Source organism: Lichtheimia ornata, assembly GCF_029851405.1.
Source record: "Lichtheimia ornata isolate CBS 291.66 chromosome Unknown scaffold00030, whole genome shotgun sequence".
In the NCBI taxonomy this organism is placed as follows: Eukaryota; Fungi; Mucoromycota; class Mucoromycetes; order Mucorales; family Lichtheimiaceae; genus Lichtheimia; species Lichtheimia ornata.
This window is the reverse complement of record NW_026695350.1, coordinates 248199-388490: the sequence shown is the minus strand read 5'-3', so window position 1 is coordinate 388490 and position 140292 is coordinate 248199. Positions and strand designations below refer to the sequence as shown.

Sequence of the window (140292 nt, the reverse complement as noted above, 5' to 3'; positions counted from 1 at the left end):
ACCAACCACGAAGCTGTGCATACGATTTTTCAATATTGCCCACACCTTCAGCAACTCTATCTAGGTGTTGAGCATCGTGCATCAGACACAGAGATTTCGCGGCTTCACCTAGACGACACACAAGGATTACGGCTATTATCGATTCACGATGTTTCGCTCAAGGGAAACCTTTTTGAAGACTTGATGAGGAACCATCACGCTACCCTTCAGTCGTTTTCATTGCAAGGCCGTTGTTTCATGTACTCCCCTATCGTGCGACGTGCTAACAATCGTGTGGTATTCAATCAGCTACGCTCCTTGCGATTCCCCACAATTTTGGGACAAGGGGGCATCAATATTCTTACATGGATAGTATCAAATGCGCCTTGTATCCAATATGTGGAATGTATGCGAGGAGGTGTACGAGGGGAAATCTTGAATGCATTGATTGGCCGTCCTCTGACAACAATTACTTTGGAATACTCGGAATTATCTAGCGATGTGGATGAGCAACGATTCCTTGACCATCATGTACAGCTAAGTACTGTGTCAACACTCCAAGAGCTCAAGTGCACTATCAACAAGCCATCGTACAGCGGTGATAATTGGCTATTCTCGATTCCACTATTACAGCAACTCAAGGTCCTGGAGCTCCGTCCTATATACAGTGACCCACAAAATTGTTCAAATGTTTTGTACTTTTGCATAAATCGTTTCCTGGCGCATTGCGATGCATTTAGAACATAGTGATGTTATACATCATTCGATAGCGTATCTAATTGGGCACACAATGCAATTCACGTGATCTGTGCAACATTGAAATTCATGCAGCTAGCGGGGAATCAATAGAGTCGATACACTTGAACAATTTTGAGGGGAACTAGAACATGTTTTATTAATACTTAGTATAGCCTCCTCTTGCTTTATAACAGGCTTCTATACGTCGTGGCATGCTTTCTATGAGTCTCTCACAGTATTCCTTCGTCATACACTTGTTCCAGGTATAGGAAACCCTTTCCCAGAACTCGGTCATGGACTTAGCAGGCTCATCATAGAGAAGCAACTTGCGTTTGAGCTCTGCCCACATATGTTCGATAGGATTGAGGTCTGGAGAGTACGATGGCCATGGTAGGACCTCAACACCATTATCCTGGAACCATTGGGTGGCTTTCCGGGACTTGTGCTTAGGATCATTATCTTGCTGAAAGATGATGTCATTCACTTCAAGGCCGTAATATTCCAATGATTGCTTGAATTCATCATCCAAAATGCTGCAATAGAGGTCGGCATTCATGGTTCCTTGAATTTTGGTGATAAACCCGGGCCCTGACCAACAAAAACAGCCCCAGATCATGATGCTTCCGCCACCATGCTTATATGTATGGATAACATTGCGTTCACGTAATTTGCCATCAGGATCAATCCAAGTCCAATGAAGGCCATCACTTCCCAAACGGTTCACTTTTGTCTCGTCGCTGAAAACAACACGTTTCCAGTCCTCTACAGTCCAAGAACGATATGCTTGCGCGAACCGGAATCGTGCATTGCGACGCGATCGGGTCAATGGCAACACATTGGGCTTCTTAATTGCGGTGTAATTGAGACGCTTCATTTCACGACGAATCGTTTCAGCACTTGGGGTCACCTTGTTGGGGTAGGTAGCTCGGAGCTGACGGCTTGCGTCTTCAACACTCTTGTATTCGCCAGTTACGAGTTTCCGAATGACAACACGAATGTCATTGCTTGACATTATGCGCTTTCGACCAGCTCCATTAGGTTCAATGTCGACATTCAGGTCCTTTCGAATAGCTCGAATAGCTCCAAGGGAGACACCAGTGAGTGTAGAGATTTCGCGGTATGGTGTACCTTGTTGTAGAAGATGTTTCACATCCTCTTTCTTCTGGTTACTGATTGGACGCATAATAAAAGTTACTTATAAGTGAAGTCGAAGGGAAAAGGGCCTAGGCCATGCTCAAGGCAGTAAAAACTTTTATTAGTGGCTTATCAATAACATTATAAAGAATAAAGGCTCCACATGTTGTAGATGTTCATTTATGTAATATTGGTGAAGTACCCTCAAAATTGTTCAAGTGTATCGACGCTATTGATTCCCCGCTAGCTGCATGAATTTCAATGTTCCACACATCACGTGAATTGCATTATGTGCCCAATTAGATACGCTATCGAATGATGTATAATATCACTATGTTTTATATGCATGGCAATGCGCCAGGAAACGATTTATGCAAAAGTACAAAACATTTGAACAATTTTGTGGGTCACTGTACACCAATCATGTCTACCTGCTCAAAACACTTCTTCTTCGCATCGCACGTGGGTGTATATCCCTTGAAAAGTTTACGTTGATACTTCCCCTTTTTCCATTTGATGGAGATTGGATTCTACCATTATCTGAACACCCGCATCTCAAAGTCCTAGTCATTGCCTCCATGAGACTACCCCATGGGATGTTAGCTACTTTGGGTCATTTTCAGCACCTTGATTCGTTGCATCTCAAGCTCAAGTACTTTGACCGTGAAGGCATTGCACAATTGAAGCGTAAAATACCTGGTGTAGCAATTCGAACCCAAAAATACACCTACTGATCACCCATCCAACAACCAAAACGTTATCGCATCCCTGCTATCGACATCCTTTGTCATTGATGCATTCAGCTTTATTGTGGCGATCACTCCTTGCTCCCTTTTTTCCTTGCATAATAAAACCTTGCTTTGTTTCATCAACTATCCAACGTCATTCCATTGTTTCCTGTTTGCTTAAACATAAGCGCATTATCGTGTAGCAAGCAATAGAGCATTTATCATTTCACGCATGTGTATAAAGCGGTAAGAAAATAGAGTCATGCATACAAGATGATAAACAACCTTGTGTAATAGGTCCTGCATGTTGTTATTTCCATTGTACTCATCATCCATTCCCAGTGATGCTGTGATGTCCTTACCAATTATCAGTTAATCATTTTATTGTCGAAAACTTGAAAAAGCTACCCTACCACAGCTAACTAACAAGCAATACCCATCATCCACCAGCATACAACCCTTGAAAATCTTACCATATCCCTTCTGCCATCATCCAACATGCATAGCTCCCAAGGTTACCTCAATTCCCACCTCATACAAACGTACCACGTTTACTGCGAGAACCTTTATAAAAGACTTGAGCTCTGCGAATAGCGATACAAAGTGGGCATCGTCATACCATGACTCCAATCCAACGGTACCACCAGCAAATACAAGCGTTTGATGCCAAGAGGTGATGAAAAATTGAGATGAAGGCATGCTTGGAGAAAAGCCTTTCGAAGTTCGCGACCATTCGTTCATCATCTGGGTGCTGGTGATATCGCTTGGTAACCTTGGACAAGCCTGTTGAAGGTGATAAGCATCAGGAGCTGGAAGCAAACAACCCTTGAATGTACCATACCAACATTGCCTCCCACTTTTCTTGACGTACCTCGGCTTGTAGCTATCGCAAAGTGTATTGATGCAAGCTTGTGTGAAGCGTCTCGTGTGTTGGTAGCAGATTTATGCTGAAGATTAGCGTTGGGTGCTCTTGGAGTTGCTGTTCAAGATGACCAAGCTCAACACCAAGATCTTGAGCGCAATGGAGGAACGGCAATTGTTGACAAGCGTATTTTAGCAAGGTGTCTTAGTCGAAATGTAAAGCTGGAAACTGGGTGTATTAAAATAAGCTGAAACACGTACAGGCAAGAAGCCGACACGCAAGGCGATGACGCGCGTAACCAGGAGACGAATGTTGACTGGCAACCAATCTGATGTGGCATGGCGAACGTGGAATGTTGGCAAGGAGCACAAAAGGTAAAGCTTTTAGAGAAGGTCGTCAAGTAGAAAGTGGTGTTGTTGAAATAAAAGGAGTAAAGGGGCTGTGTTGACTGAGAGCCAATGGGTTTTATACTTGGGCGGGGCTAGACTTGGCACTGGTGAACCTCACCCTTCTTCCCCTTCACAATGACACGCTCTATTTGGGACGAGTTTTACCAGCAGCCTACACTCGCAGTCTCCACTGAGAAATATACAAAGCTTCTTCACGATTCAACATCTCAACTTCACCAATCCCTTGAACCCATCTTGTCAGCTTTGGATCGGCGTGCTTTGGCATTCACAAAGCTTGCTAGCTTTGAATCGGCCCTTCGCGATGCCAAGCTTATACAACAACTCTCGCCTTATTCAGCACTTGGTTATTTATGCGAAGCCAAGATTTACAGCGAGCAAGGAAAACAGCATCATGTGATCGATATTTGCGGCAAGGGCCTGAGTATGGCTGATACCATGGATACGCACTATGATACATTACGACGACTCAAAGAGGATGCCGAACAACGCCAAAACGTATGCATTGACTTTGTTACTCAGCTGCCATGCGACATTGTTGTCATGACCATCATCCCAATGTTTACCGATTATTGGTGTTTGCAGCCATTTACACCATGGCCGTACTTGCATGTATCTAATCAATGGCGTGAACGTGTTATTCAGTCGCTGGATGGATTACGCTTTATGACTGATTGTGAGGAAATGGAATACATGGGAAACGATTCGCAAATCGCCAAATTTTCTCGGCATGTGATATCATTGAACATTGGACAATTTACTAAAGGGACATGGCTTGGTGATCTAATACGCAATAATGACTTTTGCTCATTGCATGAGCTATTGATTGATCGTAAGTTGACATTGTATTGGTTTTCTATTGGGTTTATATTTAACGCTTGCCCTTTAAGACTTCACAGCCGATTGTGTGGATCACTTGGTTTCGTCATTCAGGTCCATCAGCACCACTTTGACCCATCTCCAAATTGTACGTCCAAGTGGGGTCGTGTTACCCATAGGCGACGTTCTGCTCAACTGCTCCAATCTCGTGTCACTCAAATTGTTTCTCGAGTCCGTTGATGATATCAGCTCGCTTCCAATGATGACATGCACCACTTTGACGACATTATCCATTTACACAGAAAGGGACATTACCTATAATGAGATCATGGCGATTGGAAAGCGTTTGCCATCACTCAAGAAGCTTTCACTTTCTCCATGCAGCGACATACAATCAACACGTGATATTCTGGACTACTATCCATGGATGAACAGCCTTACACTTTACAAGGAAGCTATAGGCTTTGAAATCACTTTGTCAGACCAAGGCCCTATGTCTAAAGAGAATGGGATTACGGATCTTGTTATCATGATGACTCATCTGGACGGTGCTTTCTGGCAGTCAATCAATTACGTACTAAAGCAGCATCAAATGACACTTGAACGCCTACAATTCGACGTGGAACTTGGATCAGAGCCTGAGGATATCTACAATGTTGATTATCGTCAACTGAAAAGACTTTGCCTTGATAACTCCGGGTGGTGGATACCGCGACATGCACCCATGCTTGAAGAATTGAAGATATCAGCTGAAGTGCTTACTGCCAACTCCTCTGTGCTTGATGTGTTCCCCAACGATCTAAAAAAGCTACATTTGGAAATTGCCGATACACATGACGCTGATCAGAAAGCTCTCATCGAACGATACCTGCTCCGGTTTATACATCATCCATATTTGAAAGAACTCGTTATTGATTTCACCACCGCAAACGACGTCGACAACATGTTAAGTGCAATTCATCAACTAAGTCAGCTACGACACCTAATGGTCCGCTTTCATCATGTTTGGGATCCCTGCCAAATGGAAAGGTTTATTGGTGGGCTTCTGAAAGGCTGTCGTCATTTAACCTGCTTTGAGATCAACTGCATCAATCCGCCATCCACCGAATCAATCAACGCTTTGAAACAGCTCACCCATTTGGAGAAACTTGCATTTTCAGTCTTTAACACCGAAGGGGAGAGCGACTTTTGGTATGCCGTGCAAACGTTTTCGCAACTCAAATGCATCGAGATCTATCGAGAAAAGCCAGGCAACAAGGATGATATTCGACATCTCCAAGGACAACGGCCTGACTTGAGGATTACCGGCAGCAATGGGTATGTTTCCTTTTGAAGCCTTACATTTGGATAATCCCTTGAATACCCTCTCTCCAGCTTTAACATTACTAATAAAGCTCTTTGATACCTGCCATGTAATCCACTGCCATGCCTCATGTGTAGGAAGAGGAAGAGATTCACGATTCCCAATAACGCTTTTTAGGCTCACACCAGCCAATAGTAGTTCCTCATCAATGAGAATACTCCTAGGCTGTTACTTAATACGACATGCCATTCACCAACGTACCATAGACAAGATTCAGCCAAGCCAAAAGTCATGGCTTCTCATCTTTATCTTTAACATCAGCACTTTTTCCAGCATACTTTCCGTAATTGAGCGATGACGGCTTCATTAATGGTATCCAGGTGCTACCATACACAGCTTTGGGTATATCGTAGCATGCTACAGTAGTATCCATGGTATCATTGTGTCACTTGAAAGTTACATTTCATACATAGGACATTGAATCACTCTTATACCCAATCTTACAAATACACAATTTTCAATCCATGTAATCAACAATTTTCCATGATACGCTAAAGTAATGTACTACATTGACATTCATCCACTTGTTTATAGGCGGCATTGTTCAGGATATTCTACATGTTATCACTTTTGCTGCGTACACAAATACACACCATCAAAGAAAAAATACATCATTCTATCATGAGCCTGTATGATTGTCACTTGTCTTGCATGATTGCAATTCTCCCCTGGAATGCGAAATCGTTAGGGTGTTAGCGTTTCTTTGGCAGCAGCGTCAGAGACAGCTTACCCCTGAGGTGCTATTATGCCACGTCAACATAAGTGCAATCCATGAATGGTGGTCCTGGAAGATAAAAACATGATGGATTAGCATAGTTGTACAACCACACTTTCCATATTCGGTTCTTAACATGCATGCCAACAGCTTGATAGCTTTATTGTAGCTTTCTGTGTACGCTATTTTATGTATTTCATTTGATGTCACATCCATTTGAGAAGGATCGTGAGTGGGGTTGGTATGGGTAGTTGTGGTGTGTGCGCTATTTGCAATGATAAAAGGATGGGGATGAATGGTGGGCATGGTTACACAGCACCTGGATAAAGCGTTTCAGCTCAGCAGCTCCTTCGTCAGCCCTTCTTTTGTCACCACGCACAACTCACAATGCCTGAATCCAGATGGGAAAGCTTGTGCCGCCAACACAGCATTACTGTCGACCACTGTGAACACGCCATCCTCATTACCGAGTTGACATGCGCTATTGGAAACGGGATTCGTCAATTGTTACAACAACTCAACGATCGTGCCGTCAGCTTGACAGCCTGTGTGCAATACGACTTGGCTCTTCAGGATGCAGCTATCATGAGAGAAATGGCACCTCGATCCTGCTTAGGCTATTTACGTGCATGTAATGTATATTCGAGCCAAGGAAGGCAGTGGGCAGTCATTGACATGTGCAATCAAGGATTGGCTGCTGTGGCACACGATGACCCTGGTTATCATCAATTACAAGCTATCATGGATGACGCCAAGGAAATCACCAGCAGACGAGTCGATTTTCTTAGCAAGTTGCCATTAGACATTGTCGCCTGTAATCTTACGCCGAGGATCATGGATTCCATCATGCCATTCAATTCAAACAAACGATCCCCTTTGTTTTATGTGTCCCGTGCATGGCATCAGCGTATTCTCCAAGTGACCGATGGATTGACATTTTACGCAAAGACGTCCAACATTGAGACGCTTACCGAAGGACATCATCATCTTTTACGTTTTTCACCCTTTGTGACGAGATTGGATGTGCACGGCAAAGTAAATGGGCTTGCTTCATTTTGTGCACGTCAAGGAGGACCGTCGCTTTGCGATTTGTTTACACGTGGCAACTTTACAAAACTCACGACATTGAATATCCAAGGTATGTATGTAAAGATGGGAGTAAAGGGATATGGTAATTCAATAACTCAACCGACACCTTATAGTGGATGGTGGATCAAAGATTCTTTTTCCTACAAGACTAAAAAGTGCATTGGAAATGTTGGGCAGTCGACTCAGACACCTCTCCATCATCAGGAACAAGGATTATTCAACATCGCATGGATGCAGCGTCAATCTCAGCGACATTGTCAGTTGCTGTGACAACCTCGTTTCCTTGACCATTGAGAGGATCCCACTTACGTTATCATCGAATATCGAGTGTACAGAGATGCGCCATCTGAGGATCATTCAAGAACCACCTCGTATCACATCCCAAAATGGGTTGATTACCATGCTGACGATGTTCCCATTCTTGACGTTTCTCGCCATCAATCCATCACTCGAGCCGAGTATACTTGCTCAGATTTATTATCATTGCCCTTTGCTTGAACAACTTGTATATTGGGATAGTGATCGTCCATGTCGTGATACACCGACAGCGACCACCACAACCACCAGCAACAACATCAGCAGAAGGATATGCGTGGCAAATCATCAATTGAATTTGACAATGGAAAGCATTGCCTTGTGTATGATCCAATATGCAGATTCCCTTGGCAGCTTTGAATACCAGGGCATGTTCTCCGATAATGGGGATGATCGCTTAGCGTTGACGATGTTGGCATTTGGTTCATTCACAACACTACGCGTTATCAGCTTCAACGATGTCGATGCCTCTTGTATTCCTTTTTTACTATGGGTTATCCAACATGCTCCTCACATTCAATCTATCACGCTACACGATCCAGCAATGGATGCTTTGGTGATCGACGCCATCATACACCTCGAACATGTCCACACCTTGAACCTTAAAACGCACGATCCCAGAACGCTTTTGCCTTTTATGAAACATCATGTTCGTCTCGGCAACCGATCCACATTACGCCATATTCAGGTGTCAACTACAAACACCATGTGCAACGCGCTTTGGTTTCGAGAAATGGCAAATCTTCAGAACCTTGAATCATTTGAGCTCTGCATCCCCAAGCGGATTCTGGATACCTTTGCACCCTTCTTCGAACAAATGGCAAGAGGATGTGAGAATTTAAAATCGCTAAAGCTGGTGGCAGATGAAACAGCGGATGGATCCTCCATGCCTACAATTGAAACATGCGTGATCGAAGCATTGATGTCATTTCACAACCTCAATCGGCTCACTCTCCATGCATCCATCATTTCCGATAGCAGCTTGGTCTTTTTGGCAAAGATGAACAATTTGCGGCATCTGGAGTTACGCATCAATCGCTTTATTGATCCTATTACTATGCGTCGCCTGCGAAGCGCCATCCATACTGTAGTCATTGAACCATGGCGTCCACAATAAAATCAATGCCTTTTATATCAAATGACAACATGCTGATGTTTGTACATGTGCTATTTATGTCATCATCATGTATACTCCCAATATCACACCTTTTACTGAAATAAAAACCAAAGATCCGGAGATAACGAATGAAACATCAAAGGAAATGGTTTAGGACCTCAGATGATACCCATACAACTACGAACTTTCAATGACAAGAAATGTGGTAGCATGAACACATACATCCGGATTGCCCTCATCTCCCTTACCTTATCGACCATCTTCATCACATCCATTATGCTCACATAGAAATGCCACGTATATATGTGACAAATGCTTTCCTATGTGAGTAATGGGGCTTAAAGACAATGAATGTTTGTATAGAACAATGTGCCACCAAACAAAGCTGCATGGTGTGCTCCATGTCATCTATCCCCATCATCACAATGACAAGGGGTAAACAAAGGCAACAAAGGCATGTCTTTTATATGATCAACGTGGTGTACAGCTTTCAATCAATAGACAAGTAATCGGTTCAAATCCTATTTCATGTTCTATTATGTATCAGGGGAAGACCACTCACATTAAATGCTATCCCAACTTTTATCATTAAGAAACTTCCGCATGGAATAAACAAAACATACACTGAGACCGCCATCATCATCATCATCATCACCGAGCAAATGATACTAGATCTTTTATCCGACCACCGGTCAGGGTTAAAGCAGTATTTTAGATATGCCACCTCAATCAATTTTTTTACACTATAAGGATCAACATGTTGACCATAAGCCAGTAACATTGATCGTTAGGATTTTATGTTGATCCATTTTATTGTCACAAACAACAAGCCAACGCTGATACAGATAGCAAAACGAGGGGTTCCGGAGAGATCGTACCATATCCATTATACCATTCTCCACACATACAGATGCCCACATTGCTGCATACGCAATCACATGCGCGCTGAACAGCCTAATCCGTAAAATCCATTGTCCAGATATACATAATCACCATCGTCATCATCATCATCCCAACGGAACACAGCCAATAGAAAAGATGATTGATCAAATAGCAGAACCACCCGATAACGTCTCGACAGAAACCATTGGAATACGAAAATTGGTGCTTGAACAAGTAGCTGTTGACGATCGATATTGACGCGTAGCTTGAACAAATAACCGTCCCTTGGGCCTTACCATGTGCTCCTCCATATTAACCCATATGCCAACTCCTGTATGATTGTGAGCAGCTGTGGAATGCATACAATTTGTTTTTACCCCATATCCTCGTCACGTACCGTTTGATAGTAATAGCAAGCGAACAAGGAAAGCAAAGACGCGTAAGCAAGAAACGAATGCCGACTGAACAGAAAACGAATGGCAGTTGACGATTGAGGAATGTCCACAAGGAGTAAACGTAGAGCTTTAGAGAAAGGCGACAAGTATAAAAAGTAGTGCTGTTGCGGTGGAGTAACAGCAGCTTACTGAGAGCGGGACTTGACTTGCCATGGCAACAAGGCAGCCCAAGAAAGGAAACCGTATCTATGCAACGAAAGATAATAAGCAAACCACGCATTATAGCATAACCTTATAGCTAGTTTCATGGTAGCTTACCGTATGGAGGCGTAAATTGGTACTCGTCTTTGTCTCCATGGTCAGTTGGGGTCAATGGCAACAGACGATGTTGAAGTACACGATCATGTCAACGTAACAACCCAAACCTACCCATAGCGTTGACCCCCTTTAGCTGAATAAAGTTGTTGCTGAGCATGTTGTTGCGATTCGGGTGCGTTGTGTTCGTCAATGAGGAGCTCATTGGGAGGGAACGTGCGTTGCGTCGTGTAAAGAAAGCTGGCTTGGAAGGCTGGGATGATGCGCACGATCCAAATTTTTTATTCTTGACACGAAAATGGCCATCCGTTCATCAATGCTCGTGCCCCAATCAAAGGCGTTTTCCTAATACTCATCGCTGCTAGTTGTAGCATGGATCGCAAATGCATTGATTGGGCGTATTTCAAGAGATGTGAAATCATCGTAAAAGAGAAGACGGATGATACTTTTTTTGACAGGGCATCTTCCAGTTCAATGAGGGGATGAGGAAAGGAAACGATCCCGCTAATGCTTCTTCGTTGATTGTTTGTTTGCATATCCATGGACATGTTCTTTATCGATCATCATCATCATCATCATCCCACGCCATGCTCGGGCTGATCGTGGATGATTCACTTTGCTCAATTTTAGAATTGCCGATCCCTCGCAATCATACGTGGCAGCGTATGTATCAGACCTAAAGCATTCAGAATGAAGTTGTAGAATCATAGCACACAGGGAGAAATGATGCTAATACGTGTAACAGTGTACCACCAAACAATGCTGGAAGACGCTTTCTTTATGTCCCATGCCATCCTTTTAATACATTATCCAGCATCTCAGTGATGGCATCACGTGGGTGTTCAAGCATACCCTTTATTCAAAATTACTACTCTTTCCTGCAAGCGTGGAAGATCATCCATGTGCGGCGCAGTGTTAGTTAATATGCAAATCCTGGCCTTATCAACTCTACATTCTTCGATTGGCGCGAGACCACCTACGTACTACCATCTTATCATAGAGTGTAGATTCGATACGATTCCATCATAGAATAAACGATGAAAGCGACATGATGCTTAGGTTTATCCAAATAACTATTGGATGTTTTCGTGTAACAAACAAAGACTAAACATCGCCAGCTGCTGTATTGTTGTATTCACACATGAGCCTGGTGCGTATCATCTATTATCAGACATCAAGAAGGACATGAAAGAATATAGGGTTCAGGAGCAGGTAACATTTTTCCATCATCCAACCATCATATGCTCTTTTAGGGATCACATGCCTCAACTCCTGCAATCATCATCCAACCCCGTATACCGCATCATTACTATAGCTGACTCATATTCACCCACCAAGTAGCTTATGGTAACATGTATAAACACCTATTTCCATCACAAACTCAAGTGCGTATGATTGTCAAATCCGTTAAGATGACAACAGCTGATAAGGTCATATAAGCCCAAAAAAATGTGCCATTCAGGCAGGGTCTTTACCATGGCCCATCTTTTATATTTTTATGCGTGTTGAATAATAATAAACTTAGATTACATATAAAAGTGTTCGAGAAACAAGGGTATGAATGGATAGGATGGATAAGACATCGGCCAATCAAATGCTGTGTCACATGACGCGCGCCCTTTTTGTTGTGTGCATGAGCCTTGTTTTATGCATCCGCCACCACAACCACTTTTTCACATGCTGCCTCCTACCGGTGTTCCCATTACGATCGACGACCCTACCAGCAATGTCCAACTCGGCCAATTGTCAACCAACGTACACGATGGCGTGGAAAAGCTTGTGTCAGCTCTTGATGCAAGGGCATTGTGGCTCTTGAATTCCAACCAACTGAATGCTGCCTTGAATGACGCGAACGCCATGATCAGTATTGCACCTTGGTCACCTCTCGGCTACCTGCATGCTGGAAATATCCATGTTACTGAGAAACGATACGAGTCGGCTGTTGCTGTCTATGACGAAGGATTACGACACGTTGCAACCAATGATCCAAGATACCGTGAACTCATCAGGGCAAGAGCTATTGCAAACAATAGCATCAACAGATGTATCGACTTTGTAAGCAAGTTACCTTTGGACGTGGTGGTTTGCAACATTGTACCAAGGCTAATCCAGGGCCAAACATCTATCAGGATTGGAGAACAACATGCGTATTTGAACGTGTGTCGCACATGGCGAAAGAGAATCGCAATGGCTGAGGACTTGACTTTTACCGTTGGACCTACGCCATTAACACCGAGAGGGACTCATCAATTGCTGGATATGGCTCCTGCTATCAAATCGCTCGTTGTCATGCAGCAACTTCGCGACGTGGTGACTACGCTTACGGAAGGTTTCAGATTTCACTCATTAAAGAAATTGAGTCTTCATGGTAAGGAATGAAGAAAAGGAGGGGATACATAGAAAAGGGGCTAATAAACATATGTAGTTACTTCTATACGACTCGCTAACGAGGTATTGCTGTCTCTATTATCATTGAACCGAGCATTGACCCACCTTCACGTTGGCACCGCAATGGGAAGAAGCGCCAAATACCGGCTATGCGATATCATGAATGTGTGTCCGAATTTGATGGCTATCTCCTTCCCATTGTGGGATATGGATATGGATGGGGCATCTTTGGTATACCCGAGCATCATCAAGTTGACCACCAACTTATACATGGCAAAGGATACCCTCTCACCGATTCTTCGACACTTTCCTAATTTGAAGTACCTTCGACTTGGCTATGTATCGAATTCAGCAATGCTATCAGTCATTCAACAGTATTGTCCACTTTTACAACAGCTCTTTGTTTCCGCTCAGTATGTTTATGATGATGATGATGATGCCATTATACGCGATCACCAAGAGAAAGGGTTACGGTTATTGCATCTATGTGGTGATAAAAGATATCAGCTCTGCGTACAGCCTCGATCCGAGATTGAAAAAAGACGTCAGGTATTCTCAGAAAATGACCTGGTGCGATTGATCATGCAACATGCTGAAACGCTGGAGACCATTACAATGGAAAGCAAGTATGCATTAGAAGCACCAAGCATGATACTTAGATCGACAACCACTCGGCAAGTGACATTCAAACGTTTGCGTGAAATACGTTACCCTTTCAACAGCCGCAAGAACCTTCTTTCCTTTCTGATATGGATCATACGCAATGCACCTCATCTGGAGTCAATTAAAACGGTTTATGGTACTTGGCAAGCGTGTGTGATGCGGGAACTGTTGCGCCCTAGACGGCAACATCGTCATCTCAAGAGGATTGGATTACGTGCGGATGACACAGATCAAGTGAATGAAGAGCAATTCATCCAGCATCATATCCAATTGGATCAACAATCAAGCTTGAAAGAAATTACTCTCACATTGGACCTTGAACAACTCTCGTCAAGTTCATGGCTTCATTTGATTCCTCGATTGACACGATTGACGCATCTTGAAATACGCTGTGACGACTCGCACGTGCTGGATCATGTGGTATCACCTTTTATCGCCGAGGTCGCTTCGAAATGCCTAGCTCTGGAACGATTTACGTTGTCCTCGCCAACACTACCCATTGCATACGATGATGTCATTGGAATTTGCTCTCATAGCAATCTCAAAGCTCTCGTTATAGACGCCGAGAAACTGGATGGTGATGCACACTCGTTTGTTCGCGACTGCCAACACATTCAATCATTGCATCTAAAGCTTGACACGTTTAATAAGGAAGACATTGACACGTTGAGGATGGGATCATTCAAGTTGCTCTGCACCCAGAGGCGGTAGTTAGGAATTTGAATCCACCCCTGCTACAATAAAAACATGTTGAATTGCTGTTTGGTCTATCCTACATACATACCTCATATAAACCATTCACCAATAAAAGCCTTCTTAATGATAATACGGGGAGAAATGATGATACCAACGCATCTTTCAAAAGAACAAGGTTTATCATTCTCATTTGTAGTTCACCATATCCTGGTTTACCAATGTACAAGATCATTATATCTTGATGCACTTAAACATCATCTTTTTTTCGGTGACAGCATGGTGGATAGTCTATAGAGTGTAAAATTGGATACATATGCAATAAAAATAACCCGTTGCCAGCGATCATGTTGTAATTCATTCTATACCGTGACGGCTTCGTCTTCCATCCGATAATTGTACCCGCTCTAAGACTGCATCGTGTACTGATGATCAATCCACAACTGAATGCTTACCATTTTTATTTGTACATACCACAAGGCTATCCTGCAACAGCTACATAGCCACCACCAATCGAACCCCTTCATCCAGTAGGATTGCTCTTACCATGTTTTCACATCACCAAAGATCTCCTGATTCGATACCACATGCCTGCTAATCCTTCCCTCGCTGTGAACAAACATACCCGAAAAGCCCTTCATCATCAGCTAAACGTACCATCCTTCGCCCAACGTATATTGGGTGAATCATCCAGCTCATGATACAGCATGCAAGGCAAGACCAAATGGCCACATCCTACACCAACACCACAGAGTATGGTAAAAGCACAGTTGTAATCCCATTAGAACTCCTAGCATATAGAGACGTGTGTAAATATTGCCTTGGATTGTCATACGCCTTTAACATGACGAGGTGCTGTTAATCCTATACAAGGCCCAAAAACATGGTCCATCGAGTTGGAGGTCTGTACTATAGTCAAAGTCTTTATTCTTAAGAGGGGTTCGAGTATTGAGAATGGATAGGGTGTAAGGTGAAAAAGTGATGGTACGTGTAACAATGTACCACCAAACAAAGCTGCAGGACATGTCAATCATCTCTTTCACATTACGCACGCTATTGTCTTTAACATGGAGCAATGTATGGGTATCAATGACGGTCTCATTTGTATAGGATACAAGATAAATGATCAAAACTAAAGTCATCTTTGTATTTGCAGGTGTTACGGGAAGATGAGGGGGTCACGTGCATGCATCTTGCGGGTATGGCATTGACCGAATCCCGCTCCGAGACAGCTACCCAATCTTTTTTGCCCGAAGTCAACCAGCCCTACACGTTCAGTATTATCCCTACCTATCAATAAGTATACACAAGCACCAGTTTACCGATCGCTTCCCTCCATCTAGTACGGCCATTGTAAACAAAAAGTTTTCTGGAATGCGCCACCACATTGAATTCCACAATGAGATTCCCTTGCCGAACGTGGCGAGTTGCCTAGGATACCTTTGAGACGCCCTCTGAACGCGAAGAAACAAATGCCAAGATACCCACATGTCATCATTGGTAAGTTGAATGGGATCGGTGATGATGATGATGATGATGATGATGACGATGATGATGATGATGATGATGATGATGATGATGATGATGATGATGATGATGATGATGATGATGATGATGATGATGATGATGATGATGATGATGATGATGATGATGGACCTAACAACGGTATACCTCATCCAAGTGGGCATGCCCACGCCTATTTTCTAGTGAAGGTTGTTGTATTTACACCACAGTCAAGGAATAAAAACCAAGCATACAACAGCCACATGCTAGGTGTTTGTCATTGTGAGTATCCATCGCAGAATCTCCAAGTCATCATGTTATCGATCGGATAGTCATTCCTAGAATAGTTATTATTATGGGATGAAGGTACAGGAGTAAATACCCTCTTTTTACGCCTCAAGATGGTTGTATCATTGAATGCTTGTGAGGATGATGATCATGTATGTAGCAATTTGGGTTTGTACCAGGATAGAATGAGTGGTGGAAAAGAGTACATGTGACCTTATCACAATAGCTGGATGGCATAGCAAAGCTGATAGAGTGGATAAGCTCACCGCATCTGAAGGCTAGTTGCATAAATCGGTGCCACCTGTTTTACGGTTTCGGCGACTCAACCAACCTAAATGACCTGATCAGTCATCAAAACGTACATACAAAGCGTTTCTTAAACACCTCAGCAGCTACACCATCACTGCACTGAAATGGACACATTCCATTTGCATGCTGTAGCGTGCAGCTGGCATATTAACATATACGTGTGATGCGGAGACATCATTAAAGGAGCCATAAGATAAGAGGCAAAGAATCATCATATTCCGGCATGGTTGCACAAGTGTGTTTATTTAGGGAGGGGGGCACCGAATATTTACGCGCTCTTGATTTCAACATGGAAGACAGCGCACCTTCTCCCGATCTATTACAAGACCCAACAACAATCCCTCTCCACGAATGTAGGAGCAGCGAACAGATTGAGGCAGCCACCGACATTATACAGCAACGCCCATCCCAATTGTACAACGCTCTTCATGATCGAGCAAAGCTGTTAGGCAACGGTGCCCAGTTTGAAGCCGCGTTACGCGATGCAGCCGCGATGCAGAGAATACGACCTACTGTAGCCCTTGGTTATCTTTGTGAAGGCGATATTTATTGTCAACAAGGTCGTGTTGAAGATGCTGTGGCCATCTATAACAAGGGACTTGAAGCCGTGCCTGCATCCGAACCACATTATCATGACCTACAGCAACAGCAGCAGCAACAACAACAACGCATAGCAACAGCAGCAGCAAAGACAAATACCAGCAGCAGCAACAAACGTATCGACTTTATCAGCGAATTGCCTATCGATGTGGTCTCTACCAATATCATACCAAGATTCATGCCGGTGTTGTTATCCACGGGGTGTTGTCCTTATCTCTATGTATCCCATACTTGGCACCAACGTATCATCCAACATGGTTTAAGCATTGAGGTGGATTATGAGGCTCCGTCATTCCGTGAAGGCCACGAACAGCTTATTCGATTTACACCTTACGTCAAGTCCTTGGATCTCATTGTCAGGAAAGAAAAGCATCTGGTCAACCTTTTGTCACGTGCCAAGTTTTCATCCTTGAAAAGGTTAAAGTTAGCCAGTGAGTATAGGAATGGATCAAAGAGATAGAGAGGGAGAAAGGGAACTCACATATACCTATGTATAGGTGAAACGCCAGAGTCTCAATTGAAAGGTTTGGCTATGGTGGCGGATACATTGACACACTTGGATCTCGGCTACAATTCATCCCTGCATTTACGTGATATCATGCAAACCTGTCCCAATTTGACATTTTTGAGATTCCACGATGTGAACGCCGTTATCCCATCATCCATTGGATCTTTGCAATACCCTCGATTGGCCCATCTTGGCATCCACAGCTATTCTCCGGAGAATGTTGAAAAGGATAATCTGGTCCGTGTCTTGAGCCTATTTCCTAACTTGGTGTCGTTTGAGATGTCGCCTATGCCTGAAGATTCAAGTATCTTGCTTCTATTGACACAGCAATGTCCGCATCTAAGAACGCTTTTCTATGGCCGTGAGATGGAGGAGAAGGATACCAAACCTATTATTCATGCCAAGGAAAAAGGGATCACAGTGGCCCGTTTGGGTCAAGACGACATGTTTGATCCAGATGGGTTGATAACGTTCCTGAGTCAGCATCACCAAACATTGAAAGAATTGGATTTGGACATTGATATTGAGGATGAAGATGATGGCCACAGCTCTTGGGGTTTGAAGGATGGCAATTTGATCCGTCATGGAAAGGTGGTACCCATGTCTTTTCCAAACTTGCAAACGCTTCGTATAGCAGGGGATGATTATTCATCAACACCTTGTCTTCCATGGATTTTGGAGAATGCTCCTCAGCTTGAGTCTATCACCGTCCCAGAATCACGCTTCACCAGGGATACAACACAAGGATTGAAACAACTCAAGCATTTGAAAAAACTACACGTAAATGACGTGTTTGGGAAGGTGAAGGATGCTGCTATTGGACCCCTCTTGCAACATCATGCGGCTTTGGGAGATCGTTCAACACTGGTGCATATCCAAGTCACCTTTGATACGGATCAACTCTCTGACGTTGCATGGCTACCATTGATGTGCGGATTGAAACAACTCAAAAAGCTTGATCTATTTGCGGATCGCATGAGGCGTGATTGTATACCTTTCTTGGCGAAACTCAGCATCGGATGTCCGGCATTGGATGACTTGATGCTCGGCTATCCCAGTACCCATCTCGAGGATGGTCTCATTGAAGTTCTTTGTCCACACCCAAATCTCAGGTCTCTCTATATTGGTGATCATCTAGAAGATGAGGATTTATTTTGTCTTGCCAATTTTCCTAAATTAGAACGTGTTTATCTTTGTTTCCCTCCACCAGATTACATAGTTGATTCCCTACCCAAACGCATTCAGCTTATTTATTGATAGCACCATCATGATGGTTTGGTCCCTTTGTATTACTACGCCCTATAGTCATTGTGAAATAAAGAGAAATGATTGTAATTGGTATACACCGTAGTGGCAAGAGTATTCATACAAAACAAGCTTCTATGGAAAACACTATCATGGACAAGATGCGAGGAGATCATGTGCAGTGTAGTTGACAATTGTGAATGCATGCATTTTTATTGGATGGACACTGGGCTATCACGGAATCCGGATCTGGCAGCGTTGGTGGACTTGGATAGAATTACATTATCAGCAAAAGTCACACTCGATGCATTCGCACTCTGGGTCGCCCCGGCAATAGTCAAGACATGGATCGGCACTCGTGGTAGTAGATGAGACCAAGAGAAGAGCCATGGTAGCAACGATAAGAGTAACAGCACGCATAATGGAAGTTTCTTGAGTGGATGCTTCGCCAGTAAAAGAGGAAGAAAAGGACCCTTGATGAGATGATGAAAAATGTCAGACATTCGCCATCCTTTATATGCAATACAAGAGTTCAAATGCAACAAGGCTGGCATAAAAGCATCGATACACAACAAAGATGCAATGGCTCTTGTTGCGAAAATGGCGTAATGTCTTTTCCTTCATGGAATGCAAGAAAACAAGCATGCAGCTGCACGCTTTGGATGTAGCGATGATGGGCAATTTTGGTTACTGATCACAGAGAAAACATTCCCACCTCTGTTTTTAGTGGTTACGGTGTGCCTTTGCCGATGCCCCAAGAAGAATGCGTAGCTCTACATAATGTATTGTGAGCTAGATGTATATCCACCATCATTGCCAAACAAGCGAACCTTGGGACATTGTAAACAAACATGCACATCTTCTCCACGAGAACCAGGTCAACGTTGAATCTGTAGAGTGTTTGTACGATCCGTATTTCGTTCTATGCATATGATGAATCCATCCTTATGCAGCATGCTCATCATGAATGCCATACACCCATGTCAACGTAACTGCACATGACGTCCTTTATGCATACAACCGGCACAACGTTTATACAAAGCTGTGTTGCCATGCACATAAAAAACCAGGTTACGAGTTGGTTGCACCTTACAATACTGTTCATGCAGCAATGCCGATCGCAAGAGCCGTACTGCATCTTTCGCAAAAGAGACTTCAGAAAGGGATGTACGCCATCATCATCGCAAACATCAGCAGTGTCACACAAAAACATCGCACCTCTCTCATTTGTGCTTCTACACCTTCACGTCCCCTTCACCACCAAGTGTACGATAGCAGAAATGGCTTGATTTGATTATTAATTAATAATCAACGTCAATAAACACTATCATCATGATAATGAGGCACCTGTTGTCGTAAATAGTGAGATCCACGGCTAATGTTGATAATGCAATGTATGTAAACAAAGATGCATATCTTCCAAGAACCAAACTAGTACTTGCATACAGCTCTTTGGACGTTGAACCGCACCAGCGTCCCTGGAGCGAATGTACCATCCTCACTACGTTAGTAGGGGGCCCAAGCAATACAGAGTTTTACGTTCCCAGTATCCTACAGCTATCATGCCTATGCTCTACAAAGTAGAAATTGCCATCACCCACATACATAGCAAAGTCATTGGACTTGACACATCGTACTCTAGACGGCGATACATGCGCTTGCTTCTTATGCAAACAAAGATTATTACGCCATCCACCGCTATCTCAAACGAGTGGTGTAAAAGAGTACATGTACCTAACTATCATAACTGCATAGCATAGCATGTGTCAGACATTTCAAATAGACTTGGAATGGAACTGATGTCATCAAACGAGTCAAAGATAAGAGTGCAATAACAAGAATGATCATCATCATCATCATCCGGCACGGTGACACAAGCGTGTTTATTTAGAGAGAGGGCTCGGAATAATTAGAGTCCGTGGACCTTCCTTCCGACACGCGCTTTTTACTAGCATGAAAGACACCACACCTTCTCCCGATCTATTACAAGGCCCAACCACAATCCCTGTCCAGGAATGTAACAACAGCAAACAGATTGAGGCAGCCATCGACATTATACAACAAAGCGCATCCCAATTCTACTGCGCTCTCCGTGATCGAGCAAAGCTGTTAGCTACCAGTGCCCAGTTTGAAGCCGCGTTACGCGATGCAGCCGCGATGCAGAGAATACGACCCACTTCAGCCCTTGGTTATCTATGTGAAGGCGATGTTTATTGTCAACAAGGTCGTGCTGAAGATGCTGTGGCCATATACACAAAGGGACTTGACGCATCATCATCATCATCATCATCATCATCCGATCCGCATTATCATGAGCTTCAGCAGCAACGCATAGCAGCAAAGACGATGAGCAACAATCGTATCAACTTTATCAGCCAATTGCCTATAGACGTGGTATCCACCTATATCATACCAAGATTCATGCTCACCGTATTATCATCCACGGGATATTGTCTTTGTCTCCATGTGTCCGATCCTTGGCAGCAACGTATACCCCAACATGGTTCAATCTTTGAGGTGGACTATGAGATTCGTACATTCCGTAAAGGCCATGAACAGCTTGTTCGATTTGCTCTCTACTTCAAGTTGCTGGATCTCATTGTCAGGAGGAACAAGCATTTGGTGGATCTCTTTTCACGCGCAAGTTTTCATGCTTGAAAGGTTAAAGCTAGGCAGTAAGTATATGAATGGATCAAAGTGAGAATTGGAAACTCATGAGATATCTATATAGGTGAAGCGAACAAATCTCAATTGAAAGGTTTGGCTATGGTGGCAAATACATGGACACACACTTGGATGTTGGCTACAATCCATCGCTCCGTCTCGTTGCAAACCTGCCCCAATTTGATTTTCTTGAAATCCCACAACGCGAACGCCGTCATACCATCATCCATTGGATCTTTGCAATACCCTCGATTGACCCATCTTGGATTACACAACTTTTCTGAAGAGAGCATTGCAAAGAACAACCTGGTCGGTGTATGGAGCCTATTTTTGGTGTCGTTTGAGATTTCGGCTATGCCCAAGGATTCACGCATCTCGCCTCTTTTATCTCAGCAACGTCCACACCTAAGAACGATCTCCGTATGGCCGTGAGATGGAAACCGGATTTGATGTTCCTCGGGTGGATGCCAAGGAAAAAGGGATCACAGTGGTTGGATCGGTGAAGGAGAGACGTTGGATCATGATGGGTTGAGGAAGATCCTTTTTTCAACATGTCAAATCATGGAAGGTATTGGATCTGGATCTGGATATTGCCGCCTATGGTCACAGCGCTTGGGATTTTACGGATGGCAAGTTGGTGGCGAGCAAGCGTGAAAACACGGCGATACGCTTATCATTGCCAAAACATAGCTAATTATCTACGTAAACATATGGAGATTATTCATTAAAAGCATCATCATGACTTTTTATCACCATAAGCGTTAATGGGCAAAGGGTCAAATATAAGGATATATAGGGTGCGACGATGTAAACATGTTTGCTGTTATTGAAAGAACCCATGGTATGCATCCCGCTGGCAACAGAGATCATCTTAGATGTCGTCGTGGAGGAAAGGATTGTGGTGTCAAAGGTGTTTATTAATAGATACATATTCAAAAAGGCAAGACCTTCCTGTTAACAATCACCTCCATGTCTGGTCTTTTTTGCTTAACGCGTCTCATTTCCGAAAGTTGGAACATCTTTCTGCAGTAAACCTCAATACACTTGAGCTGAGTCAATGCTTCAATGGCATCCCAAAACTTCCCGCGGCTACGATCCCTTTCTTCAACGTCAAATGCAAAGTGGTTTAAGTACTCAAGCCGTTTCAACGCATCGACAGCATGTTGTGATGGCATTGTGCGACAAAAGAGCTTGAGGCATGATAAACGATGGCATCCGTTGGCAAGTTGATCAATAAACGTTTCCATTGGGGAGACATCCCAAGTCAAATAGCAGATCATCAAACGCTCAAGTTGATTCAAGTGACAAATACTTTCAAGCATCATCTCGACATCTTTCATTTTGTGGGTGTGTATGATAAGCTGGCTCAAACAGTAAGCTCGTGCATCGTGGAGCTGGAAAAAGCGTGTGATGGATGTCATATATGGGAATGGGGAGCAGGGAGTAAGGTCCATCTTTAACTTTTGAAGATTGGCTGGTATCCTATCAAGCACAGCAGGATGGTCCACGATGGTGTCACATGTTATATGCAATTCCTCAAGCAGGGGAACGTTACGTAGTATCCACCATCCTGAACAACCGAGTAAAAGTTTTGTGAGACGAGGATACGCTATGCCGAACACGTCATGATCATCCTTGTCAAGGGTCAGCCTCCACTCCAGGAACTCGAGTGATGTACGATGCTTGTTTAATAACGAAAAGATGTCCTTGCAAGTGATGTTTGGCTGTGTGGAACCCCAGAGATCAAGATGTGTTATCCCTTGTGCATGCTGTCGTTGTCCTTGATCCGTATACTTTAGCCTAACAGCATTGTTGTAGACCAAAATGTAAAGGTATGTGAAAGAGGGAAAAGCATCCGAGACAACGAAAACACATTGCATATCAGCACATGCACAAAGTTCAAGCTCTTTAAGTGCAGGAAAACTCTTGCAAATCAATGTTACTTCATCACACGTCATATTGCTTGTCATATTGCTTGATACACAGCTTATGGAGAGTGCTGTGAGAGTGGGCCATGTTGTCAATCCGATAGAGTTGAAAGAGTGATGATGGCATTCGGATAGGGTCAAGGAGGCGAGTTTGGGGAAAGCCAATAAAAGGTCGTATAAGGATACATGCGGGTATACGGTAAGACGCCTCAGGGTTTTGCAGGTTGATCTCAATGTCGGAAGTAAACGATCTATGGTATCATCCGGGCCTTTTTTTTTTTAAAGAAAAAGGTGGTCAATCCAAGCACACTCATTTCCATCAATGAATCGACATCTACCATTAACAACAAGCTCTCGTAACGAACAAAGGTTGAGCCCTCGTAATAAATCATCCGTCCACCATTTGCGGTACCTTTCAATGTACAACGCTTTTGCATACTGAGGATACTGAATAAGCGGTGACCACAGATAATTGCGCTCCACATCATAAGGCACCCAAAAATACAATCCTCGAAAACATTCAACAATCCGCACGCGCCATCGTCTCGATACATTCAAGTATTGGCATGGTCCCCATGAATGGATATATTGATCCATGAACATTGGAATGAGCCTTGAAATAACAATCTCCATTGGAAGCTCGGCAACAAAGTCGATCCTTTTACTCTGCTCATGCTCTTTCTTGGCTCTGTTTCTCAATTTGGCGTAATCCAGCATTTTTCTATCAGCATCATCATTGAGTGCTTTCTTATTTACAATCCAATGTTTTATATTACCTCAAAGTGTGTCGTCGAGTGGGGTAGTCGCCATGGTCGCCATCAGAGTTGGCGCGCTTGACCCATCAGATGACTCCATGCTTCAAGCTTGACATGCCGTAATGCTAGGACTAATGTACGCTTGCTGTTGGAACGTGAAGAAGCTTTGTTGTAAACTGTTACGTGGCGTGTGTGTGCCGTTGCGTTTAAGGAGGATAATGATGCATGGTGCACACCTAAAATGAAATTAAACCCCACAGCGGATTGGACCTGTCCATTTTTGGAAACATCCGCCACAACCGTCGCCATGATCACCATCATCATCATCTCCATGGTGACATGCATTCGTGTCATTATCAAAATAAAAGAAAAGGCTGCAAAGTATGATATCATCCACATTATCGACATGGAAGATAAAAGTACACCCAAAGCGAGTTATTAGCTCAAAGCTGGGAAATGATGATTACGCCGCACACAGGGCCTAGTTGTTATGAAAATGTTGTACAATATCTTCCTACCTGCTTCAATGTATCAGTCTTTACTACAAGGGAAAAGCTAACCCCATCATCATGGAGATAAACGCATGACTTGGATCCGTACAATATCTCTTGAGGAGACAATGCTTGTTCAGGGTGAAGGAGATGATGATACCGATCCTCGTGTAACATTTCGCAAACGATCGTTTATCATGGCACACGTTTCCTATTTTGAATGAACACCTTCGTTGATCATCGTAAAGGATAAAGTAAGTTATTCATACACACACAGAGGTGTTGGATGCAATAACGCTATCCAAGCTATGGCTAATTCTGCTTTTGGGATTATGCAAGCTCGTGACACACATGTCCAATTTGAGTTATTTACCTGAGCAGCCTGTGTAACAGGATGGATGTTCGAAACGATAATGAACATGCAGAGCTCACAGGTATGTGCTATATATTGGTTGGATATATATATATTTGAATGCTAACGTATATAACATAGGGAAAGGGCATTTTGCCTACTACAGCCGCTTGGATGACAACAAGTTTGCTTTATTCATTTCGACAATGTGGCATCAAACTCTATCTGCTCAGGCTCATGGTGTATGTGTTGACGCCGCCATCCATTATCCTACTGGCAAGAAGGTCAACATCCTCAAGTTAACACCATGGCGGATGATGTAAAGCAGTTGGTGAACTTTTTAATGGCACGCCGACATTTGAAACCAAACACTCTCATGAATACCTTCGTCATTTTATGGCGTGGTTCCCCAATTGCTTACCTTATCGCCACCTCTCAGGCCTATCCAGTACTTACATGTATCTTGAATCAAAAAAGATCGAAGCCAAAACCATCGATTGCAAGTTGACAGAGGAAAGAGCGTCGCGGCTTGCATAAGATCAAGTCCTGTGCTTGGCATGTACCTCGTACATGGAATAGCAGCATCTCCACGATCCAATCGTCATCCGATCCTGAGACAAAAGAGATGCGAGAACGAGCAAGAGGACCCGAAGAAGGAGTTCTTGGATTCCTCACCAGAGACCACATCGCCATGGGTGGAGTCGACACCATTGATACCAACAACTACGTCGAAGCTGACACAACCAGCTGAAATCGGTGTACTTGGATCGTCATCCTAATCCACGTCTAGATACAAGAGCTGGTAAGGGAGATCATTGTCGACCTGCAGTATCAGCTGAATACGGTGCACAAGAAAGGTCAATACATCTGTGAGCGGCGTAACAAGGCAAAGGTTGCTGTAGAAAAATGGCTGGTAGGTAAGATAACATGCTGTTGATAGTGACAAGAGTGGGCCATATTGCTAACATACGAAGCTGATAGACGGTGCAAGCCTGGTACAGACAGCGCAAGGTAACAGAATCATGGGTGTCCTCGTTTCAGATGGAGGGTGAATCGTACACTGTAAGTCAAACATGGGTCGCGTAAATTCTCATGCTCACCATTACCTTCGTTGTTTGCATGGAAGAAAAGACGACGTGTACGTGTATACAAGACAAGAGGAAAAGGACGATGCCTGACAAGCATGTTTTCTTGTGAGCTTTTACCACCGCATCAAGCCACTGAAAAACTTTTTTTTTGGTTCCCACGTTGCACTGACAACAACATGATTGCCATGGTGATGATACACGTATAGCTGAAGCTCCAACAACCACCACTCCTCCATATGAGGATGCAACAGAGTTGTCTATCGACTTGACACGTATATTGCAAAGGGAGGAAGTACCAGATGAAGAATACAAGTATAGGTCCACAAGGTTGATAAATCATGATGATGTTTTCATACTTGCCTTCAAGTAGTAGACTTTGTCGATAATAAATGGGTCATTCATGCAGCTGGTTCAGTTCATGCAGTGGGTTTTAAAAAAGGCACGTGCGGATATCCCGTATTTTCTCCGAGAGATTCATTCATGTTGCACGCTTACATAATCAACCCTCTTGTGGATGACGAATGCCACAAAGGGGATATTACATAATCACGAAAGGATGACCAGCCCCACTTTGTTGCTCGCTTCTCTCATAAACTTTTGGTTTAGACCCTGTTCGACCATCATCACACATTGGCACCCTCCTTCCCCCATTCACAATTTTCATAATGAAACGTGGTACCTTTTTTATGACAAACTGCCTCAGCATACCCGAGAGTATCATGTGACCAAGTTTCGGGCTTGGGATGGGCAATCTCGGGGGCACGCTACTTGTCTTCCATTCAATCATCATCCCTCTTATTTTGGGGCGGCCCGCATTTTAAATCTTCATAATGAAGCCTGAAGCTTTTAAATGAATGAGGTTGACCAGCATGTCCTAGCGAACCTTCTGACAAAGTTTCATGTTCGAGATGCGGAATCCCAAGGTAATTCGTACTATTTCGATAAATCATGAATCCGGCTCTGGCCTACTTTCCGACCTCCATACTAAATCCCACATTGCACCCTCCCATTCCAATTTTTCAAATGAAACATGAGGTCTTTTTTAATAGAATGTTGATCAGCATGTCCAAGAGCATCTTGTGTGAAAGTTTCAGGTTCGAGAAGGGTAATCTCATTATCAAGAATTGATGTACAGTGTTCATGCATTTATACAAGGGGTGTCCGATCTATTTAATTTCCACCTATTCCCTCTTCCTCCCATTCTCAACTGTTGCCCCATTCAAGTATACAACTACCACCAGCAAACGATTGTCCTGCTTCAACCCATCATGTCAATCCTGCAGCTGACTCGATCCGATTGTCTTTGACTGAATGGCAAGTCCATCGCGTATACACAACCCTGTCACTCTACTGCAACACCTACCTTTCTTCATACTACACACGCTCTTGCACATTCCTCTGCCACAACCAATCATAACAGCAGTTGTCATTGGCATTGTCTTCACTCCATTGTCTCGAACAGCAATCGTCACTTGCAGCAACCCGTCTTACAGCCTTTTTACGTGAACAGCAGATAGCCATATGTAAAAAAAAAAAGCAGCTTTACTTGCGTGCAGCAACTTGTTCCAGTACACACGACTCTTTATCTTTATGGGGATGGATTCTGAATCTTCGTTTGGTATGTACATGCGACGGAAGAATGTGGGTATATGAACGACGCGTGGAAAAAGAGCCCTTGTTCTTACGTATCCATTGTCAGGTTGACCTTGACGTTATCACCCAGGGCGATTGATGCATCCAATTACCGTACTTTACACGCGCGATTCATGGCAACTGCTATCATCATGATCCTTCATGTGCAACCTGTCAGCCGTCTACAACCATTATCACCCATGTTTTGATACGCCATGCATGCGATTCGCTATCAGCACCCAAACGTCACCTCACATCCATCCAACCATGTTTGCAAATCCACGTCCAAAGGATAGAACTTTATCAAATCGCTGGTACGTATGGTCCAACAGGGAATAGTTGTTTCAAGATGGTCACCATCACCATCATCATCATCTTCTTCTTCTTTTTCAGCGGGTGATTCTTCAAGCATCACGGGTCGTTTTTCACCTCTTTGTTTTATCGCGACATTATTGGATGGTCCCATTGTGGAATGGATTGTGAAGAGTGTTGGTATACCTGGTGCCCAAGTCATGGATGAACGGGTAATGATGATAAGGTACGTTTGGATGATGAACTTTTGCTGTGATGCTATTTAGAGGGACATGCGCTCGCGTATCAAACACGCTGGATAGAGAACAAGGATATGCTTAGAGAGCATTTGCCTGGTGGTGGTTTTGCTAGCTTGTAGTATTGTGGTGTATCAAAATAAAAGCAATCAGCAAGATGATAGCAAAAAACAATGATGCTGGTTTACATGTTGACCCTCAAAGTGGATCGAGAAGGATGGAGCAAACATCATACTCTTATGCAATTTGTGGATGCCTTTTAAAGCTCGAGTTATTAAACAAATGATAGTATGGCGTTGGTCAATGAATACAGGGACACAGGATTCAAGCATCAGGCCAGAAGATTAGCAATCGGTACCGTGATGGATGGCTTTTTCAATTCGTGTATGCATCTTCATCATTAGCTGGGTAAATCAGTTGCCAATCATGCCCCCCCCTCATTACTTGTGCATATACAGGCATTCAATCCCACTATTTTATTATTTGCCCTCATGTGCAGTAGTGTCTAGCCGACAGCCGTGATAAAAAGTAATTGTTTTGTTATCAGAGTAAAGAGGATGCTAGGCGATCCAAAGCGGATAATGGCTTGTATTTAACGCGAGGAATGTTGTTTTTTAAGGTTTCCAATGTACGATCATCCATGAGGGTTAAGAGGTCAAGGTATTGCAAATTTGGCATGGATAAAATAGCAATGATATCATGATTGGAAATGATTTCAGCCGCAATCACTAAACGTTTATTGCCAGGATGAGCATCAAAGAGAACAAGACATTCATCTGGTAGACCCATAGCACCGCCTTTCAACTCAAGATGCTCTAATGCCAAACGTCTTTGCGCAAGTGCATCCATCATGGCAACGTAATTTCTAGGAAACGGTATTGATTTGATCCCGATTTCAAGGCGTCACAAGTTGGTTAGTTGAGCAATCGCACGTAACCAAGTGTACTCATATCAGGGTGCAGTAGCAATCACATCACTTGGAGGGATGAGTCTCACCAAGATTAAGGTGATGCTACATAAAAAATTAAGCGAATTCGAGTACGGTGCTATACATCTTGGTTAAAGACATTTCAAACGTTTCAACTAGGTCATGCCGACAAATGCTTGATGATGATCGTCCCCTGATTGAATATAGATCTTGATGGCTTCTAAACATGGAGCAAGGCGAATGATGGCTGTTGCCAATTTTAAGAGTGCATCGTCATTGGCATCAATTTACAAATAGTGAGGCGATCAAAAACGAATTCACGAGACAAGGGATGGGAAAGTATTACTTGCATGATGATCATCTTGCTCACGAATCAAACATTTATGCATCTCTCTTTTTCAGCAAACTCTTTTTTAATCCATCATTTGCAATAGATCCGTATTCATCATTACCATGCTAATGTTGTTCAAAATAAAGCTAATCTTCACCACTATCAGACACGTACACCCCGTCTTGGTACTTTGGTTGATAAGCTGCGCTAAATGGAGAAACATCGCACATTCCTTGATAACGCAGTTTTTGACGCACGTGCTCGGTTTGTACACGTTGTACTTCATCCCAATCCACTTTCTCTCCATTCTCATAGGCACCGTGTAATGTGTTGTGGTAGAGAGATGCTCGAAATACGCTAGCACGACGATTATTCAATGGCCTTTGGTCCCTCTTTCCTCGACACAACTTGCCCATGTGGATGTACATCTAATTCCTTTTGTTACTTTATGGACAACATGGTAACACTGTATGCCACATATATGCATACACACACTTACAAAGACAAACGCGAGGGCAATGACAGGTCGCGGCACTTGGTCTTCTGGGGTCTGAAAGCATAATCCAACTCCTCCGGTGGCATAAAATCCCTTGGCTATCACATCACCCAAAGCAGCACTTTGTAATATAGCTCCTGCTGACAAGTAATCTTTGCGGGCAAACCTTGTTTGCTAGACGTTAATATATGAAATGATACGCTTTTGGGTTGCAATTACCTCATGGCATCCACCATGTACTTCATTTGTCTTTTACGGCTGCTTTTGCATACTTCTGGGAGCGTGGGCGTATCAAACGTGTAGGTCTTCATAATGACGTTGATAATGTGCGATACATGGCTGCGGTTGCAAAAGATGGACCTGTTGAACTTTTGAAAACAGATGTGAATAATATTGAACCATGCGTGCCTTGATCCCTCACTGCATACCCTTTTTTGAAGTTGATCCGTAGCACCAATCTCTTCTTCTTGTGGAATACGAAGGACTCGCTTGCAAAGATGGATACAGGCGTCATCGTTTTTGGAGGGAAAGGCATTTTCCTTGTACAGGTAATCACGTATAGCTGCGCCAAATCGTCTGTCCATGATCTCGATCCCAAATACACGCATACGGTTGTTGTCAGCCCTTAATCAGGAGATGATTACTATAACATCATCACAAAATCACACCTTCCATGTATGGCTTACTGTACCCTGCTTGTCCTTTGATGGCAGCCCTACAGTGTGTCACAAAAAGATGTCAATAGATGTTTAGTTCAAGTACTACAAACGCTTACCTTTCATGTCTCGTGTCAAATGTGAAAGCGCCCTGACCATCATCATACTCATCGTCATCATCCCTAATTCCATTCCTGTATGAGCTACTGCGCCATTGATTTTGCCGTTGTAGTATACATACTCGTCGTATTCGCTGTCGTAATCCGAGGTGCTTTGTAGCGAGATGTAGCATGCAACATCGCTTTCTGGAAGACCTATTGTTGTCATGCATCACGTTTGTTATACAAGGCTCGTTGTGGCACAAAGCAGTGGTCTTACTTTTTGAGGTTTCTTCTGAAAAAGGTGAGCCCAATGTGGTTCCTCGATCGAGTGGATTTGATGGTGCCGTGGATAACTCTGAAGCATCAGCAGCGAGAACCATGGGATCATCACGTCGTAATGCTTTGCCACTGCGACTGGTGGTATCTACAAGGACAAAGTTTCTTTTCAGCCACTGAATAGCAAATAATCGTATTTATCATACCAGAAGATAAACCACGTTTGGTCATTTTGTAAAAAGTGATGAAGGAAAAAGAAAGATCACAAAAAAGAAAATGCTGATGATCCACAATCCATGTTTATTTGAATGGTTACACAAAATGTTGGATCACTCCTTCCGGGATTCCCATGCTTACTTTTTTCCATGTTCTTGCTAACCCCCTTTTTGATTGAACGCTTCCATGACAGCCAAGGCATTGATAAGCTATATAAATTGTACTCATAAGGCTTTTACTTCCATCCCGGATCTCCTCACATATACATACCTTGTGTATTATCATCTCTTCCCTCAAACAAACGCGTCATCGCCATCACTCACTGTACACAAGGGTTGCCGATGGTGATATGTAATTCGAATCATATAATCATGGCACACACTGACGTTGGGATTCCAGAGACGTAGGTGGCAAATAAATGGGTTGATGGGTATGACAATGACGACGATGATGATTATCGTGTTCCACAGTGGCTTGCAATAAATGTGATGGTGATGATCCACAGTCGCTTGTGATAAATGTGATGATGGTGATCCACAATGGCTTGCATAAAAATTCGATTCCTCAACCGCTTCAGCAATACTAATCCAAATCCTTCGTCATTCTCATCGATAGGTAGCGTTTCCAAAGCTTTCTCTGAAGATGATGCAAACTTACGTGTTGATGTATACAGTAATCCTTGGTCATTGTATAGCAGCATCCTCCTATATAAACGATATAGCCCTCAATAAAGGACCCCAAGGAATCACCCAATCCATTTCTACCTTAAGTTTCTTATTGATCTGGTGAACGTGCTGGCTATGACGACCGTTGATATGCATGATGTGTTGCTGGCCACCAGCCAAGTGCCTGTGCTGTAGATCCAGCTTCTCCGATTAACGCAATGGAGCAGCCTGTCGCCATCGGATGACTTGGGTCCACGTAACGAATTGCTGGATCTTGGTGCCGTGTGTTGTTGCATTCAGTTGCTGTGAAGACATGCGAAGCGATCGGGTGGGCTGAGGAGTTGGTGGTGGACAGAGGACAAGGTCGGGGAAGTCAATGGGAGGAAACGATTCCAGCATGTTGTGTAACAAAATTACCCATTGTATGATAGCCACCCATTTCACCATTACTTGGATCAATAAACGAGCTCTTAGTATAAACAACCAACTATCGTCGATACAATGTGATCCACTCTTTAAAGCAATGGTGGTTGGAGCACTGCACACAAGGGTGATTAGCCATTTGATTACGCTGCAATCAATAAGAGCACATCCAAATCACATGATAGAGTATATATACAACTACGCTTAAAATAGCCTGATGTTGTTGACGCTTGAGAAAACAAAGCTTAAAGGTGTACTCGTTATTGGATGGCCACATGATGGAAGCTACCTTTATCCTTGCATGTAGCATTGTTCCACCCTAACAGAACAAGAATGATTGGTGCTATTTATCCCCTTCATGAACATGGCACACAATGGGATGTTTCTTGTGTTCTGAATGCTGTAAGTAGTAACGTGATTGGGTAAACGGGACTCTATCAGGTGAAGTGTGAGTGTGTTTTTCTTATAAAATTGATGCGCGATGATTATCACATAGACATCATTAAACCTTACCTGTAAGTGCAATACGAAAGCAACAACGTTGATATAGCTAGCTTCTCTTTCACGAGACATTATGTATTTATGAATGATCAATGTGAATGGTAACCTTTACATTATAGCACTTGCTGGAATACGCATTGGCAGAATACATTTCCAGACCATATCCCATGTACGAGCCTCATTGTATCCACCATCATCATGGTCAATGTCACATCCAACATCGTGTCAAGAAAAAGATAACAGTGTGCCATCACTAAGACCATACCACACCGTTTTTGTGACACTCAAAGCAAAAGCGGCTAACAAAGTATATGGGCTCTTTATCTATGTCCATCATCTGGTAATCCTTACGCTGAAAATTGGATGTATGCCTTTTTTTATTTCGCCCTCTACCAAAATACTATCCTTCTACAACTACCGAAACACCAATGTGTATAGTCCACAACGGTCACAGTCACGAGGAGTCCTACCATTTCCATTTCTATCTCGTCCAGCGTGTATAATGTATGAAGACTTTGTAAATCCACACATACCAATCCTGATCCTCCTTGAATATACGTATCCGCAAAATACATTGGCCACCTTCACCTACCTCATCTTCCAATACTTGAAGCTCGAGGATAAAAACAGGCAGCGCTATTCCGTAAACAACGGGCAACAATCACAAGAGAATACAGTCAAAGCGAAGAGATGATGAAAAAAGACGCGTTGGAGCAATAGGTGCAATCCTTGTTCTCGGCCATGTTGCTAAAGTATCCATATCGATAGACTTGCTTGACAAAGTACCTCTTGAAGAAGATGATGACAAGCATCCTGAAGCAAAAAAAAAGCTGTGTTTCAATACTAACAACATAGCCTCTCATTTGGATATCGTACCAACTATACCCGTAACCATGGAAAAGGTGCATCTATTCAAGTTACGGTATGCCTTGGTTTGGTTGGTCCACGTTTACATCCTATGGCCGTGTTGAGGACCTTGTGCCCTGCCAAGATTTCCAAGTTGGCCCATTCTTGAACAAGCTTTAGCAATGCTGTTTGTTGGCGATCGTTTTCAGTGGCGGCGATATTGTCAAGAGTGCAAGTTGTTTAGTGTGGAGTAAAAGAAGGAGCTGAAACGAGTACACGCAAGCGAACAGTCACCGGAAGTCGTTGTTGTAGCGATGCCGGGTAACCAAGGAGACGAATGCTAGTTGGCAGATGGTGAACAAGGAATGTCGACAAAGGGTAAAAAGTAAGGCTTGGCACAAGTGTGGAAGAAAAGTCGTTGTTGGAGTAAAGGTAGAATAATGCAGCCCCTATTGACGCGGGAATTCAGCCTATAAAAGGGGTGGTGCGGGCAGCCATTCTTGTTTCCCAGCCAACCAGCAATGACGCCTTCTCTTTGGACCGATTTATGCAGCCCACCCACACTTACAGCCTCTTCTGAAAAGTATGCACAGCTTGTCCACAATTCAACGACACAACTCCATCAAGGTGTTCAATCCATCTTGTCAGCTTTGGATCAGCGAGCTACCGGATTGACAAAGTGCGTCAACTTTGATGCCGCCCTTCACGATGCCAAGCTCATGCAACAGCTGTCGCCCTCTTCAGCACTTGGATATATACGCGAAGCCAGCATTTACAGTGAACAAGGAAAGCAGCGTCAAGTGATCGATATTTGCAACAAAGGACTCCATATGGCTGATACAAAGGATTCAGACTACGCTACACTGCAACAAGCCAAAATGGATGCAGAACACCATGAGAACACACGCATTGATTTTGTGAGAGACCTACCACCCGAGATTGCATTCACAACGCTCATTCCGATGTTGCTGGATGATCCTGATATCAGTGTAAAGGAAGACAACACCTACTTCCATGTATCCACTATATGGCGAGATTATATTATTCGATCCACAGATGATTTATATGTCGGACCTGGAGCCGAGGAAGACCCCGATGGAACACAAGTCATTCAACAAGCTGATCACATCAAGACATTGGAATTTGCAAGTGATGTCCGAGGAACATGGCTTTGTGATCTACTGCGCAATAATAACTTTTCCTCGTTACGGCAGCTAGGGATTGGGGGTAAGTTGTACTCATTCCTTGATATGTTTTTATTCATCCTTTTTCTATCAGGTTTGCCAGCCGATTGCGTTGACGATTTGGTTTCATCATTGAAGTTACTCAGCAACACGTTGACACATCTTCAGGTCCACCAGGAAAATGGCCACGTTGTACTACCAATCGGCGACATTCTCGACAACTGCCCGAATCTGGTTTCTCTCGACATCAGCCTGCCATTTCAGCCCTTTCCTCCCAATTTCAGCTCTCTTCCCACGACAACATGGCCAAAGTTAACGACATTATGCTTCTCCAATTCAGAAGAGGCTGTTACATGTGAAGAGGTGATAGCGATTGGCAAGCGTTTTCCATCACTCAAGACACTTTATCTTTGTCCATGCGAGGACCCACAGTTGACACGAGTTGTTTTGGACTACTACCCCTGGATGAAAAGTGTTATAGTTGAGAACGATGATCCAAATTATGGTATCACCTACATGGATGAAGGACCTCAAGGTGACGATGTTGGGATTACGGATATTTCTCTGGAGTCGAATTTTTGGAATCGTGATCCTTGGAGGAATGCTATACCTATATTAAGGCAGCATCATAAAACGCTCGAATGTATCAATTTTGATGTGGATGTTCCCAATGAACCCGAAGAGATTTACAACATTGAGTACGATCGATTGAAGAATCTTTGTCTGCTTCGCTCTGGATGGTGGATACCACGCAACGCACCTATGCTTGAAGAATTGAAGATAACGTCGCGTACAATTAGAGCCAACCCTTCTGTGCTTGATTCAGTACCGCCCAGGCTAAAGAGGCTGGAACTGAAGTTGGATCATGGATCGCGCCTTGTTGACATCAAATCACCTGTTTCAACCTATCTCAATCGATTTACCCAGCACTCGCAACTAAAGGAACTCGATATTCATTTCCACTACATGGTCATTATCGGCAATGTACTCGAGGCGATCCATCATCTTGGCCAGCTTGAGAGTTTGAAGATGACATTTACAAAAAAGTGGGATCCTTGCGATTGGTATCATGATGGAATGGAAAGATTTATTGAGCGGCTTGTGAAAGGATGTCCTCGTTTGTCTAATCTCGTAATCAATTGCATGAACGCGCCATCCATCCATTCAATCAATGCTTTGAAACGACTTGAACATTTGGAGGAATTTGCATTTTCAATCACCAACACTCTTCACCATGACGACTTTTGGCATGCGCTTGAAACGTTTAAACAGCTCAAATGTATACGTCTCTATCGTTCGAAAGTGGCCAATATGGATGACATACGGCGTCTCCAAGGACAACGGCCTGACTTGAAGATCGTCGTCGTTGAATGTTCACTCTCCTTTGAAGATTTCGAGTAAAATATATCTCATTGCTATGTAGGATAGAAATAAATTATTATTTTTATCATCATGTACCTATGAAACGTGCTCCTCTAAGACAGCTACACAAGATGCTACAACGTTGCTCGTTTACCAGACAGCAGCAGCACCGTATACATCACAAAACATTCCCTGTGCATATTACGTTAGACATCATGTCCTTCAACCTATGCATCGTAAAGCATCATCAAGGGACCTCTATTGATGAGGATTGCCCGCATGACAAGGGCACGAGGTGTTGATATTGGATGAGGATCACTTGAATGATCGTTGATAAAGAGGAAAATGAGAACCATCCTTGTCATCGAGCATTGAAAAGATTGGATGTGCATACAGAGGATACATTGCGTTGGTATTTTCTCAGGAGCCATCACCGGGATGCAATGTTTTTTTACGTTAATGCACAGCTGCATATCAGCATTAACGTGTTGATGTCGCTTGCTGCAATAGGCTGTATCGGGATAGCGATCCAATAGCGACCAGGTGTGATGTGCTTAAGAATTCATCATGCCATCATTGAGTTAAAAGTTATTTTCCGTAAGCTTCACGCTACCCGTTTTTATTTTGATAGACCAAAGGACTACACTAATACAGATACCAATGCTATCAGGCCGTTCATTTACCAATATACCAACGCTATAACCGTCCTTCCTTCATCCAACATGCTTAGGCCGCAAGCGTGCATGAATCCACATGTACCAGACCATAAGTGGGAACGTATCCATCCAATCCATCATTCACTAAACCTACCTCATGATGCTTAGAATCATCAACCTTTCCTTCATACTTTCTGGCCAGGGGTAACAATGGGCACCATACCCTGGAAAACAATGACACACCATCGAACAACATTGCAAAAAGTAAGGGCGAAGAGAAAAAGACAAAGTGATTCCGTGGAAAAGCCTTGTTCGAGCAATAGGTATCGTGAAGCATTGATCCGTAATACTCGATCAGGTCGCGTAAAGATCCACATGGCGGGGTGTGATTGAGCAGGAACCTCCCGAAGATGATGGTAAGCGATATGAAACAAATCACCCCTCATTGAATCCTGCCCACATTCCACCTCATATGGCATCGTGAGTAGCTATACCTGTAACCATGGCAAATTGCGTTTACACAAGTTAACGAGATCGTCTTCGCTTGTTGGCGCTATGCTTGTATCTGATGTTACGGTTGCGTAGCTTTCGACTAGACAGGCTGCACAGGATTCCCACAAAAGACTTGAGGAAGATTAGTTGTCAAACGTTGTTGACGGTTGTTTTTGGTTGAAGTGGTCATTGACAAACGTGCAAGTTGCTTTGCGTGGTGTAAAAGGGAAAGCTGTAGCGAGTAAAAGTAAGTCATGACCAACCAAAAGTAGTTGTGGAGATGGCGCGTAAGCAAGAGACGAATGCCGACTGGACACCAATTGTGTTGGCAGATGGCGAACAAGCAATGTCGACAAGGAGTAAAAGTAAAGCTTTCGAGAGGGTGGTCAAGTATAGAAAAGAGTCGTTGTTGTAATGAAGCGAATAAAGGCGTTAATGATTGGGCCCACTTTGGCAAGCAATTTTAAGCTGAGAGCGGGATTTGACTTGTGGTACACTTCTTCACTGCATTGAACTTCCTCCTTATCCTCCGCCAACCCTACAATGACCCACTCTATCTGGAACGACTTATGCAAACAACCTATTATTACAGCTTCCACTGAAAAATACACAAAGCTTGTCAACAATGCAACAACACAATTGCCGCAACCCATTGACTCCATGCTGTCAACACTCAATGAACGCGCCATGGCATTGTCAAAGTGCGCCAACTTCAATGCTGCCCTTCGCGATGCCGACATTATGCAACACCTCTCGCCCTCTTCACCACTTGGGTACTTACGCAAAGCCAGCATTTACAATGAACAAGGGAAGCGGCGTCAAGCTGTCGACATCTGCCTCAAGGGACTCAATGCTGTTGATGCAAACGACCCACACTATGCTATGCTGCAGCGAATCAAAGACGATGCTGAACACCATGCGAGCAAACGAATCGACTTTATCAAGCAACTGCCAGTTGATATTGTTATCACAACCCTCATTCCAATGCTGGTGGATGATACGCCTTTGCCATCATTGATACCATGTCCCTATTTGCACGTGTCCAATCTATGGCGTGATTGTATTCTTCAGTATTGCGATGGGTTGCGTTTTGAGACTGGATACCATGAGGACGAACAAGACATGGAAAAGTGTTCTCAATTGATCAGATTTGCTCGACACATCAAGGCATTGCATGTTCGCCGCTATTCCAAAGGAGCCTGGCTTTCGCATTTATTAAGCAACAACGACTTTAGCTCTTTGCGTGAGTTATGCATTGATGGTAAGTGGTATTCATCTCTTAGCTTTCACGTATCGATCATTGTTCACAAAGACATTTCCACCGGCTATTTTGATGACTTTCGACAATCATTGGCATCTATCAGCAGCACATTGACTCATTTGACAATTCACGAGCAGTATGACGGCATGCTTTTCCTTGGCGAGATATTAACTGTCTGCCCGAATCTGGTTTCGCTCATTATGACCCAATACGGTGATGATGATTTCAGCAATTTACCAATAACAACCTGCCCCAATATGGCAACATTATCGATCAAACGTACCGAAGAAGACACAGAACTTACTCGGGCCGATATCATACATCTCTGCACGCGTTTTCCAGCACTCAAAAAGTTGAATCTATATCCATGCCGTGACCTCGAAGCAACCCTGATGGTCCCACAGTATTGCCGATTATTGACAAGTGTTGAGCTGGAGATCCACATATTCGACTTGGATGTGACCTACGTTAGCAGTGCATCTCAAGAGCTAGCAATGAGAAAGCTTTCTGTGTATGTCGAGGATTGGCAAGAAGTGGAGGGCTTCGTGGATGTGAGCCCTATTTTAAGGCAGCACCATACAACGCTGGAGGAAATTTATTGGGACATTTATCCTGAAAGAGATTATGGTCAACTTCACCACATGCGGTACCCACACCTCACCACACTGTCACTATGCACTTCGGGATCTTGGATACTTCGCAATGCACCCATGCTGGAAGCATTGAAGATGTCATCGATGGCCATCAATACCGATTCTAGAATGCTGGATACAATACCGCCACACTTGAAGAAAATTGAATTCGTATTCGATGATGGAATTGAACTTGAAGACAAAGACGCCATCGTGAGGTATCTCCATCGGGTCTCGCAGCAATCACCACTACGTGAATTTGTTATCCGCTTCGAATCCTTGAACAGCTTTGGAAACGTCCTTGATGCAACTTGTCGTTTGAATACGCTTCAACGTCTCATGATGGGTGTACGCGGGAATTGGGACCTATACCAGATGGAACGATTCTTTGACAGACTTGTGAATGGATGCCCTTATCTATCGTGCCTTGAAATTGATTGCATGAACGCACCATCGACGTATTCCTTGGATACCTTGAAACGACTTGAACACCTAAAGCAATTTGCATTTTCAATTATGGACACGGATGGATACGATAGCTTTTGGAATTCGATTCGAACCTTTTCACAGCTCAAGGTTATACAAATGTACCCTGCCAATGCCGTCAACAAGTCTGTAATTCGAGATCTTGAGGAAAACAGACGTGACATGAAGGTCATCATGAGTGGAATATTCAAGGGTTTCTGAGAGTTGTTTTCAAGCCATGGATTATCAGCGATATCCCCATGGTTATCGTTTTTATCATACATTCACGGTGAATACATAAGGGACGTGGTACCTGTAAGGATGGCGTAGTCTACATGTATGCAAGACAAGCAGCAGTCAGTGATGTACTATAGACTCAAGGATCACCATTTTTCTATGTTCAACAAGGATACCCCCAAGCAAATGTCGTAAATAGCTACACCACATTACACTCCATCATAGATATCTTCTTCACAAAAAACATACCGGACATCATCAGTCATGCCTACTTAAAAGACCACGTCGTGATGTGCCTTCCTTCGTTTTCGAAGAGCTCCTTCAGAAGACGACTAGCACTTAAGATCCACGTGCTTCATTTTGAGATTTTGAGTAACGACAGCTTTAAGTTTTTACTATGCTTCACGCACGATCTTATACAACAAGTGAGCTTTGATGATTGTCAAACGTCTCGCACAAGAGCTGAACATGAAGATGAAAGTATTTGTATTCGAAGATTGATATGGGTAAACTACCTAGCTCACAAGACTTTATCTCAATGGATGTGCTCCTATCTATTCCCTTTCAAATCCCAGTATCTTTGGATTGTTGAAGTAATGAATGGATCAAACGTGCATAGTTGAATGGATCATTGAATTGACCAGTAAGCATCTATCTTGCATCATGGTGGTGATGGTGACTTGAGCATTGTATTTTGGCCACAGGTATCCTTCATATCCATGTTCATTGTAATCCCATCGATGTCCACGCTCGCTGAAGCAGTGATACCAAGCGATCAACAAACGTAAATTGCCATTCGGCTTTTGGTAGATCATCGAGAATAGGTTGCCTTGGTGGCTGCAGCAGCTCGAATGGAATGTGTTGGATAATTTTCGACATCGATCTTTGCTTCGATCATAATGAACTTCAACCAACTGGCGGCAGTAGCGGGTCTAATGGACCTTGTCCAAGTTGTTGTTTTCAATGTATCCCAAGAAAAAAGTGTGATCATCATCCATCTCCATTCTCAAGTCCTTGGGTTGTTGCATATAAATGGCTGCGGTGGGCACTTGGCAAATCGTAACATCGCTCAATGGACCCATCTTCGACACCTTCGCTTGACATTCTTTTTGGGGTCCTCACCAACAACGTAAGTCCTTCATAGGTACCATCGATCCGTTCTTGTAAACAAACATCCTGCCAGTGTAAACGTCCAATATCAGATCGAATGCGCCACATAGAAGCCACTGCCAAAAGTACCATCGTCTTTTGTTGTAACCTTGTTAAGGAGAGCTCCTCGTTCTTCCCCCATGACGTGACACGCATGACCAATGTTTCAATCTCACAAATGTCCGCTGATGGATCGGGTAGCTTCTCCTGCTTCCTTCGTGCTGCCTTGAAAATATCTTGGATCAAAGGGTAGGACGCAATATTGCCAACCACTTGATGGTAAACCTTGAAGACTGATACGAATGCCGATCGCGTAGCATTAATATGTGATACTGAAACACCTCTGCATTGCATTGCCAATAAGCATTGGACATCGAGAACGTTTGGATCGGGATTCTTCTTTCACAATTCACATCATTTTACCCAACGACGCCATAGGGTATCGTAAGAATAATTTGTGCTCTATCGGACGTTTTCCACCAAAAACTCCTGAAGCGGAACACTTAAGCCATCCTCCGCTTGCTTCTTCTTGATAATCGTCAAGCGATCATCGAAAATCTCTTGGTGAACTTCAAGATTAACTGCCTTGTTTTGCTGTGCCTCATGGTCATGGGACACCAACGTTGAGTGGGCCAATACGAAGTGACTAGGATCGCTGACTTGGCTTGATCCTCTTGAAATTTGCGCAATACCTTGGAATCAGCTTCCACAGTGGATTCAAGTATAGTCCTTTGCTTGGCCATTTTTGGTTGAACACGTCCACTGCCTCTGCATTATGGCCCTCTTGGTAACTCGAATATTGTCTCATTTGGTGGTTGTGTGCAGCTGCGAAAGCATCGATATCCATTCTCACATTCCTTCAATGTCGTTTGATCATGTTGAAGCACCTCTTGGCAGCATTCTCTCGTGGGTTGGTATCCGAAAACGACTCATTTGATCCGCCCTCGTGTTGTTGATCCCTGCCATGTGTTGATGACTGACGCTGATTTGAAATGTGTTGAGGATGTGCTGAATCTTCAATGCTTCTTGCTGCAATATGGCTGATGCTGTGCCGCCTTGTTTGAATGCATACTTTAGGGCTGTGACATTGTCGGATCGAGCTGGATGTGAGAATTTTGGCACCTTTTTGCATGTAGCTATAACGCCATCCTGATTGTTCTCAACTCCCATGCATTGATCGAAAGTTCTTTTTCCCCTGGGCTCCAAAACCGAGGCATCCACATGAATTGTTATCTTTGGCGGTGTTGGTGGTGGTTGGCGAATTGGTAGATCCTTCATGTATGCATTGTTCTCCATCCACCATTGTAGATCGTTCTTGGCTTTTCATCGGCAAAGGACACGGCTCTTCCCATTGATAAAGATGACGTTGTAGATTCCTTGCTTGGTCCCTCTGTATGAATCGGCAGTGAAGTAATGCATCCCCCACAGCTGGAGTGAGACTAGTTATCTTCCCCAACAAGCTCGCCATCCATCGACGTGAATGGGTTCCTTTCAATGCTTCACGTGCTCTTTGTCGTAATGATGCCATCTTCTCCAACGGGACGTTGATTTTGAATTTTTTTGTGAATCGAACACAAATCCCATGTATGAATGCTTCCTCAAGGGTGTCAAAACACTCGTTTTCCAGTTGATGATGAAACCCAACGCTGTGATGATTCACCAATGTGTTGACATGTTCTTGTACTCTCTTTGGACTCGCTGCCACCACAAAAATGTCGTCGAGAAAATACAAAATCCTCATGGCTTGCCTTCTCATAGGTTCTATAGCATAACGCATGAGCTTGGAAAACACACGAGGGGCAGTACTCATACCGAAAGGGAGGGCTTTGTATTGATAGATCTCGTGCCGATGCCTGAAGGGTAGGTAACGTCTTGAGTTCGGGTACACTGGTACCAAGGTATACGAGTCCTTGAGGTCTATTGTTGCCATTCAGTCGCCAGGTTCAATCATTTCTCTCAACGCTAGTAGGCCCCCCATCTTGAAATGATTCAATTGAATCAATGTGTTGATCTTCGTACAATCCAACATTGGCCTTACCTTTGATTTCTCCTGGATCATGAACAAACGGGATAAAAACCTGTCGTCTTGACCAACACTCAACTCCACCACATCGGTATCCAAAAGCTGATTGATTGTTGTATCCACTATCCCTTCTTCCTCAATTGATCGCTTGGAATTGGGTCGAGACCAACTCATTGGTGTTGCTTGCCATTGTATCTGGTAGCCATCATAAACCACTGCCAAAGGCCATTGGTGTGTCGTAATATCTTTCCATTGTTCAATAAACCTCGTCAAACGACCTCCTGGTGCAATCCCATCCTTTGGAATTGTATAAGATTGCTGATGAACGTCCTTGGTTTGATATGATGGTGGTGGCTGATATGGTGTGAGGCTGTATAATGATGGACTTTTTGTGGCTATTGTTGTTGTTGCTGATTTGTCGGCTTTTCATGTCGCTGGGTATCCATCCCCATGTGCCAAACCCCGATCGATATCCATTTCCACGGCCTCTTCCACGTCGATACTGTTGCTGTTGGCTTGGATATCACTTTCCTCCGATGGCGGCACGAATACGCTTGTCGTATTGCCACTGCTCGCTGATGTGCGCCACATCCTCTTCAGAAAATGCCATCTTTTTAGTTGGCGTGTTGTCGTCAACGTATTCATGGAGCTTGAGTCATTTGGCAATGAGGTCCTTTGATTCGTTATCCATATCCCTTGCGCTGGCAAATCCAAAAATCGCCAACTTGGCGAGCTTTTCCCTGATCGCAAATAGCTGTTGTATGAGTTCGTTGTCCTGATTCGAGCTGATGATGTTTCTCAATTCCTCATAAATCGCTGTTGCTGCTCTGCCTGTTGCTCGCAATCGATCTGCATCCTTGTATCTTTATTGAATAATAACATGGCTTTCAAGTGTCGTTCTTTCGAGCCATTGAATAAAACATGTGTTGATCGCTCCCATCTCAGTCCATTCCCCTGTTTCGTATTTGACAAGGTCGCGTTGAAAACGTTTGAGCTCATTACTGCATTCCAAGCCGAGACTCTCCAATCCAGTGTGAGCTTCGGTTGGCAGAGGCTATTGGCGTCTTTGGTGTTTTGCCATTCCTTGGCGAACTTGGCAAACGATGCTCTGAGCTGTGAGTCATTGGGTTGGTCTTCTCCTGGTTCATGACTCATAACCACTGTGGGCGGCTTTTAGAAGGCTAAAGAGAGCCATCTAGAAAAAATTTTAGACTATTATGGAAGATAATATCCAAGCACATCATGTACATACCATATATCCCGATCCAATCCCAATACAATCAATGTAATCGCTCACAGCCGTATCCCTTCTTGCATATGAAAAAGTTCAAGTAAATCGCCACGTCACATTGCATAGCAGCAATCCACATACCATGCTTGCTGCATCTTAATGGCCATGCACGTACAGACATCCGTATCATGCCACTAATTGATTGTGTTACTTCTTTGGTTCATTCATTATGATCCAATTGCATACCTTGCAGCTTCCTATAGCATTGTACGCATGCATTGCATCTCTTGATGTCCAGGCATCCTTCTTTCTTCTTGCGCGGCTCGGAAATCACGTGATCGGTTCCCAGGGTACAGGTTGCTTGTCTTGGTTCCAGTAGACTCTTCAATCAACGGTGTCCATGCCAACCAATGTCTTACTACAAACCTTGTGCATTGGCTTTGTCTCACCCTTGAACACAGTACTCGTTGTCGTTGTTCAGCAGAATCTCGTTCCACATTCCTCCTCAATCTTGAAATTGTCGACATTCCGGAAACAAGAAAGCTGTGAAAAGACTACCATTTCAGTATACACAGCGAACAAGGACAAGCCTACATTTGCACTCTATCAACACGTTGCTCACCTTCATTGACACCCTTGCGCATATGGAGTTGACTAATGAGGGGCTCCCATGTCAGACCACGATCGCGCTTGTTGTGAGGTCTGGGTAAGAAGCAGCAAGGAGAAGCTGAGTAGACAAAAGCACCCTTTTGACACGCACACATGGAAATTAGCCGCAGCCAATAATACATGCATGCATGCAACATACACACCGCTATCGCAACGAATGTCTCCATGACAACATGCTTTACTATTATTGCCTTTCATGAGGTGCCCGAATGAATGATGGGGCACTCATATATATAATGTACAACATATAAAAGCAAGATTCTTAGTCCGAGGATGAAACACGTTACATCGCATGTAGGAGGATAATAGTACTATTGATATGGGACATAAGGAAACCTGTATAGATAAAAGGCAATTGCGTTAGTAATGGTGTTTTCTGTGTGTTCAATCTTGTTTCAAGGTGTGGTTGTTGATGATGGAAGGGACTCTTCATGATGGTACTTCGATTGAGAGTTATATAGGCACGTGCTCTTCATCGACCGTGATCGTATCCGCTTGTTTGTATAATACAAACAGATCCAGCTGCAACCTCCGCTCTATGATAAATGGGACAATTGGGAATGAACAAAGACAACTCTTCATATGGTATCATGTCTAGCGCATAAAGATAGTAATAACCCAAAATGTTACAATGACGCATGGGGCTCTTTCCTAGAACAATGTTTCTCGCCGTGCTCAAAAGTATCTTGTGTAGAAGTATGAAGCTCGAGATGGTCAATCCCAAATTTGGCCATGTCACCACCCGCCAAGATGAAATCAGGTCGACCTCTTGAAACTTTTTGGCTGACATGGACAAATGCAAAAATTGCTATGGACGAGTTCGATCTTCATAGGTTCACACAAGGTAATTTCGACCATGCTGAGCATGCTGGTTCCAAAACAAGCCCATGCTTCATTGAAAGATTTCGAGTTACAGGTGCGTGTATGTTTTGCTATTATAAACGTGGGTCTTTTTCGATTGTGACTCATATGTACATTTATAGTGAGATAGGTGCGATTAATGGTGTTTGTATACGAAAGCGAAGAAAAAAGGATTAAAACAGCAATGGATGATATGGGTTCAGTGTCTGATGGTCATTCATAGATTGGATGCTATTAACCAATTCCATCCAATTGAGCCCATTGTGGATTTGACAACGTGTGGTGAATGCACCTGCTCCATGCTTCCGTTCCATGGTTTAATTACATTGATCCGAGCTGGTTTGGATGAGCTACGCTTAGACCAGGTTTTGGCTACTCCATATACCCGTGTACGTTGCATGTTGGAACCGATGTACCCGTTACTTGGCCATAATCTCCTCAAATCCGCTCGGATCAAGACACCTGAATGATGGAAATGACTCTTTGGAGCAGGTGCATCTTTCATACGTTATGAAATCGATGATGGTCTTGATTGGGTGGAATTGGCTAATAGCTTGCAATGTATGAATGACTGTGATATAGCGTATACATATCATCCATTGCTCTTTTAATGCTGTTTTCTTTGCTTTCGTATACCCAAACACGGCCTCATACAGCTATTGCACTATAAGTGGCTATATGGGTGGCAATGGAAAAAGGTGGCTTTATAATAGCATCGTGTTTACAGCATAAAGACAGCTATCCATAACTCAAAATCTCACAATGAAGCATGGGCTCTTTTTGCATCCGCCGTCCTCAGCCCTGCTCAAGCAACCTTGTGTACCAGTTTCAAGACCGACCTCATCAATCTCAAATTTGGCCACGTCACCACCCGCCAAAATAAACAGGTCGACCTCTTGAAACTTTTTGGCTGACATGGACAAATGCAAAAATTGCCATTGACGAGTTCGATCCTGAAACTTTCCCACAAGGTGGTTTTGACCATGCTGAGCATGGTGGTTCCAAAACGAGCCCATGTTTCATTGAAAGCGTTCGAGTTACAGGTGCGTGTATGTTTTGCTATTACAAAGGCGGGTCTTTTTCGATTGTGGTTCATATGTACATTTATAGTGAGATAGGTGCTAAAGGCGATGTTTGTATACGAAAGCGAAGAAACAAGGATTAAAACAGCAATGGATGATATGGGTCCAGCCCTTCTCTACTGCGTCTTACCCAAACGAGACAAATCGGTAATAGCACATCAAGTTTCAGGTTAAACATGGACCACATTAGCAAATAAGGAGCATATACGAATGTTGCTAGATATGGCAAAGATTGTAGCTTCACGTGTGGCTAATTGATTTTTTGAGTATGATGCATAGAGTAGATGTATATATGCAATGATACGGGCACCTTTATTGTTTACTACGTACAGCTAGCAAGGAATGATGAAAAGGTAGCATTCATGGAAAAGGGTGGTGGAATAGGTGAGTTGATCCAACGATGATCTTCATGTCCGGTCTTTGTTGGTTGAGATGAAGGATTCTGGCATCCTGGGCCACAGGTGAAGGGTAGATAGTAATGCACTTGAGTTGGGGAAAGGTTCTGATCGCATTCCAAAAGCTGTCATTGTCACATGTCCGATGGATGGAGAATGCAAACTTGTGCAATTGTGGAAGGCGTTTGAGTGTTTCGATCGAATGGGTTGAAGGTGCATTCGTGCATTTGAGCTCAAGGCGTGATAAACAGGGACATGCTTTGACAAGACCGTTCAAGAATCTCTCCATTGGATAACTTTCCCACTCGCTCGTGAAACTGATCTTGAGGCATTCAAGATGATCATGACGGTAGATGGCATCAAGAATACTGGCAATGTCGTCACGGCTGTTGAAACGCAACACAAGTTCTTTCAGCTTCGATTGGCGAGCCATGCGATTAAGATAGGATAGGATGGATGAATGATCCTCATAGTATTGCCATGCGTCGAGGTCCAAATCAAGTGATTTCAAGTGCGGTGGTATCGTATCAAGTACTTGCGGGTGTGTACTGATGATTCTGAACGTCAACTTCAATTCTTCCAATATGGGCGCATGGCGTATCATCTCCCATCCAGACCAATAGAGACCAAGTTGGGTAAGACGAGGGAACTGAATATTGTCAATAGTCTCGGTATCCCAACTTGTATCCATATCCCATTCAAGGTGCTCAAGTGTGTTGTGATATCGCTTTATGATAGAGCTAGTGTCCTTGCATGTTGTTTCAGCCGAATAATCGGTGCATATGACAAGCTTTGTGATGCCAGCTTCTTGGGTATGGTTTCCTTCATCCGTGTAGGTCAAACGAAGATCCGATCCCTCCATAGAAATCTCAAGCTTTTTCAACGTTGAGGAATATTCAGAGACAATAAGCGCTGATTGGATATCGGGACATGGGTGAATCTCAAGCTTCTTGAGTGATGGGAAATGCTTCCAGATCTCGATTATCTGATCGCAGGCGATGATGCGGTGTATAAAGGTAAGAGACAATGTCGTCAATGTCGGCCATGGAGCCATTGGGAGAGAGCTTGTATCGGCATTGCAGACGTCACGTAGGCTGAGCGACATGAGATTGGGGCAAACCAATAAAACATCGGGTACGCCTAACACCGGTCCATCCTCCATGTCGACAAAAAAGTGGGTCAAGGTGCTGCTGACTGATTTCAACGCCGAGAGAAAATGGCCCAGGTGTAGTGTAGTGAAACCTTTTATATATAAACCAACAGTAAATAAATTCGGACCATCAAATAAAGAGCATAACTTACGTCGAATCTCAATCTCTCGCAAAGAGGAAAAGTCATTATCAGCAATGAAGTCTCCTAGCCATGTTCCTTCGGAATAGCATTCAATATCCAATGCCTTGATGTGCTGGGTAAGTTCAATGATGTCTGAAACGTCGTCTTCCTCCTCTGCTCCAATCCTCAAACGTAATCCACCGATCGACTGCAGAATACAATTGCGCCATAAATGGGATACGTACAGATAGGGACTTGGGTTCGATGGATCGATATAGTCGCTGTCAACAATCATGGGAATAAGTGTTGATATCACAATGTCGAGAGGTAGCTGTCTGATAAAGTCGACGCCTTTGCCCTCACGGTCTTCAGCATCAGCGATCACTTGCTGCAATTTGACGAGATCCTTCGTATGAACAAAACGTATAGCATGCTTGCAGATATCGATGACTTGACGCTGTTTTCCTTGTTCACTGTAAATGCTGGCCTCACTTAGATATCCAAGTGCTGAAGTAGGCGACACCTGTTGCATAACGTGGGCATCGCGAAGAGCCGATTCAAAGTTGGCGCACTTTGTCAATCCCATGGCGCGTCGATTCAGAGTTGACAAGATGGATTGAATGGGTTCATGGAGTTCGGTGGTCGAATCGTGAACAAGCTGTGCATACTTTTCGGAAGAGGCTTTGAGTATTGGCTGTTGGCATAAATCGATCCAATTGAAGTAAGTCATTGTATGCAGGCTGAGGAAGAAGTGTGTGACAAGTCAAGTCCCGACCACAGCTTAAAATCTCTGGCCCAAAGCGGACCCAGTCAACAAAGCACCCTTTATTCGCTCTATTCCAACAACGAGTCTTTTCTATACTTGTCCACCCTCTCTAAAGCTTTATTTTTGTTCCTTGTCGACATTGCTTGCTCTCCATCAGCCAACACAATCGGTGTCCAGTCAGCATTCGTCTCTTGTTACGCGCCATCTCGACCACAACTACTTTTGGTTGGTCATCCCTTTTACTCGCTCCAACTTTCTCTTTTACGGCACGCTATACAACTTGTACCTTTCACAATGGCCCCTTCAGCCAAAAGCAATCATCAACACCGGTCACCAACTAATCTTGCTCAAACCTTTGGTGGGAATCGTGTGCAGCCTGGCTAGTCCAAAGGTATTCCACCCCTACGTCAAATACAAGCATATCGCTAACAAGCGAAGATGATCTCGTTAACTTGTGTAAATGCAATTTGCCATGAATACAGGTATATGTACGTATGATACCATATGAGACCGAATGTGAACAGGGTTCAATCAGGGTGATTTGTTTCCGGCTGCTAATCATCATCATCGTCAAGAGGTACTTTATCCATCACATCCAACCATGTGGATCTTTACGCGACATGATCGAGTATTATGGCTCAACGCTTCATGATACCTATTGCTCTAACAAGGCTTTTTCATGGGACCTCTTTTTCTTATTCTCTTGGCTATTACTTGCTGCAACGTTGTTTGATGGAGCCATCGCTTACCAAGGTTATGGTGTCCATTGTTACACCTGGCCATGAAGTATGAAGGAACAGTTGATCATTGCAAGCATGATGAGGTAGGTTTGGTGAAGGATGGATCGGATGGCTACGTTCCCACCAATGGTATGGTACATGTGGATTTATACACGCTGGTGATTCAAGCATGTTGGAAGGATGGCTATAGAATTGGTATATTGGTGAATGCACAACCTCATAGTATTAGTGTAGTCCTTTGGTATATCAAAATAAAAACGGGCATCGTGAAGCTTGAAGAAGATAATGTTTTAACTCAATGATGGCATGATGTATTCATACGTATATCATACCAGGTCGCTATTGGATCATTATTCCGATACAGGTCGACTACAGCAAGCAACATCAACCTGTGGATCTTGGTATGCAGCTGCACATTGCTGGGAAAGCCATTTCATCAGTGATTATGGCTCCTGGAAACATAAGAACGCGATGTATGCTGTACATCCTCATTCATCCGTTTCAATGCTCGATCGCGAGGATGCTTCTCATTTTCCTCATGTTCATCGATCATCCAAGTGAACCGCAATCAACAACAGCTGCTCGTATACTTACGTTGTGAATCCTTTTCAATGGCTTTCCCTTGATGCTGGTGCACGATGCATACATTGGAGACGACAATGGCTAACGTACTATCCGCAGGTAATGATTTTTTATCATCCCATCAACATGAAGTCTACGTATTAGGTGCTGTGCTCTTTGGTGTTGTCATGACAAGGCATGCTAATGCTATTACTATTGCCGTCGATCAGGCGGTCTACAACAAGTTCCATGAGCAATGTACAAACACAAACACACCTATTAGTAGTTGTGATTCTGTTAGACACCGCAGGGTAGAAGGAATGGTTACGAAAAACCCAAAAAATGCCAATTTTATACGTACACTCGAATACTTTATTTGCTTAGCTACCAGCGAAATTGGTCCTGAAGCCGTCGTTATCTGCCAGCTTAGAGATGGTAAATGAAACATAAGCCCTGCGGTTGGCACGGAGTAAGGAAATGATACAGCTATAGGCATGCACTTGTGCTAAATGACCAATATTATTGTTTACCATTGTCCATCTATCTCAATAAGCGACCGATAAACAATCCCCCACCCATTTGCCGATGCTGATCTTTGAAAAATGGATCACGTTGCTGACAATATTACCTTTCACTCATATTCTTAATTACTTAAGCTACCATGAATCGGTACAAAAGATAGTGTTTATTTATCATCGCTATAAATTACTACAGCACAAGAAGGAGCGAATCCATGTAATACAGAGAATTACCATACGTATGTGAAATTGTGGTCGACGACAATCTTCAAACCAGGCCTCCGTTGCTGAAGACGTGCAAGATGATGCATGTTGATCGAGTTAAAAGGATAGATATGAATAGATTTGAGCTGTGGAAAGGCTTGAATTGCATGCCAGAAACCATCATGATCATCCACATCCTTGAGTGAAAACCCAAATTGTTCCAAATGTTCAAGCCGCTTCAAAGCATTCATTGAGTATGTCGATGGAGCGTTGTTACAGCTGATCCCAAGGCTAGATACGTTTGGACATCCTTTCACAAGCGCATCAATGTATCCTTGCATTTGAGTGGTATCCCAATCATCGGTAAAGCGAATCATCAAACGTTCAAGTTGGCCAAGATGAAGGATAGCTTCTAGCACATTGACGATAGTATCCGAGCTGTGTAAATGAACAACGAGTTCTTTCAAGTGGGGATGCCGGGCATATCGATGAACGTATTGTGCGTATGGTGCTTTGTCGACACGATGGTAACCATGGTCAAGGTCCAGCTCAAGCTTCTTTAACTTTGGAGGTAATGCATCAGGTACGGTGGATTCTTCACCAAATGTAAAGCAGGATATCTTCATTTCTTCTAGCATGGGTGCGTTGCGAGGTATCCACATTCCAGAGTTACGAATACAAAGTTTCTTCAGGCACGGGTACTCAATATTGTAGATCTCCTCGTTTACACTAGGGACATCCGCCTCCAAGGAGATATCTTCAAGCGTTTGTTGATGCTGTCGTAGCACATGGAGCGCACTCTCCCAACGATCGATTTCAATAGCATGCATATCAATTGTAAGATTCGTAATCGCACGTTCTTGACGTCGGGGTCCATCCTCAGAGAAAACAGTATTGAAGCCCACTTCAAACTCATAAATCTCCAGGTTGTTCATCCAGGGATAGTAATCCATCACAACGCGCATTGCTTCCATATCCTCACATGGGAAAAATTGAAGTTTCTTGAGAGATGGAAAACGTTTGGCAATTGGAATAATATCATCACGGGTTGTCATGTGGCCTGCATTCGAAAAGAGAATCAATGTCGTTATTTTGGGCCATGTTGTCATTGAAAGGGATCTGATATCTGCTGGAAAGGGTTGGCTGATGTCGAGATAAACTAGGTTGGGGCAGTTGACAAGAATCTCCTCTATCGGTAGCATAGTCCCATAATCCTCTTCAATTCGAAGGTTTGTCAAAGTGCCGCCGATAGACTTTAACGATGAAATCAAGTGATCAACGCAATCGGCTGAGAAGGCTGATAGAAATCAAGATCAATAAAAGGCCATGATCGGATGAATATAACTTACCACCAATGCTTAACTCTCGTAAAGAGCAAAAGTCACTGTTGCGTAGCAAATCACCGAGCCATGTTCCTTTGGAAAAACGATGCACTTCCAATGTCGTGATATGGCGAGCAAGCGGTATGATATGCAAAAGATTGGCGTCTTCGTCATCAATATCAATTTCTAATCCATCCAACCATTGAATAATACGATCTTGCCATACGTTGGATACATGCAAGTAAGGTATTGGTTTTGATGAACGCAAGAAATGATAATCATACAGGAATAGAGGGATGAGCGTAGTGATCACAATGTCGAGGGGTAGTTGACTGATAAAGTCGATGCGTGTATTTTGGCGTTGCTCAGCATCCATTTTGGCTTGTTGCAATGTAGCATATTGCGTATCCATGGAATCAACCATGCCCAACCCCTTGTTGCATGTATCAATGGCTTGACGTTGTTTCCCTTGCTCGCTGTAAATCTCGGCTTCGCGTATATAACCAAGTGCTGAAGAAGGCGATAGCTGTTGGATAGCTTTGGCATCGTGAAGAGCAGATTCAAAGTTGGCGCACTTTGTCAACCCAATGGCGCGTCGATCTAAAGCTGACAAGATGGGTTCAAGGGATTGATGGAGCTGTGTTGTTGAATCGTGAACAAGCTGTGCGTACTTTTTAGAAGAGGCTTTGACCGTGGGTGGTTTGCATAAAGCGTTCCAAATCGAGTCTGCCATTGTTGGTTGGCTGGGGAGGAAGGGAAATAGTCAAGTGACACAACACACACCCCAGCATAAAATATTTCTTGGCCCAAGTGGCACACAGCAGCTGCCCTTTATTCCTTTCTATACTTGAAAACTCTCTCTAAACGGTTACTTTTGCTCCTTGTCGACATTGTTGGTCCCCATCCGCTAGCACAATGGGTGCCAGCCACCATTCGTCTCCTTGGCTACGCGTCTCTACAACAACTTTCGGTGAGTCATCTCTCCCCTGTACTTGTTTCAGCTTCCTCTTTACGACACGCTAAGCGACTTGCACCTTGACAATGACCCCTGCAGCCAAAACCAATCGTCAACAACGGCGACCAACTAATCTTCAAGTCATTGCTGAGAATCGTGTGCAACTTGTCTAGTCGAAGGCTACGCAACAGCAGCGTCAGATGCATGTGCGGCCAACAATCCAAGGCGTCCCATAAGCGTGTGTAAACGCAGTTTGCCATGGTTACAGTTATAGGTACGTGCCATATTATATGAAAGGCAATGCTGGCAGGGTTGAAAGATGGGGCACTTTGCTAATCGTCGTCATCTTCCTCTTTAAGCACACCAGCCATGCGGATCCTTACGCAATATGATCGAGAATATGGACTCCACCCATCACGATACCTATTACTCGAACAAGTCTTTTTCATGAAATCTCTTTGTGTTCTCGTCTTGGCTTTTTACTTGCTGCAACGTTGTTGGATGGTGCCATTGAAATGGTGTCTATTGTTATACCAGGCCATGAAGTATGAAGGAAAGGTTGATCATCCTATGGCATGACGAGGTAGGTTTCGTGATTGTTGCATCGGTTGGACACGCTCGTTCATAAAGGATATGGTATGGTACATGTGGATCCATATTCGCTGGCAACCTACACATGTTGGATGAAGGCAGGATGGCTATGGAATGAGTATATGGATAAATGAGGCATGATGGGTATCGTTAGTTGTATCAGTGTAGTCCTTTGTTCTATGGAAATAAAACGGGCAGCGTAACACTTATGGATGGTAATCTTTCAAATCTATTATGGGCATGATGGGTTCGTAAGCATAACACAGCCAGCGGCTATTGGATTGTAATCCAGGCACAGCTTTATTGTAGCAAGCGAGACCAACACATACATGGGCGTTGAAGATTTCACATTCTAGTTCATGAAATACAATATCCAGATGCAGTAGGCTCGATATGCTCATTTATTCTTGTAAATGCTCAATGACAAGGCGATATGTAAAGCAAGTTCAATACCAAGAATGGTGTCTGATTTCCCTCATGATCATCGATCATGGAAGTACCTCCCCATCCAACGTGAGCTACCCTTATCCTTATCATGTTGTCAATCGTTGTCAATGGAAATCCCTTCGTGGTAACTTACGATGTATAGATTGAAGGACATGATGGGTGATGAATGGGTGATGATGATGATGATGATGATGATGATGATGAACAACTTGATCCAAGCAACCCGCGTATGTACTATACAAACATTGCCTCTCATTATAATGCACATACCAATGCTGTGATCCATGTCACAATGCAACCATCCCAGTGTGTGTGAAGGTTTGGTTTGTTTGCTAACGCGTTTATTTGCATTATCTTATTCGTCACTTTGACACTAGTAAATGCGGCCACAACCAGGACCAGAATATTGACTAAGTTTACAAGGGGAACAGTGTTCATGATTGGTTTGTTGTGTGAGCGTCCAAGGGGAACAGTGTTCATGATTGGTTTGTTGTGTGAGCGTCCTTGTCAAAGTAGAAAGTTGTGTAGAGCTCTGTAAACGAGGAAGCTGAAATAAGGACAAGCGAATAAGCAAAGCGATGACGCGTCACCAAGGGAGACGAATGTAGGCATGACTACCAATCTGATTCCAGTAAACGAATGCGGAATGTCGACTAGGAGAAAAAGTAAAGCTTTAGAGAGGGTGGCCAAGAATAGAAAGGAGTCGTTGCATAAGGGGGATTAAAGCAGCGCCGTTGCCTGGATGCGTTTGGCCAATAAAATTTATGCTGGAGTGAGGAGTACACCTCAGCAGCCTTCTTTTCTTGTTCCACAACCACCTCTCCATGTCACACGCGAATTTGGGCGACTTCTGCCAGCAGCCAACACTCAAAGCTTCTACTGAAAAGAGCGCACAGCTTGTTTACAATTCAACCAATCAACTCCATGAACCCGTTCAATCCATCTTGTCAGCCCTCAATCTACGCGCCATGGGATTGAGACAGAGTGCCAACTTCGATGCTGCTCTTCGCGATGCCGACGTTATGCAACGACTTTCGACTTTTTCAGCACTTGGATATATACGTGCAGCTGAGGTTTACAGTGAACAAGGGAAACAGAGCCATGTCATTGATGTATGCAGCAAAGGACTCGATGTTGTTGATACCAAGGATCCACATTACCCCACGTTGCTGCAAATGAAAATGGACGCTGAGCAACGTCAGAGCATACGCATCGACTTTATTAGCAAGCTACCAATTGACCTTGTTACAACAACGCTGATTCGGATGTTTATGGATGATGGATCGTTGGATGCATGGACACCATGTCCCTATTTGTATGTGTCGAATCTGTGGCGTGATCGTGTCATTCAATGCTTTGGCGGATTACGTTTCAGGGTTGGATCAGGCGAGGATGAAAGCGATACCAATCTTTTGCAAGTCAACAAGTTTGCTCGTTATACGAAGGAAATAGAAATTCCATGGTATTCAGAAGCACCATCGCTAGCGGATCTAGTGCTGGATCATGATTTTTGCATGTTACAGAAGCTAGAGCTTATAGGTAAGTTGTATACTTTTTTTAAATATTCCCTTTTTAACCTGTTCACATACATATACAAGGCTTCGTGGGGTATAACATCCGCCGTTTGGTGACATCTCTGCATTCCATCAGCAGCACCCTGACCCACCTGAAGATCTATATGGGATCTGGAACCATGCTTGATATCTCTGAGGTTGTGTTGGCGTGCCCCAATCTGGTTTCTCTTTGGGTGTTCGAACCCATGCATGCAAATCTCAGCTCTCTACCAAAGAAGACATGGCCCAAGTTGAAAAGATTATCCATTCGTGAAGCAGAAGAGGACGTTACTCCGAAAATGGTGGCAGCGATTTCTCAACGTTTCCCATCACTCAACCAACTTGATCTTCATCCTTGCCGAGACCTTGAATCAGCACGCATTATCACCAAACGTTATCGGCATATGAATACGGTTAAGCTAACGGTCGATGGTTGGGATACTGAAGTTGACTGCAGCCATGAAGGAAATGAATGCGAGGGGATTACTGATTTTTCGATCGTGGAGCAATATGATGGAGAGGAGACGCGCCAGAGAATGAGCCCAATGTTAAAGCAGCATCATACAACTATTGACAGTATGACATGGGGTATCGAACCTGTCAATGGCGACAAGGCCCTTTACAACATCCAGTATCCTCGGCTAAAGAAACTGAGCCTGAATAAATCTGGATGGTGGATCCCACGCAAAGCCCCAGTATTGCAAGAATTGAAAATCACATCGACAACCATCAGCGCGTCACCTTCAGTGTTGGATACTATACCACCCAATTTGAAAAAGCTGGAAATTGACCTTGCTAGGGGACCTGATATTGACGATAAGATGCCCATCGTGCACTATCTGCATCAATTTTCTCAGCATGCGCATCTAAAAGAACTCGCGATCTTTTTCTATCGCTTGAATGACACTGGCTGTGTGATGGATGCTATTCCTTCTCTTGGTCGACTCCAGCGCTTGATGATCAAGTTCCCTACCGAAATCCATCCCATTGAAATGGAAGGATTCTTTGACACGCTTGCTAATGGATGCCGCCGTTTATCATGCCTCGAAATGCAATGTGGTCACACGCCAACGACCCCGGTAATGGACGCTCTAAGTCGCCTAGAGCATTTACAGTATTTCGCAATTTCAGTAAAGAACGGAGAAGGCACTACGTTTGTGGATCCAAGTTTCTTGGAAGCGATCAAGAAATTGTCACAGCTCAAATCGGTCAGGATTAAGCGTACGATGGTTGCGAACATGGATGGCATTCGGCGGCTCAAGGAGCAACGACCCGATTTGAACATTATCGTCGATGATCGCTTCACAAGCTTTTGATCGTTTCTTCATCCCCTTGGATTTGTGTATTCCCCCTCCTTTTATTACCTTGTTCATGGTCCATAGTGATTGTTATTTAGGCTTAATAAATCACTGGGATTGTTACCCGCTTGTTGTATCCTGGTACACATTCTCACGTTTGTCAACCTGCTTTCTCTATCATACGATGGAATTCCCCTATCACCCGAATGAAGGTTTACCTTGTCATCACCAACCTTATCCACATTGGTCACCTATTGCTATATACGTACACGCTTCATCACTGTAGCACCCGTTGCATGGTTGTATCACACACACCTTCTCGGTATACTCCATTAGGAAGCACACACACACACACCCTCTTCAACCACCATCATCCTTAAAGCTATAAATACGCTCAACAACCACCACTTGAATAAAGGATCAATCATATTATCGAGTCTCGTGACTTATTAGTCTCCTCTCTTATAAGTGATATTACACCGCTGCTCTTTAGCATATATGCATTCACCAATTATGTAGGTATCGGTGGTACACGTTAACCTCTTTGATGCAAGCTTTGCTATTTATGCAAAATATCAAGTCGCTTATTTATCTTGTAGATACCTATGTCGTCAGATGACCCATACACATGGGGCGTTATACATCGCCCTGGAATGGGAAATCCAAATGAGGACATTGGCACTCTGTATTGAGGCTGATGCCTTGGAAGATACACCTTGACTCACTTTCCCCTACTCAATACCTCATTCGCATGCTGCGATATTGTCATACGTGAGGACCATGCCCCTTGCTTTGGAAGCGTCTATCAAATGTATCTCTAAACGTAGCCCTTTGTTGCATATGGAACCATCTTATGAAGTAATCTAATCCTAATGCATTTGGAGAAAATGTATTTTTTAGACTACCCAATAGCGTAAGGATGTTATATACCTCCATTGCATCGGTGCGTATATGGCGAGCTAGAAAATTTAGTAAGCTGTATTATGTAGCACCGTTAAAAGCTGATCTATGTACGTAATCACCAACCATCCTCTTGAACATCCACCGCCATTCATCTTCCACCACCATCCATTATTGTTTTGTTCATCCTTTCGCATATGCAGTCCCCAAATGAGCTTCATGCCGACGAGGGATTGCCATCAGCCCTACTTGTGTTGACGTTTCGCAACAAGTTTGCTTAGTCACAAAAGCGGAATGTAAAATCAGATGACCATTTTCGTTGCCATGGAGAGCAACTTGCTACCCCACTATCTTCTACATACCCTACTAATATGTTCAACACCGAAGATGCATAAACACATCTTGTTTACAGCTCATTTAGCGAAAGTGGTTAGTCACCATCTAAGGTGCATTCAATAAAAGTGGCTCTAACAAAATGATCAGGCTTGTGTTGATGGAATAGCAGCACCAGTAGTAGAGGCTTACGCTCTATAGTTCATCCGTTTGCTCCATTTTTAGAACACTGTACCCCGTTGCATAGGCTGTCTTGTTCCAGGTCATCAGCATCGTGCCCTGTACGAGAGTTCGAAAACCCACTACTGGCAAACCTAGGTATATAGCGTATCGTTACGCGTCGTCTCGCATAGCTGAAACTATTTTTCTGATACCACACATCAGGTTCGCTTTACAACGAACCTGATGGGCCTGTTTTTGGGACACTATAGCCTTATACCGAAAAGGAAATCTAAGCCAGCTAACAGCTGTCAGATGAAAAACACTAAACAAGTACTAATCATGACGTATGATATACCATTGGAATCGCCTCAATGATACAAAAAGTATGTTGAAATCTACTATGGCTAGTTTACTTTAAAAGGAATGTGTTGTGGCGGCTTTGGGCTAACTCATCCTACCAGCACAGCGTGTGCAGCCTTCACCCAAAAAGGAAATCCCCGTTACCATGGCAACCATGGAATCAAAAATACTAAAGGAAGCCTGTTCACGACAAACAAGGTATCATTCGAATCGCCTCGACCAGACAATCACACTTTTCTAAGCTGACAACCAAAGTTTATTTCAAATTCAACGCGCGGTGATTGTTTACGGCTATCTGTTCGGTAGCAGCGCGAGCTTTGTGTAACCTCAAAAAGCAAAGAAATCTTGGTTACACCACCACTGTGAAATGAGAAATACCAAAGTCAGTCGAATCATGGCGAATAGGGTACCATTAGAATCGCCTCAAGGAGACGATCACACTTTTCTAAGATGACAAAGGAAGTTTGTTTGAAATTGAACGCCTCACGATTGTTTACGGTCAACTTTTCGGTAGCTGCGCGCACTTTGTGTAACCTCAAAAAGGAAAGAAATCTTCGTTACACGAACACTATGAAATGAGAGATACGAAAGTGAGCTGAATCATCATGAATAGGATACCATTCGAATCGCCTCGACGAGCAGAATCCACTTTTCTAGTGGTAAAATGTATGTTGACTTGAGAGGTTTCATGTAATGGAGGGAGAGAGCGTATGTAAAAAGGTTACCAGACCAAGGTTGCACAAAGAGCGAAAGGCATACCTGAGGACGCACACGCAAGGACGCATGAGCATGGCAACGATTGGTTCTGTCTCAGTTCCCGATCCCACAAAGTAAAGCAGGGTACTGGGAAGGACGCAACGATTGGTTCTGTTCCAGTTCCCGATCTCACGAAAAAGAGCAGGGTACTGGTAAGGACGCAACCATTGGTTCGTCCCCTTGTGGCCGAAGTCACATTTTGAAGCTGCTGCGCCACCCCAAAAAACTATATAAGAAAGTGCTTTCCACAGCAAGTTTTCCTCACGATTTTCGGAATTCAGTTTTCGACAAACAGTTTTCGCTCACAATTTTTGTTTCAACACTCGACTTTCAGTCACGAGCGATTACGAGTTTGACGATTACGAGTTTCGAATACGGTTTTACGATTACGAACACGGTCACGAATACGATTACGATTACGATTACGATTACGATTACGAACACGGTCACGAATACGAATACGAATACGAGTACGAATACGAATACGAATACGAATACGAAAACGGTCACGACTTTAGCTTAGTATTAGGATAGATGGTCCGAAACGACCTTAAACTAGGGCGTGGATTGCCAACCACCTCCTCGTGGTCACGCCTGGAAACCATCTTTATGATGGGCTAAGAGTTGGCACAGCTAGTTTTTTTGTGACTTTCAATAAATCTTTTAAACGATCACTTACTTTCAAATTCAAATGCCTTTTGTGACTTTCAAACACTATCTTATCTTCAAATCCAATTGCCTTTGTGACGTTCTTTATATTTAAAGGGAAAAGGGACCCACAAGTCGATGACACAATACCCAACCCCGCTGATTGGATGAAAGTAGTTGCCTTCAAATAGCACCCCCGTCACCCCTTATGACTTGTATCCCACACAGTACTATTAATTGCCACCTTAACGTCTCATTTATTCTCCACTGATAGCTGTGGGCACATTAACTACTGCTTTCTGGTTTGACTCTTGGGCTATTTCGCACGTTGGGTAGGTTCCAGCTCCTGTATTTTACCGAGAGATGAGCGAATGAAGCAAGTAGACCATAAACAGTATCATTAGGACAATCTTCTCTTATACACTTAAGCTGTTAATAAAACAATGTATCTTTCCCATATTCTATGAGAGCTTGGCGTCATAATAATGGTAGCTATTGCTTGGGAACGCTGGTATTGAGTGTCTGGTGGTGGGCATGGTGATAGTGTAGGTGATTAATAGCGTGTGTGGGAGCCATGGAAACATTATGGCTCCGCAGTGGATTCCATTTTGGGATCAACTGGGCATCGAATTTCAGTGGGCTCAGCTCTTCTTCACTGCGTCACCCAAAAACTCAGCACCAACGGCAACCTGAAAGCGATCGCAAGACAACATGCGGTTCGATAGTCGATGTCGTGTTTGGAAAGGAAGGTGGCTGCTTTGAAAGACATGCTGGCTTGATCACCAGTGTGAGCTCATACCCGAGCCGTTTTAGAATGCTTGAGTTTCGAAATGTCGACATGGCCAATGTCATGAGGAATCAGCAAGCCGATCGTTTTGAAGGAGGTCAACAGCTGCTTGGATCAGGAAATGCGAGGGGATTTGAAAGGAGCACAGCAAAGAGATTCGTTGGGGTTGACATTGTTGCTTGCCATGGTCCTTCGAATGAACACCATCACGTTTTCCCTGCGAGCTGATCACGTGAGTCGTCCACAACAGCGCCAGAGGATGACGAGAGGCCTCCACTGCCAATGATGTATGCATTCAAGGCCATAACGGTGCACAGCGTATGGGGTGGATTTTGGACTGATGGCGGATGGACCAAAGGGAGATTTTAGCAAACAGCGTCATTATTGCGACTTGCTGATCCCTGGTGATATGGATGAATGATCCTTGTGCAATATGACAGTTCGGCATGGACCATGCAGAGCACGTGGATATCTATTACGCAACGCACAATGGGAGATTGTTTACTCTTTTCGAATGCGGATGAGGGCATACAAAAACAAGCTACCTTGCTGCAAGATGGATTATGGAACAATTCCTTGTTGGGTACATACTCTTCGTGTTGGTGGTGCATGGTTTGTATGGAAGTAAACAGACATTGCTTTCGTATTTGCTAATACATGTTATTCTTTGACTTCACATGCGTTCAGATCTCTATTTGTATCCATATCACAACAGCTACTTGGTTCAAGGGTTGACAATTCGTTCAAGGATGATGATGGTTTTTGGCATTAAACCAAGAATCACTCGTTTCAAGGCACACGTGCTCTCCTTCTCCTTACGGGTGATAATGCCGCTCAACAACAAGCTTTAACTGCAGCTCATCGATCTGATATCAAACGCAATCTTGCTGCTTTGCTTTGGTGGTAGTATCTCGTATTACAAAGGTATTACCATATCTCATGTGAAGTGCTATTACAAGATGTCCTTTCTAATACCACTGGTATTGGGTATCATGTAGGTGCCATTATGGATCAGGGACGCAAGGCTGAGAGGCTATCGGGATACATTGGTGTCATGTCGCTTTTGCAGCTTGCATGTAGCATCACATGGAGGATGACACGCTTTTGCGGACCATGCGATTTCCATAGTATGGAGTGAGCTCTTTCTATCACAGCAATGCGACACACTACTTCGATGAAGGCGATGATGAAACGGATGATGGTTCATATGGATGGAAGAGTCCCTCCTCAAGCATTCCTTCGGCATCGACAAGATACCTTGCAAAAGTGAAGGAGCATTCCCGATGAAACTCGAGGATACACGAATCAAGCAAGTGATATTGATGGAAAACACAAGCATGGCGCAATCCTTCCGCTCTACGTCCTTGAGGATGATGGTGTCAATAGTTCAAATTCAAATGGATACGGCTGATATTACTTTTCAACAAGGTGGTGTACCGGAATTGTCAATTTCAATGGGGTACCTCATTTATTCAACGCCTAGGTCATCTACGGATCAATGTGCGATGTCATGGCTGGATGTTTATTGATTTGGATATCGTGACAATGATTAGCAGCGGGGTATCGGCTATTGCATTGTATGGATGAAAAACAAGCAGGTATGGAAACCGGCATTGGATCAGATGGATGGTTGCGGTATCATTGTTTTAATGGGAAATTGTATATCAGCACGCCGATTTGTACATCTTTGGCTTTACGCAACTTCTACCAAGCACCTGCATAGCACATTTCCATACACAACATGGCGCGTGTGGTTGCACTGTACTTAGGAAACTATGCTGACGCCGATGACTATGCGCATGACTAGGTATTAACGCATGGGGACGACAATGGTGTGCTTACGAAGATTCCACTGAACCCTTCTTGGCTCGGCTTTATGTTCTACAACAACAGCATCATAGCAGCAATTAGAACCGGACCATTGGTACTGTAGTTCACACGTATAGCAAATGACATTTACATAAAATGGTGGTAAACATTATCGATTACGTATGTGTGAGGAGACGTTGGTGATTGAATACCATTACTTTTTCATACGCATGCATACGATGTATTCAACCACATTCTTATCCATAATTAGACACATCTCGTTCATCCGAGGCCCACGTGTTGCGCCTACCTTGTTTGGATTACATGGAACCAAGAAAGTTGAATGATGGAACTGTGACGCTGTATCAAGATTCGTTCGCATATATGTAATAGAGTAGTCAAAAGCGTGAACGGAGGAAGGGATAACAGCTGCCAACTTATAGATCAAAAATTAAATCGATTTTGTGATCTTGGATGATATTGGGTTGTTTGGGGGTATCTTAGTCAAACCAGCTTAGATCACCTAAGTTGAAGGATGGGAGTAATGGGCTGGAGGAGCACAATCTTTCACGTGCACGGCAAGCAAGGCGAATGCGTGGAAGTGGCTTTAAGCTGGCCATTTATGAATGACTGCTGGATACTGTGTCTGTTTCGTCCACTATCATTCTAGCGTTCTATTTGCTTTATTGCACAAACGGATCCTCGCTCATCTTTGGTTTAATCGTGGTCACGTCCGTTGACAGGGATGAATAGTGTTCTTGATTTTAGCGTTATTCGTAATGCATAGCGAAAACATCAAGGTATTTGTAACTCAAAGTTTTAGAGTGAGGCATGGGATCTTTACTAGAATACTATTCTTCAGCATATAGGAGACAACCTTGTTTGAAGGTTTCAGGACCCAGGTGTCCAACCTCAAATTTGGCCATGGGACCACCAGCCAAAATGAAAACAGGTCGGCCTCTTGAAACTTTTTGGCTGGCATGGACAAATGCAAAAATTGCTATTGACGAGTGCGATCCTGAAGCTGACACACAAGGTACTTTCGACCATGCAGAGCATGCTGGTTCCAAAACGAGCCCATGCTTCATTGTGAGATTTTGAGCTACAGGTGCATGTATGTTTTGCAAAGCGCAGCTATTATAAAAGTCGTCTTTTTCAATTGTGACTCATATGTACATTTATAGTGAGATAGGTGTGATTGATGGTGTTTGTATACGAAAGCGAAGAAAAAAGGATTAAAAGAGCAATGGATGATATGGGTTGAGTGTCTGATGGTCCTTCATAGATTGGACGTCATTGACCAATTCCACGCAATTGAGCCTATTGTGGGTTTGACAACGTGTGGTGAATGCGCCTGCTCCAAGGTTCCGTTCGATGGTTTAATTACGTTGATCCGAGCCAATTTGGATGAGCTACGCTTAGACCAGGTTTTGTCTAATCGATACACCCGTGTACGTTGCATGTTGGAACCGATGTACCCGTTACGTGGCCGTATTTTCCTCAAATCGGCTCGGATCAAGACACCTGAATGATGGAAATGAATCTTTGGAGCAGGTGCATTTTTCATATGTTGTCAGATCCACAGTGGGCTGGATTGGGTCTAATTGGCTAATAGCTTGCAATGTATGCATGACCGGGAGAGAGCGTATACATATGATCCATTGCTCTTTCAATGCTGTTTTCTTTGCTTTCTTACCCAAACATGGCATCGTCCAGCTATTGCACTATAAATGGTTATATGGGTGACAATGGAAAAAGGTGACTTTATAGTAGCATCATGTTTACAGCATAAAGACAGCCATGACTCAAAATGCCACAATGAAGCATGGGCTCGTTTTCGGACCAACGTGTTCATCCCAGCTCAAGCAACCTTGTGTGCCAGTTCCAGGATCGAACTCGTCAATCTCAAATTTGGCCATGTCACCACCCGCCAAAACGAAAACAGGTCGACCTCCAGAAACTTTTTTGGCTGGCCATCCACAAATCCAAAAATTGCTATTGACGAGTTCGATCCTGAAACGTTCCCACAAGGTGCTTTTGACCATGCCGAGCATGCTGGTTCCAAAACGAGCCCATACTTCATTGAAAGGTTTTGCGTTACAGGTGCATGTATGTTTTGCTATTATAAAGGTGGGTCTTTTTCAATTGTAACCCATATGTACATTTATAGTGAGATAGGTGTGAAGGCGGTGTTTGCATACCAAAGCGAAGAAAAAAGGATTAAAACAGCAATGGATGATATGGGTACACTGTATCACGGTCATTCATATACTGCGAGCTATAAGCCAATTCCACCCAATTGAGCTCATTGTGGATTTGACAACGTGTGGTGAATGTGTCTGCTCTAAGGTTCCGTTCCATGGTTTAATTACATTGATCCGAGCCGATTTGGATGAGCCATGCTTAGACCAGGTTTTGTCTAATCGATACACCCGTATACGTTGCATGTTGGAACCCATGTACCCGTTACGTGGCTGTAATTTCCTCAAATCGGCTCGGATCAAGACACCTGAATGATGGAAATGAATCTTTGGAGCAGGTGCATTTTCCATATGGTATCAAATCCACAATGGACTCTATTGGGTGGAATTGGCTGATAGCTTGCAATGTATGAATGACCGGGAGAGAGAGTATACATATGATCCATTGCTCTTTTAATGCTGTTTTCTTTGCTTTCTTACCCAAACACGGCCTCGTGCAGCTATTGCACTATAAGTGGTTATACGAGTGACAATTGAAAAAGATGACTTTTATAATAGCTGCAGCTTTGCAAAACATACACGCACCTGTAACTCGAAAGCTTTCAATGAAGCATGGGCTCTTTTTGCAACCACCGTGCTCAGCCCAGCTCAAGCAACCTTGTGTGCCAGTTTCAGGATCGAACTCGTGAATCTCAAATTTGGCCATGAAATCAGGCCGACCTCTTGAAAGTTGAAACTTTTTGGCTGACATGGACAAATGCAAAAATTGCTATTGACGATTTCGAGCTTGATACTTTCAAAAGTACGTTTGACCATGCTGAGCATGCTGGTTCCAAAAAGACCCCATGTTTCATTGAAAGGTTTCGAGTAACGACCAGCTTTATACTTTTACTATGCTCGAAGCATGATGTTAAATAATAGGTGACCTTTCATGATTATCAAACGTCCCCGCACAAGAGCTGAACATGAAGACGCAAATAGTTTTATTGAAAGATTGACGTTGGCAAAGTACTTAGCTCAGAAGGCTTTATGTGAATGGATGTGCTCCTATCTATTCCCCTTTGAAATCCCAGAGTCTTTCGATTGTTGGAGGAAAGAATGGATGTAACTTGCATGGTTTCATAGATCGTCGCATCGAACAGTAGGCATATTTTGCATGATACGATAAGGGATGACTATCTTATAAATGTATACGTCACCATTGATTCGCGGGTGCCACCATTCCCGCTATTGTTGCTTGCTCTGTTATCGACATCATTTATCACGCTTCCTAATTAAATAGCCATAGCAAATGCAGCTGCACCAAAGAGAGCTGGTCAAGATGGAAATTGGATGGTGATTTTCACCTTTGAGAGGTGGAGATACACCCCAGGTGATTTTATAGATGCTTTGGACATACATGGGATACCATGCATAATCCTCAGCAAACATGATGCATTCGAAACACGAGCAAAAATTCGATCCCTGTATGGCATGACATCATCATCTTTTATGCAACGATTGTGATTAACCTTGTACGCTTATATGTGGACATGCATAAACTATAATCCATCATCACGTCTTTTGTGCACCTTGCATATCACACTATTATCACCCATAGCCGCTTGTATCCAAGGTAACCATCTTGCTTCTCGTCCTCAACATGGATCAGGCGTGTTATGCAAAGCGAGCTGTAGTACAAATGAAAAGATTGGCCATATGCATGGTAACAGAGCCCGATCATCATCATCAAAGGGACTCCGTAAGTAGATTACGTAATGCGATTTCCAAGGTTACCAATACATGGCAAGTAAGAGAATCTCGATCACAAAGGGTCCAATCATTCTACATGCATTCTGCATATCAAGATTGCCTATGCCTTCTGTAGGCCTTGTGTTAGGGTGATAATGTTTTTGGATCTTGATTTCATACATGGTTTCATCCAACCTCGGGTCTATAATCATGCATGCCAGCATCGCTATCAACGCTTACGACAACCATTTGAAAGAAACCTATTATGATAATTGAAGCTCTTTTGTATCTTGAGTCTATTACGGATGGACATGTTCAGTTTTATTATGAAGCGACATGCATGATGGATGTATACCAGCGTGATTGTGGCACACACCCACCTGCTTAAATCCCGCAACCCGCATAAATTCCTGGCTCAGGTGCTCCCAGTAAACAAGCGCTCTTTATTCGCAACAACGACAATAAAGACCCTTTTCCATATCCTACAACTCTCTTTATCGCTATACTTTTACTCCTTGTCGACATTCGTCGCCCACATCAACCAAGAGATTCGTGGCCAGTCAGCATTCGTCTCCTTGGTGACGCGCCATCTCTTGTTCCCTTGTGCCTTTCGACTTGTTTCAGCTTCCTCTTTCACACAACCGGAACAACTTCCCACTTCACAATAAGCCCTCCAGCGAGTAACGATCGTCAACAAGGGTCACCATTACTGAAGCTGAGGATCATGGAACTGAGCTTACTCATCTTCAGTTGTCGAGAGGTGTACAACAAGGCTATGGAACATGAACGTGCTGCCAGCAAACCACGACTCTTTACAACCTTGCGTTCATGCACAATATGGTTATTGTTAATGGTAGGTGGGGTAGCATGGAAGAAAACTTTGGTATGATGTAATGAGGTGCTTATTTCCTGCGTTGAGCAGATACATCTTCAAGGCATTCAAGCATTCATGAAGGTCCATACACGCTCTCGTCTTATAATGTATATCATTCAGTATCCAAAGTATCAAAGAAGGATCGCCAGCTATACACGACATCTATAGACACCACGAGCCCTTTGACGCGATCCATTCGCAATGTCTTTATGACTCTGCTTCAACGGTGCTCTGTGAGTATATTGTATGATGCTCTTTTCATGGTACAAGGAAAATGGGTTATGGTATCAGGACGCAGAAGGTATTGGTATTGGTGATCAGGGAGGTTTGGATGATGGAGCTATAAGGCATGTTTATTCACGGAGGATTGGATTTGACATATGTAACCACGCAATCTGGAGGTCCTACACACGCGGAACCATGCCAGGATGGAAACTGGTAAGAGTATTTGAAGTTGGGATACAAGTGGGTGCTGGGGATTGTGATTTAGCTAGCATCGTTAGTGTAGCCTTTTTCTTTTGTTCTTTGGGAATAAAGCTGGTCAACGTAGAATTGGAAAGGATACAATTGGCTACTTGCATTGGTCTATGAAGGAGATGATGGTATCGTATAGCTGTATAATTGACAACGTTTACCCTGATATCCCCCATCTATGCACAAAAGGGAGTACTAGTATGCCCAGTCTTTTCTGTCGACGCGTGTCATGTCCTACAACATCCTTTATAGTTTTAGCAGAAGTATGAATCATCATCCAAAGGGGTTCATCCAGTGAAAGATCTTTCAAGAAAGACGCCCGTTGCCCATTGCTTCCCTTATGGTGAATGACAACAAGGTGTACACCCACTTACCTGTCACCACATATACCCGTAGCTATAGGGTAGAGTAGCTAATGTATGAATGTGGACGTTGTTGGTTGCTATGCGTACGTGGTTGAAAAGCTTTTTCCACACATAGTTTCTTTCCCCTTTTATTCCCCTGCCTCATTTGGGGATTACGTACAAGCAATACTATTAGTGCAAAAAATGAAGGATTTGCGATTGGATGGTCATAAGCGAATTGACGAATGAAAGGAAGAATGATGGCAACCAAGGGATGGTTATTCTAGGAACAGTTAATGATTGGGACAAGGTAGTTTTGGGTTCTAGGGGTAAGGTGGTGTTCTCTACATGCAGCAGGGAAGAATGGTGTGAGTTCGGGATGAGGTACCGCTTTACATGTAACCAAAAAGTGGGTAATGGGCATAATGATGATGTGCAGAGGAAGAGCGTGGTTACAATAGAAAGTGAGGTCATACAAAAGGGTAAGAAAATAAGCATGTAATGACATGAAAGACATTGGATCCTTTGATCAATGGTGGTCGAAAAAGAGATGTCTTATAAAAATGTACATGTGATTAGCAAAAGCAGCCTATGTATGATATGTAAAGCAATATTCTAAGTCTACGGGGATCGGCAAACTGCGTTACAGAAATGGGATGGGAATGCGAGGACATACGTCGTGGGACATCCCATGTTACATAAAGACACTGCCAATGATTTTTGGTTGCCATGTCAACCTTTTTCAACAAGGGCTGTGCGCATCCCAAACCACCATTGCCATAATGTCTCCCTGATTACCTTTAATAAAGTTATCCCAATCTTCCCAAGCAACTAGCACCTTCATCACCATCCAAAACACCAGCTATACCACTACTATCCTCCCCCAGTCCCTCAACACAAAGATGCAAAGTGCCATCCATTTCATGCTTCCACCGATCACATGCACCAGTTTCCACTAAAACCCCAATCCATACCAATCATCCATACATCCAAACATGAGCACTTCTCCTGAAAAGGAATATATATTGTAGACGATAAGGAGTCGCCGTAAACAAACATAGGCAAGCGCCATGATCATCCTTTTTCAACCATCGGAGCTATACAGTCTTGGGGTGTTTCTTCTATAGCATCGCTTGTAACTAGACCGAGAGATAAAAAGGAGAAGAAGAGACAACCGTGGATAACGCTGGTGAAAGAAAAAGATGATGCTGTAAGCATACTATGTAACCACCAAGATCCTCATTCATGTAATACCTTGCTGCTGTCTATAGCTACAGCGGTATGAGGTGACGCGTAAAAGGGTGTTCTGGCTGTCAGCATTCACCACATGGGGAGTAATGGGGAAGGAGACCCTCCAAAGGAAGATCGAGCGAAGGCAACTTTTCAAGAGCTCCATTGCGTCCAAACATAATTTGCTGCAAAGAGTGGTTCTTTCGCATAGTGTCAAAGGTTGTTTTTGTTGTGAATGCAATTGCTGGCCTTGGGTTGCGTTGACATGGGCGCGAATCGGTCAAGTGGGAGAAAAGAAAAGCTTGGTTGCAGCGGGAAGAAGATGGCGGTGATTTCAAGCCTGGGCTCCAAATGGAAACAACAAGATGTCTTTCAGCTGCATGATGATAAAAGAAACTTCCGATACGTGACCATTGTCACATGCTTGCAGTGGTTAAGCTTACATTCATAACAACGTCAAAACTCCATCATCATCCATCAACATGTGCACATGTAGAATAGGCCAATAAACAACATGATCATATATTCTTGTTTTTATCGATGCATGACCCTATGCTTATTATTCAGCATAGTAATCGCTGATATTTAGTGTATTGTCCCCGCGATAGTCCACGTGTGGGATATGTGCCTTTAACAAATCTACCATCGAGTCTTTAAGGGGGACACCAAGATGAGATGCTGTAGCTTGGGGAATGAGAGGATGCTAAATAAATCTCTGTCGGGGTGATCGCGCAAGGGGTAAATAGCGCCTTCCTGTAACGCGTCGCCATGATACACCAGGCCCATCTTTTCAACATGGGGAAATTCCTTGGCAAGGGTCTGGATACTTCATAATAGCTACCGTCATATTGCAACTCGTCAAAGTTTATACCCAATCTGCGTAATTGGTGAAGGTTAGCAAGAATGTGGAGCCAAGTCACAGGATGTATGTCATCATGGTATCATCTTCATGCCTGCCATCATCCATGTATAAACAATAAATATCGCATTGATGTCAAAAATGATATTCATCAGCAATGTTGGGAAGTAATATGAATGCGAGGGGGATACCGTATTGGGTTAGCAAGATGATTTCAACGGCACACCAGCCGTTTACCATATTCGTTTGGCACGCATACATACCCGTGTCACCTTTCTTTATCGCATTAATAGTTAAACTACGAGTATCCATTATATGGAGAACATGTCCTTGGATATGCAAAGGTATCATCAGCCATCTTTTGCATGCTGGATTGCATTACGGCCTCTACAATGGATTAGCCTGTTTTCTTCCTGAGAGATGAATCATCATCTGGGTTACACAATGACCAAATACATGATGGATCAAAACATGGTGCTCTAAAACCACTTTAAAACTCATCAAGGAGGACATCCATCATGCTGCATTGTATGAAAGATATTGCTTAACTTGCAATGTGAAAGGATGGTGCGACGTTTACGATGAGCAAACATCTCGCGATGTGTTGACCACTTATCACAAGCATTCGATCTTTGTTACACCAAGCTCGGGCCATGATCAGTCGAGGCTTTATGCGTGGGATTTATCTTTATGCCATCACAGCCATAGCGTTTCCGTAGTTGGCGGTATTTTTTTACTGCGACGATAGTTGACTACATTGTAACCCCATTGTATACAGCGTTTCACTGATCCTCATCGTCGACTTGTAGGAGATCAGCTTGATCAAGTCAAGCATAAAGATCTTTTATTGCAACGATTAAAGATAAACCTATGGAGGTTGGGAAAAACCAAAGCATATGTGATGTCGCTAACTCTATCTGATGGTGGAGATCTTTCATTGGATGACCATTCAAGCATGGCCGCATATTTGTTTTTTTATGCAAGGCAAGTGCAGTGGATGATGATCCATGGCTTGCTGACTAAAATTATAAAGGGATGTTGGGTGATGTGACACGCGTCGACAAGAAAGACTGGTAATACGAGTATTAATTTTTGTGCATAGATGGGGATATCAGGGTAAACGTTGTAAAAGTATACAGCTATAAGATGCCATCATCTCTCTCACATACAATGCCAGTAGTCCAGTTATATCCTTGCCAATTATACGCTGAGCAGCTTTATTACCAAAGAACAAAAGTAAAAGGGTTCACTAGACATGCTAGCTAAAAACGAAAACCCCATGATCCACTTGTATCCCAACTTCAAATGCTCTTACCAGTTTCCATCCTGACATGGTTCCACGTTTGTAGCACCTCCATATTCTGTGGATAGAGATATGAAATCCAATCCTCTGTGAATAAACATATCCAAAAGCTCCATCATCCAATCCTCCATCATCACCAATACATATACCTTCTTCGTGCTGGATACCATAACCTACATTCCTTGTAAGATGATGAGAGCATCAGAAAATGTCCTCACAGAACACCGTTGAAGCCGAGACATAGACATTGTGCATAGATCGCATACAAGGGCTTGGGCAATGGACGTCGTGTAGCTGGTCATCCTTCCCTGATAATCTGGATACTGAAGCATACACATTCAAGGATACGATAAATACCTGTTTGGATGATACACCGCCTTCTTGCCCATTAATCCCACCTACCATTGCCAATAGCCATGTCAAGGTGCATGAACGCAAGTTTGTAAAATGCCTCGGTTTGCTGGCTGTCCGTTTATATTCCATAGTCTTGTTGGGCACCGTTGGACGAGTAAAGATAAGCAAGCGCAATACAAAGATGGTCAGCTTGAGTAGATGGTGACCCTTGTTGACGATCATTAGTCACTGGAGGGGTCGTTGTGAAGAGGCAAGTTGTTTCGGGCTGTGTGAAAGAAGCTGAAACAAGTAAAAAGGTACAAGGAACCAAGAGATGACGCGTAACCAGGAGACCGATGTTGGGTGAACACGAATCGGATGGCGGACGGCGAAGAAGGAATGTCGACAAGGAGTAAAAGTAAAGCGTTAAAGAGAGTCGTCAAGTGTAGAAAGCAGCTGTTGTTGTTGTTGGGAGGAATAAAGAGGGGCCGTTGTTTACTGCGAGGACCTGAAACGATTAAATCCGGAACGCGTCCCGACTTGTGGCGCCATACTCCTTTCTCAGCTTAGTCACCATGACACACTCTATTTTTGAGATATTACGCACGGGCTACGTACAACTACCAACTACTGAAGGGAACGAAGACCATGGAGAGCTTGCTTACGATGCGACAACTTTTGTCAATGAGCTTCTTGAATCCACTCTGTCAGATCTGAATCGAGGCGTTTTGACATTGACATACGGCCCGAATCTCGACGTAGCTCTTGAACGTGCCTATAACATACGACTTTTGTTGCCTGATTTGGCAATCGGTTTTGCACATGCAGCCAGCATTTACAGCGCACAAGGGAGACAGCGTCAAGTTATCGATATCTGTGATCAAGGACTTCGTGTTGTTGACACCCAGGATACGCATTATGCTCTGCTACAACGACTCCGACAAGATGCTGTGCAACGTGAGAACATACGCATTGACCCATTCAAGAATCTTCCTTACGACATTCTTTGGACAACACTCATTCCCATGCTGATGAATGATGATACGACTTTGGATGCATTGATACCCTGCCACCCTTTGCATGTGTCAAAAGTATGGCGTGATTGCCTTATCCAACGTCTTGGCGGATTACGTTTTCGGGCTAGAGCGCAAGAAATCAATAACCTTCGTGAGGGATCTCAACTCAGCATTTTTTCTCGGCACATCAAGTCCTTGTGTGTTCCACTTTATTCCCAAGGCACGTGGCTCACTAATATGATACGACGTAAAGACTTTCCCATGCTGCAAGAGTTAATCATTGAACGTAAGTTGCTGTTGTTGTATGTATTCTTTCATGATTGCTTTATTCACCATTGTTTATAAAAGGCTTTTGTACAGTATCCATCGATGACTTTGTTTCGTCCTTGGAATCAATCAGCAGCACTTTGACTCATTTTCGAACGGGTACCATGGATGTGCAGCCAAATGCGAGCGTGTCACCGTTTACAGGAGTGCTCTTGGCCTGCCCGAATCTTGTTTCGCTTGAGATTTACCAACCCATTGATACGGATCTCTGCGATCTACCAAAGATGACATGGCCCAAGTTGACGACATTGGCAATTGTGAATGGAAGGAAGGTCTTTTCCTGTGATGAAATTCGCGCGATTTGTGAGCGTTTCCCATCTCTCAAGTTACTTTCGATTGGCTCATGCTCTGATCTACTATCGATACCCATCATCCACCAGTATTACCCATCCATGAGAAGTCTTCAAGTTGTGGCTGAATGTCCTCTTATTCATCTTCGCTACTCTGATGAAGGACCTGATTATGAGGAGCCTGGGATAACGAATCTTGCTATTTGGATGGATCAATGGAATCATGATGAACAACCTGTTCCTGATATTGGTGTTTTACTCAAGCAACATCATCATACGGTTGAAAGTATTGTCATGCGGGTTCATACTGCCGTTGAGGACCCACGGGTGTATGACATCAAGTACCCTCGCTTAAAGACGCTAGAACTCTACAACATTGGAGGGTGGATCCTCCGACATGCACCCATGTTACAAGAACTGCAGATGGCACAACAAACATTCATCACAACCCCAGCAGTGCTTGATACTATACCATCCAAGTTGAAGGAGCTAAGGCTGACTCATGTTGATGGATCTCAGGTTGACAACAAATCACCCATCGTCAAGTACCTCCATCGCTTTATCCATCATCCTCATTTATGTGACCTCGTTATCCACACCAACAACATGAACATGATGGGCAGTATTCTTGATGTGATTGGCCGTTTACGTCAGCTTCGATCATTGCTTTTCATGTACGATGAATGGGATCCCAAGGCAATGGAAAGCTTTTTTAGCAAACTCAGTCATGGATGCCCTCATTTAGCCCACCTAGGCCTCAACTCCTTCAAAGCTCCATCGGCGGCTTGCATGCTTGCTTTGAAACCTCTTGCAAATCTCAAGACGATGTCGATTTCAATCGCGCCCTCAGATGGTGATCCTACTTTTTTTGTAGCCATGGTCTCGTTACTACAACTGCAAAGTGTTCATGTCGATCTTTCGAAGGGAATCAACAAGCGTGATCTCCACGGCCTCAGAGATTTTAACCCAAATGTAAAAATTATCCCCTGCTAAGCTTGCTCTCGCTTTTCAACGTTCTATGGATTACCCTCGTCTTGCTCAAAATACCTCTCACATGTGCTATCCCCATTTTCAAATATGATCCAATAAATCTTTGTGGTACTTGAATCATTTTCCTTTTCAACGTGTAGCATAAAAGTGTACACTTTCAATGCTATATGACATAGACAACATTGCTTACTAATAAAAGTGGACAGCTAATCCACCGGCACTTCTCGTAAACAGCTGAACAGTGTTGTGATGGGGTTGCGGTGTTACATCCGTTACGTTGCAATCAACGCTGTTACTAGAAAAAGAATGGCATGGCTGCATGGTAAATGTGAAAAATCCATCATGATGGCTAATGCAGGTTTATAGGTAGCACACATGTAGAGCGTTCGAGTAATAGTTATCCCGTTAGGTCGCGGTGGGGGTGACTTCTTAATAAAACATGGGATGATGAAAACATCGGCTTGTGGAACAATGAGCTACCAAATAAAGATGCAGATTGCTTTTTTACGTTATCATCAGTGTATGCTCCATCGTAATCAACACGGATTGTCAATGCTAAACCTGCAAACATTCGCGACTTCCAAGAATCTATTGGTTTACGTTTAAAGATCCCGTATTGCAAGTGGGTTGTGGGAGTCTCAATTAATACGCCATGCATGGGATTATTTTTACCCTGATAAGCGGGGCATGCATGGAGCAATAGATCATCGTCGCCCTTGCTATATTGAATCACGTACGCTTTTCGAGAAGGTTCCTTTATTAAATGAGCCATATGCCTTGTGGCTATGCAAGTGTTATCATACCTTGTGTTACTTCCGAACATCCCGACCGTGTGTAACAAACGAATGCTGAACAATGATAGCCATCCTATTGCTTTACCCATATAAAAGGTTGCTTGTCGCGTAGCGTTGTTAAGCGAAGATGGGGATTTTATTCCTATCGAGGCGTTTCCATGGCATCCAGCAATTCCATGGTGGATGAGATCACGTATTTGTAACAACGCATCCATCATCATTATCATTATCATCATCATCATCATCATCATCATCATCATCATCATCATCATCATCATCATCCTTCGTAATACAACTACATGGCGCAATTTGATCTCACAGGGTACTTAGTATGTCTATCAGCGTAGATAAACACCATGTTGCAGAAGCACAAGGGGATGGATTGCTGTTCAACTCAAACAAGTGCAGCAGCTATATAATCATGCAGCATGTAAATCATATGCAATGAGGATGGGATTTTGACTAGAGTAAGTCTTTTTACTATTTATGCATGTTGAATGATAGAAAATATGGGGTTACATATAAAAGTGGTTGAGAAAGAAGGGTATGCATCTATAGGATGGACGTGGTCATCCGCCAATCAAATGTCGTGTTACAAAACGCGCCCTTTTCCTTGAGCGGCCTCGTTCTGCTTCCACCACCACCACAACAAACTTTTGACATGCTGCCTCCAACTCCTGTTGCCACTTCGATCGACAACCCAACAACCAATGTGCAACTCCCATCAATTGACAACCACCGTACACAATTGCCTTGAAGAGCTTGTCCCAGCACTCGACACCAGAGCTTCGTCATTTGCCGATTGTGGTCAACTTGGAATGTCGCCATGGTCGACGCATCGGTTATCATGACTATTGCACCTATTTCACCCGTTGGATATCTTTGTGCAAGGAGGATCTTTTGTGATCAAGGACACCATGCTTCCACCATCACCTCGTATGATAAAGCGCTACAACGTGTACCAGCCGCGGATTCCAGACATCATCATCACCCGTTCACAGCAAAGGAAACATCGTACAACGTTGCGAACAGGCTCATCTTTCTCGTAAGTGAACTACAGTTGCCTTTGGTTACCTGGAATCTGATTCAAGGATATTGAATGTGAAATAGTGGTTGGAATTGGTCTTGTAGACGAACACCTTGGTCTATGCAGTACCTGAGGACAAGAATAGCCATGGCAATTGGATTGGGATTTCGAATTGGAAGGCCTCCTTGGAAACGAGAGAACATGATCAACTACTGGAGATGGTACCTTACATCAAAGCACTTGTTTTATTGGATGCATACAATTTCAAGCGTTGAAACCATTGCATACGGTGATGGTAAGGAATGGGATGTCATGGGCATGTAAACACGGCACAGGCTAACATTTGTGATCAGACCCCATGTCCCCTCAATCTAATCATCCGTCGGTGTCTCTACATGCATGGAGAATGTCTTTTATGCAAGTCAATATTGAATATGGACCGATCCCAGCTTGCAAGAACGCTACATCCTATATGATCCATTGGACCCATGTCCCCCATTTGATAACGTCATCCATTTACAAGTTTGATATCGACAACAAAGCAAAATGTGATCAAGTTGACGCCCGTCAACACCCGCATGGTGATGGACATGAAATCCCTTTTTCGTCCGTTTCCCTGTCTACGAGCATTGAGAATCACTCCAACTCCAAGTTCAGCTTCATTTACGATTACTCCACTATTACAGCAACTCATCTTTTCCTCGTCGATTGTCATGGTGGCTTTCCCATATGATGGATTCTCAAGGTGAAGAGGATTATATACCTTGTAACGGAGGACTTGGATGTATTGGAAGAAGTATCATACCAATTGGTGTGCTCCCCGAGAAATGTTTCTTTGTATTATCGTTACCCTTAAAGTAGAGTATACCAGCTAGCTTCCATATACACTATCCACACATATAGAAGTTGATTCATAAGATAAAGTCGTTGCATCGTCATATGGTTTAGTGTTTACAAATTGTGGCACCATCCACGATCGATATGAATATCGTCCAGCATCTGAAGCTGACGGTGGATTCTACGTGACTAGGAGATAAGGGAAACAGTGATCAATGTGTATTTGTATTAGGCCAACATGGAAGCATCGTGTGATGATCAAGCAATCGCGTCTCTTAATCATAAAAGAAGAGCGTTACTGTGAATGTGCTCACACGTGTTGAGCGTAGAGTATTGCTACACTCATTAAATAGCTCCTTTATTTATCATGCAACATAAGATTATGACGCAAGGCAATGATGAACTTTGGGGAACGTTTGTACTCTTCCGAAAGGAGCGACTTGCTTTTACGTGTGCCGCACATGGAATGAAAGGATCATCCACGCATTAGGCAACATTCGTTTCTATATGCAATGCATTGATGATTCATGGTCAATGGAAGATTGGATGCAAGTGGATGCTATTGCGCCTTATATCAAAACAATGATTGTCGATGAGTCTACCCCGTTCGCCTTTTGGTTGCTCGGAGAACGTTTACGATTTTCTTCGTTAAAGGATCTCACACTTACGGGTATGCGCGATGCTATTTACACACACATGATCTTCACTCATTATCCTGCTATATAGTTGCGCGATCGCAAGTGGTGATACCATCACCGCAGGTTATGATTACAAGTCGGCCTCGTTCTAATACCATAACCCCTGCAGTGCCAGAGCCACTGCATTTACATCACCTTCTTGATCATTGTCCCGCACTTGTCGAATTGAAGATTGCATGCAAAGAAACCATCTTCATAGCCACAAGCTCACGTCTCTCTGCTACGTATCCAAGCATACGTCACCTTGAACTACGCTATGCATCCCCTACTGGTGAAAATCCACGCTACCCCTTTAGTATCAAGTATCATGTTTCTCCAGCACTCTTTAAACATTTTCCACGTTTGCGTCTATTGGCATTACGGTATCCTCAGCCTCGCTATCATGACATGCAAACGATTTTCGGATATTGCCCAATGTTGCAACAGCTGTTTCTTGGAGGAATTCAGAAGCATTCGGTCCCAGAGGGTACAACCTCTCTTCAAAGGGGTTTACGATTACTATCTTTGCATGGTCCTTCATCTCAAGGGAATCTCATTGCACAATTGCTAAGGGATCACTCAACCACAATCAAATCATTGGCTATGGAATGTGTTGGTGCTTGGCCATCATCTGCCCAGATATTGATAAACGATCATGTGTTATTTCCACGCCTTCAATCATTGCATCTTCATCGTCGTATGAGCCGCCATCCGATGGCACTTATTCGAGCCGTAATTGGACGAGCACCAAATCTCGAATCTGTCAACGTTGATAATGGAGGGCTACAAGGGGTGATATTGGAAACCTTGATTGGTAAACCGGTGCAAAACATTGATCTTGTATGCACGCCATGGTCCAATCCTGCAAGTGCACTTAATTTTCTTGACCATCATGCACAACTAGGCATGAGGTCTACACTTCAAGAGGTCACATGCACTATCACTAGCGACTATGAGTATCGCAATACCATGCGAATCATGCACCCGATGGCAACATTCAAGGATCTAGGTGGCGGATGGATGCTTTCAATTGCAGCATTACAGCAATTGCAATCACTCGAGCTATCATTCGATGGCGATGTTTATGACCAGTCATTGTCAACATTTCTACGGCTTCTTTCGCAGCGATCTCCTTCACTTGAAAACTTGACATTGGCGTTTTACTTGTCTTTCAATATTGAATGGCTCCTCCCACTATCCCGGCATCCAAAACTCAAAAAGATGGTTATTGCGTCGAAAAGATTTCCCAAATACATGACGACCCTTGTGCAGCATTTTGCTCGATTGCAGGCATTTGATCTCAAGCTGAAGTCTACTGGCCGACGCGGTTTACCAATCGACATACCGCTTTCTCGTTTACTATAAACACACATTACCATGAATCTTTCTAGCTATCATCTTGAAGAACTGCCTAGCCTTTTATGCTCTCCCAAGGCCTTCATCAGCATGCACATTACTATATAGCTCTATACCTTGGAGGTGTCATTGATTTTCTTTCTTGCACAATATATGAAATGAACCCGTTTATTAAGCTTTAGCGAAATCCGTAAAGATTCAAGGTTAAAGCCAGCGTGATGGTAATACAAGAAAAAAGTGTAGTCTTTATTGGGCATGAATCAACCAGATTGCTTCACAAATACAGCATAAAGCCTTGTCGTTGTGGTTACAAGTCATATGATTAACCTAGGGGTGAGGGTGAATGATGGATGGTGTGTATCCATTTTGAACATGGTTGCCATCTCGCAAGATCCCCCAGCCAATCTTGTACCAAAGTGCTTCATGACTACCACCGCTCCCACACTAAAAATAGTCGAATAGAAATACCCTCTGGTAAAGAAAGAAGCTTATTTACTAAGGATGCTGATTTTGTGTGGTTGTTCCTTAATGCTGATGCGGGTGCAATACTGTTATCCTTCGATGTGCTAGCAGCAACATGGGGAAGACGAAGGCATGTTGCTTGAGAAGATGCTTCTTGGCAAGGAATAGATGGTGTTTGTTCTTCCCTTGGTGACACCACGGTAATACCTAACGCCAGTATACGTGTCATAATGTAGATAATATCCTCCATCAATCATTACCGGTGATCCTGTCTTATCCATCGCAACTATGTTTATTTCCATAGATCATAAAACTACTCTATTACAGCTAATGTGCTACAATAGGCACCAACCTCCAGTGTATCACAGGTCCAAGAGCTCTTACCTTATCCATCCTTACTTCATCCAACACCCATAGGTCTCCAATGAATGGTACCAAAAAGCGTCTCCTTTACTAAGCCGAACCAAAAGGTCCACCATCCAATCATACCTCATGACTCCAAAGATCACCAGCCATACCCGCATACTTGGGCCCCAGTTGTATAAGCAACAGCATCACATGAAAGCGAACAACACCATTCAAGAGCCATGTACCAGATCATGATGGAAAGCGAGAGATAAAAAAGCGTTCAAACGGGATCGTAACACAAGATTGTCTTGGGGAAAAGGTGTGTTGTATCTCGTAAATCCTCCTTCCACTACCTGCCTGCTGAAACATCCACATCCCACAAGCGTGCCAAGGCTGAACAAGCACCTGTTCATGATGATGACGATGATGACGATGATCATCAGCATCTTGTAACAAGAAACCCCTTTTCAAACCCTGCCAACGCTGTCTCCCGTAATATTGAACGTACCAGCAGCTGTGATTATACGATTGTGTGTGTTTGTAAGCCTTGTGGTTTTGGAAGCACGTAGCCTGGTTGGGTACCTCTAGAGCGGTAACGATAGGTAAGCTCAACAGCAGGATCTTTGGCAAGCACAATGGTCGTCTTTGTTGCCGATTGTTGGCTAGTTGAGTCGTCATTGTCAAACGTGCAAGTCGTTGAGGGGGTCGAAAAAAGCCGAAACGAGTAAAAAGGAACAAGACAACAGGACTAGGGTTGCCATAGAGATGACGCGTAACCAGGAGACGAATGTTGACTGTAAACCAATCGGATGGCAGAAGACGATTGAGTAAAGTTGACAATGTGTAAAAGAAAGGGTCGTCAGGTATGCAAAGGAGTCGTTGTTGGAGTAAAAGGGGGAATGATAGCAGCGGCTATTGATTCGACCAAGGTATTTTATGTTTGGTGCTACGCGCTTTGACTCGGTGCTCTCGTCTCCCACAGCCAATACACAATGACCCACTCTATTTTGGGCGACCTGTGCAAACCACCCACGCTTACAACAACCACTGAAAAATATGTACAACTTGTCCACGATGCAACGACTGAACTCCATGAACCCGTTCAATCGATCTTGTCAGCTTTAGATCGTCGCGCCAATGCATTGACAAAGCTTGCCAACTTTGAGTCAGCCCTTCGTGATGCGAAAGTTATGCAACAGCTCTCATCGTCTTCAGCACTCGGCTATTTAAGAGCAGCGATCATTTATGCAGAACAAGGGAAACAGCGCCATGTCATCGATATCTGCAACCAGGCACTTGATATTGTTGATACAAAGGATATGGGCTATGATACGCTACAACGAGCGAAAGACGTTGCCATGCAACGCCAAAGCACACGCATTGACTTTGTCAGCCAACTACCAGTCGACATTGTTATTACCACGCTTATTCCCATGTTTATGGGCGATTGTATCGTGTGTTCATATGAACCAAGCCCCTACCTACCTGTGTCCCATGCATGGCGTGATCGTATTATTCAATGCTTCGGTGAATTCACTTTCCATCTCAGTGATGGTGGCGACCTGTCCCAAGTCATTGACCTTGCCCAGCACACCAAATCTTTGGATATAGGCGAATATGGGGAAGGAACATGGCTTAGCGATTTAATTCGTGATAATGACTTTTGCGCTTTACGAGAGATACGTGTTGAATGTAAGTAGTACTACCTTGCTTTTTTCGATTCCCTATATTTACTTATATACGCATGCAACTATAAGACTTCCTGAGCAAGCAGGTTGGATGCTTCATCTCGGCGTTGACATCAATCGGCAGCACTTTGACCCATTTGCAACTCCATCTGGAAGAAGGTGGACCTGATTTAGGAGTACCCGAGATTATGTCGGCTTGCCCAAATTAGATGTACGTCAACATGACCTTGCTCAGTACCAAAAAGCGAGATCAACAAGCGTTAAACGGCCGTGATATTGGTGCCATTCGTGCATCACTCTACCGCAACACCCTGCAAGGCGTCTACGAAAATGGCGAAGTTGTCGATTGGGACGAGGTACAACGTGTACAAACTAGGCGAGTACATCTAAACCTCCAAAATTGTGAAGTATCAGGAGCTTCTACTTTCGGTCCATTGAGTGCCACGTATGAGCCAAAATATCAAGATGGCGTGTACAATACGGATAGTGATGAAGACTAGCTTTATTTGCAATTACATTAGCATGGTGGTTACTTTTGTGGATGAATCTATTATAAATGATGTGCGAAAAAAGACCTTGGTAGACGAGAGAGAGATGCATAAATCTTCTATTCATGCTCAACATGATCATCATGTAGCCAGCAGCAGCAAGTGATACGCCATCTTTTTGCTCCATTCCGTATCGGCTTTTTCAAGCATGGGTCGAATGGGTCCAATTGTTTTGTATTCATTACCGAAAGCACCTTCTTTTCATAGAAAAGGCGATACCCATATTGCAGCAGTGTTCCACACGTTCGTGAGCGTGCATGTCAATTGCTGGAAAACCTCATTGAGCGTTTAGAGACATTGGCGAGAGGTTAAATTCATCTTGCGTTAGGCATTCCTTTTACTGTCAATAGTAAAACCTTTGCTTTATATCACCGTTGTTGGCTTTACATCGTTGCATATAGTATCAAATAATAAAGAGTGGCCATAGGAACACATGTTGTTGCACAACAACGACGAGGGATGATCGACAACCCTGTTCATGATGATCCAGGAAAGCCAATCGAAAAAGCTATTCATCAGCCTATCGATTGGATGATACTGTACTTTAGAAATTGTGTCTCTCGAGGTGTTTCTTGGGCTGTGGTGTGCAGCCTGTACCGGTATAGTCATTGCCATGCCAACATGATGATTTCGTTATTGCTTGCAGCCAACATTCATACATAGTATCAATCGCCTTTTGGATTCTTTATTAAGCAACATGGTATTTATGATATACATGATATCTATTTCTTGGGGCATTATAAAAGTACTATGGGCTGTGGTTGATTGATTGTGGAGGGGTAAGAAAGGGATAATGAACGATTCTTTGTGTGGGATGATGATAGCGGAGGTTACACAACTACTGCTTGGTCGCCACTGAGACAGGCGCATCACGCCTTGTTCCTTTCAAACCCACACACAGCCAGCATGTCTTGAGTCAGCTTGCCCACGTTTCTCCATCTATTCGCCAATCGTGCTTCACCAATGTCAAGACAACCTCAATTAGCCAACCTCCATGGCGTGTTCAGCAACACATGCAGCCCATTGTCACAAAACGCTTACCGATGGAGCGTCATGAGCTTGGCTGCTGTTACTCGCCTTGGATTGGTGTTCGACTACTGCGCTGTAGAGATAGTTCAACACATGCATACACGGCATGAAGGCTGTGTGCAAGGATGACGATGATGATCAATACAACAAACCCGGCTCATCCAAAAGATGTTACCATGGGATCTTGTTCTTGGCTATGAGAAAAATTACGGATGCAGCATGAGGCGATGAAGTTTTATCATGTAGGTTCATAGGACGTTGATGGTAATAACAACTCCTGATGAGCCTTGTATCCTAGATCCCCTGTTGCCAAGCGGATGCAATTGGACGACATCATCACGACCAGTATCAGGATATCCGTCGTTGATTTCCCTGTATGTCTAAGCGCTAGTTTATTACGTGGTGATGAAAGGTATGTAAAAACGGCATCATGGATGGTAGCTGCAGCTCATTCATTCGACTGGATCATCCATATTAGATGCTCGTTCACGTATTCTAGCAAGGTGCATCATTCACTATGGCTGCTATTTCAGTAAACTGTGTCTATGCTTGCCTTGATGACAGCACAAAGGTGGTGTTGTTTTACAATGGCCTGGTGAGAAATGGCAACAATGGCAGCTTTCAGGAGGACTGAGACAGAAGATTTTGTTCACGGATGGCAACGACTACTATGTTAATGGTGAAAACAAGAGGGGTCGAAAGGTTTTCAGCAAAGGGAATCGATGTCATTCTCTATCGGCTACACTTTTGGAATAACACCAACAACCTTTATCCGTTATGCGTTGATGGGGCTTCCAGGGACACGAGAGGATGAAAAGCCGCTTGAAGGATCATGGATCAAAAGAGGACGATCAACATCAACTTCTCTTGGATGCGGCGTGGTTGCTATACGACCAGCCTATATGGATGATGCTGTTGGACAATGAACGATACAACGCCAATGTCGCGTGGAGTTTATGGAGGCGTATACTTGTCATCTACATCAGCAGCGCTATCATGCAACTACACGATGCAATACACTAACCAGTCGGATCGGCCATGGTGCATAATGACAAGGCGAAGCTTGTTTTGGATGAATACATGTATGATGTGTATGTCGACAATGGCACCATTCATCATTGGTAAGGCTTGCAGCGTCTTCTTTCTTGCTGATAAAGGTGAGCTGTGATAAATCTTTTGCTATATTAACGTTGATGAGATAGATCTGGATAGCCAAACACTAATAGCACATGGTTCTTATGACCTCCTCTGGTGATAGGCATAGACCACGTTGGCATTACACCCTCGCCCTGCTACGATGCCCCTTTTAGGTTTAGGACACATGAGAATAGATATACATCCGCAAAGTGAATTTATTCAGCAATATACAATAAATCGAAAAATATGATCCATGATAACCTTGCCTAGTCAATCAAATAAGTCAAAGCAGCTGCCACTTTATCAGACATGCTTTCTTCGTCGATGTCAAGAATTACCAAAGACTGGCATTTTAAAAGATCGAGCAAGCTGTCATCCCAGAAATCCAACGACATTGCATACACGGATAAAGATAGCTTGATCATGAAACCATTTAATGAGTACACCTTCAAGTTTTGAAGAGAGGATATAGTACCAATCTTACAATGGGAGGTATTATCATTGCTAACCACATGATCATAAAGCCAATGGAACTATCACTGATGTAAGCATGCTAATTGCGTTGGTTTTCATTGAGATTGCTTTAAACAATGACCTACATTGTATGTATGATAACTGATTGTTTATACAAGGAGCCCGTTTATTGATCCAAGTAATGAGGACATGCGTGGGCATCATACAACGAGTCATTTTGTCACACAACATGCTGCGTTGGTTGTCACAGTTCTTTTTCGCCGACCTTGGTTGCTCTCTTCACCACCAAATCCTCAGCTCACCCAATCGTTCCCCATGTCCTCACACTAAATGAATGCAACAACACGCGAAACCAAGATCCAGCAATTCGTTACGTGGAGCCAAGTAATCCCATGGCAACAGGCTGCCCCATTGAGGCGATCGAAGAAGCTGAATCTACACGACATGCACTTGGCTGGTGGCTAGCAACACGCCATACGTATCGACAGTCGTCATGGCCAGCACGTTGAATAGTTCAATAAGCAGCTTATGGTAAAAGTGGATGGGGGTGATTGCTTTGGTTCCTTTATTGAGGGCTCTATAGCAGTATAGCACCCTATGACAACCAAGGAATGCTGTACGCATCAACGCGTGATTTTACATCATCTTCAGCGAAACCTTTGGAAACGCTAGCTATCGATGGCAATGACGAAGGATCTCAGCAGTATTGGGGACCAAATTGTGGAATCGATGTTTTATGAAAGCCATTGTGAATCACCATCATCACCATCATCATCATCATCATCACATCTTTTTGTCATCTCTGAAACGGGACCATCAAAGGCAGTGGAATGCAAGGATATATGGTCCGGATCATTAACCGTATCAGCGGCAATGGCGAGTTGTTGTTGTTGTGAGGAAGGATTGATTGGAGAATGGGTGAGAGGATAGTATACAAGGTATGGATATACATGAAGGGGCCAGGGATCAGTAAAACGTAGTTTATCAATGCCTCGGTTGTCAAAACAAGGAGGGATCAATCACAAACGGGTATGCATGGGAATCTCGGAAGGAGTCATCCGACGTTGTGTGTAACATGCAAATAAGCATAGGTTGGGGATCATCCGGCGTTTCTGTTTTGACACTCTTCTTTTTTCTTTGGTCACTTTTTCGAATGCTTAAACGCAGCTTCTCTCCTGGTATGCTAAAGACAACTTTTTTTCAACCTATGGTTGGCTGAAAAAGCTTTGTAGATACCACGCAAGGCCGTCTCAAAACTTTACGACGCAATGGACCTATTGTTCTCGCTGCTGGTGATGATGGTGATCCCGATGTGTCTATGGCATCACTGCATGAGTCGTTCTTGTTAGGCTCGCCTTCTCGTTCACGGGAATCATCTGAAAGTACGTACGCTCAACATCGTCGCTCAACTTCCAACGCGCCTTGTGTAACAAACATATGATGCATGACAACCACAGGTCTTGAAGAAAGTGAGGACTATGAATGCCAACTCTTGGCAAAAGACGGTGGTGGTACCGACAGTGAATACCAGGAGTACGTATATACAACAATGTGATCAATAACAAGGATTAATAATGGAATGATACCAGGGACAATGATGATGATGATGACGAGGAGGAGGACGATCAAGAGGACTTGGCGCTTAAAACGTCATATGAAAGGTAGGTGTTTTATACTTTGGGTGATAGATAACACGTGCCGACATCAATCTCTTTACAGGGTTACGGTCAAAATACCCACCTTGCCGAGTGATGAAGAAGAGTAAGATACATGCCACGTGTTTTATGCTGCTGTTGTGGTAATCATTTTCGTTTCAATGGATGGCAATAGTGAGATCGTTGTGTATGGTGTCCACGATTTGAACAAGGGCTTTGGTGATTGGTTACGACGTTACCTATTCACGGTGAATGCCTTTGTACCTTCATGCAAGCATGGCAGCGCTTTTCATCATCTTTTCAGTCGACTATTTCATGTTCCTCAAGAACAAGAGTTTCGTGTTACGGACCATGTTCACGAAAAGGTATGTGAGTGAAGGATTGAGAGGGAAAAAGCAAGCATGGCTTGACGCCATTTTATGTTCAAGGTTATGAAAACCTTCAGCAACTGCCGTGCCAGATTATCACTTGTTGTCAAGGAGGCCATGATATCCTACACATTCGATGATACGACCCTGCCAGACAAATGCAAAAAGAATCGCAAGAGGCAACTCAAGTACATGTTGGACGCCATGAGGTATGTATTCATCCATCCAATGCCCTCACGTATTGATAAATAAGCCTAGATTTGCTCGCAAGGATTATTTGTCAACGGGTGCTCTCTTGCAGAGTACTATGTTAGGGGATGTGATTGCCAAAGTATTTTACCAAGGGAAAGGAATGGGATTGGTGTTGGAAGAAGACTCGGAGGACAAAGTGCCACGCCCCGTCATTGCCCTTGCATTTGTATTTGTAAGTTTGTGCCATACAGTGTAGCCGTGCTCGCTCGACCATCAGGTAACAAAAGGGATTATTATTAGATGTACGTCAACATGCACATGCTGTGCCACAAGAAACGGGATCAAAAGTTTGTGAGAGGTCGTGAGGCTGGTTCTTTTCGGGCATCACTTTACCACACTACATTACGAGGTGTTTATGACAATGGCGAAGCAGTGGATTGGAATGAGGTCCAACGCATACAAACCGAGCGCGTGCATCAAAACTTGAAACGTTGTGAAGTATCTGGCTCTCTTGCTTTTTGTCCATTGAGCGCAAGCTATCGACCAAAGTATCAAGATGGTGTGTACGTTACAGATAGTGAAGAAGATTAGATTTATTTCCAATAACATTAGCATGATGATGAATCTATTGTAAATGATGGTGTAAAAAAGAGTCTGCTGAAAGAGAGAGGTGCATAAATGTTTTATTCGTGACCAACATGATCATCATGCAGCCAGTAGCAAGTAATACTTGTATCCTTTTTTCCCATTCCATATCGGCTTTCTTCATACATGGTTCGAATGGATCCTATTGATTTGTATTCGTTACCAGAAACCTCTTCTTTTCATGGCCAGGACGATACTCATATTGCAGCAGTATCCCACACGATCGGTGAGCTTGCATGTCAATTGGTGGAGAAGCTCAATGTGCGTTCAGCGACATTGGCGAGAGGAGGTCAAATTCATTTTGCGTTAAGTGATGCAGCCACGATGCGAGTGTTGGCACCAAGGTCGTCTGTTGGGTATTTGCGAGCGGGAGCGATTTATCAGCAACAAGGAAATGAGCGAGCAGCAGTCCGCATGTATGACCAAGGACTTGAAGCAGTATCACCTTCGGATCATGGTTACACCGACTTGAAGCAGAGACGCGCTGAGGCGATGCATGCTGCTGATTCTAAACGCGTTGATTTTATCACCCAATTACCACTTGATATCGTGGCTACCAGCATCACACCATTACTATTTGAGAGTGTTCATCTCCATGCCGACAAGCCTTGTCCTTATCTTTATGTGTCACGTGCATGGCAACAGCGTCTTTTGGCAAGCAATCCATTGACTTTTATGATACACAAGGATGTTTCGGACTCGAGACAAGTCATCAAGTTTGCATCCCATGTCAAATCCTTGGTGATTCCCTCTAACAAGTATGGCTCAGAGTATGATCCTGCACATGTCTTGTTGAAAGCCAACTATCCAAGTCTTGTAAAACTCATCTTGCATCGTACGTATGCTTTTTCTTTTTCCAAATGCTGTATGTATTCATGGATGCTATTGATATAGATCGAGGTGACCGCGGTGTGTTGAATATCTGCATCTCTTCTGTGGGTGATGCATTGACATGGTTAAAGCTTATTGTGAGCTTGGAGGATCCGATTGATTTGCGCTTTGTGTTGGATCATTGCCCCCACTTGATTTCTCTTGAAGCAGCGTTCTTTGATGGCACCATGACCAATAAGCTGACCAAGCAGTATCCCAATTTGAAGGACCTTCATCTACGTGCACTCTCTCGCCATGGTATTACAGACAAGAGCATGCTCAATATCGTTGGCCATCTTCCATCCTTGTCATCATTGAATGTGGGATCCGTGCCTAGTTCTCGCTTATTGTCAACCTTGCATCATTATTGCCCCAACATGAAACTGCTAGCTTATGGTGACAGTATTCTTGATTTGAGAACCTACAAGGATCATGCAGGATTACAAAAAGTCTCGATTGGTCAAAGTCAAATTGAATTGAACCCTGATGATTTGATATCAATCATTTCGCGTCATTGGAGATCGCTTGAACAACTCGCCTTGAAAGGCCTCATCAAAGAACCTTTGAAATGGCGTCGTGGATTTGTTTTTGAACGCCTTACGTATTTGGAAATCGACGCCGAGCATGATGCACTGCTAACATTGGCGACATCCATCATTCACCTTGCACCATGTTTAGAAGCCATCAAGGTGTTTATTCAATCGGGAGACGACCCTCATCAAGCATTCGTTGCCATGACCGAGTTGAACCATTTGAAATGTCTTTGGCCAAGATGCATTGCACCCTACTCCAATTCGCTTTATTATTTCATTCAGCATCATGTCAACTTGGGTGATCAGTCATCCCTCCAAGAGATTCGATTGCTGCTGCAACCTGATATGCCGCCATGTCCTTGGTTACGTGCGATTGCTCAACTAGCCAACTTGCGACGTCTTGAGATTGGCATCAAATCCATGTCATTTCCTAGGAATTACGTTGCCATGATGGATGCACTTGCGCAAGGATGCTTGGCATTAGAGAGTCTTGAGTTGAAATGTGGTGCTGTGGATCTACCGGAGAAATGTCTTGTTCTCTTTGGTGCTCATCCTGGTATCAAACGCTTGGCGATTGTGGCTGAATCTATTTCCAATCATGATATCATTGCTATTTTATCCATGCCAAATTTGCAATGCCTTGATCTCTTGACGCTCATGGATGATCTTACACTGGAAACACTCAAAAACAACATTCCTCAGGTTAACTACATGCCATTATCGACATCGGATCGCCTAGCATTCTCTTTATCATCGTAGTAAAACCATTACTTTATACCACCGTTGTTGGCTTGACACTGTTTCATGGGGTGGGGTAAATAACAAAGGAGTGGGCAATAGGAATACATGTTGTTGCACAAACAATGACGAGGGATGATTGGCTACTTTGTTGACGATGATGCAGCTTGTAGTCAATTGAAAAAGCCATCCATCACCGTATCAATTGCATGGTGCCATATTATAGAAAGTGTATGTCTTAAGAATTTTTGGCATGCTGTGAAGCTTATACCGGTATACTCACATTCATTGCCACCATGATGATTACGTTATTGCATGCAGCCAACATTCATACATTCCACCAATGGTCTTTGGGATTCTTTATTGAGTTGTATGGTATCCATTTCTTAGGGCATTATAAAAGCACTATAGGCTATGAGGTTGATTTGGAGGGATAATGAACGATTCTTTGTGTGGGATGATAATGGCGGATGTTACACAAATGCTGCTTGGTCGCCACTGAGACCTGCACCACACGCCTTGTCCTTCCCAACACACACACACACACAGCCAGCATGACTTGAGCCAGTTTCCCCACGTTTCTGCATCTATTCGCCAATTGAGCTTCACCAATGTCAAGACAACCTCAATTAGCCCAACTCCATGGCGTGTTCAGCAACGCATGCAGCCCATTGTCACAAAAAGCTTACCGATCGAGCGTCATGAGCTTGGCTGCTGTTACTCGCCTTGGATTGGTGTACGACTACTGCGCTGTAGAGATAGTTCCAGAATGCACCAGGACGACGACAACGACCACTGGTGGATACATGTATGCAAGGAGATGAAGGCTGTTTTCGCAAGATGATGATCCATACAGCAATACTGGCTCATTCAAATGATGTTACTATGGGATCTTGCTCTTGGTGGTGAGAGGGATTGTGGATGATGCAATGTATAACAAGCAAGCTTTATCATGTAAGTACATAGGACGTTCCTTGCAATGCCATGTCCTAATGAATCTTGTATCCTAGATCCCTCGTTGCCAAGCGGATGCAACTCCACAACATCATCACGAACAGCATCAGGATATCCATGGTTGGTTTAGTACTTGTATATGCGCTCGTTTATTACATGTGGATGAAAGGTATGTAAAAACAACATCATGGATGATAGCTAGCGGGTCATTTATTTCATTGGATTATGCATATTCAGAGACTCATTGGCGTGTTCCACCAAGGTGCATCATTCCCACGGCTGTTGTTTCAGTACACGATGTCTATGCATTGCCTTTCTGGATCAGGACCATCCATAGCCATGGTCGAAACGCTTTCAATTGGATACGAGATGGCAATATTGGGAAGATGGAAACGAGCACAACACCGAGCTTGCAGTAATTACGATACGGGCATCAGCATTCATCAACGCAATCACGTGGGGCAAATTCACCACGCCATCTGGCTCGCTAGTCATGTCATCATCATCACATGGATCATTCGAAATGTACTTGGTTCACAGCCAGCCACTTCCAGTAATCATTCGACACTCGTCTCTTGGTGAACGTGATCCATGAATCAGCTCGAGTATACGCAACACCCACACCAAACGAATGCAACTGCAGGCACATTCATCAGCAATCTACAATCATGAGGAAGCCTGATTCAAACAAGTTTTTCAAAGCCTTGTACACCATCTTGGTTGCGTTGACATCACGATGATCTACAACAAAGCATATACGTCGTATGATACCTTTATCAATCAAAGACAACACATGACGACCTTGTTTATCACGCCAATCCTGTTTTTCGTTTACCATTGCTATTACAGACAACCGTAGCCTTTCTTTGGACCTGCAAAACATAGCTCAGATTTATCAACGTTGATAAGCAGCAACGGTATCTCAGCTACCAGTATTCGGCAACACCGTTTGTGCGAGCATTGCATAGCAGTCCAACACGATCCCATCCACTTCCAAAAGTACAGCATGGAGCGTTATGTAAAGTTGATATGATTTATCATAGCAATCCATTTATTTTGCTTTATGACATCAATATGATAAATACCCACCCTTTTGCGAAATAAAACTGGTAGAGGATTCTGGTGCACAGCATTTTAGTAATCTCTTTTTCCTCATGTTGCTTATTGAATACCATACAAGACGCCTTCCTTTGATCCTATTGGCAACGGTCATCTTTGCACAATTGCTTGATGCGCAAGGTGACACTCACGATTCATCTATTCCTGGATACAACAGTCCACCCGTTCAAGGAGCGTTGTTAACAGGTCCCTTGGGTGAGCCATCGTCATTGAACCAGCTTCAAGTCCCAGTGGTCCCACCCACACCAACAGCAACAACAACAACCCAAGGTTCTCCCACAAATGAGCCTACCGTCACTGGCACCCCTATTACAACGACATCACCTACAGCTACTGAAACAGCCCATTCAACTACATCCACTACCACTAATGCACATGGTACCACAACCCCATCAGCCACACATGGTCCCACAAGTGATGCATGCATGTTAAAGAGTGTCTTTGGTGTCTACTCTATCATCTACGTTTCCATCTTTCTTTTTATGTATGCCATCGTTTAACCTGTATCGTGCTATGCAAATAAAAGAGTGTCTTCCTTTTATATCCAAAATAGTACTTGCCACTATGTATGGCTTTCAATAGGCTGTATTCTTTTTATGTATTACGACCGATTCCAAATACGAGTGCGTTATTGAATTCTACGTTGGGACCACATTTCTGTTCCTTCTCGCCTGAGTTTTTGGTATCTAATCACAACTTAGATCAGTATATACGCTCTATCGTGGCTATTGTCTCGTACATACGTTCATGAACTTTGCAAATGGGGTCCTTGGCGCAGTCGGCGATAGGAATGGGTTTACAATATTTGAATTTGTCACTCAAACTCATCTTTGCGCAGGAGGCAGTGCTGACAAAGGCAATGGCAAAGGTGGCAAGGATAATGGATTTCATGGTGAAGCAATGAAAATGAAAAAGACGAGCGACCTCATCTTTGTTCATTCAAAAGTATGGCAATAGGGAGAATCGCCATCGTTTAGGGAGACTCATAAAAGCTTAAAAAGAGAGTGACCAGCGGCGTTAAAGATTCCAAATGGCAATGATGATACTCGAAATAGGGGGTTACATCCTGTACTTTCCGATATGATGCTACTACTCAGAAGATGTCTGGTAGCTTCGCATTTACAATGACCCGATGCCGGTCTATTACTGATAAAATTAGGTGGGTTGTAGGAGTACTCTAAGGTTGACAGGCATTGCATACGACTCAAATACGCCATGGTGCATGATGATGAATGTAATTCTCACGGCCCCATCCAGTGCCCTTTCCAGCGTCGATGTTGTCTCTTAATATGGCTGATGATTCCAAAGATAGCACATTTTATATAAAGGCAGGTTTTGAATAGTGCTGTTGTTCCTCTGCGACATGAATTGAAAAATCATAGGGTATGATCCAAAGCATATATACATGGAGGTTACACCAGCTCCCAATGTTTGTTATGCATTTATTCATACACCTTGCAGCCATTACATTTCCTTTTTTGTGCGCCACATACACGTACCTTTCATGCAGGGGTGAATGTATCGCCATCACGGGTAGCTTGCTTCACATAGACAACATCCATCGTTGTTATCAATTAAAATTGTATGATCATCCCACAACGAAGCTACCATTATCATATGGAGAAAGGAGAGTATGCTGTTTGCACTCTTTGGCAAGCATTGGCTGATCCATCCGAAAGTAAGGGCGTAAACATGCATATGTCAGCGGCAATGTTGTCGATCATTGTTTGTCAAAGACTATTGCATGGATTCTTCTTTCTTTCATATGTGCACGGAAATGGTCATGTTTTTTGCTGTGCGTCTCATGGACCTTGAACGCCAGGTCTTTTTTATGCATGCGATGCGATGTTACATTCCTATATAGCAAACAGCGCTGTGGGGTATATAAACAGCTCGTTTTCAAAGCTGTCTTTTACCTACCCATCATCTTTCAAAAATGAAATCCACTTTTCTCTTTGTCATTGCCGTCATGTTGTTCAACGCAGCCTCTATTCATGGACTATCCTGTTTCAGTCTTGATGAATTCGAATGCAGAAGAGCGACTGCTTGTGTGTGGGAAACATGTGTGTATAGAAGAATCAATGATGTGTGATGATGACGTGTATTAACTTCAGCTGTTGCTACATATTTCTCTAGACAATGATGGCAGCCAAGAGTGCAATATCCATGAAACGGATGATTAGTAACAAGACATAGAATAGCCAGCCACACCAACGTGTGCTTTTGCTTTCCATTAAAGAGTCCTTTTATACCCTATAGAGGCATATCATGTTTGCTCAAATCTAACACATCTCACAGCGTAAATGATTCATCAATCGGTTTATTTCAAGTATCAACATTATAAACATGGCTTTCTACTTCGCTGGTGCCATAACCACGTGGGGGTTGTAGACCGGCATCCGCTGCTTGTCTCTCCATCTCTTCAATCATACAAAAGTCGTACGCGGTAGGTTCGATGTCCTTGCAATTATACTCGCTTTGCAATACGATTTTTTGCCTGCATCACCATACTTCTCCGCGTACTCGTCAACTTTTTTTTTGCGTTTCAGGATTGAGGGCATGCCCACCAGCAGCAGCAGATGTTGACGTCGTATCGCCGGTAGCAGTTACACCGAGCATAAACATAGTAGCAAGGAGGGCAAAGAAGATGAGAAGCGCATTGTAATGAAAGAGATGGCACGCATTACAAAAAAATTGGTCGCTCTTTCTTTTATATACGCTAGCTTACAGGCTCTCCTTGATGTTGGGAGAGAATTTTGCATGCATGCATCAAATCTGAGCTTGACCTCTTATCAGAATATACAGATTAAAGCAGCAGCCATACCATCATCCGCTTCAAGAATTCCATTGACCCCCATCAATATCTTTTTCATGGTTAAAGATGTTACTTTATTTGGAAGTCCATTACACTATACAGCAAGGCGAAACGGCTCCATCCTTCCAAATGCCCTTACCCAATAACTTGATCCAACCATGTAAACAAGTGATCTCTTTGCTCAAATACATACCAAATCTCATCCCCCTTGAGCAAGCATATCCGAACGATCCATCATCCAAGCTATTTCGTTACCCGCAAATGGGCCGCGCCATCAGACAACGTCGTAACCAGGCAATAGAAGAGGATAAGTGATGCTTGAAGAATTACCTGTTGATAATGATGGTGAGAAGCTTGAGACAAGTAATGATTGGTTGGCCCATACCAAGATTGTCCATCATCCCATTCAACGTACCAAAGCCTTGTAACCATGGCAAAGTGCATGTAGGCACGTTGTAAGAGGCCTTTTGTTGTTGGCAGCACACTTACGCATAATCCATAGCCTTGTTGCGTACCTTTGGACTAGCCAAGCTGCGCACAATGAGCTCCAGGATTTTTGGCAACGTGAGGTTGTTGACGATTGTCGTTCAGTGGAGGTGTCATTGTCAACGGTGCAAGTGAATAGCGTTGTGCAGAAAAAGTAGCTGAAACAAGGAGCAAGCAAAGTGGTGACGCGTAACCAAGAGGCAATTGCTGGCTGAAGAATGGGTTGATGGCAAAAGACCAATGAGAAATGTGGAAGATAGAGCTGCAACAAAGCGTAGAAGGTAGTCGCTGGAATAAAGGAAACCGAGCGGCTTTGCTGACTGGGAGCATTTATGCTGAAATGGGACTTGGGCTTGTATCCTTGTGCGACCAATTACGTTATACACCTATGACACTACATCTCGTATGCATCCATGCTGGTTAGCCACTGGATGAGGTTACTGAACGAGTGATCGATTATAAAATAGCGCCTTAAAACGACAACTCCTTGCATGTTCTTGCATACGTATGCATACCGCCATGAGGAACATTGCGGTGGATGGATGGATGCACATACATCAACAACAACAGCGTTACATAGCACATTGATAAAGAAAATGGATGGTTGTGGACGCTCTTTTACATTGCTTGATTCCGCGGGGCGTAAACATGCGTTATACCAGTCGCAATGCTGCCGATCATTGTTTATCAAACACCACGGCATAGAATTTTCTCTTTCATCCCGTTAGCCATTTGCCGCATGAGGTACGAGACGTTGCATTATCGATAAAACGAATCATCATCGGCTATATTAAGCTAAGCTTTTGTCGTTGTCTACCTACTATCCAACATCCTTTACTTCCAAGATGAAATCCACTTTTCTCTTTGTAATGACCATCATCGCCAACGCAGCTGTACTAGCATATGTACCTTGTCAGGGACTTAAAGAAGCAGCATGCAGGGAACGCAAGGATTGCCTCTGGGAAAGATGTACGGTTGAATCAATTAGTTTTTACGATGATGATGATGTGTATTAACGTCAGCTGTTGCAATTTCGTTAGACTATGGCGGCACTGCAGCTTGCGAAGACCTCGAGGCTAGCGCTGATTGATATTTGTAGCGCTGGAGGACACCAACGTGAGACCACTAAAGAAACCCTTATTCTTTTCAAGGACGCATCATCCTACCATGGCTTCGCGTATATGAATAAATGGATTTATTTCAAACAAAAACGTTACGTGCATTCATTTCTAGTCAATGGCAGGAATCCCTTTAAAGTGTAGGTACGGGCAGACCGAGCTCGTATGCTTGTCTTCTGATGTCATCAATGATACATGTGTCGTAATTGCCTGCTTGGGCAGCCTTGCAATTATTCTGGCTTGTGTTTAGGATACTTTTGCCTTGTTCACCAACATTCACCAGGTATCCCATCACTTTTTTCTCCGTTTCAGGGCTGAGAAGAGGACCATCAGCAGCAGGTGGTGTTGACGTCGTATCGCCGGTAGCAGTTACACCGAACATAAATATAGCAGCAAGTAGTATAAAAGAAGATGAGAAACGCATTGTAATGGAAGAGATGGTAGGCATTACAAGATATTTGGACGTCTTTTTATATACGTTGGCTTACTTGGTTTCCTTGATGTTGGAGAGGAGTTTTGGGCACAAACGTAAAATAGTTTTAGTGATCCGCCTTATAGAGACTCCCTAAACTCTACCGCATGCATCAACTCTGAGCTTGATCGCTTACCAAAATCTACGGTCAAAAGCGGTGGTACCAGGTACATGAATATTGGATTAAAGCAGCAGCCATATCGTCATCCGCTCCAAGAATACCACTGGCCCCATTATTTCTTTTTCATCGTTAAAGCTGGATACTTTATTTGAAAGACCATTACACTACACTACACAGCAAGCGAAATAACACCATCCTTCCAGATGCTCTTACCGATTTCCTGTAACTCAATCCAACATGTATACAACTACATACCCGATTGCTCAAATACATACCAAACCTTATTCGCTTTGAACAAGCATATCCAAAAGATCCATCATCCATATCTAGCTCATCACCCCAAAGGGTCGTCACCACCAGACGACGTGGTACGGGCATCGGAAGAAGAGGAGAAGTGATCTTTGAAGAACTACCTGTTCAAGAGACGATGATGATGGTGGTGAGAAGCGTGAAGCAAGTGATGATCGGTTGAGCCATACCATGGTCTCATATATATAAGCACTTGACAATACCAGCAACTACCTCATTGTGTATCTAGGCAAGTTTGAAAAGAAGCCTTTGGTTAGTGGCAGTACACTCATAACCCATAGCCTTGTTGCGTACCTTTGGACTAGACAAGCTGAACAAGAACAGCACCACAATCTCGAGCACGGGTAAACTGTTGATATCGTTTTTCACGGGAAGTGTCATTGCCAAGCGTCCAAGTTGTTTAACGTGGTGTAAGAGAGAGGAAGCCAAAACGGGTACATGCAAGCAATGGACCACCAAAAGATGACACGTGACCAAGGAGACGAATGTCGGCCGAGGCCAATTCTGTTGACGCATGGCGAACGAGGAATGTCGACAATGGGTGGTTGCAAGTATAGAACGCGGTTGTTGTTGTTGTCCATGTGCTATCTTGAATGCAATTCCTCTTTAACCATATCCTTCCTACGCAACCGCATGCCCCTCTAAAACAACATCGTACCAAAGGTCCATCATCCCAAACATACCTTATCATCATCAGCCCGAAGAATCATCACCCATCCATCCATGACTTGATCACCACGTATACCAGTACTCAGCACTATTCGTTCAACAATGGCACCATCCGATAACGTCCCGAGAGAAACGACCCGTGATGATTGAAGAATCATCTGCTGAAGAAAAACAACATGATGATGACGATGATGAGCACCTTGAAACAACTATCCACTGTTGGACCATACATACCAGCATTGCCTCCCATCACACTCCAATAACCAGCTCATGTAACCGTATCAAAGTACCTGCATCAAGACGCCTTCGTTTGTTGGAAGCAGATTCGTATCCCATGCCCTTGTTGGGTACTTGTGGAGTTGTAAAGGATGACCTAGCTCAGCACGAAGAGCTTTGAGCACAATGAGAGGACCGCCATTGTCGGCATTTGTTTTTGGTGTGGAGGCAGCTTTGTCGATAGTGCAAGTTGTTTAGCGTGGGGTAAAAGACGAAGCTGAAACAGATACAGGTAAGCGAAGAGCCACCAAAAGAGATGACGCGTAACCAAGGAGACGAATGTTGGCTGAGGCCGATTCTGTTGGCAGATGGCAAACGAGGAATGTCGACAGGGCGTAAAAGACGTCGTTGTTGGAATAAAGGGAATGAAGCCGCTTTGTTGACTCGGAGCATTTCCAGCATGGCTGGATACAAGGTGTCCTAGGTCAGGTGACAGCCCTCTGGTGACACATGGTTGGCCAACCCAATATCGTATTCGCCTTCCATCCGACATCCTTTAAAAGAGGCACAAGATTACTCTCCAATGTGAATTCCATTGATTTGATCCTTTGGGCGTGGATTGCAAAGATGGATGGATGGACGTGAGGTGACGCTTGGAGCTGATGGCGAATCATATGCATGGCGGGTCAAAAACATGGATGATGATGGTTGTATACGGTTGCCAGGTTGCAGATGAAGGAGGATCGTAGTAGTTGCATGAATCGCGTGTGTAAAGTACGATGATTGGATGCATGAAGCCCTCTGGATGATAACGTCAATGTCGACGTTGACAATGGATAAGTAAGAACAATGGCTCTTTTTCCACGCGTTGTTCGTACACGGATCCTTCCATCCCATGTACATACCAAAGCTATATTCAGAATCCATTCCCATAAAGATAAAAAGTCGTGTGTATTGGAGCAAGTTGCTGCACGTAAATAAAGCTGCTTTTTTACAATGGCTATCCGCTGTTCACGTAATAAGGCTGTAAGACACGTTGCTGCAAGTGAAGATTGCTGTTGGAGACAATGGAGCAAATGACAGCTGCTGTTACGGTTGGTTGTGGCAGAGGAATGAGCAAAAGAGTGCGTAGTACCAAGAAAAGCAGGTGTTGCAGTAGAGTGACAGGGTTGTGTACACGCGATGGACTTGCCATTCAGTCAAAGACAATCGGATCAAGAGAGTTGTAGGATTGACATGATGGGTTGAAGCGGACAATCGTTCGCAGGTGGTAGTTGTATACTTGAATGGGCCAACAGTTGAGAAGGGGAGGAAGAGGGAAGAAGCTGAAGTAGAAGAAGCGGAAATTAAATGGGTTGGACACCTCTTGTATAGATGCATGAACACTGTGCATCAATCCTGATATTGAGATTACCCCTCTCGAACCTGAAACCTTCACACAAGATGCTCTTGGTCATGCTGAGCACGTTGATCTAAAAAAGACATCATGTTTCATTTGAAAAATTGGAATGGGAGGGTGCAATGCGGGTTTACTATGTAAGTTGGAAACGGAGGTCAGCGCCGGATTCATGATTTATCGAAATAGTATGTATTATCCTTGGGTTCCCCATTTCGAACATGAAACTGGGTAAGCAGGTTCGCTGGGACATGTTGATCAACTTAATTCATTTAAAAGTCGTAGGCTTCATTATCAACATTAAAAATGCGGCGCGTCCCAAGATGAGAAAGACGACGATTAAATGGAAAACAAGTAGCATGCTCCCGAGATTGCCGATACCAAGCCCGAAACTTGGCCACATGATGCTTTCGGACATGCTGATCAACTTTGTTCTAATAAAGGTCGCCATGTTCATTATGAACATTATGAGTCGGGGGAGGGAGGGTCCAAATGTAGGGTGATGATCGGACGGGGGAAAACCAAAAGTTTATAGAGAAAAGCAAAGCAACAAAGTAGGGCCGCTCATCGTCATCGTGATTATGTAATATCTCTTTTTAGCATTCTCATTCAAAAAGGGAGACAACGATCATTATGTAAGCGTGCAACAGGGGATCCCCTCGGAGAACATTCTAGTCATCCGCACGTGCTTTTTTAACCCGCTGCATAAAATAAACCAGCTGCATGAATGACACAAAAGAACGTTTATTGCCGTCTAAGTCTACTATTCCCAGGTACGTATGAAGCATCATCATAATGCTTTATCAACCTTTCAATCTTCTGGTACACGTATTGGTATTCTTCAGCTGATGCCTTCTTTCTTTCTTTCCAGCAAACGGGTCAAACCAAGAGACAACTTGGTTGCATCCCCTTGTGTAGCGGCTATGCTTGGAGCTTCAGGTACATCATGTTGACTTGGACCATCATTAGCAACTCTTGGGCATGTGGATGATGAGCTGGCAGCAGCGTGGGAACGAGAAAAGTTTTTCGGTGGCTTGATGTTGGGATGAAAAGCTCACCAGGAAAATGTGCTTGCATGGCAACGGCTTTTTCTCCTCGTATTGCATACACGTACACGTAGTCTTATCTTTCTCGCAAACAACCTAGGTAATGGTAACTTCCATTGAGCAAGAGAATTAACACATACCCTATTTGACTTACAGTGTACGAATCACCCTCCATCTGGAACGAGGACAACCACGAATCTATTTCCTTGAGGGCTATGAATCAGGCTTGCACCGTCTACCAGCTTCGTGAGTTAGCGATATGGTCCCCACTCTTGTCACTATCAACAGCATGTTATCTTACATACCAGCCATGTTTTCTACAGCAATCTTTGCCTTGTTGCGCTGCTCACAGATGTATCGACCTTTCTTGCACAGCCTATTCAGCTCATACTGCAAGTCGACATTGATCTCTTCCACCAGCTTGTGTATCAATGTATCAAGACGTCGGGTGGGATAACGATTCAAGTACACTGATTTCAGCTGGTTGTGCCAAGTCTCGACATAGTTGTTGGTATCCATGGTGTCGACCCCACCCATGGGGATGTAGCCTCTGGAGAGGGGTCCAAGAACTCCTTTTGGTGGTCCTCCTCTTGCGCGTTTTCGGATCTCTTGGAGACGACCGGACACAGGATAGGGTGCTATTCCATGCACGAGATACATGCCATGCACAGGCAGGACTTTATGTTGATATGATTGCCCCATGCAAGCCGCATTTGTCTTTCCACCGTCAAATTGCAGCCGATGGTGATGGTTCCAATCCCTTTGTGGTCCAGGATACATGTAAGTAGTGGAGAGGTTGGTGATAAGGTAAGCAAATGGGGAAACGACGCCATGCTGGGTGATGATGGTATACATGACGACGTTCTTGCCAGTGATATCATGGGTGGCGGCGTCAAGGTGTACACCACGAGCTCTAGCAAAGGAACTCTGTTGCCAGGTTGTCGAAATGCATAAAGCATGCTCGTTGTCATCCAAGTCGCTGTAGTAGCCAAAATTCCCTTCATCTATGTTATCATTCAAATCTATATACATCCAACAAATAAATACCACATACCTGTGATGACCCACTCTTTAGCAGACTCGTGTTCATTATTGTGTCGACGTGTAGCCTGGCTTTGCAACTTGACGCATTCGTTATACACATCGTCCGTGATAATGTAGGCATCCCGGCTTTTCAAGTCTTGGGTTATAGGAAAACGTCGAAAGTAATCCCTTACAGCGCGCACGGTTTGGCCTTCAGAAAGTCTTTGTACAAAGGCCTTGGATCTTGGATATCGCTTACTGCGTCGAATCTGCAAGGGTGGGATGTCCTTTTTGAAACTAGACAAATGAACAATGTCCTTCAAAGCCTTCTTGTCTTGAGTTTTGCCATCTTCTTTTAATGACGTGGCGTCAAGGAGTTGCTCGTTTCTTGTGCACCACTGGTTAAGCAGCACTTTGGGTTTTGTATGATACATCCAAGAGTGGAAAAGTGAAGGAAAAGGAATAACCACAAAAGAAAGGCCACTGTACTTTTATAAGCACACTGCTTTGTTGCCATGGAAGTAGGGGGGGTAATTCTTTGTTTATGTTTATATCTGTCACACATGCATGTGTGCCACACACACACACCCGTATCACCGAAGTGCATCCAACTTTTCTTTTTGTATCAAGGTATGTATGCAAGTCGCTGCGTTGATCCAATGAGTTAAACTCTTTTGTCAGTACAAGAGGGTTGCATGGCCCTGCTAGTACTAGGCGCCTTGACCAGTATCGTTCATTTGACGGGTGTCTCCCTTACATAGATATCAACAATAGCCGCGTTTCGCATCATAGAGCTTTCCATGACGTTTTATCATTTACGTGTCACGCTTTATTTACAAGAAAGGTCTGTTAATCATAATCGTGGGATGCTTTTTTTTTATTTTCTTATGCATAGGGATAAACATGGTACTAGAGGACGCTATGTATATAACATCCCAAACAATACATGGTATAGCATGGTGACAATGTTTACAATAAAGATCCCGCCAAGGTTGAAAAGCTTTCAAATTGTTTGAGAAGCATGACTTTGACATCCGGTCTCTCTTTTTTGAAATGTTTGAGGTCAAGCGAGAATGCTGCATTTTCAGGGTATAATGCCAAACACTGTAGCTGTGGAAAAAACACCAACAGAGGGTCGAAAAATTCAGCTGTGGCACCGTAGCCAACGGGAAGTGTGAGTTGCTTAAGCTGTGGGAGCTGTGAAAGGCATGTCAAGGAATATTGCACTGGTACGTTCTTGCATTTGATTTCAAGCCGTGTTAAATGCCGACATCGTTTGGCGAGTACTTGAAGATAATGCTCCATGTCGTACATGTCGCGAGAAAATCCAAGGATCAAATGCTGCAAATGATTGAGTCCAGCGGCAGCCTTCACTGTCTCTTCAGTAGTAATGTCATATGTGGCACAGTTTGAGTGAATCACCAGGGTTTCCAATGGACATGCTTTTTGTATAAGACGACAAAGATAGTCTTTCAAGTCTGCATGGCGATTCCAGTTGTATGTGGTATCCAGTCGTATCCCCAGCATTTTTAATTCGGGAGGTGTGGTGTCGAGTACAGCAGGATTGGACATGATGACGTTGGCTGTTAAATGCAATTCTTCAAGGCATGGAGCTGATCCAGAAAGCCACCATCCAAAACAGGGATCCGATTGACTCATATGATGCAAAGAGAGCTTCTTGAGGCAAGGAAAAGGTACGTTGGTGATTGGATCATCACCATCATCATCATGCTTGGAAATCGTGACATTCAATTCGATTCGCTCAAGTGTGTTGTGGTGTTGATTCAATAAGCCATGCACATCATTCCAAGAGTACCGGGTTGCTTGTGTACCACAAAGATAAAGTCGCTGCAGACCTTTCCCATCCATGTGATCGTCACTTTGAGATGCATCCTCAACACACGGAAGAATGGTACCAACAACGCATATCCCAAGCTCAAGTGATTTCAGCAATGGACAATGGTGTTGAATCATAAAGATGGATCGTGGATCAGGACAGGGATTTAGTGCAAGATGCTTGAGTGATGGAAATCGATGCAACATTGCTAGCACCTTGTCACAGCTAATTTGTTTCAGTGTACAGTCCAGTCGCAACGTTGTCAGATTCGGGAATAAGGTTGCCCTTGGGAGTGATTGTAAATCGATATCGTAGGCTTCAAACACTTGCAACGATATCAAATGGGGACAAATCACCAATAGACTGGGTACGGGTGGTGTGTATCCATTCGGTAGAGAAATCGATAAATGGGTCAACGTGCTGCTGATGTAGGGCAATGCTAAACGCATATGTGTATAATCATAGTCGATGAAAGCTACATGAATCCAAATGCGTCAGATTTACGTAAAAACGATCATTGATCATTGACAACCATACCATCAATACGAAGCTCTCTTAAGGAACGTAGATCGGTATTACTCAAAACATCTCGTAGCCATTGGCCTGTTGAACATCTGGTAACACGCAATGACGTTGCATACTGGGAAAGCTCATTGAGCTGGTGGTATGTATAATCCTCTCGATCCGTAAAAATGATAAAACTCAATGCACCACCGCTTGCTTCAATGATCCGATCACGCCATAAACGGGACACGTGCAAATAGGGACAAGGTATCATGGCATCCAATAGTGTATCTTGTATAGGATCCTTTACGTTGTCATGCAGGACCATCAATAAGGTGCCCACCCAAAGTACAGTAATAATGCTCTTGATAGGTGCAGATAAAAAGGGATGATCTTTGTTTCACAAGGTTACACAAGGGTCGGTACTGTATCATCATCCGCAAGAAGCATTGGTCTCATTCAGGGACATTGTGCAAAAATGAGACATGGGCGAGATGTAAAATCAGGTTTCTTTTACTCTGGCGTTGCCTAGCAACCATTATCATTTGCTTCCTACATCCATCTCTCTCACGCATCCCATAACTCGGTTGAATCCACGACATGCGTTTACCTCCATGATGATGGCTTGAGCTTTTCCTTTGTAATCAAGGGTAATATAGGGATAGCGCCACACTTTTATGTGTGTAGCGTATGTAGGCATTTCCCAGCTTTGAAATAATAATCCGCTTTTGCGTGTATATATTTTCCATGGCAACCCTGTGTATAATCTCCAATGTGGCATAAATACATGTATCATTGAGATGATGATCATGGCGACGGTTGTGGCGGATGTTTCCAAAAATGGGCAAGTCCAATCCGCTGTGGGGGTTAATTTCATTTTAGCTGAGCACCATGCATCGTTATTCTGCTTACACGCAACGAGACACACGCACACACACGCCAAGCAACAGTTTACAACAAAGCTTGTCTACAATTCAACAACACGCATGCCTCAGTCCAAGCAATGCAGCATGTCAAGCTTTAAGCATGGTGTCTTCCGATGGGCCAAGCGCGCCAACCCTGATGCTGCTCTTCATGGCGAGCATGGCGGCAACCGACGACCCACTTTGAGGTACTTTTATTTGATAGCATATGGGGTAGACAATAAGGCACTCAATGTTGTTGTTGATAGGAAAATCCTGGATTACGCCAAATTGAGAAACAGATCCAAAAAAGAGGATGATGCTATGCAACGCTACAGTAAAGGGATCGACTTTGTTGGTGAACTTCCAGTGGACATTGTTATTTCAAAACTCATTCCAATGTTCATGGATCATTATATCGATTCATGGGGTCCATGCGAGTACTTGTATGTGTCGAAACGATGGCGGGATCGGATTGTTCAATGTTTCCAAGGATTGCATTTTTGGGTGCCTGATGAGGAGGAGCGTACGCAGCGATGTTTACAACTTGTTCAATTTCCTCAGTATGCAAAGGCATTACGCGTTGAATGGTACGGCAGATGGTGGATGGATGATTTATTACGTGAGCTCAACCTTTGTTCATTACGAGAGCTTGTTGTGAATGGTAAGTGATCGCTTCATTTATGTGATGCCTTGGATTAACAACCTTTGTTAAAAAAAGGGCCGGATGATACCATGGATCGTTTTCTGCCAACATTGAGATCGTTCAGCAGGAACCTGAGGCATCTTACTATTGACCATTTGCATGTATCCTTATACGACCTCTTATTGGCTTGCCCCAAACTCACTTCCTTGACCCTATCCGTATACTATCATGTCACTTTCGACTATATCGGATTGACAACATGGCCCACTCTCACAGCACTCTCCATCAGCCATGTATCGGGACCTATTACGTGTGATGAAGTGACACTCATTTGCAAGAGTTTTCCTGCACTCCAAAAGCTTGAACTTCGTTCATGTGCTGATATTCAATGTGTACTCGTTGTCTCAGAATCTTTTCCCTCTCTCACGTACCTTTACATTTGTGTCTACAGCAATGCTGTCAGGATAAAGTTTTTGGATCAAGGACGGCAACAACATGCACAAGGGATAACGCATCTCGATATTTGCGGTTCTACACAGCCAAACATCACTTGCAAAGATATCTTTTCCTTATTAAAAAAGCATCATACAACACTTGAGCGGCTGAATTGGGGGATGAGACTTGACAAGGATGATTATGACGTGTTCAGCTTGGTGTATCCTCGTCTCACAAAACTTTTACTCGGCTGTTCAGGATGGTGGATGTTACGTAACGCTCCCTTGCTTGAAGAATTGTATATAACATGCGACACTATCAAGGAGCATCCTGCTGTGCTTGGTAGGATACCAGCCAATCTGCAAAAGTTAAGGATGGACATTACTTCCTACTCCCCATTCCCATATATGACCTCCATCACACGCTATTTCAGACGCTACCATGCTCGAGCATATTCTTTGAGCCAGCTTATTATATATACACGCAAGATGAAAGATGTCGAGATGATGCTTGAAAGTATTTGTCACTTGAATCAACTTGATCGTTTGATGATCCAGTATTTGAATTGGGACGTCACCCAAATGGAAATCTTTATTGACCAACTTGCCAACGGATGTCGTCGTTTATCATGCCTCAAGCTCTTTTCTCGGACAATGCCATCACCACATGCTGTCAATGCATTGAAACAACTTGAACACCTAAACCACTTTGCATTTAAGATTGAAGAAAAGGATCCTACAGGCGGCAAGTTTTGGGATGCCATTGAAACATTGACACAAATCAAGTGTATTGAGATTTATTGCATAAAGACGTTCCAGCTTTCGGAAATGAGACGCGTCAAGGGAAAAAGACCAGACATGGAGATGATTATTAACAGGGATGCCGTACCCTTTTGAATTGGCTTATTAAACACCTATGATACCGCACTCCTTTCCCTATGACAATACTCTACGATGACCCCATTATCTTTGTCACCCATATATGCTTATATCCGACCCTTCAATTATCGTGATGTTGACGCTTTTAATAAATAACCTCCATATGTTGACGTAGATAATTAGCTATTGAATCGGGTACAGGGAAGCAAAGATAAACACGTTGTAGTCTAGGGAAGTTGCCAAGATGACGTAATTCATGTTCGGATAGACGACTGGCACCAATGTATAAAGTCTTGAGATTTGGATGTGTATCAAGAGCAGCAATGAGACCCTCATGGAAATTGGTAATGCTATGGCCGAGCGTCAACTCTTCCAATGCGGGACATCCTTTACCAAGGTTGCTTAAGAAAGGTCGCCAATCAGCCGTAAAGTAATTCGCCGACAGGTCCAGCTTTTTGAGGTATTTCAAATCGCACACCAAGGGTAACCATGCAATGTTGGAGATTTGAGCGGTAACAAAGTCGATTTCAATGTGCTTGAGCATTGACTTATCTCCCAAAGCGGCATGATGTTGCAAGAGGGGCCCAATAACACCATCATCCACTAACCCTGATGCCTCAATGATATCGAGTGTTGTCAGGTGTTTCAGTTGCTTCAATCCTCGTACTGTATCCCTGATCAAGATTGATTCCGGAACGCTCACTGTTTCAAGAAGGGGCGCATTCTCCAAAACCCACTGTAGACAAGGTACTGCTGAATACTCTTCCACTGCTACACGCACCGTATGCAAGTTTGGCAAGGATAACGGTACCACCAGGTTGTCATGCTTGACTGCCACCAACTTGCCATCCATAAAATCCCAAGCGCTGTGACCATAGGCGGCAATATCCAGACTCATATCCAATACCTTCAATGACTTGTGATGTTGAAAAAGAAACTTTATCAACTCGTCTTGATCCAATGTCTCGCCTTCACCCATGCCAGCGAATGTAATACCTTTTTCTTTGACATCCACCCTAGGGATATCAAATCCGGTTTCCATCTCACGGCCATACGAAATCGTTCTTAAATGTGGGCATTGCTGTGATAAAAGAGGCAAGATGCTTGAATCCTCGGGCATAGGCCAAATCTCAAACGACACCAGATTGGGAAACAGGCTCAAGATACGGGCTATGTTGTTCTTTTCAATGCTCTCTGAAGACCAGCTGTGTAATCGAAGATGGGTCAATCGTGGGTACTTTGATGATGATGGCGGCGGCGGCATGAAAGCGTTCACGTCTTGGAATTTCAAAAACGTCAAATTGGGGCAGGTTCGCATGATATCACATAAACGAAGCGATGAATTGTAGCCGATATCCAAATGCGTCAATGTATCCGCTACCATAGCCAAACCTCTCAATTGGGATTCGTTCGTCTCACCTATTTATACGTCCCTTTTGAGTTTCCCATTCTCCTTGATCCATTCCTATATACTTACTGCCTAGCTTTAACTTTTTCAAGGATGAAAACTTGGCTCGTGAAAAAAGATGAACCAAATGCTTGTTCATCCTGACAATCAGATCCAACGACGTGACGTAGGGAGCAAATTGAACCAGTTGCTCATGGCCTTCACGGAATGTACGGAGCTCATAATCCACCTCAATGCTTAAACCATGTTCGAGTATACGTTGCTGCCAAGTATCAGACACGTGGAGATAAGGACAATACCCCGTGGATGATAATACGGTGGGCATGAATCTTGGTACGATATAGGTCGAGACGACATCCATAGGCAATTGGCTGATAAAGTCGATACGCTTGTTGCTCATGGTCTTTGCGGCTATGCGTTGCTGCTGCAGGTCATGATAGTGTGGATCGGATGATGATGATGATACTTCAAGACCCTTGTCGTATATGGCAACAGCAGCTTCAGAGCGACCTTGTTGACATAAAACATCACCTTCACAAAGGTAACCAAGGGCTGACGTAGGTCGTATTGTCTGCATCGCAGCTGCATCGCGTAACGCGGCTTCAAACTGGGCACTGTTGGCTAACAGCTTTGCTCGATCATGAAGAGCGCTGTACAATCGGGATGCGCTTTGTTGTATAATGTCGGTGGCTGCTTCAATCTGCTTGCTGTTCTTGCATTCATGGAGACGAATTGTTTTCGGGTCTTGTAATAGATCGGGAGAAGCTGCGCTGTCTTTCATGGGTGCGTGTATGTGTGTGTGTCGGAAGCAAGGGCCGCGGCCTACAAAAAACATCCCGCGAGTTTTCCTCTAATAAAAGCGTTGGTGTAACCACGTCTGATGATGATGATTCCCTATGACCCCTTTGATGTCCTTTCCCATTGTATATATATTTGAAATGCATGATGCATACTATACCATTCAAATACAGTATTCGTTAAGGGTGGTTGGTGATCATTTAGCTGTTGTGAAAGGTGCTTTTTACTATGCTTGTTGATGATGAACCTGCATTAAGTGGTACGAAACATTATGCAACTCTCTTTCCAAATGCGGCGTGCACACAACAAACAACCATATCAAAGCTATACATCTTCTGAGCTTATCCACCGCCCTAACAACCTTGCTATTCCATGCAGCTATGATAGCAAGGTACACGTGCTCTTTTACACCACTCATCCTACCCTTGTCCAAATCCAACTTGCTAACTGCACAATCATCATCATCCTGATAAGCACTAAATGAAACACCCATCTTGAGTCGCTACAACGGGGTATTTATTCATGAAGCTTCGTCCCATAACAACAACTATCCTCGCAATAAGCATCCGATCCATCACCTGATAATTTGGAGACCCTGCGATGGGGGATCACAATGCCAAAAGGCTAATGGTTGTGGATGATTGGTTTCCTTCCTTGACAATAGTGACTAAGACAACATCCTTTTTGACGCTTCTTGAAATAGATACAGGCTTGCTCGCTAGAAAACAGGCACGGGCATGCCCACTTGGATGAGGTGTACCGTTGTTAGGCCACCCATCATCATCATCATCATCATCACCAATCCCACTTCACTTACCAATTATGGCATGTGGGTATCATGGTACTTGCTTCTTCTCCTTCAAGGGTGTCTCAAGAGTATCTCAGACAAGTCGGCACCTTGGCAACCGGAACCTCATTGCGAGTGGCGCATTCCAGAAAACTTTTTGTTTACAATTGCTGTACTAGATGGAGACAAGGAATGAGTAAACTGGTACCTGTGTACCTGTGTACTCTTGTTGTGCCTACCCAAGGTGTGTATGCAACTCGTACGGAGGACAGAGTGAATAGCCGCCGTGTGGCGGGGCTTGAGCAATAATGAACACGCCCAAAATGGATGCACATGATCTCATCATGCTATCTACAAAAGACTATTCATCATTGGGAAAAATATAATGACCCTATCCGAAAACATAGCCTGGCTCTTGATCTTTGTGTAAATAACGCAATATGGCGTAATGTTCACTTGCTTGCAAAAGATACAAGTGCCCTTGTAGCTGCATAGATACCATGCATGGGCTTTTCTGGTGCAAGGGAGGGTGATCAAGCACGAGGCTGTTTCTTGCTTTTCCTTACATGCATGAGGGATGATGGAAATTTCTACTTGTAGGGCATATGCATGATTACGGTGCGATCCATACCGGGGATGTAAAATTCTGTATCGTTTGGACCCCCCAATTACTTTGGTGTCAGGGATTCCTGTGCGGGTTCAAGTAACTCTATTTACGACAACTGACATCTCATCATCATCATAATATTTTTTTATTCATGATGATTGAATATAGATATTGAGTATTCGAGTAAGCTCTATTTGACAATTCATGTCGTTTCTGCTAACGAACACGGGGTGGGTGGCATTTAAGGGGTTGGAAAAGGAGTTTCATGTTCGATTGTCTCCCAACAAAAGCATTCTCTCCGCCGACATTGGCGCTAAACATGCCAACTCTTTTGACAGCATGCATCCGATCACGGGGTGCTCTTGGCATATGGTGAGACGAGTAATCCCCCTGAGGATCCCCTAATGCAGCCTCTTGACGTTGATCTCCCACCAAGTTTTTCATAAATAGGGCGAACATCATCTTGTTCTTTCTTCATCTCATCTCATCAAGTACTGGTTCTTCCTCTTTAATCACGTCAAGAAACTACCATTATGCGTGCTGTTACTCTTATCGTTGCTACCATGGCTCTTCTCGTGATCTCATCTACTACCACAAGCGCTGATGAATGTTATGACTGGTGCAATGGCCAAACTGAATGTCTATGCATGCATTGTGGTGATTGCTAAGCATATAAAGGCACACGTGATCGTCAAATCCCATGCCCTCAACGTTCAATAAATAAGCAATGCTCTCACCGCAGAGTCGCTTTATGCAGTGTTTCGCATTCGTTTCAATGGTCATACAAAGATGATGATGGTGTATACGTGTATCATATATGATTGGGGAATGATGTCGCGTGTGTGTTTATTATCTTTTCTCGGATTACCGCAAAGGATCGTTTTTCTAATTATCCATGTCATTACAGCTGCAGTATGTAACCCATCCACCCAAGGTAGCCTTGATCTCCATCAACGACAACAGACTGATATTCAAAGTATCCATGACTTTTTGTCCACGAAACATCGCATGCGTCTTAGTCCTCAATCATAGATACCAATGGCTGGTTGGTGTCAGATCTCAAAAGCATCCAAGTAGCTAACAGACCTCAACGTGGCAATAGTGACTTTGGCATTCGCGTCATGCCAGGCAACATTGAGCAGTTTGGAATTCACGAGCGACGATGCTCTTGTAACAAGGTACACAGAACAAGCTTTTCGACGCAATGGTGTACGGTGGTTGTCAATTGAGCGAGTCGCACATTGGTTGTCAGGCCGTCGATCGTAATGGGAACACTGGTAGAAAGCAGCTTGTCAGAGTGGCTGTAGTGGCGGAAAGGGGAACAAGACCCTCATGCAGAGAAGAAATCGCCTGCTCATATAATCGGGCGAGCCATGTACATAGCACAGTATTTGATTGGTCGATCACAATGGCCATCCTATGCCTCCATATCCTTCCTGCTCAACCACTTTTATATGTAATCCCACAAGTTTATATCATAAAGCACGCATAAAATAAAAACATTGATCATTGTAAAGATCCCACTCGATTGCACATGTTTTTGGTGTTGTATGTCATCATCATCATCATCGCTTACATCCAAAGTGTGCAGCTGCATGTATGTTTGTTGTAGTGCATTTCGGGACCCGTGCATATCGCGATATGCCCTAGTGCATTTCAGGATTCCGAAATGCACTAGGGCATTTCAGTCCTCAGTGCAGATACCGAAATGCACTAGGGCATTTTGGTCATATATATACCCCTTTACCATTTTATGATAGTGACACCTATATATTCAGAATACATTACCTCCTTTTGTTTGCAATACATGGATCATCTAAAACCTTTAACCTCTCCTGAAAATGACTTCCATTTGGGTTTTCCTTTGATGCGTACAAGTAATTTTGTTATCATTTTACCGGCAAGGGTATGCACCGCAAGGTTAAATAAGGTGAAAAGCATACATGTTTAAAAACTCAAGGATACAATTGGGACTGATATTTATGTATGATAAAATGATAAACTGGTAACCATAATACTTGATAGCACTACATTCATTGTATTGCGACATGCTCTACTGGGCGTCTTGATGATCTTGTTTGCCGTGTTGTATGGGATCGTGTGATACGTCTAGGACCACTTGGGCGTTTGCGTTGTGTCTTGCGCCTTTTGTTATGGCCATTGTCATTGTGGCGGTCATGGGAATTGGTACAACCCGAATGTGTTCCCCGATGGCAACCATCATTGCAATATGCGTTGATGCGTCGACATGGGCAACGATTGGTCTTACATGCAGTGGTGCAATTGCATACTTGAGGTACAGGTGGTGCTTGCGATTGGCGACTTAACCTTGCTGCCTCTCGAACAGAAATTGTTGGCGTGTTGTCGTCGATTGGTGACCTTGCAATGGATTCCAAGTCATGAAACTCGTGGTGCGTGAAATCTTTTAGCTCCCTTCCATGGTAGGCTGTTTGGATCAGGCCATGCTTGCATCGCACTTTATACTTACGACAGCTATTCTCCAAATCAACTACGTCATAAACAATGCAAGGGAGGTACCTTGGGTGACGCTTGCTTCGGTCACGAATGTCGATGTGCACTCCCACGTAGTCACCAACATGATATTGCGGAGTTGGTGGTTGCCTAGCAAGTAGCCTTTATATAACACAATGTGAGTACGTGGTGATGATGGTCTTCAATGGTACACTTACTGTTGTTGAATGGATTCTACGTTGTTGTTGTAGTGTGTTGCTGCTGCATTCCGAATGGCACTATGGCGATTGATCGAAACATCACTAAGGCTGCCACCATCTTGATGATCATCATTGCTAGTAAAGTGCTCGGAATTTGCGTGGCCATCAAACTCTTCATTTCGGGCCAATGGTTCAGTGCTTGACAATGATAAAGGTGAAGGAGGTGCAATGCCATGATCATCGTCACTATTCAAAATGTCATCCAATTCCACTGGTACACGTTCACCATTGACACCAATTCGGTAGGCATGACGAACGTTGGATCTAAAGCTGGTGTCATAGATGCCACGAACGCCGTCGGCATCTTCAATAGGTATGGTCATCAATCCACGGCCGCCGGGACCACGCAATTCGAGAAATGGGGCTGTTGCGGTGTCACCAGATTCACTGTTCGCTGTTTTGATGGCGTCATTAGTAAATCACTTGGCATGTATCCATAACAATAATACCGACTTACAGCTCGTCTCATCAATAACACCATGACCTTCCTCCACCTGCAGACGTTCTGTAGCAGTATTGGCAACAATGGCATTTGAATAGGTATCTTGTTTAATTGGTTGTGTCAATTAAAAACGAAATTTAGTATAGCATGAGCAACTTAATCCCTTACCATTTGATGCATGAGATCCACCTTCATCGTCTCCAAAGCCAATGCTGCCATCATCATCTCCAAAGTCAAGATTGCCATCATCACCATGATCGTCATCCTCTCCAGAGTCAAGGCTACCATCATCACCACCATCGTCATCCTCCGGCTCTGTATCCTCTTCTTGTGAAGAAAGCATTGTATTTGCAACATCCTGAGAACGGCTTTCGTCATCACCTTCTCCGCTTTGGTAAACTTCAACCATTTCAGGGATGGCGTCAACAGCTTCGCCATCCACCACATGTTGCCCATTTAAGGACCGGTCAATGTATTCTTGGTTAACAGTATCATCCGGGTGAGGATCTTGGCCATACAAATAGCGATACGGGGTATCACGGAGAACTCTGGTCCTTGAAGTGTTCATAGCATAAACCACCATCCCTAGACCTTCAGACCAATGTTTGGGGTCTTCCTCGGTAGCGTTTTGATTGCTAACCCAGGCGTTGAGTTTCTGCACCAGCGTTCTATTGCCACGTTCAATCAGGCCTTGCGATTGAGGATGGCGTGGTCGACCATTGATAAAGCGAAGGGTTGGCCAGTTGGATTAGAGTTCATCTTTCTAAAAAAAACATGTTGTTATCGACTCATGCATTATACATCATGCGTTGTCACTATTACCATTGCTTGTGCTGTAAACTCGCCGCCGTTGTCGCTTTGTAAAAAGATTGGAGGGCCAACAAGACAAAAAAGGTCATGTAATTTCTTGCCAACAACGCTTGATTCCTTTCGCAAAAGAGAATACGCCCAAGAGAACTTCGACCGATGGTCCTTGATATGGAGGATATAGCGTGGTAGGCCATCGGGAGTCTCATTTCCACCATAGTCAATCAAATCCATCTATAGTACAATTAACATGAATGATAAGCATTCGATACCTTGGTACTTGAGCATTACGACATACCTGAACAATTTCCAAAAAAGACGAAGCATGAATTGCTTGTGCAGCCCGCTGGGTAACGTTGGGCGCATTGGTCGTTGCACAAATGCTGCAATGGTTAAGTACAAGTTGGACAAACCTGTCTGGGCAATAAATGTAGTTCTTAAGCTATATAGATGTAGACATGTTAGGTACATTTGTAGGCATAATCAATTATCCCAAGAAATAAGTCCCAACCATCATACCTTATGCAAAGTTGCATCCCTACCACCATGACTGCAATCTTCATGTGCACGAGTGACTGTATTGTACAATTGCTCCTCGACTGCAATCATCTTTGTTTCATCACGAAGAAGAGTAACGATAGTAATACCATTCGCAAAAACGGTTAGCTTGAAACGTTCTCGCACCCAGGGACCAAATCGGTTCCCACGCTGATGAGAGTAACGGGAATCCTTAACCAAGGCAAGCAATGGTTAGCACAATTCGATAGCGGACGATTGATGGTAAGCATACCTCCAATACGCCTTTGATGTCATTATACATCTCCTGATTAATAAAGACCTTCGTTCGTCGTGTAGGTGATGCCAATGACCGGTAGTGCTCAAGGAGCTCTTGAAACTTGTTTCTTGACAGCCACGAGCACTCAGTAGTATCGCTGTTCATTTTGAATATGGCAAAGAAAGGAAGCTTGAATACGATGTTGCAATCGCTTATGCCATCAGCCGATATTTATAGCTAAACGCCGAAATCGTATTATGTAAAGTATAATATACCACTTACATGGTTTACATGCTTACGCATCACGATAATCATATGATGACTACTATTACTAGCCTAACGTAACATGAATTATCCTATTCGGGATACGATGACAAAGATTTTGTTATGTAAGGTTGTTCTCATCAGATGATATTACTTTTACTGGTAAGATGACAAAGATTTTATTATGTAAGGTTGTTCTCATCACATGATACTACTTTTACTGGCACGATGACTAAGATTTCATCATGTAAGGTTGTTCTCATGATATGGTATGGTATGACAATATCCGTGTTTCGGTGACTTATTCACGTGGTACGCATTATTACTACTTCTTTATTCATCCACGTGATGCGTAACATGTATGGAAAAGTAGCTGGTGTATGTATCCTAAAATGCCCTAGGGCGTTTCGGTATCTGCACTGAGGACTGAAATGCCCTAGTGCATTTCGGAATCCTGAAATGCACTAGGGCATATCGCGATATGCACTGAATCCCGAAATGCACTACAACATCCTTAGCACAAAGTGGTTCTGAAGCTACTTTATATGGTCTTGCACAAAATATACACATTACATACGATGGCAAACAACGTCAACATGATTTCTTAGTTATGGAATTATCAGGGAATGCACCGGTGACCATTGGCCTTGACCTCATGCCTAAGCTTGGAATTGGTATCACAGGTCTTGCCGTAGCGTGGGAAAAGCAACCACCCAACACCAGTGAAAAGATAAATGACGTACCCCTACCAAACGAGTCCCCAGCAGGCTCTTCCTCACAACGTAACGCTTTCTTTGACATTGTTCAGCCAACAGTCGATCGCAATGCTTTGATTCCACCACGTTCATTCTGCACCGTACCTGAATCGGTTATACACCTTGACACGGAAGAGGGCGTAGTCTCGCATCGAAGACAATACACGCTACCCATCGTATACCAAGACACGATCAAAGAACAGGTACAACAGTGGTTAAGCGATGGTATTGTTGAAGAAGCACCACCTCACACTATGTGGAATAGTCCTCTCACGTTAGCACCTAAGAAAGATCTATTTGGCAACTACACAGACAAGCGTCCATGCTTAGACCCACGGCATATCAACAAACTACTTGTCAGCCCGGATCGTCATCCACTTCCTCTCATCAAAGACATCTTCCGACAGCTTAATGGAGCTACAGTTTTTACAACATTGGATCTAAAGCAAGCTTTTCATCGTTTCGAGATTTATGAGCCACACCGCCCTAAAACAGCATTCACTGTACCCGGTCATCCACAACTCATGTTTCGCGGTTGTCCCTTTGGACTCAAGCCTATTTCATCAACATTTCAACGCACCATGAACATCATCTTCCATGATCTTCCACATGTACTCACATTTGTCGACGACATCATCATCTTTTCCAACACACTTGAGGAACACGCTCAACACGTGGCTGAAGCTATCGAACGTCTCACCAGCGTCAACTTAATCCTCAACCCCAACAAGTGTCATTTCGCTCAAGAATCAGTCTACTTGCTTGGATTTTGTGTATCAGCACAAGGCATTGGTTTGGATCCTCGCAAGGTGGCAAACGTTCAAGAGTGGCCGGTACCTCGCACTGGCAAAGACGTACAACGGTTTCTTGGTGTTATCAACTACTTTCGTGAATCAATTCCCAACGCAGCTTCGAGGATGGCACCTCTCAACAAGCTACGACTTGAGCACCGTTTAGACGACTTATGGAATGACAGCGCGCAAGCAGCTTTTATCGACCTCAAACGTGTGTTATTGCACGCACCTATTCTCAGCTATCCAAATCTCAAACATCCCTTCCAGGTGGCAACCGATGCATCACATACAGGGATTGGAGCTGTACTTTATCAGATTATCGATGGCACAACACATCACATCGCTTTTATGGCACGATCTTTATCTCCTTCTGAACGCAACTATTCCACCACAAAACGTGAGTTACTTGCTATCATCTTCGCCCTCAACAAATTCCATCAATACTTATGGGGCAATCATTTCACCTTGTGTACAGATCACAAAGCGCTGGTCTATATTCACACACAAAAAGTGGCTAACGCCATGATGATCAATTGGCTGGATACTATTCTCGAATACTCATTCGATGTCGTGCACATTCCTGGATTGGACAACACCCTACCTGATCAACTTTCTCGCCTTTTTCCCACTGAAAAAGAGCTGGCAGGGGGCACTGTATCACACGACAAACAAACATCCACACAAAACAACGCTATACACGTTACAGGTAACCAAGGCGACAATAACAGCAGTGATGAACAGGATGATGACTTATATTTTGAACCTCCTGAAAACGAACGTAGACAACTGCTTAAGGATGCGCATCAATGCAAGGAAATGTTGAAAGACGCACACGCCTTCGGACACTTTGGAGCAAAGGCTATGGTCGCACAATTACAACAAGATGGACTCAAATGGAACAACATGCATCGACAAGCACAAGAGATTGTACACGCTTGCACACAGTGTCAACAAAACAACATTGCAAAACAAGGCTATCAACCTTTACGTCCTATACATGCATTTCTTCCTGGTGACCATTGGGCTATCGATCTCGCTAGTGGATTCGACAAAAGTCATAATGGCAACCTCTACATCTTGGTTATGGTAGATGTATGCACACGTTTTTGCGTATTACACGCCCTTCCGGATAAAACGTCTGACACAGTTGTCAAAGCGGTTATCGACACTTTCTGCAACTATGGATTCCCTCGCTATCTACAATCTGACAACGGCACTGAATTCGTCAACACTTTAATGCACAAGTTAAGGAATGCCGCAGGTTTTGATCATCGACTTACTACACCTTATCACCCACGAGCTAATGGATTAGCTGAACGTTTCGTCCAAACGTCTATCAACACAATCCGCAAAAGCATTAATGGAGCCACAAGAGATTGGGATTTATACGTCAAACCAACTCAACTAGCACTCAACAACAAAGTGGCCAGCATACATGGATCTTCACCATTTGCCTTGATGTTCAATCGCGCCATGAATGGATTCCGTAATTACAACAATGAAGAGATACCACAGCCACTCACAGAAGAAGAGCTGATGGATCGCATTGATCACATGTCCAATACGGTTTTCCCGGCAATATCAGAGAGAGCACAGGCACTACAACAGCTCAAGAAAGGTAAACATGACGCTAAGTACAAGATGGTACATTTTCCTCCAAACAGCAAAGTCATGGTCAAAGATGTGTCACGCAGTAAGAAGATGGATCCACGTTACGAAGGACCTTACACTGTCGTCAGGGAAACTCCAGGTGGCTCTTACGTTCTTCGAGATGAACAAGGGTTACTCGCAGCCAGGAACTTTGCACCATCACAGTTGAAAATGGTATCACAAGATGAATTGGTGGATGTCAACGAGCTATATGAACATGAAGGCCAATATTACACCATTCAATCTATTGTGGATCACAAACAACTTGCACCCGGCAACTACATGTACAGGGTACGATGGGAAGGTTATTCAGCAAATGATGACACTTGGGAACCACCCGAATCATTCAACAGCACACAACCTATTGCAGAGTACTGGAACAAGCTTGGCCGTATACCACCACACGATTCTTCCATCGATGGCAACATAACCCAACACACTGACACAGAGAAACATGTACGCAAGAGATCGTTACCCAACGCCAACACTTCAACACGCAAAAGCAAGCGTTTACGTTCTTCACGAAGATAATGTTCAACCTGGCAGGGGGCAATGTGGTGCACACGTATATCAAGTGACATTGAGATTATCGGTTAAACATTATCCATCATAACAATGCAAGCACATGCGGATCTTTACATCTCACCCACTTTCCACCATACGTACGCATGATCCAATACGACCACATTTACATGCATCACCACACTCATCCTTTCTTCATCCTTCTCTACCAGCATACTACACCCACGATACTAGAATTAAGATATAAAAGCACTGGAGCATCGTCTTCAGAATAAACATCAATCTCAAAGAGACTTCTTATTTTTTGTTCCTTTGCTTTATTTGCTATTTTCATCTTTGTTTACCTCACCAAGTACTGAAACAAGCAGGATCGTATTCACGTGGACGAAAGAGAATAGCTGCATCGCAATGAATCGCCTTATCGAACAAACCAACAGAAGCTCTTGTGCCTTGTTGTCATGTGTGAATTCAGTGCCACCACCAAAGCCGATTAACGATAGAGACCCATTGTGCCTTGAACGATGATACCAAATGACCCTAGTAGAGAATGCTGCCAATAGAAGGGAAAAGAGCTCGTCCCCTCTGTAGCCATGCCAACAAATGGGTGCCGCCAATAAATGAAAAACAATTTCCTATGCCTTGTCGCCTTGCTGATAACTGTGTTCAAGTTGGGTAACGATGCCAGTGGGACCAAAACGTACTCATTTGCTCTGTAGCCATGACAATGAATGTGTCCAAAGAGGTAGTAGCGCGAATAAGATGAAATGCAGTGTCGCGTGCCTTGTAGCAATGACGATAAACGTGAGCAAATTGGTAATAGCACCGATCGAGTATTCTTGAAAAGAGACACCTTTTGCGTTGTAGCCATAACAATAGCCTGTTGATTTGTAATGATACCAATCAATGGAGAGTGAAGGCTTGAATCTTGTACCCATGACGCCCCGTATGTTCAGCTTGGTAATGGAACCAGTAAAAAGAAAAGAGAACTCTTGCGCCTTGTTGCCATGGCAACGATGCTCCCATATCATTGCGCCATCCTTAACAAGAAGAGAGCCCTTGCGTGTGTCCAATGGTATCTGCCATATGCATAGGATCCGAATCGGTGACAAGACCAATAAAAAGAAAAGAGAACTCCTGTCCTCCAAAACAGCAGCCACTGCTGATACCATTAGCTCGAAAAGAGCCCAAGGCCTATTGTAAATGGGTACATCCATTAGCATCTTGAAAAGAGATACCCATTTTTGCTTGAATACATACCATACCGCGTGACCAAAGCCTGTTTACAGGGACACCCTACAGAACCAGAAACAAGACGGGCATGTCATCCCAGGCACATTCAGCCCCATGTGGAGAGTGAAAGGAATCGACATGTAGGCCTCTTTCCCTCCCACGGACCCTTCAAAGTCTTATCCTCTGCACCAAGCGCACCGGATCCAACGACGTCCAATCTTCTCCAATCCACAGGCTATGATGCCTTGCCCACCATGTCTTGATGTTCGTTTGCAGATACCCACATCATAGATGATTACCGCTTGTACCTAAACATGATCATCCAACATGTAAAGGCAGTAGCACTATGCAGGGACACACCACAGTATCAATAACCATCATGGCCCCTACATCATAAAACGACATAGGTAAGTAAATGGATCAAAAGACAATACCAATATTTTGACTTACCCTTTCAAGACCAAGTCAAGCGCCTCAGTGGGTAACGTATCAAATAGACCATGAGAGGACGTAGGAATGCAAGGACTTGCACATAGCATACTGTATCATGGATACCAATTGGAACTTCTCGTTGGCTCTTACAGCACCCAAGGTGGCGTCATCGATGACCATCCAGATCCTCCCACCGCGAGACCTACATGCCGACCCTTTCACCCATCACACATGAAGCTGAACGTACCTGAGAATCATCCACGCCTTGAGTCTGGACTGCAGGGTATCCCATCCATAACCGAAAACATAGCTCCACAAGAAAGGAACAGCTCCAACACCGATAGCCTCGAAAACACAAGGCACCAAGGAACGAAAGCTTCACAAAGGAAGCCTAAAATGGAAGGTTGTTTAAGTGTCATTGTAATACATTTGAGTGCTAGAGCAACTTACCAAACGTCTTCCCATTCCTCATTGTCATGATCATCATCGTCGTCATCCTCCTCCTCTGCCACAGCCCCCAACTCACGTAACAACTCAGCAAGAGCGGCTGCATCTTCAGGTCTCATGGTGGGCTGTGGCATTGCTTGCTGTAATGCACCACGTGGTTGCGGACGTGGTGATGGTGGACGAGGGGTGTTGCGGATTGTGGTGGTGGTAGCGGGAGTGATAGGAGTAGATGTAAGGCGAGGTTGATTGGTATTGGTAAAAGGACGAGGACGAAAAGCGAGTGTTGCGAGGGTGACATGAGAAGTTGCGGAATTAGTGGTAACAGTAGTAGCAGTAGGATGATGATGAATAGGCGGTGGGGTGGTAAAAGGAGTGACAAAACGAGAGCTGGTGGTAGGTGTGGTTGCGGTAGCTGGTGGTGGCATAGAAATGGCGGTGGGGGTTGACATAAGGGTGGTGGTTGGCATAACAGCGGTAGTTGTGGTTGGTGATAAGGGATTGCGGATGTTGATGTTGGCGGTATCGATGGTTGTTGTGGCAGCGGTAGTGGTGGTAGTAGTGATGGGGGTAACAAGAGGAGAAAGGAGCATAGGTTCAACCTCCATTGGGATTGGCGTGGGTGAAGGTGGAGGTGATGGTTGAGGTGTTGCGGGTTGAGAAGGAGGTTCAAAGGAAGGCATGTCTAAGTAATTGAGTAGGTTAGATATGTAAACACATGTAGAATATATATGAGTATACTTACCAACATCAATAGGATCGTCGTCGTCATCATCGTCAAGGAATGGAGGGAAAGGAGGGAAAGTCAAATCGGCGAACATGATGGAGATTGGGTCGTCATCTAGAAATTATCATTTCATGTCAGCTTGTAAATCATCACAAGGATCCATTTTGGTTGCGATAGTACTTACCAATCACCATCACATCAACGGGCTCCTCATACCGCCGATCGAAAGGAGGTGCCATGTAGGCATCCTCATCAAAGGGGTCCTCCACACTCAAATGGTACATGAGGAAAGCTATATAAAAGCATTTGTGAGATGCTTGTATATGAAACGGAACATGTTTATACAAAAGTACATACCTAGTTCCTCGTCATCATCGTCATCATCATCCTCGTCATCATCATCATCCTCGTCATCATCATCATCCTCGTCATCATCATCATCCTCGTCATCGCCATCAGCATCCTGAGCATCATCATCACCACCAACAAAAGGAACATCACCAACAGGATGCGCAGCACCAGCAGGAACAGGATCACGGACCAAAGCAGGAACCGGAGGAACAACATCAACAGCCGCAGCAACGTCACCAGAAACAGAGCCACCAATAGCAGGCACAAAGCGAACACCAACAGGGACAAAAGCAACTTCAACACCACCAAAAGCAGGATCAGCGCCACGATGACCACCAACAGAACAAGAGACATCTTCACCACCAGCAGGGACAACTTCTTCATCACCGGCAAAATCTTCACCTCCAAAATCAGAACCAACAGCAGAGACAGCAACACCAGCAACACGAGACGAAACAGCAACACCAGACAAAGCAGCCACACCAGAAGAGACAACATCACCAGAGACAGCAACACCAGCCAAACGAGGGCAAACAAGCAACTTGGTGGTCAAGGTGGGATTTGCATCGACCACACTTGCCAAACGACTGTAATCAGCGATACACACCCACTTCTCCAAGTAGGCAGCAACCGAACACCAAACGTAGTAATAAAAAAGGGCGACACAAGACAACACCGCAAGAGGGAGAGCAAGTTCGATAACCAGTTGGACGGCCAAGTAAAGGAAAAGAGCAATTGGGAGAAACCATGGAAAGGTAAGGAAGAAGGCACAAAGAAAAACGCAGAGGAGCATGTTGAAAAGTAAACAGAGTGCGAAAGAGAGAGGAGTTAATTCGTTGCGGTGGAAACGTACAATTTAATAAACGAGGCCACGTCACCCCATTTCACCCCATTCCAGTAATGCATTGCCATGATCCTTCTCAATGGAGGTTCGAATCGGTAAACAAGTATGTCTTTATTACGTTTATATTGTGTGCTCATCAACTAGTAGAGTTGTCATAGTGACGAGGTGGTACTCTTAGGGATAGCTGTATTATAGTGATACCACAATATGAGCCTTGGTCGTCTTTCTTCAATCCCGTTTAATCTCGTTGATCATATCAAAGTGAAGGGTTATGAAGGTATCAAGGTTGTGGTTGTGTGTATAGTGGATGCTTGCATGTAGGGCAGCGACTAATTTCCATATGTTTGTGTCAGAAGGTTGCTCTGTCAACTCAGCTTCTCCATTGCTGCTTCTTACCAGACCTCACAACAACGCGATCGTGGTTCGACATGGGAGCCCCCCATTAGTCACCGACATGTGCAAAGGGGTGTCAATGAAGGTACGTAACGTGTTAATACAGTGTAAAAGCCGACTTGCTTTTGTTCGCTGTGTATACTGATATGGGTGTCTTGTCATAGCTGTCGTGGCTCAGGAATGTCGACAATTTCAAGATTGAGGAGGAATGTGGAACGAGATTCTGTTCAAGAAGGGCAAAGGGTGCACTGATGATGGGGTAAGCAAGACGACTGGAAACGTGTGTCGCAAAGGGATTCATTGATGTGCTCTAGAGGCGTGCTTCTTGTGCTCAATAGCAGCAACCTTTATCCGCGACTGGATCACGTGCCAGCAAGGCAACAACAGAGCATGGGAGGATGTTTCGGCTTATGGTATGTACAAAGAGCAGTGGTGCTGAAGGAAGGCAAGGGAGTGGATCATAGGAGGATGACTAATGAATTAAAGCAGGGTCCTCAAGAATTGCCATCATCATTGAATTTGTTCATTCCTGGTGGTGTGGATACATTGGATGGGATGATACCAAGCAAGGAATGTCCACTGTGACAATGCAAGGCGTGATGCGGATACGTTTGCTCTTCTTGGAATGTGTCTCAAGACCATGCAGTAACGGATTACATTCATCGTATCGGGTCATGGTGATACGCGGTGTGTTTGGATACACTTTTCATTGGGTCACCCTTTCCGGTAATGTGTGTTCACGTGCATTGGATTATGTATGTCATGTACTAAGGCATGCATATTCAGTGATTCGCTTTGGTTGACTTTATGCTTTATGGTGGTCTGATTGGGCAAGAATTTCTTATGCTTTGCATGAACAAAGGCTTCGGTACGTGGAATACATAGGGGAGGGAAATGCTTGCAAAGCAAACAGTGGTTACTATTTCAAGCTGCTTACTGTATCATCATCTTATTCAAGGCCCAATCACTGCATTGGTTGTTGAATCGGAATATTTCAGCGCAAGGGATCCACCAAATAATGGCAAGCACCATGATATCGTTTAGGCATCCAAGTCCTGTCACGATCGAGTCTCCATATTCCCTTCATGTCTTTGCCACCAATGTATTCCGTGACCAATGATCCAAATCCTGTGCATGTCTTGATTGTCCAGCGTATATATGAGGCTGAGCAAATACATCATCGTGGTGTTCCTTTGGATGAATGGGGGAGGTTGGATGATGGAAATTTTGGGATATTCTTGTTTACGGAGGATGAAGGTGGTATACATTGACCGAATCCGGATCCTGTACGCGTTCAATCACGTAACGAGCGAAACGGTATCAGCTTCTGGGATTGCGAGAGCGATGGATGAGATAGACTAGTATCTTGCTAGCTGTATTCGGGTAGCCGCGTGTCGCATCAAAATAAAAATTGCCATATGGTGTCCATGTCACGACAAATATGATTGAGGAGCATAACGCATGAGAGCACACATACGCAACACTTTTTCATGTATGATTCATATATGGTTTCTAATCCCCCAATGCACAGCCAGCAGCAGGTGCTCGCCCCCCCCCCCCCCCCCCCCCCCCCCCCCCCCCCCCCCCCCCCCCCCCCCCCCCCCCCCCCCCCCCCCCCCCCCCCCCCCCCCCCCCCCCCCCCCCCCCCCCCCCCCCCCCCCCCCCCCCCCCCCCCCCCCCCCCCCCCCCCCCCCCCCCCCCCCCCCCCCCCCCCCCCCCCCCCCCCCCCCCCCCCCCCCCCCCCCCCCCCCCCCCCCCCCGGTATGTACATGTTCCACAATAGCTCTTTGAGGGGAAATGCTCTTGTATGGTTGCTAATGCAGCTCGCTTTTGTTGGATGTCTTAGCTTTGTATCAGTGATCCAATATTGGCGACTCTCTAAGCGTTCATTACTCGTGACCTGGCAACCGGTTCGCTATCATGGTTCGTCTCTTGGTTACGGCATCGGCGATACAGCTTCTTTTTTGAACACCTCGAAACGTCGTATAGGCTTCACAACAATACCTCCACGCATAGCCGAATTGATACCCACAAGGTGATTACGATTTGCAGCTGGATGAATGGATGGATAAACACGATCGTCAACAATCGCTATGCCTTCACCACATGGCCCTGGGCCTATGCTTCCTTTTGGTATGGGACGATGTATGGGTGTTGGTTGACCGGAGAGAATACAATGATGGTGGCGCGTGCGATGATGACTGTGGATTGGAAAGTGGAAGCCATTTTGCGACATTACAGAACTCTTCGGCAACAAAGTAGGAGGATACATTTTGTGACATGGTAGCATAGACGAAGTATCCCCGTCATCCCCATTCAAGTGGCTACATGGAGAAGGCGGTATCATGCAGTGCAATCTATCAACATCAATGGCATCTACAAATGGAACACTATCATCGTCGTGGCAATAGTTTTCTCTTCATTCACAATACAAGATGCACAAACAGCAGCCATCGTTGAGCTACATCATTGTATGCATGGGACTGGATCGTGGCAAGAAAAATCTGCACAAGGACAACCTATTCGCGATGATCCACCAAAAGCAAAATGACAATGAGATTTGTTGATCACTTGAGGTCACTGCAACAGAGCATGGACATTGATGGGATTACAATGAACATGCATACGAAGGATACCGGCTGCCATAATACAATGCTCAAGTCACCATTCCTATCACCATGATGCAAGACACATGCTTACTGTTCAACGAAACTATGCACGTTACATCCATTCTTTCCTTCAACAATCAAAGATGCTGGAATTTGAAAGAGGAATAGATAAAAGAACATCCATTTAGCTTAAAGTCTTTCGAGCTAGCTAGTATGCCCGTATCAATCTTTGAATACATATACTTTCATCATCATGTTCAGATCTTGTGCGAGACGTTTGACAATCATTAAAGATTACTTGTTATTTAAGATCATGCTTCAAGCATAGACAACCATAAAGCTGGTCGTTACTCGAAACCTCACAATGAAGCACAATGAAGCGTGGGGTGTTTAATAGAACCAACATGCTCGGCATAGTCAAAAGTACCTTGTGTACAAGTTTTAGGATCGAGATCGTCAATAGCAACTTTTGTATTTGTGGATGTGAACCAAAACGTTTCAGGAGGCTGACCTGATTTCATTTTGGCTGGTAGGGCTTAGAGGTAGTGCTAGGGCTACGAGGAGGCCACGTTTATATTAGCAGCATTCTGATAGCGTGAGGGAAACATGAAGGTGCTCGTCACTCAAATGTTCACAAAAGAATGGTACCCTTTAATATCAGTTTGGTGCTCAATAACAGTGAAAGAATCTTGGACGGAATTTTGAGGGTGGAGGTTTGCTATCCGAAGATAGGCAATCATCCTACTTATATATCTTACTATCAAGACATCTGCTTTGGGAATGCCATAATACAAGACTTGGCTTCTATCCGTATACGATTCATCAGCATTTAGACATGGATTCCCAAAGTAATTTCTATCACCTCGTAGCATAGCGATTTGGCGCATAACCGATCTCAGTGCCAGCCTTCATCATCGACAGGTACCAGTACATACCATCTTGCTGTATCATAGCGTCGCCGAGGATTGTATACTGTCATCATCCTTGATCAAATGCATCTATTATAGTGAATGTACTTCAATTGCTTCATTCATCGCTATCAACGCAAATGCTACACTTCGTAATGGCGCTAGGAATCATTTGCGTGATTTATCTAACCATGGTGGTCAACTATCCAAGCCAAACTATAAAATTGAAGCACGAATGTCAATAGGTTTCGGTTATGGGGTAAAGCGAATGTTCATTGTGTGCATGGATAATACCAAGTATATGAAAATAAGGTGGTGATGTAGATTTATTAACGCTACATGGCGACTAAAATAACCTTCACTTATCTAATACTGTAGATCGGGAATTCTTTCAAGTAGCATTGATCGAGTATCATTGTGGATTGGTCAATCGCAAGTGGTCCATCCCAAATGACGGCGGCAGTATAACCTGAAGACAATGGCATACGCATCATGAATGTCTCCAGTGGTGGTAAGGTTGCTTGGATTCGATAACACACCAAGCTCGTAAAGGGCACAATTGGGCATGGATTCATCGTACTTGATAAGCAAGCCTTGGCATCCTTCTTTCTCATAATGACTCAAACAACGATGTAAATGGATCTCGTTGGATGTTGTTCGTAATTAATTCCAAAAGCGTCAAGCATCTCAATCAAGGTATCGCGTCAATCAGCATGAATGTTCTTCAAAGAGTCGTATGGGATAGATGCCAAAGGTGATCCTTCTTTGTCAGCCATATAGTCCACATTGTCTCTCAGAAAGCGTGCGACACCTGTCGATATTCATCAGGTTGTTGCTAATCGGGAACGTCGAAATCGATATAAAGTAGATGTATTGAAGGCCATGATGGTGAAAATTGTGGTAGGCTAGCCCATGACGGGAATTGGCTGGATTATTTCGCGTGGACTACAACAATATGCAGCGTTCATTATTGTCCCCATTGTCGACAAATACATGCCTGCCAACCCTGTAATCTTTCAACAAGCATATCCCAAAGGCCCATCCATGAACTAAACATACCTTATCCACCTAAATGGACTGCATAGATGCCATTTGAATCCACCCTGGGATGCAGCATAGGAACAAAAATCAGTGGCACCATCCACGAACTAGGAGACATAATATGGATGAAGGGAAGAGTTGCATGTATTTTGAGATCCCCGAGATCAAATCGCTTGCCTGCATGAGACTGCATCGTGCACGTTCCATACTTCGCAGGTAGTTGAGGTGCTGAAACCATTACATCGAATACGAACGAAGCCATCCATGATTTCACACTCGCCTAAAGAATGAAATCCAAGATGATGAGCGGTATGAAGCAACTAACAACTCTTTGCACCAATAAACAATCGCTTTCCCAAAATATTTCACGTACCAATGGGGTGAGACATGTCATAATGTTTCCATGCAGGGTTGTAAATTTCACTTGGGCGTATCCAATGGCTGCGTTGGTTTCCTTTTGAGTAGCCATAGCGAACGCATTCGTTGCCATGGCAGCTAGCATCATGAAGCGAACAGCAACGCTCATTGACCGTTGCCTTGTCTTGGTAGTTCTAGTGATCGCCACAAAAAGCTGTTTAGAGTTGTGTTGTGCAAACAATGACCATTAGATAAGTACCAGTGACAGAAACCAGGCTTTCGGTAATCCCATAGCCATCCGACGGAGGCCGCCAGCCCATCTTTGAGAAATGCCGAATTACGAGAGGCGACAACGAATACACATAGAGGATTGCAAGGAGCCATATAGTCCCGAAACGGGTATATAGATTAGGCAGTTGGTGCAATGAAGAGATCTTGTTGTTTTGTGGGACTTGTTGTAATGCTTTTTGTTCAAGCCGTAACGTGTCATGATACGAAGAAACCAGCTGTTAACATCGGTGCTTCATCCAGACCCCAAAGGATTCCCTAAAAAACGCCCATTCGTAGAAGGAAAAAGATGTCAACTTCAACATGGGAATACATGGCAAAAAGGGTGACCACTAATGAATGTTCCCATACATACCGTGTACCAGCATGATCCAATGCATTGAATCTAAAGGCTTGTTGCATTGTCTCGAGACATCTTCCAAGAAGAGCAAATGTGTGAGCTATAGGTCCTGCATCGCTGCGGTACACATGCCACGTCTATTACCATCCAATGTATCCACATCACTAGCAATGAACAAATTCAATGCTGACGGCAATTCTTGAGGACCCTGCTTTAATCCATTAATCATCCTCCTATGATCCACTCCCTTGCCTTCAGTACCACTGCTCTTTGTACATACCATCGCGAAAAGCAGAAACATCTTGCCATGCTCGGCTGTTGCTTTTTCATCACGTGATCCAATCGCGGGATAAAGATTGCTGCTATTGAGTACAAGAAACACGCCTATAGAGCACATCAATGGATAACCTTTGCTGCACCCATTTCCAGTCTTGTTGCTTACCCCATCTCCAGTGCACCCTTTGTCCTTCTTGAACAGAATCTCTTTCGACATTCCTCCTCAATCTTGAAATTGTCGACATTCCAGAACCACGACAGATGTGAAAAGGCAGCCATATCAGTATACACAGCGAACAAGGACAAGCCTACATTTGCACTCTATCAACACGTTGCTCACCCTCATCGACACCCTCTCGCACGTGTCCTTGACTAATGAGGGGCTCCCATGTCGAACTACGATCGCGTTGTCTTTGGTCTGGATAAAAAGCAGCAAGGAGACGCTGAGTAAAGGAGGCACCCTTTTGACACAAACACATGAAAATCAGCCACTGCCCATGATACATGCATGCAACAAACACATAATCACAGTCATTCATGCCTTAATAAAGGTTCACTTTTATGTAATCAATGAAAAAAGCGGGATTGAAAGAAGACGACCAAGGCTCATATTGCGCTATCACTATAATACAGCTGCCGCTAATAATACCACCTTGTCACTATGACAACTATACTAGTTGATGAGTACGCAATATAAAGATAATAAAGACACGCTTGTTCACCGATTCGAACCTCCATTGAGAAGGATCATTGCAATGCATTAGTGGAATGGGGTGAAATGGGGTGACGTGGCCTCTTTTATTAAATTGGACGTTTCCAGCGCAACGAATTAACTCCCCTCTCTTTCCAACTTTGTTCACTTTTGCCATGTTGCTCTGTGCTCTTATTTGTGCTGTCTTCCTCGCATTTCCTTGGCTCGTCCCAATTGCTCTTTTGTACCTCGCCTTCCTACTGGTGCTGGAACTTTTCCTTCCTCTCTTGGTGTTGTCTTGTCTCGCCATTTTTTACTACTACGTTTGGTGTTCAGTTGCTGCATACTTGAAGAAGTGGTTGGCCATTGCTGATTTCAGTTGCGTGTCTCAAGTGGTTGATGCAAATCCCACTTTGATCACCAACTTGCCTGTTCGCCCTCGTTTGGATGGTGTTGCTGTGTCGTCTCGTGGTGCTGTCCCTGCTGGTGTTTGTGTTTTGCGTGTTGAAGGCGTTGCTGATGATGATGATGTTGTTGCTGGTGGTGTTGCTGTCTCTGCTGTCTCTGGTGTTGCTGTTTCTGGTGCTGAAGGCGTTGTTGCTGCTGGTGTTGATGTTGCTGGTGCTGAAGAAGTCGAACCTGATGCTGTCTCTGTTGGCGATGAAGGTGCCCATGTTTCTGTTGGTGGTGATTTTGTTCCTGCTGGTGGCGATCCTGTTCCTGTTTCTGTTGGTGACGTCGTTGAGGATGCTTTTGTTGCTCGTGGTGTGCATATTTTGCCTGAAGGTGATGGCTCTGCTTTTCGTGGTGTTCGCCCTGCTGTTGGTGCTGTTCCTTTTTCTCTTGGTGGCCACGATACCGATCCTGCTGTTGTGGTCGCTCCTGATGCGGATGAAGACGCTGATGATGACCATGAGGATGATGAAGATGATGAGGAGGGGGATGAAGAGGATGCTGTTGATGACGATGCTGATGACGCTGTTGATGTTGATGATGTTGATGACGAGCTTGGTACGTATTTTTTATGAACACCCTTCGTTTCTCAACAATCATCTGATAAATGCTTTTATAGCTTTTTTGATGGACCACCTGAGTGTGGAGGATCCGCATGATGAGGATGCCTATATGGCACCTCCCTTCGATCGGCGCTATGAGGAACCCGTTCCCATGATGGAGATTGGTAAGTGCAACACCTTAACGGCATGGATGGCTATGAGGATATGTATACTGATATGGAATGATATTTTCTAGACACCGACCCCATCTCCATCATGTTCGCCAACTTGACTTTCCCTCCTTTCCCTACATTGATTGACAACGACGACTATGATGACCCCATTGATGTTGGTAAGTATAGCCTCATATTACTTTTATATGTGTATACATCTCTAACGCGTTGAAACTATTTAGACATGCCCCTCGTTGAACCTCCTTCTCAACCCGCAACACCTCCACCGTCACCTCCACCATCACCTACGCCAATCCCAATGGAGGTTGATCACACGCTCCTTTCTCCTCTTCTCATCCCCACCACCACCACCACCAACACTACCGCTGTCACAACCACCATTAATACCGCTACTATGCCAACTATGCCAACCACCACTTCCGCCACCACACCTACCACCAGCACTCGCCATGTCACTCCTATGCATACACCACCAACCCCTCCGCATCCTATTACTACTACTACCTCTACAACCGCCACTCCTATGACCCTTGCAACACTCGCTTTTCGTCCTCGACCCTTTATGAATACAAATAATGCTCGCCTTACTCCTGCTCCTCTCACTCCCGCTACCAACACCATCAATATCCGCAACACCACACGACCACCATCACCACGTCCGCCACCACGTGGTCACTTACAGCAAGCAATGCCACAGCCCACAATGAGACCTGAAGACGCAGCAGCACTTGCGGAGTTGTTGCGTGAATTGGGGGCTGTGGCAGAGGAGGAGGATGAAGATGATGACCAACAGTGATTTGTGTCTGGTAAGTTTGCGTATCAATGTCTACATTACCATAACGCTTTTATTAACTTTGGTTTAAAGCTGCGTTGGTGTTTGCGTGGTTCTTCTGCCTTGCGTTCTGGAGGCTATCGTTTTGGTGCGCTCTTTCTCTCCCTGTCTTGGGGCTATGTTTTGGTTATGGATGGGATACCCTGCAGTCCAGATTCAAGGCATGGATGATTCTCAGGTATGTTCAGACTCGTGTGTGGTGAGTGAGAGAGTCGGCATGTAGGTTTCGTGGTGGGAGGATCTGGATGGTCATCGATGACGCTACCTTGGGTGCTGTAAGAGCCAACGAGAAGTCCAATCTCTACCCATGTTCCAGCAAGCTATGAGTAAGTCCATGCTTTCCTACGTCCTCTCATGGTCTAATTATCAATGCTACCCACTGAGGTATTGGATTTGTTTATGAAAGGTACGTCAAAGTATTTTGCATTATGATTTCTTATCCATTTACTCACACAATATCGTTTCATGTTGTGGGGGCCATCATGGTTATTGCTATCACGATGTGTCCCTGCATAGTGGTACCACCTTTACATGTTGTATGATCATGTTTTGGCACAAGTGGTAATCATCTTTGAAGTGGGTACTTGAAAAGGAACATGAAGACATGGATGATTGGCATCATAGGCTGGACTTGGATGAGATTGGGCGTCGTTGGTTCCGGTGCCCTTGGTGCAGAGGATAAGACTCTGAAGGATCCGTGGGAGGGAAAGAAACCTGCATGTCGATCTCTTTCGCTCATCGCACATGGGCTGGATGTGCCTGGGATGACATGCCACATATTGTTTCTGGTTCTGTGGGGTGTCCCTGTGAACAGGCTTTGGTCACGCGGTATGGTATGTATTCAAGCAAAAATGGGTATTTCTTTTCAAGATGCTAATGGATATATCCCCTTGAAAATAGGCCTTGGGCTCTTTTCGAGCGACTGGTATCAGCAGCGGCTGCTGCTTCGGAGGGCAGGAGTTCTCTTTTCTTTTTATTGGTGCCGTTGCCAAATCGGACCATCCGCCTATGGTGATATCGTTGGGCACATTCAAGAGTTCTCTTCTTTTTATCGATGGTGCTATCGTTTCGTAACCTATTGTCATGGCGACAAGTCCCAAGGGTTCTCTTTTCTTTTTATGGTTGGCGGTATTCTGGTGGTACAAGTATTATCATGGTCAAGGCACAAGGCTCCCTTTTCTCTTTATCGATGGTATTCTCGTTTGGGTATACCATTTCCATGGCGACAAGACACAAGGAGGCTCTCTTACTTTTATGGGTGGCTTTATTATCGTGGCACGTCTATTACGATGGATCCATGGAACCAGGCTCCTGTGTCTCTTGATGACCACCATTTCGCTTTGGAGATAACGGTTGTCATGGAGACACATGTATGGCTTCTCTTTTCTTATGGATGGTGGTATGCGTTCTCGTACATGGTGTGTCGCAACGCAATCAAGCTGCAAAAGTACGGTGATCGATTTTATTCATGCTATGTCAATGCAACAACACAATCGCACGTTGACATTTAAGCTGAGATCCATCTTTTCACGAAACTGTTGCTCTTTTTCACGCTTTTGGATGAAGATGGAGTTACCAGACATCCAATGTATCAAACATTTTGCATGACAGCAACAATGGACTACTATGCATGGTCATCGCATTATCAAAATCATCGATAACAGTATCAGCAACGCTTCGCATCACGGCGCGTTTCTATCAAAGACCCAGTCATCGGTTGTCATGGTGATTGCATTCGCGTAGCAGCAAACGATTACTTCAAGCATCAACTCCCACATCTCCATGGAGACAAGTGGCGCATTCAACGCCCATGATGGGCTGCATTCGGTGGACAACCTGCCCTTATATCGTGACAGCAATGGTGGCAAATCTATTCCTGGGGCAAAAATGGGTGACACAGCCACCTGTTTACTTCATTGGTTGGCATTATGGCAGGCACACAAATAGTTCCCTTCGAGATACATGACTACTCGGTTTTCGTGGAGTAATCTACACATGGCCCAAGCATTCTTATGGAGCGTTCTATTGATACAATCCAGCTCTTCTTGGCGCTTCGATGTCTTTCGCAAGCATGGTCACGTTCATGTCTCAATTGGTGGGGGCGTATGCACCTTTCAAAAATTAGCATTCCGGAAGAACGGTGAACAGCATCAAGATCTTTGAATTGATTGAGGTGGCATGGCCATTCATCATTGGTCTTTTAGAGGTCGTCATTGGTCATGATCTATATTTACATCACACATTCGGTTGGCGTACGACCAGGGCATCACTTTCTTTCTATCGGTGGCAGAGCCATGTTTCAGGATACCACGCTTTGAAATGGGCTGAACATTGCAACTATGATAACATGCCAAGGGCTTTACATTGGGGTTCAGCATCATCGATCCAAGACGTGGACAAGAAGACTATCCTTTCATATACCAATGGGTTATATGGCGGTGCAAGAGCATTTACAACATCAACCTCAATTGCCATCATGATTTCAAGCATGGACCTCTTACAGAATATCATCTCGATTCAAGACCTGCTGGTAGTCTCTCGACGTTTTCCCATTATTGGAGTTTCATGAATGACTATCGGCAACATGACAAGGCACAAACTACATTGTTAAGTCACCATGGTCGACATTGCAGCGAAATTCATTAGCACATGAAAGTCGGCCATGAAGAACGTATGTATACCCATTCCAAGGCTGATTTGTAACCATTTAACTTACCATGTCATTGGATAGATTCAATGATGGAATGCCACTACCATATCACATTGGTCCTGGCGATCGGTTCTGGATTTCCTATGCACAGCAATTGCAAGATTCCACACATCTCATACCAAATCAAACAAAGGCTCTCTTTTATGCGCATTCATTTCTTGAATCATTCAAGCAGCGCGATATCAAAGACAAACACAAATACATCAAAGTAAGTATTCCTTGGTGGATTGGGTGATCTAAATGAAGCAAGTGTTAACATAAGATGTTGTAGAACAAACATGCCGACAAACCTATGTCCATGGCATCAAGACCAATCTGGAGGATATGCATCGCTTTGTCGTTCAGGGTCACAGGGCACCGTGCGACCACCGATTAAGAGTCGCCTGGCCGTTGGGTGCCGTGCTGAATCTGCTCAACAATCTCGACCATCATTCAAATTGGCATTCAATTTCATCAAGATCAAAAGAGCCAAAAAAAGTATGTATATGAATACCAATACCATTCCTTCATGCAACGTTCTCATTGTGGTATTTTAGAAGAAAAACAAAACAAGAAAATGTGGGACTTGCAAGAACTGTGCTAGGAGAACTAGGATCACGCTGGTATCGGTGTTGGATAGCAAAAGCTCTACGCTTCCTCAAGGCAACGATTACTCAACCGCTTCACATGATAATGGGTAAGTACGTTCGATTCATCCCATTTATCATCCCATTGCTAATATAATCATCCTTGTAGGTTCTGCACATGAAACCTTCTTTCCAACGCTGTGAGCTTTAATTGATTCCAATGAAGCAAGGTGCAATAAAAGATGACAAGAGGCAATGTGGAGCACGCGAGACTCGAAGCAAGATTGGAATTACTTCTGTGAATGACCAAGCCCTCAGGACAAGGAGACAATCGAAAATGTGCATGGGCAAAGGCGTTGTAAGTGTGATTGGTGCGGATTGCAATTTGCCAACGTGGATGCTGATATTTGGGTCACATGATAGTGAATGCGGCAATGAAAGACATCGTTCGAGAAAAGGATGGATTGCCAACATGAGATTTGGAGCTCTCATCAACACACAAACATGCAATTACTCTCTGGTGGTAGAGGCGCTCGTTGATTGGTGGTGGTCAACAACGCATTTTCAGGCGTGTATAAAAAGATGATACTTTGGATTATCCCATACATAGTTAATGCAATACAATGAGCCATGTTCATAATAAAGGCCATAGATTTATTCAATAAAGCTATCAATCACTCTATATGAATCACTCATATCGAGCATCATTGTTGATCATGCTTGAAATTGATATCAACATGCAGCCTTGGAAGAGTAACGTGATCATCATCACTTGCACATGCATAGGAATTCTTCCGCCAAATGACTCACAATCAAAAATGATCCCTTTCTCTTTATTAGAACAGCGCTCTTCTTTATACTACACGCCTCTCTTTACAGCTTCACCTTCACTCCTTCTCCACATTGCTCATTCCGTGTTCGCCATCTGCCAACCCAACCATGTCAACATTCGTCTCTTGTTACATGTCATCGCGAAAGCCAACTGGTCTTCTTCGCCTTGTCCATGACCTCATTTCGACTTCCTCTTTTATACCACACTACACAACTTTGACATTCCACAACACCACCTCCACTGAAAACCGATCGTTGACAATGAGCATCGCTTCAGCGTCTTCACAATGTAGTCAACTTTGGAATCTTGACCCGTCCACAACACGTCCAACGCAGCTATGGAGTATGTACGCTCTGCCACGCAACCAATGGATATGTGTATGGTTATAGATGCTGGTAGGTGTATTATCGTGTGCGTAAATGTTGGCAGGTTTATAACGGGTTTTGCCTCGTTCAAGCTGCTCATCGTGGTCATTGTTCAACAGGCAGCAACAGCCTCAAAACCACTGGACAGGATTGGATACACATGTTGCAGCATTGCAGTCATCACGCACATCATGCAAGCTACAAGCCATGGATTACCCAAGCACTTTATGATTCAATCTCAAATCGTTTCAGCTCTTGGCTTCGAATGGTGATGGATTGTGGCATGGCTTTGGAAACAATGGTGGATTGATGCGTTTGAGATGCTCGACCTATATTCATAAGTCCTAGTCATTTGGAGGGATGAGGTAGGTTTCGATGCTGGATCCTGTAGATATGCATGTTCGCGGAGGGCCAAGCCTTTTCAGTATGCATACAAGCAATCCCGGGGTCTATTCGCGTTGGACAAAGATGGAATGGATACGCTATTGGTACATGAGGTAGAAGATGTCATTGTTGTCTCGTTAGCTGGTTTGCTGTAGCCGTACGGTTTCCAGTAATAAAAGTGGCTTACATGTAGTTAATAAGGATATGCTTAGTTAATGGTGATGGTTTAAATGAATACGATCGATATAGTGCAAAATCAGGATCTATATCCACGCTTATCATCTATCATGATACATCCCTCAATGAACAAAAAGAATACCCAAAGCCATACATGCCCTATGAAAGCATCTTACATGCACATCTCTTAATTCTTGTATCCTGCCAACTTGAAACTCCATGTAATACACCCCTAGAAATAAATGATATCGATGCTGTTGCTATGTATCCTAACTCTAATGCGGAGGAACAAGAACCCCTTTCTTTGATATAAGAAAAACGATGGGCATCGAAAAGTTTTGAGGAGCTGCAAATGCGTTGCGTATTGCAATGAATCACTGGTCAATTGGTATCGAACGATGCGTCTTGAAGAGCTCTTTCAAAAGTGCTTAGTGCAAAAAGCATGCTGTGACAGAAAATTGGCTTCAAATGTGTCGCAGGATCAAGCATTCAACACGTGACATTTATATAATAGCACACCCAATATCCTTAGTACTACAATACCATCATTTTGTATACGTATATATATTGTTAGAACACTTTATGATTAAAGGACAACTCTCTTCCACTTTTCGATTCGTCTACAATCTGGCCATTGGCTTCCAGCCAGATACAAAACGATAACGACATTTGGTAGCTGATGTCTGATATTGATCCAAAGAAACCATCATTCAGCAAATATCGAACTCCACATTATCCAGAGTTTGAAGAGGAAGGCATTACCACGAGAACAGAACCATCTTTTAGTATGGAGAACGACACACCGAGGCAAGGAGGACAACAGCCTCAAGCACAAGACGACATCATGCAGCAACTTCATTGACAATGACACAGATATTGGCGAAGCAACAACGAGACGATACAGGTTTTACGATCAAATCACCGACACCAGAACGATACGACGGCACAAGGTCGACAAAGGTTATCGAAAATTGGCTAGCCTCAGTGGAGAAATACTTAAGATTGAGCTAATACAACACACGCCCGATTTATGGCCTACATACGCAAGCTCACTCTTTACGGGCAATGCTGCAACTTGGTGGCGTAGACTTGAAGCAGCTAAGGTTACCATTGAAAGTTGGGAGCAATTCAAGCATAAGGTGCTAGAGGAATTCAGACCAAGAAACGCACAAAGAGCAGCTCGAGACCGCCTTGCCGCTCTTACTGCGACTAGCACTGTTTCAGAATACTTGAATGAATCTCCAAGATCTTTGGCTTGAAATCCCTACTATGACTGAAGATGAAGCTTATGATCGATTTGGCGCACTTGGCACCAAAAGTACGCACCGATGTTATGAAACCGATCACCCAGCAACATTCGATGAATTGGCACAACGAGTTATCATGGGAAGCCGCTGAAGCAACGGAGCAAGCTATCACCAACGGCCTTCCACGTCCAGAAACACGTGTATCACCATCTATCGTATCACCAGCTAATAATGGTGTTGCACCTATGGATCTCGATGTTTTGAGTGTCAACATTCAACTCACTCACAAGGATGGTACAACTCTGGTGGAACACATCTCGGCGGATACACAAGTATGCCACAGGCTACACAAGGTACCTATTCACATGGTGGCCCACAAGGTCTTTATTACCATGAACATCATCAAGGCCCAGGCTCCTTCTATCATGGCAACAGACCACAACGTCGATTCCAACAACAAGTTACGAATGGACCTACTTGCTTTCAATGTGGTGGTCGTGGCCATATGGCACGTGTTTGTCCCTCTGGTCGCAAGAATTCGGGAAAAGGCTAAGCGCGGCGGGTGTAAAGGGAGACCCACCGCGCGATTCTATACATCATCATCATCCCTTAACACTATTCAAGCCAAAGAATCGAATCCTGAAGCCAACTTGATCGATTTATCGGATAGCAGCCCCACCATTCAAGACACTCAAACCAACGTTGTCACAGCTGACACAGATCGTGCGTACATCGAAAAATTGTGCACAATAAAAGATTCTTGATTTTGCCACTATTCCATGTCATGCA

At 43.9% G+C, this 140292-nt stretch overlaps 43 protein-coding genes across 43 annotated transcripts in view; 24 read left to right on the top strand and 19 right to left on the bottom strand.

Annotated features, from left to right (window-relative positions):
* Positions 1 to 726, top strand: part of O0I10_006734 (uncharacterized protein) — a gene marked incomplete at both ends in the record, with an annotated part of 1449 nt that extends 723 nt beyond the window's left edge. The window contains one exon of the mRNA XM_058486759.1: positions 1 to 726. This exon is cut by the window's left edge and continues 311 nt beyond it. Coding sequence (XP_058342581.1) covers positions 1 to 726 — 726 coding nt within the window.
* A 148-nt stretch (positions 727 to 874) lies between these two features.
* Positions 875 to 1900, bottom strand: O0I10_006733 (uncharacterized protein; the record flags this gene model as incomplete). The annotated part of the gene is made up of 1 exon (XM_058486758.1): positions 875 to 1900. The coding sequence occupies one exon, from the start codon at positions 1898 to 1900 to the stop codon at positions 875 to 877; it is 1026 nt and encodes a 341-aa protein (XP_058342580.1).
* Positions 1901 to 2222: 322 nt separating this feature from the next.
* O0I10_006732 (uncharacterized protein) lies at positions 2223 to 2585 on the top strand (the record flags this gene model as incomplete). Its single annotated transcript, XM_058486757.1, has 1 exon — positions 2223 to 2585. The coding sequence occupies one exon, from the start codon at positions 2223 to 2225 to the stop codon at positions 2583 to 2585; it is 363 nt and encodes a 120-aa protein (XP_058342579.1).
* A 1380-nt stretch (positions 2586 to 3965) lies between these two features.
* On the top strand, positions 3966 to 6000 carry O0I10_006731 (uncharacterized protein; the record flags this gene model as incomplete). The annotated part of the gene is made up of 2 exons (XM_058486756.1): positions 3966 to 4680; positions 4739 to 6000. The coding sequence occupies 2 exons, from the start codon at positions 3966 to 3968 to the stop codon at positions 5998 to 6000; spliced, it is 1977 nt and encodes a 658-aa protein (XP_058342578.1).
* A 1132-nt stretch (positions 6001 to 7132) lies between these two features.
* Positions 7133 to 9266, top strand: O0I10_006730 (uncharacterized protein; the record flags this gene model as incomplete). Its single annotated transcript, XM_058486755.1, has 2 exons — positions 7133 to 7883; positions 7948 to 9266. 2 exons carry the CDS (start codon positions 7133 to 7135, stop codon positions 9264 to 9266), a joined length of 2070 nt encoding a protein of 689 aa, XP_058342577.1.
* A 3269-nt stretch (positions 9267 to 12535) lies between these two features.
* O0I10_006729 (uncharacterized protein) lies at positions 12536 to 14620 on the top strand (the record flags this gene model as incomplete). The annotated part of the gene is made up of 3 exons (XM_058486754.1): positions 12536 to 13226; positions 13284 to 13659; positions 13747 to 14620. 3 exons carry the CDS (start codon positions 12536 to 12538, stop codon positions 14618 to 14620), a joined length of 1941 nt encoding a protein of 646 aa, XP_058342576.1.
* Positions 14621 to 16925: 2305 nt separating this feature from the next.
* O0I10_006728 (uncharacterized protein) lies at positions 16926 to 19067 on the top strand (the record flags this gene model as incomplete). Its single annotated transcript, XM_058486753.1, has 2 exons — positions 16926 to 17733; positions 17800 to 19067. The coding sequence occupies 2 exons, from the start codon at positions 16926 to 16928 to the stop codon at positions 19065 to 19067; spliced, it is 2076 nt and encodes a 691-aa protein (XP_058342575.1).
* A 1941-nt stretch (positions 19068 to 21008) lies between these two features.
* O0I10_006727 (uncharacterized protein) lies at positions 21009 to 22151 on the top strand (the record flags this gene model as incomplete). Its single annotated transcript, XM_058486752.1, has 3 exons — positions 21009 to 21656; positions 21724 to 21730; positions 21787 to 22151. 3 exons carry the CDS (start codon positions 21009 to 21011, stop codon positions 22149 to 22151), a joined length of 1020 nt encoding a protein of 339 aa, XP_058342574.1.
* Positions 22152 to 22651: 500 nt separating this feature from the next.
* On the bottom strand, positions 22652 to 25314 carry O0I10_006726 (uncharacterized protein; the record flags this gene model as incomplete). The annotated part of the gene is made up of 3 exons (XM_058486751.1): positions 22652 to 23916; positions 23986 to 24394; positions 25267 to 25314. The coding sequence occupies 3 exons, from the start codon at positions 25312 to 25314 to the stop codon at positions 22652 to 22654; spliced, it is 1722 nt and encodes a 573-aa protein (XP_058342573.1).
* Positions 25315 to 25802: 488 nt separating this feature from the next.
* Positions 25803 to 26024, top strand: O0I10_006725 (uncharacterized protein; the record flags this gene model as incomplete). Its single annotated transcript, XM_058486750.1, has 1 exon — positions 25803 to 26024. The coding sequence occupies one exon, from the start codon at positions 25803 to 25805 to the stop codon at positions 26022 to 26024; it is 222 nt and encodes a 73-aa protein (XP_058342572.1).
* Positions 26025 to 29056: 3032 nt separating this feature from the next.
* O0I10_006724 (uncharacterized protein) lies at positions 29057 to 29365 on the bottom strand (the record flags this gene model as incomplete). The annotated part of the gene is made up of 1 exon (XM_058486749.1): positions 29057 to 29365. One exon carries the CDS (start codon positions 29363 to 29365, stop codon positions 29057 to 29059), a length of 309 nt encoding a protein of 102 aa, XP_058342571.1.
* A 553-nt stretch (positions 29366 to 29918) lies between these two features.
* Positions 29919 to 31532, bottom strand: O0I10_006723 (uncharacterized protein; the record flags this gene model as incomplete). The annotated part of the gene is made up of 9 exons (XM_058486748.1): positions 29919 to 30200; positions 30272 to 30434; positions 30488 to 30636; positions 30697 to 30892; positions 30960 to 30983; positions 31044 to 31106; positions 31166 to 31238; positions 31303 to 31449; positions 31508 to 31532. The coding sequence occupies 9 exons, from the start codon at positions 31530 to 31532 to the stop codon at positions 29919 to 29921; spliced, it is 1122 nt and encodes a 373-aa protein (XP_058342570.1).
* A 2941-nt stretch (positions 31533 to 34473) lies between these two features.
* On the top strand, positions 34474 to 36537 carry O0I10_006722 (uncharacterized protein; the record flags this gene model as incomplete). Its single annotated transcript, XM_058486747.1, has 2 exons — positions 34474 to 35179; positions 35231 to 36537. 2 exons carry the CDS (start codon positions 34474 to 34476, stop codon positions 36535 to 36537), a joined length of 2013 nt encoding a protein of 670 aa, XP_058342569.1.
* Positions 36538 to 38189: 1652 nt separating this feature from the next.
* Positions 38190 to 40226, top strand: O0I10_006721 (uncharacterized protein; the record flags this gene model as incomplete). The annotated part of the gene is made up of 2 exons (XM_058486746.1): positions 38190 to 38907; positions 38959 to 40226. The coding sequence occupies 2 exons, from the start codon at positions 38190 to 38192 to the stop codon at positions 40224 to 40226; spliced, it is 1986 nt and encodes a 661-aa protein (XP_058342568.1).
* A 947-nt stretch (positions 40227 to 41173) lies between these two features.
* Positions 41174 to 41744, bottom strand: O0I10_006720 (uncharacterized protein; the record flags this gene model as incomplete). Its single annotated transcript, XM_058486745.1, has 2 exons — positions 41174 to 41337; positions 41390 to 41744. 2 exons carry the CDS (start codon positions 41742 to 41744, stop codon positions 41174 to 41176), a joined length of 519 nt encoding a protein of 172 aa, XP_058342567.1.
* Positions 41745 to 41929: 185 nt separating this feature from the next.
* Positions 41930 to 43666, bottom strand: O0I10_006719 (uncharacterized protein; the record flags this gene model as incomplete). The annotated part of the gene is made up of 5 exons (XM_058486744.1): positions 41930 to 42158; positions 43005 to 43151; positions 43203 to 43307; positions 43469 to 43535; positions 43627 to 43666. The coding sequence occupies 5 exons, from the start codon at positions 43664 to 43666 to the stop codon at positions 41930 to 41932; spliced, it is 588 nt and encodes a 195-aa protein (XP_058342566.1).
* A 3257-nt stretch (positions 43667 to 46923) lies between these two features.
* Positions 46924 to 47190, bottom strand: O0I10_006718 (uncharacterized protein; the record flags this gene model as incomplete). The annotated part of the gene is made up of 1 exon (XM_058486743.1): positions 46924 to 47190. The coding sequence occupies one exon, from the start codon at positions 47188 to 47190 to the stop codon at positions 46924 to 46926; it is 267 nt and encodes an 88-aa protein (XP_058342565.1).
* A 426-nt stretch (positions 47191 to 47616) lies between these two features.
* Positions 47617 to 49653, bottom strand: O0I10_006717 (uncharacterized protein; the record flags this gene model as incomplete). The annotated part of the gene is made up of 2 exons (XM_058486742.1): positions 47617 to 48893; positions 48954 to 49653. 2 exons carry the CDS (start codon positions 49651 to 49653, stop codon positions 47617 to 47619), a joined length of 1977 nt encoding a protein of 658 aa, XP_058342564.1.
* A 2085-nt stretch (positions 49654 to 51738) lies between these two features.
* Positions 51739 to 53767, bottom strand: O0I10_006716 (uncharacterized protein; the record flags this gene model as incomplete). The annotated part of the gene is made up of 2 exons (XM_058486741.1): positions 51739 to 53009; positions 53062 to 53767. The coding sequence occupies 2 exons, from the start codon at positions 53765 to 53767 to the stop codon at positions 51739 to 51741; spliced, it is 1977 nt and encodes a 658-aa protein (XP_058342563.1).
* A 2084-nt stretch (positions 53768 to 55851) lies between these two features.
* O0I10_006715 (uncharacterized protein) lies at positions 55852 to 57896 on the top strand (the record flags this gene model as incomplete). Its single annotated transcript, XM_058486740.1, has 2 exons — positions 55852 to 56566; positions 56626 to 57896. The coding sequence occupies 2 exons, from the start codon at positions 55852 to 55854 to the stop codon at positions 57894 to 57896; spliced, it is 1986 nt and encodes a 661-aa protein (XP_058342562.1).
* A 7542-nt stretch (positions 57897 to 65438) lies between these two features.
* Positions 65439 to 65678, bottom strand: O0I10_006714 (uncharacterized protein; the record flags this gene model as incomplete). Its single annotated transcript, XM_058486739.1, has 1 exon — positions 65439 to 65678. The coding sequence occupies one exon, from the start codon at positions 65676 to 65678 to the stop codon at positions 65439 to 65441; it is 240 nt and encodes a 79-aa protein (XP_058342561.1).
* A 7879-nt stretch (positions 65679 to 73557) lies between these two features.
* O0I10_006713 (uncharacterized protein) lies at positions 73558 to 75608 on the top strand (the record flags this gene model as incomplete). The annotated part of the gene is made up of 2 exons (XM_058486738.1): positions 73558 to 74284; positions 74347 to 75608. 2 exons carry the CDS (start codon positions 73558 to 73560, stop codon positions 75606 to 75608), a joined length of 1989 nt encoding a protein of 662 aa, XP_058342560.1.
* A 1501-nt stretch (positions 75609 to 77109) lies between these two features.
* Positions 77110 to 77701, top strand: O0I10_006712 (uncharacterized protein; the record flags this gene model as incomplete). Its single annotated transcript, XM_058486737.1, has 3 exons — positions 77110 to 77228; positions 77291 to 77444; positions 77531 to 77701. 3 exons carry the CDS (start codon positions 77110 to 77112, stop codon positions 77699 to 77701), a joined length of 444 nt encoding a protein of 147 aa, XP_058342559.1.
* Positions 77702 to 78770: 1069 nt separating this feature from the next.
* On the top strand, positions 78771 to 80305 carry O0I10_006711 (uncharacterized protein; the record flags this gene model as incomplete). Its single annotated transcript, XM_058486736.1, has 2 exons — positions 78771 to 78933; positions 78990 to 80305. The coding sequence occupies 2 exons, from the start codon at positions 78771 to 78773 to the stop codon at positions 80303 to 80305; spliced, it is 1479 nt and encodes a 492-aa protein (XP_058342558.1).
* A 1793-nt stretch (positions 80306 to 82098) lies between these two features.
* Positions 82099 to 83294, top strand: O0I10_006710 (uncharacterized protein; the record flags this gene model as incomplete). The annotated part of the gene is made up of 3 exons (XM_058486735.1): positions 82099 to 82798; positions 82864 to 82984; positions 83030 to 83294. 3 exons carry the CDS (start codon positions 82099 to 82101, stop codon positions 83292 to 83294), a joined length of 1086 nt encoding a protein of 361 aa, XP_058342557.1.
* Positions 83295 to 87135: 3841 nt separating this feature from the next.
* On the top strand, positions 87136 to 88788 carry O0I10_006709 (uncharacterized protein; the record flags this gene model as incomplete). Its single annotated transcript, XM_058486734.1, has 9 exons — positions 87136 to 87160; positions 87215 to 87364; positions 87440 to 87515; positions 87572 to 87643; positions 87702 to 87743; positions 87813 to 88002; positions 88066 to 88214; positions 88264 to 88429; positions 88498 to 88788. The coding sequence occupies 9 exons, from the start codon at positions 87136 to 87138 to the stop codon at positions 88786 to 88788; spliced, it is 1161 nt and encodes a 386-aa protein (XP_058342556.1).
* A 180-nt stretch (positions 88789 to 88968) lies between these two features.
* O0I10_006708 (uncharacterized protein) lies at positions 88969 to 91004 on the top strand (the record flags this gene model as incomplete). The annotated part of the gene is made up of 2 exons (XM_058486733.1): positions 88969 to 89677; positions 89737 to 91004. The coding sequence occupies 2 exons, from the start codon at positions 88969 to 88971 to the stop codon at positions 91002 to 91004; spliced, it is 1977 nt and encodes a 658-aa protein (XP_058342555.1).
* A 2087-nt stretch (positions 91005 to 93091) lies between these two features.
* Positions 93092 to 93556, top strand: O0I10_006707 (uncharacterized protein; the record flags this gene model as incomplete). The annotated part of the gene is made up of 1 exon (XM_058486732.1): positions 93092 to 93556. One exon carries the CDS (start codon positions 93092 to 93094, stop codon positions 93554 to 93556), a length of 465 nt encoding a protein of 154 aa, XP_058342554.1.
* A 94-nt stretch (positions 93557 to 93650) lies between these two features.
* O0I10_006706 (uncharacterized protein) lies at positions 93651 to 93947 on the bottom strand (the record flags this gene model as incomplete). The annotated part of the gene is made up of 2 exons (XM_058486731.1): positions 93651 to 93742; positions 93800 to 93947. 2 exons carry the CDS (start codon positions 93945 to 93947, stop codon positions 93651 to 93653), a joined length of 240 nt encoding a protein of 79 aa, XP_058342553.1.
* A 3661-nt stretch (positions 93948 to 97608) lies between these two features.
* On the bottom strand, positions 97609 to 97899 carry O0I10_006705 (uncharacterized protein; the record flags this gene model as incomplete). Its single annotated transcript, XM_058486730.1, has 1 exon — positions 97609 to 97899. The coding sequence occupies one exon, from the start codon at positions 97897 to 97899 to the stop codon at positions 97609 to 97611; it is 291 nt and encodes a 96-aa protein (XP_058342552.1).
* Positions 97900 to 98602: 703 nt separating this feature from the next.
* O0I10_006704 (uncharacterized protein) lies at positions 98603 to 99724 on the bottom strand (the record flags this gene model as incomplete). The annotated part of the gene is made up of 4 exons (XM_058486729.1): positions 98603 to 98965; positions 99061 to 99204; positions 99337 to 99494; positions 99553 to 99724. 4 exons carry the CDS (start codon positions 99722 to 99724, stop codon positions 98603 to 98605), a joined length of 837 nt encoding a protein of 278 aa, XP_058342551.1.
* A 2277-nt stretch (positions 99725 to 102001) lies between these two features.
* On the bottom strand, positions 102002 to 103161 carry O0I10_006703 (uncharacterized protein; the record flags this gene model as incomplete). The annotated part of the gene is made up of 2 exons (XM_058486728.1): positions 102002 to 102708; positions 102759 to 103161. The coding sequence occupies 2 exons, from the start codon at positions 103159 to 103161 to the stop codon at positions 102002 to 102004; spliced, it is 1110 nt and encodes a 369-aa protein (XP_058342550.1).
* A 535-nt stretch (positions 103162 to 103696) lies between these two features.
* Positions 103697 to 105396, bottom strand: O0I10_006702 (uncharacterized protein; the record flags this gene model as incomplete). The annotated part of the gene is made up of 2 exons (XM_058486727.1): positions 103697 to 105039; positions 105102 to 105396. The coding sequence occupies 2 exons, from the start codon at positions 105394 to 105396 to the stop codon at positions 103697 to 103699; spliced, it is 1638 nt and encodes a 545-aa protein (XP_058342549.1).
* Positions 105397 to 106054: 658 nt separating this feature from the next.
* O0I10_006701 (uncharacterized protein) lies at positions 106055 to 107947 on the top strand (the record flags this gene model as incomplete). Its single annotated transcript, XM_058486726.1, has 3 exons — positions 106055 to 106179; positions 106240 to 106634; positions 106692 to 107947. 3 exons carry the CDS (start codon positions 106055 to 106057, stop codon positions 107945 to 107947), a joined length of 1776 nt encoding a protein of 591 aa, XP_058342548.1.
* A 127-nt stretch (positions 107948 to 108074) lies between these two features.
* Positions 108075 to 110118, bottom strand: O0I10_006700 (uncharacterized protein; the record flags this gene model as incomplete). The annotated part of the gene is made up of 2 exons (XM_058486725.1): positions 108075 to 109348; positions 109407 to 110118. 2 exons carry the CDS (start codon positions 110116 to 110118, stop codon positions 108075 to 108077), a joined length of 1986 nt encoding a protein of 661 aa, XP_058342547.1.
* Positions 110119 to 113562: 3444 nt separating this feature from the next.
* O0I10_006699 (uncharacterized protein) lies at positions 113563 to 115271 on the bottom strand (the record flags this gene model as incomplete). The annotated part of the gene is made up of 5 exons (XM_058486724.1): positions 113563 to 114022; positions 114068 to 114163; positions 114220 to 114655; positions 114719 to 114805; positions 114872 to 115271. The coding sequence occupies 5 exons, from the start codon at positions 115269 to 115271 to the stop codon at positions 113563 to 113565; spliced, it is 1479 nt and encodes a 492-aa protein (XP_058342546.1).
* A 180-nt stretch (positions 115272 to 115451) lies between these two features.
* O0I10_006698 (uncharacterized protein) lies at positions 115452 to 116450 on the bottom strand (the record flags this gene model as incomplete). The annotated part of the gene is made up of 5 exons (XM_058486723.1): positions 115452 to 115466; positions 115526 to 115744; positions 115809 to 115952; positions 116030 to 116239; positions 116301 to 116450. The coding sequence occupies 5 exons, from the start codon at positions 116448 to 116450 to the stop codon at positions 115452 to 115454; spliced, it is 738 nt and encodes a 245-aa protein (XP_058342545.1).
* Positions 116451 to 117159: 709 nt separating this feature from the next.
* Positions 117160 to 117716, top strand: O0I10_006697 (uncharacterized protein; the record flags this gene model as incomplete). The annotated part of the gene is made up of 2 exons (XM_058486722.1): positions 117160 to 117578; positions 117635 to 117716. 2 exons carry the CDS (start codon positions 117160 to 117162, stop codon positions 117714 to 117716), a joined length of 501 nt encoding a protein of 166 aa, XP_058342544.1.
* Positions 117717 to 117828: 112 nt separating this feature from the next.
* On the top strand, positions 117829 to 120279 carry O0I10_006696 (uncharacterized protein; the record flags this gene model as incomplete). Its single annotated transcript, XM_058486721.1, has 1 exon — positions 117829 to 120279. The coding sequence occupies one exon, from the start codon at positions 117829 to 117831 to the stop codon at positions 120277 to 120279; it is 2451 nt and encodes an 816-aa protein (XP_058342543.1).
* A 2031-nt stretch (positions 120280 to 122310) lies between these two features.
* On the bottom strand, positions 122311 to 124247 carry O0I10_006695 (uncharacterized protein; the record flags this gene model as incomplete). The annotated part of the gene is made up of 5 exons (XM_058486720.1): positions 122311 to 122323; positions 122383 to 123061; positions 123122 to 123217; positions 123288 to 123395; positions 123461 to 124247. 5 exons carry the CDS (start codon positions 124245 to 124247, stop codon positions 122311 to 122313), a joined length of 1683 nt encoding a protein of 560 aa, XP_058342542.1.
* A 7130-nt stretch (positions 124248 to 131377) lies between these two features.
* Positions 131378 to 133186, top strand: O0I10_006694 (uncharacterized protein; the record flags this gene model as incomplete). Its single annotated transcript, XM_058486719.1, has 4 exons — positions 131378 to 132212; positions 132274 to 132381; positions 132453 to 132548; positions 132612 to 133186. 4 exons carry the CDS (start codon positions 131378 to 131380, stop codon positions 133184 to 133186), a joined length of 1614 nt encoding a protein of 537 aa, XP_058342541.1.
* Positions 133187 to 135961: 2775 nt separating this feature from the next.
* Positions 135962 to 136515, top strand: O0I10_006693 (uncharacterized protein; the record flags this gene model as incomplete). Its single annotated transcript, XM_058486718.1, has 3 exons — positions 135962 to 136140; positions 136204 to 136409; positions 136469 to 136515. 3 exons carry the CDS (start codon positions 135962 to 135964, stop codon positions 136513 to 136515), a joined length of 432 nt encoding a protein of 143 aa, XP_058342540.1.
* A 3074-nt stretch (positions 136516 to 139589) lies between these two features.
* O0I10_006691 (uncharacterized protein) overlaps positions 139590 to 140292 on the top strand; it is a gene marked incomplete at both ends in the record, with an annotated part of 1331 nt that continues 628 nt past the window's right edge. The window contains one exon of the mRNA XM_058486717.1: positions 139590 to 140017. Coding sequence (XP_058342539.1) covers positions 139590 to 140017 — 428 coding nt within the window. The remainder of the gene's footprint in view (positions 140018 to 140292) is intronic.